Raw genomic sequence first — 144,179 nt, 5'->3', positions numbered from 1 at the left:
TTCATAATTAAAAACATAGAAAAAATATTGGGTTTGTAAGAGTACAACGCGGTAATTGGTGCATTATTAATGTTCGTTCTTATTAATTAACATACATTTAAAGAAATCCGATACAAAATAGAAATCCGGACGCGTTTCGACTGCATTTTGAGTCCTTATTAACGGAAATAAACGAGAATAAATCAATGTAGAAGAAAAAATGACGGAGTCAAGAAGTGTGATGTTTATAAGCCGAGCGATTAAAATTTGTGAATTTCTCTGAAGCTACTGATTCCCCCCTTGTCTATTTGTTTACGCTCCTTTTAATTGTATCTCTCTGAGAATAAAGCACCGTGTTAATGAAATCCCTGGTTCGTTCCTTAATTTACCACGCGACGCGAGTTGTGTGTGCGAGTGAGAAGGCCCCCCTTGCACCCCCCCGTGTGTGTGTGTGTGTGTGCAAAGCATTTCTCTGCACCACATGGGTTTGAAACTTTCCACGCTAAGCAAAAAAATTGATTAATATTGACGTGGGCAATAATGACGCGTGGTCAATAGTGACGTGGGCAATAATGACGCGTGGTCAATATTGACGCGTGGCCAATAATGACGTGGCCAATAATGACGCGTGGCCAATAATGACGCGTGGGCAATAATGACGTGGGCAATAATGACGCGTGGCCAATATTGACGTGGCCATTATTGACGTGGGCAATATCACGCGTGACCAATATTGACGTGGCCAATAATGACGTGACCAATCCACCCCGTGGTCAATCGGGATCGTGGTCAATAATGACGTGGCCAATATTGACGTGGCCAATCGGGACCGTGACCAATATTGACGTGGCCAATCGGGACCGTGGCCAATATTGACGTGGCCAAACAGGTGCCACTCTTTTCATCGTGTAGTCGCATCGCAAGTCATTGTCGTTGCCCGTATTGTGAATCGTTGCGCATTTATAATTTTGTAAAATCTAATTTACTCTATCGCATTCGTATCGTGAGTCTTCTTGCGCTCTCGTCAAATTAAATGTAATTGTCTGTGATTGCCTCGTCAGCGAGCTAATAATAATTATCGCGCACATTGTTCGCAGGATCTTATAACGTGTGGAAGAGCACGAGTCCGTCGCGTGTTGCGCGGGCTTCGAGTTACCGTTCGTCCCGATCGCCCTTGACAAAACCGTTAGCCTACCGGAAGTTTCGGCGTCCCCCAACGACGCAGGATAAAGTATAGACAAGTCGGAGAATTTCCGCGTCTGTAAAATAACTCGTTCGATAATTGTCCCGTGTTCGAAAAATTTCATTCCGAGCGATCATCCGCTTGTAACACGCGCGAATTACCATCGCCGCTCAACAGAGCTTTATAATTTTGTATTGTTCGTTGTTAAATACTAGTTAATTTTATTGTTTAATTTACGTGATTTTGATAGTTCTCTCGCTTTCCCGATTCCATCCACCCGCATCGAACCTCCGCCTCTATCATTTGTAGGGCTGAGTAGCTGGCTATCGGAGCCGCTGACGCCTCGGTCGCCTAACGAGCGCCCGCCTTTTTCGCGACTTTAGTAACGTAGCGTTAATTCGCTGTTTGGCGTAGACAGAGTGGTACGCTTAACGTACCTGGCACCCAATTGTATATGGTATCGGAAATTACGATAAACGGTCGCCCCGACACCCGGGCGATTTTGTAATATTAAGAAACAGTCAAATATGAAAGCAAACTTTTTTTATGTTTCTAAAGGATTTCAGAAATATTGCATTCGCAATTTTATAAAAACATGAAGCAAATACATTTCTGAAATATTTAGGATGAAAAGTTATAATTAAAATGTTAATGAAATATTTCTATACTATTTCCGATCGTTACAATATTTCACCAATGTTACATGCCGTGTGGGATGCTACTTTTGTTATATATATGCATTTATGCTTTATACCGTGTAATACGTTGAGTATTATGTAATTAAGATTAATCCGTTTTTGTGTTCTAATATAAAAATATGCGCAAGAGAGGCAGTTATTGAATGTGACGCGACTAAAGAAATAACGCAACTTCTAGCGCGGCGCCTATAGCATGAGATTATCATCTCGTTTTGCCAATAATTGAGAATAATGGAACCCATATATTATTATACTTGGATGGATTTGGCTTTTAATGCTCTTTAATTTTTGTCCTTACAAAATTTTCAAAATTTAAAAAAAAGGGGTAGGGTGGGGTAAATTAAAAAGTTTGAAATTTTTGGGAAATCTAAATATACTATTGCAAAGAGTATAAAATACCATAAAATTTTTGTATAAATCATTTTTTCATAAACCTTATATTTTCAAAGATATTCGCCAAAAACGAAAAAACGCCTTATTTTCGAGAGGTGGTTTCAACCCTTAAACGTCGAGATACGCCGCTAAAAAAAATATGGGTCTAATATTTTTTCCTGTTCTACAACATATTTAAAGCTCATTAAAATCGGTGAGGGACAGTTCTGTCCGTTCCCTTGTAAGATAAACTTGTTCGGGATATAAACGGTGTTCTTTATTACATGGATCAATATTATTTAAATTGTTTTTGTTTTTGTTTATATACTGTTTATCCATATAAACTTCTAAAAATTTTTGATAAGCAACATTCATTTTGTCATAAAGTGTTGTGAGTATAACTCTCTCCGATTGAAAAAGGAGATTTGTTGAATTTTGGCAAAATCCAATGTAGAAATAAATACAATAGTTTAATAAGAGGATTCTCTAGAGCTTGTAAAAGTTGTTCCACAGCAAGTAATCGTGTAGTAGATCTTTGATCCGAAATGTATAGACGCAATGCGTCCTATTGCTCAAGCATCCGTTCAACAATTGCACTTAATGATAGCCATTGAATCTGCGATGGTCGCAAAATTTTATGAGTTTTAATATCTAAAAACGTCTGAAATTCTTGAAACTGATGCATTCTTTTTGCACTATTTTTAAATTTATTATATACGTTACGCGCTAAATCTTCACATGCCCGTGGCAATACTTTGCAGGTTTCACTAGCACAAAGATAGAAAGAATGGCATATGCACTTAAGAATGTATATTCCGGGACACTCTGTACGAAATCTGGATGCTACTGAATTATAGTTTCCCATCATAGTATTGCACCCAACTGATGCAAAACCGATGACATTATTGAACGAAATTGATACTTCTTGAAAGAGGTCATTATAAAATTGAAAAGATAATTTGCAGATGCTTCTTGTACATTTATATTTTCATTAAAAATTTGGCAGAGATCTCAAAAGTGACTGACGACTCGATCGTCTTTCTCATCAAAAAATCTATAAGCAAAGACAATTACATATATTATATATGTAGATAAATTTTCAAAACTACATATATTGATAAAGTATATATAGTTTTAAAAGTTTTAAAGTAAATTTACCTGACGATAATACACATTGATTTTATTGCGGCAATATCAATACATTTATGGATGAGTATGCTGAACGGGATATGTTTTAATTTAGTTTGTATTCTGTTTTTTTCTGTATTACCAAGTACATTTTTTATAATTGCCACTCTCTTCATGGACTTCAAATGCACATTTTTAACTATATCAGAGTCAGTTACACTATTCTGGGTTAAAAGTGTCAAATGATCTAATACTCTCAATGAAATATTATGTTCTGCTATGAATGCACATAATTTTATCTCAAGCCTTTTTATCGCCTCTTTTATTTCGACAGATAGATTATCAGTATTAATATTAATTAAATCATTATAAAATTTTTTTATTTTTAGTTGTGAAGTCAGAATGGATTTACGTTGATGACTTGGTGTTTTTGAATGATTTTTTATAACTGTTATTTCTGCCGTGTTGTATTGCACAATTTACATTTTACTTCATATAGATCAAACACTTCTGTAAGCCACAATTTAAAATCTTCTTCCATAAGCCAGGAATTTCTAAATTTTTGTGTTCGATGTTGTATTAATTTTTTTGTCCTTTTAGGTGGTGTACAATCACTGTCGTTCTTTTTATTCTCTTATCCTCCATATTTTCTATTCCAGATGATTGAACATTTGAGCTTATTTTATTTTCTGCAAACAAATTGCCAAATAAAGATGTTAAGTGATATCTCGGGAGTGGTTCACTTGGACACAGTACAAATGGATACGGTACAAATAAACACAAAATAATGTACACATTTCAAATGGACACGGTTCATTTCGACACAGGAATTTTGGACACAGTAATTTTGTACACAGAAAAAATCAATTCTGGACAAATTACAATTTGGACACGATAAAGATGTACACCGTGCAATTGGACACGTAAAACTTGTACGCCGCAAACTTGTACACCGCAAACTTGTACACCGCAAACTTGTACACCGCAAACTTGTACACCGCAAAGTTGTACACCGCAAAGTTGTACACCACAAAGTTATACACCACAAAGTTGTACACCGTGTATATTGTATTAGAAATCTGCTAATACATATAAACTTTACTTTGTATGCAATGTACAACATGAGTTAGCGACTTCGACGAGGTTGGTGCGGGAGGGGGGACTGAAGACCTGTGTGTGTGTGTGTGTGTGTGTTTGTGTGTGTGTGTGTGTGTGTGTGTGTGTGTGTGTGTGTGTGTATTTGTGTATGTGTGTGTGCAAATCATTTTCTGCACCACATGGGTTTGCGACTTTCCACGCAAAACTTTGTGGTGTACAACTTTGCGGTGTACAACTTTGCGGTGTACAAGTTTGCGGTGCACAAATTTGCAGTGCACAAGTTTGTGATGTACAAGTGTGCGGTGTACAACTTTGCGATGTACAAATTTTACGTGTCCACTTGCACGGTGTACATTTTTATCGTGTCCAAATTGTAATTTGTCCAGAATTTATTTTTCCTGTGTACAAAATTACTGTGTCCAAAATTCCTGTGTCGAAATGAACCGTATCCACTTGAAACGTGTACATTATTTTGTGTCCATTTGCACCGTGTCCATTTGCACTGCGTCCAATTGTACTGTGTCCAAGTGAAGGTTCCTCGATGTTTCATACATAAAAAAAAATAATTTACAAAAAATTTCAAACTTACCTAACATTAAATTACCTCTGCCTACACACTGGGTTACGGTAACTCAGGCTGATTTTGAAATGCCCGTTATTTAACAGTATTTAACAAGGAGATCCTGGGAGGGGGGGGGGGAGTTAAAATTGTGCTCTACTTCAAAAGTAGGAGCATCGAAAATGTATGTATGGATTAAAGTTACTCAGTGTGTAGGGAACGTAAAAAAAGGTGAAAGAGTTCTAAAGAGTCACCTCAAAGAATCTCTTCAATTTTTGCCCATTTTTTCCCATTCAAATTTCAAATCAAACTATGTGTCAATCAATCCTATATGATGGGACACTAATCTCAGAAAAAATTTAAGTTGAGCGTAGGAGTAGTTTTGGAAATATGGGAGGTCAAAGACTAAATTCTCACTCTTCATATTGTTCAAGCACTGTATACATAAAAAAAAGGTCAATATTTTTTTGGTAACAGTGGAAATTTTACTAGAATTAATCAAAATGGTTTTCTGACTCCTCCATCCCTGTTGTTTAGTATTTTAAGAGTTGTTTAATATTTAAAACTACCCTTAAAACAGTTTTTATTGAATTTCTCGAAAACAAATGCAGATACGAAAGGATGTTTTAAAAGTTGTTTGTCTTACAATTCTGCACAAAAAAGGTCTCTTTCATTTTTTCGATAGGACTAATCCTTTACTCGAAAATCACAACTGAAAAGATATAATTTTTAAAAATAACATTGCAATATAAGCAGCAATTTTTTAATAAATGTATTTGATGTAAAAAAAAATTCTAAATTTTTATATTTTTTGTCATTATATACTAGAATAGATAGAACTAATCCTTTAGTCAGAAATTGCGGAAATTATATCTCATTCTATAAAAATATAAATGATTAAAATAAAGAGTTTTTAGTTGCTATGTTGAAACTCTTTATTTTAATCCTTTATATTTTTATAGAATAAGATATAATTTCCGCAATTTCTGACTAATAAAAGTAGCGTCACAATTAATCACAAAAAGGTGCACAAAATACACATTGATCCGTCCACGGAAAAATTTTCTTTAAAAAAAGATTATTTTCCACGTTCTCAAGATCAATCTGAAAGATAAATGATATAAATAAGATAATACGCTTATCGCAGGTTTATTGCATGTTTTATCCAAATCACTCATACACTTACCATGTCTAATATTCAATCGCAAAATGCTTTGCGACGAGACAATCATTGACTGATGTGCCCTTTGAATGGGTTCCACCTAAAATCTTCTTTTATGCGATAAGCGTATTATCTTATTTATATCATTTATCTTTCAGATTGATCTTGAGAACGTGGAAAATAATCTTTTTTTAAAGAAAATTTTTCCGTGGACGGATCAATGTGTATTTCACAGTGACGAAAGCATTCATAGACATAATAAACGTCATTATGCAGAAGAGGATCCCCATTGTCAAAAAATTATTCATGTCCAGAGGAAATATTCCGTAAACGTTTGGATGGGCATATTGGATGACAGGATTATTGGACCATACTTCTTTCCTGAAAATAATAATATTAACGACGAAATTTATACTGATTTTCTGGACAATACGTTATCTGACCTATTAGAAGACGTGTATATTAAAGGGCTTTAATTGTAAGAGGCGAAATAGTTTTTCAGCAAGATGTTCATCCCGCCCATATATTGCTTGTCACCCGTACTGTCCTAAATCGTAAATTTTCTAATAGATGGATTGGAATTTACAATGATTTCCAGGAGTGGCCGTTGCGATCTCCGGATCTTACCCGTTTAGATTTTTTTCTTTGAAGTTATTTGAAAGATTAAGTATACCAAACACTGCCAGTGAACAGAAACGATTTAATTAATCGAATACAAAATGCATGTTTGCAAATAACACTCCAAACATTATGTAGAGTAAGAGAAAGTTTTGTGCGACGTGCAGTTTTATGTGAGGATAACGGTGGGGGATACTTCGAACCTATTCTATAAATAAATAAATAAATAAATCATAATAATATAAAAATTACAATATTAATATTTGTTTATTTGCGCCCAATGCCTTACGTTATATCTGTGTCAAAACTATCAAAATTGCGTTTTATATTAATTCTGCAAACTCGAACTTCAAGGATCAATTTAGACACTTGCACGCGTCGCGATAATGCGTGCGTCGTTCGCAGAGATCGAATAATTGTAAACATAGCAAAACATAAAAAACACTGCAGTCAATTCATATTTTTGATTAAAAGAATGATTAAAAGCACGCACTTGTACTGCGTTTCTATAACCTTCAATCATTTAAACACATTTAAACATTAAATATATTTTATAAATATTTTATAAATATAATGTTTTTCGACTTATGCGAAGCCATTGACAGCGTGACGATTAGTGCACTGCAATTCCGTTATAAAGATATGCGAGTGATTATACCGATACGTCCTATATTACCGGCCCGACGCGCTCCTAGGGACAGGCAATCCGTTGTACTGAACTATATGCTGAGGTACACTGTACAATTTTGCGGTCTACAATTTTATGGTGTAGAAATGTACGATGTACATTATTTTGTATCCATTTGCAACGTGTTTATTTACTGTGTCCAATTGTACTGTGTCCAAGTGAAGGCCACTCTGTATCGTGAATAGTCAACAATGTTAAGTAACTGACAACGAATGGAGGTAACTGCCACATTTTGACCTTTCTGCTCATATAGATGTTAAGGATCAGGTAGATATATTCTGGTCTAAATTATTAGTATATATGTAATAAAGGTGATCAAGGTTTGACATTCAAGAACTTCTCAAGATTTATTTTGAACGTTATTTTGCTTCGTCACTCAAACGCAGATTGTAAAAGAATATTTAGTAAAGTTAATTTAACTAAAACTAAAACACAAAATAAGTTAACAATAACTTTGTTTCGCCAGTAGATGATTAAATATAACGTTCGGTTATTGAAAGACGATCAAACTGGCAAATTGTATAAAATTTCTTTATTAAAACGTTTTGGCCCTTCTTAAGCAAGATCTAAAATATTACAGTTTTGGGGAATTAATTTACATTGAAAGAATTCAGGCATTGAAAGCCGTACTAACAGTAATTTTATAATAACTTATTCACAGAATACATACATTGACGTTTAGTGACAATAGCTAAGGTCCTACGCATTTGATTATGCATGAAATTATGCCAGAAATGTCATGTGTCCAAAAAAACTAGTAATAAAAAGAGGAAGGTAAAAGAATTAACATACGAGAACTGAAACTAATTAATGTACAAAAGTAGCAAAAAACTTACATGCGCGGAATGTTAAAATGTAGTTATGTGCAACGTTTTAGTTATCTGAAAAAACAACGGTATACGTGCACAATGATAACTACGCAAACAAAGGTGAATACGTTAGAGTAATGACGCTATAAGGATAAAAAATTAAATTGAAAATTAAGATTCACACGAAACCAGTACTGTGACACTATACCGGTCATAAGGATTAAAAATTAAATTGAAACCGCCATAAGGATTAAAAATTAAATTGAAAATTAAGATTCACACACGTCCGCTCAACACGAAACCGGTACTGAAGGCCGTATCGGTCACAGTACTGGTTTCGTGTTGAGCGGACGTGTGTGAATCTTAATTTTCAATTTAATTTTTAATCCTTATGGCGTCATTACTCTAACGTATTCACCTTCGTTTGCGTAGTTATCATTATGCACGTATACCGTTGTTTTTCCAGATGACTAAAACGTTGCACATAACTATATTTTAACATCCGCGCATGTACGTTTTTCGCTACTTTTGTACATTAATTAGTTTCAATTCTTGTATATTAATTCTTTTACCTTCCTCTTTTTATTATTAGTTTTTTTGGACACATGACATTTCTGGCATAATTTCATGCCTGATCAAATGCGTAGGACCTTAGCTACTATCACTAAACGTCAATGTATGTATTCTGTGAATAAGTTATTATAAAATTATTGTTAGTACGGCTTTCAATGCCTGAATTCTTTCAATGTAAATTAATTTCCCAAAACTGTAATATTTTAGATCTTGCTTGAGAAGAGCCAAAACCCATGGCCGAAACGTTGCAACGAAAGAATTTTATACAATTTGCCAGTTTGGTCATCTTTCAATAACCGAACGTTATACGAAATAAGTTAATTACGTCTACAATGATTGGTTTCCTTTTAGCTAAATAACGTTCAAGGAGATTGTGTTAATTTTAAACCATCGAAAGACAAATATAATTCTATAACTAACAATGTTTTATATCCAAAAAATTCAAGTGATTGTTAAACTAAGTGATTCATGCATTCAAATTTGTGTTTAATATTTTAGTTTAATAGAGTCATTACATTGAACAGACACACTAGTGTATTAGTTTTGTACTCATAAGTTGTCAGCACTGAGATGCTATAGTTCTTTTGCGTTGTTTCTACTACATACACATTTCTGTCTGTGTCTGTGTCCGCCGTCCAAGCTGGACAGTTATTATTCAGTTATATTTGTATCCCAATAGAGACGTGCCTATACGTATTTAATCTCATCAAGCTTGTCTTTAGCACATCATTAATACCTTTATTTGCTAACAGTGATACTGATACAGAATAGAATGTAGATGACATAATGCATAAGTCATCATAATGCCAGATGAATAAATCGCAAATCATGTTATTAATTGTTAATAATTATAAAATAACTTTATATACTATAACTCTATATATTATAACAAAATCTTTTGCAGTAAATTTGAAATACAATTTATAATTTATTTGTCTGACATTATGATGACTTAAAAAGTATTTTTAAATGTCATTAATATACTCCGATAACCATTTCTGTTGTGACAGAATGTTGGAAACAGATTCTGTTGCCAAAAAGACAGCAAATGAGAAACATATCTTGTCATTGCAAACGCTGTTAGCAGATATTCAGCAAATATTTAGCAACGTCTGTCATCAGAATACATGACAAAATAATAATGAACTGCAAGCAGATTTATTGAAAGTATTGATGACAGACTGACGACAAACACCAAAGTGCAAACAATGTCAGCAAATTGCCTGTAGAAATACAACAACATTTGTGTGTCAAAGTACGCGACAGATTGATACCAGAAAGTCAGCAGAGCTGTCCAAATGTCAAATTGGCAATAAAAAGCGCGGCATCATCGATAGGCGGCCTACTCTCTCGGAAGTAAAGTGCAACCAATTCTCTACATAAAGACCACTCGTAGCGCGACTAAGGTAAGCAAAAATTACCTTCCTTCGCTGCGCCTGTGGAGGTGTCCGATGTGGCGAAGGACCACCACATTATACTTTTACGATACAGAACGACTAATAGTAGTAGTTAATACTAGGCCGGTTCTAACTACGGGGCTCCGAGGGGGGTGCGGGTGTGCGGGGGGTACCCGTAGGCGCGGGGGTATGACGTCACGCGGGGAGGGGGATCTCGCGGTGCGGAAATTGCTGACGCGGTATTTTCGGGTCCGCGACCCGGGAACAGGAGAAGGGGAATCGGGGTCCGCGACCGCCGCCGCCGCCGCCGCCGCCGCCGCCCGCTGCCAAGCGAACGAGAATGTACTACATGATGGGTGGGAGCGAGAGAACGTGATGGATAGTATATGATGGATAGTATGCAATGTGTATGAGTGAGAACATGTGATGAGTGTGAGTGAGAGAGCATGCGGGAATATGGATATAACGGGTGGGAAGGAGAGAACGTGATGAATAATATGCGATGTGTAGCATGCGGTATGTGTGAGCGAGAGCGTGCGATGAGTGTAAGAGAGTGAGAATATTGTATTTAATGGGTGAGATGAGTGCAACTGAAAGCGAGGGAAGGGAGTGAGAAAGAGAACGCATATTATATATTTATATAACTTTATATTTATATATTTATATAATTATATCCAAAATTAATCATTTATATATTCATATATTTATGTATTTATATCCAAACTTCATGATTTTCGTCTATTAAAGGACGCATGCTGAATAGACGGCGCAGGTCCCACACGTCGGCTTCGCCAAATTGGCCGCACGAACGTTCTAATACATCGTCGTTCTGCGCTCTTAATAAATCCCTTTTCCAATGCGTCCAAAATTTTCTGTTAATATTGATAAAACCGGGTATTCTGATATCCTCTCGGTAGATCTATGGCTAAAAAATTAGCATTTTTTTTTAAATCTTATAATTTAACAACTTTTTAAAATATAAATGTCTAAAAACTTACTTGATTAGTTATTGACTCGCGCACCGACAATAACCCTCCTAAAGGGATGTTGATTGGAGGACCTGGAAGTGGTACCTCCACGCGTACCTCGTTGTTTATAACGACACGTCGAACCGGCATCCCATCAACGCATACATACTAAAAACAAAATAATTATTATTATTTAATTTTTTACACTTCAGCTGCACATAAACTTGCACTATCACTTACGCCAGTGACAGGATATTCAATGCGGATGCTCTGCATTTTCACAAGTTTTGTTCACAAGTTTGTACGATCTGTCTACGTCGTTAAGAAGCAGTAGACTAAAGATGTGCGTTACTCTCACTTGAGAGATGAATTTGAAAAAGTCGTGTCAGCTTTGTGGAATTTTTTTATCTGCACGCATTCTCATTTCAAAGCTTTATAATGCTGTCTCAGTTAACGTCTCAGTTAACATCTTGTTCGAAATAAAAATCATTAAACATATTCCAAACCATTTCATACATCTATATCATACATTATCAAACTGCATTGTACAGCTGTCGAACCGCTATCAAACGGCATCACACATCTATTAAACCGCTATTGAACCGCCATTGAACTACTATCAAACTACATCATATCATACAGCTATCAAACTGCATCATACAGCTATAGAACCGCTGTCAAACTGCATCATACAGCTATCGAACTGATATTGAACTGCATCATACAGCTATCGAACCGCTGTCAAACTGCATCATACAGCTATCGAACTGATATTGAACTGCATCGTACAGCTATCAAACTATATCATACAGCTATCGAACCGATATTGAACTGCATCGTACAGCTATCAAACTGTATCATACAGCTATCAAAGTGTATCATACAGCTATCGAACCGATATAGAACTATCACTTGTGAAATAAATTGAAAAAACTTGTGTTAGCTTCATATAATTTTTTTCTATCGTACGTGATTTATCAACGAGATCGTCTTATATGAGGTATCTCGGTGAACGTCTCAGTCAAAGAGCATATTAAACATATCATATTCCATTTCATACATCTATCTATATATCTTATATCCATTTCATACATCTATATATTTTATATCTTATATGGGGAAAGGGTAGAAAACATTTTATTGCATTTTATTTTTCTTTATTTTGAAAAAATTCCACAATTATTTTGATGTTGTGACCACCAGTTATATATTTTAAATACATTTTGTAATGCACAATTCGTAATATGTTTTTCACATCGTATAGTATTACTAACATCTAGATTATTTAAAGATTCAATGTCTTCATAATCTGCATCCAATGTCTTGATATATATCCCATCATCGGTATCGAGCATGTCCGTCAACCATTCTCGTTTCTGAAGTCCCTTAACGTATATGATAGTATTGCTGTCATCCGTATTACACACAGCAGATGTAATCAGACGTTTCGCCATGCTGTACGGTATCATCCCGTCTTTCCATTGCAATCCATGATGATATGCAATCAACCAAGAAGCACAAGACTTATCGGATTTTGTAAGAACACGCCATGGCATGGGGCTAGCAAAAATATAATGTGCGAGAACAGTTCCTTTTCTTAGTACCGCTACTTCCTTTACGATAAATTTTTTATCGACAATGAATCCTTGCAGATCCACAAATGTCGGTACGATCATTATGAGTAACTCTTCAAGACTGTACTTTAATACCAAATATCTCAGTTTTTATCAGTTTGATGTTACATGATTTTGCGCACTACGTTGGACAACGGACAATATTCAATTACACGATCATGTAAAATGAGACAATAAGCGGTAGTATTCGCAGGAACATTTTCCTTGCAATCAAATTCTATGCGCACATCTACGGTAGCACTCTTGACGGATTCGTTTTGTCGCGAACAGTCAATGACCGCAAAAGGTCCTTTTTCCAGGAATGTGATTACATTGAGCAGTGTTTCACACTCATATCCATAATAAGATTTACTAAAACGTCGATATATGTCATACAGAATGGCATATCTAGATTTACGAAAGTCTAAATTCATATCGTCATACGGATAAAATTCAGAGTTTAGATAAAGTTTTACATTGGTTAAATTACAGTCGTCAAAGATCGTAACATCTTGAGATATGATATTTTTTCGACCAGTCTGCAGTGCGAAGATAACGAAGCGCGGTTTCTCGAGTTGAATTGCAGTTTTAACAGCCTATGAATGTTTCGTCGTACTCTGCAGCAAAGGATACTCGTACAGATCCCAGGAGCGAAAACTCATACTTAGACATTGTCCACTCTCCAAAGCTCGCAGCAAAGATAATTTGTTGACTTTGTTTAACGTAACATGCGGCATTCGCCACTGCACTTTAAATAATTCAATTTCTGGTTGAGCCGTAAAATTTCCAACGATAGAATTGTTATCATTGCGCGCTCGTATCAAAATCAATTCATGACGAGCGTTAACAATCACACGTTTGTAATCTTCGCAAAAGCCTAATAATACACTAAGCGGTACGCAAAAGTTGAAGTATCCTTCCGGTAGGTTATACGAAAATTCCCATCCTGCATTCTGCATAATTACTGCTTTGTCATATGACAACGATACATAGTTCTTGAGAGTACTGGTTATTCCAACGTTTCTGTTGCGATCAATTTCCATACCGTTGAGTTCATATCGAATTTCATCAAACATGAACGCCACGCAATTATTTCCGAGATTTATCTCATCTTTATCCGTATCGTCTTTCTTCTTCACCACCAATCTTCCTTCGACGTAGAGAAAACTTTCACACGGTAACGTGTATAAATCCTGCTGTTGTATGGGTATCCTTATTTCATCGCTGTATCCAAAAGTGGTGTTGGCGTACGGATTGTACGTATGAGTCTCAATCTTGACGATGCTGTCGTCAAAGATCGGCTCGCCTCCAATGTTCAAGATCTTAGACATCTTAGATATTTCGTACGATAAATCCCAATGATTTTAAAAATTCAACGTTTGACGCGGTGAGATTCTTTTTATCAGATGAGCGAATATTTTTAACTGTCTTACAATTTATTTCACACGGTCGAATATTCTTGATTGGTGTAAAAATTGTATCCTTCACTTGCTCATTCAACACGAGCATCTCACGTTATCGTCTTCGTACGTGTAATCTAACAGTAATCTCTTCTCCACGAAAATCGAGTAATTGACCGTCCTGATCCACAATGCGAATCGTCAAATCAGTAATGCTCCGTGCGACGATTGGAAGGTAAATGATCTGTGCAGGCGTTTCCGATATCTTATATCCTGGTGGTACCCTCGGCGAAAATTCGTGTATTGTGTGTACACACTTGTCGTTACTGTACGCACCCGCAGTCACGTTACATTCTATGCGAATAATGTTTACGTTTATGATATTTATAGGTGCATCCGATTCATGCCACATTCAAGAATACGCGATGAAAATCCCAACAGCGATCCAACGTTGTTAGATTTAAAGAAATTTATCTGATAAGCACACATAATTTCACTCTTCATTGTATTATTGTTAGCACGAATCACCACCGGATATTCGCTCTCTTCTTCATCTTCTTTGTGAAACGTTCTCTTTTCCGCAACATCGGGATGAGATTGTAAAATTGTGTGTTTCAAATATCTATCTATATCACGCAATTCATACGATCCTTCGGGAATTGTAATTTCCTTGTCGTCTTTGTCGTAATAAAATTTTTTATTCGATGAATTTACATTAGGTATGGTATAGTATGTTTCAAAATTTGTGAGACCGAGCTCGTAATCGCCATCGCTCAAATCTACGGCTGGAAAATAGCTTACCGCGAGGATGCTACTCTTGCCAGTTAGCGTAAACGTCAGTGACATGTTGAAACGAATACTGAGTTAAATTGCACAATGTTAGCCTTTAAATTGATTACTAACTGTTTAAAGAAAACGCAGACATAGTTGGCCGCAGTTGCTTTGATCATAACGTTGATAAGGCGTGTGATTGTACTCGATCCGCGTTACATCTAAATATTGCACCAGTTCTTTCGGTGGTCTAAGATTGCCGAAACTATCAAAGTATATAGCGCGATTTCCTCTCTTTGCGTATGCCATCCAGTGTGTACCTGATCCTTCAGCGTTATCTAAATTTACAATACCGCTCTCGTTTCGATATGCTCCAGCCGTTGGTAATGCTGTACGCATAAAAATTCCTCTAAAGTGTGGAATGCTCATACGTTTCGCTAACTGTAATAATTGTATGTTGGTAGTTGCACCTTTTGGCATTTTTAACGTCTTTTTGACGTTTTTTTTTTCCTCGACACTCCTTGTCCACGCTTATATGGAGCGAGATAAACTCCATGACCTTCCATGACACGATTATGACGTTTCAATTCGTTTAGCTGACGCTGCGCTGCCTTGTTATCATTCACAGCCTTCGCAACTCCCGCCGCTCCACCGACCAACGACCCGAGAACACCCAACAGCGGTAGAATGGGTAAAACACCACCGCGTTTTGCTACCGGAAGTATTCGTTTACTCGTTCTCGGAAGTATTCGTTTACTCGCTCTCTTCTTTTTATCACTTTTTTTCTTTTTCAAACCCATACCGATTTTCGTCTTAGTTTTCATAGCTGCCCAAACGGCTGCTGCAGCAGCTCTTTCTTCGAAAGTCGAATCGTTCGCTGTAATGCGTTTTCGCGCTTCCGCAGCGAGTATATTATCAGCTGCGTGTCTATCGGTGAGTTCGTTGCTCCGGGAGTATGCAATGTCGTGTTCGCAACATGCCGCGTCCAACGGATTAATACCCCGATCACCTCTGACCAATCGCTTTTTCAGCCTAGTATCTGGACCGCAAAATTGATATCCTGGTATGTGCAGTTCGAAAGGAAGCGCATTTATCGCACGATTTAACAAGCCGCGACCTATCGCTGGCATTCGCGACAATTCTTTATCAACGGAGCGGGGCCGTCGATGTGCGTCTGGTGCAACGATTGATTGTAATGTTCGTAGCAACGACGATGGCTTCGAATCTCCGTATCAGTCTTTATATGTTCCGAAAGTCTGTCCCACACGTGTTTGATATAACTGCTACACACGCGTAGCAGAATAGGTTTTGACACGAATTCTAACTGCTCAGCACTCAAATCGAGTATATCGGAGGGATGTGACAATATGAGAAACATTTTACATACTGAACAATTTTGCTCGGTGCGTCTCTATAAATAGATCGATCTTATTAATTTTTGTCAGTTTTTATCAGAGCATAGAGGAAGAAAATATGCGGTTCGTACAACATTCACCAGCGATTAAAGTAACAAATTTCGATAACAGAATAATGTCCGAAAGAAAAATACGGAGGCATGGAAACATGTTGCCGAGTTCTATACGTGGTATATTTTGCGGTCCGTCAAATTGTGGCAAGACAAACGTATTAATAGCTTGTTGGAAAGTCCGCATGGAGTACGTTTTGAGAACGTGTATGTGTACTCGAAATCATTACAACAACCAAAATATCAATATTTGGAAAATTTATTGACACCGATTGAAGAAGTTAGTTATTTTGCATTCTCTAATAACTGTAACGTCATTCAGCCGAGTGAAGCGCTTCCGAATTCCATTTTTATCTTTGATGACATGGCGTGTGATAAGCAAGATACGATAAGAGACTACTTTGCAATGGGGCGACATGTGGATGTCGACTGCGTCTATCTCTGTCAGACGTATACAAAGATACCGAAACATCTTGTACGCGACAATGCGAATTTGCTAATTTTATTCAAGCAGGATGGTACCAATCTAAAACATGCGTACAACGATCATGTAAATACCGACATGTCTTATGAGGATTTTAGCAATTTATGTCATACTTGTTGGCAACAAAAGTATGGATTTTTAGTGATAGATAAGGATAGCGCACTCGCCGATGGACGATATCGAAAAGGATTTAATGACTTCGCAATACCATAAAGCAGTTAGTTGTTTTTGATACGTTGACCAAGTAGCGTTTCTCAACATGGATAACACAGATAACAATATGGATCGTGAGAAGATTGTGAAAGAGATTGCGAAAACAAGTGATTCAATTCGCAAAAAATATCGCGCTTTGAAAGCGGGTAAAGTGCAAGAAGAAATGGCGTTGGAGAGACACTTTAAGCCCATTGTCGAACCATTAAAACAGATTGTTGAAAACACCGTTGGTGATGTATCAGATCCGATTAAGAATGAATCGTTCTTCTCGGGGAAAGACGAATACGCAGAACCAAAACCCAAACGAAAGCGATCAAACGCTTCGTTTAACAATTCTATAATAACCTCTACTCCTGTTAAAAAAATGAAACGATCAAAAACTGTACTAACTAATTTGAATGAAACATCGCAAATACTACATGATAGTGATTTATCGTACAGTCATGTACCTTCCGTCGAAGACGTTTTTGAAATAGCAGCCAATGAACCGCTTGTGACGTCTATTCGACAACAGTTGGAAACGCGAGAGGGACGTGAAAAGTTGCACATGCACTATGGTCCATTAGGTCAAAAATATATGGGGGCTGTTCTGAGCGGTAAAAAACCAGTCATCATAGATACTGTTTACGGAGTTTATTTCACCGACTTTGGAACGATGCTCGGCGATAAATGCATCGACATACATAAGAATGATAACATAGTTATAGATGGTAAAATATACACGGGAACGCCTGGTCTGTACGAATTAATTTTCATGAAAATGCCCAACATGTACACGAATAATGACCTGCAAAATTATAAAAACATTCTATTGGTGACAAATGCATATAGACGCGGACATATTGCACATAATCAAGTAATGGGCAACAAAGGGTCTAAATATAAAAATATAATTGCACCCTTAATAACAGACGCAAAAGTTGGACAAGGTTTATCAAGCGCTATTACATTAAATGATAACAAGATCGATTATGTTCATTGGGATGATCCCAACGAGCTTGTGGATCGCCTTCGATTGCTCGAGGCCTCACACCAGGCAGGGCACAATGCTCACGGCAACGAGATTCTATCAATTATCGAGGAACTTCGCGAGGCTGGTTTTATTATAAATTAAAACTGTGTGAAACAAATCATTTAGTCAACATCGAAATGTCAATCAACAAATTTGGAACATCACTCGGAAGAGGTGGTGCGGAACCATATTATCAATGGAGCGGATTAGTCAGAAATTACGTGCGCGATAACGCTCTTTGCATGGTTGTCTCCGATTTTGATGCAAAGTCGCGCAAGATTCGACGTTTAGCGTTACCTGTAGATGATAGTGATGCAGCCAATAAACGATACGTGCAACAAACTGTGAAAATTTTAAAGGATCGACAGGATAATATCGAGAGGAAGATTGAGACACTTCAAAGTAAGGTTGAAATTACAGCTCATACGCTAAACGAGATTCAAAGACTCGAAATATTGCGCAGAAAAGGAGATGAGATTTATGTCAAGTGGCTGGGATTCGATGGATCGCATAATTCATGGATACATACAGACACTGTTATTTAATCCAATAAAAATTGTTTTTATTATATTCACATAAAAGTACAATTTAACCAAATACATTATTATATTAATTTTATATTATGTGAGATTTCTTTATCATCCTTCCTTAATACATTTTTATTAATACATGTTTTTAACATAAAAATATATATAATTATTTTTAATGTAAAATGTGTAATTTAAAATCTATATAATGTTAAAGATATTATAGTGGTATTCGATAGTGTCCCCACGGTAACGTTTCAACTGAATCGGGTATAAGGTATCTCTTGTCATCATATGGACTTAGAGCGATTTTCGTTTCGGACACCGTATATACTTTATGTAACTTGGATCTTATGCATGATTGGCTACGTGTCATCTCGATCTCATCTCTCAAACACTGGGTATAATCATCAAATGATATGGTTCGCGCTACTACATTATTCTTGACACCTTTCGCCTTTTTAGTGTCCTTCTTTCCATCTACCTTTAACGCATACATCTTTGCTCTAAGTCCAACGAACTCAGTCATTATCACGCCATTATTCTCATCTTTCATCAAGCCTGGAACTTTTTTATTCTCGAGAGGCATACCGTACGCGTTGTCGACCGGATAATCGCTCGTGTCGAACCTAGCAATATCACGTTTCATCGCCTCGTAAATATCCTCGCACTCGACGAGGTATATGAGACTGTCGGTGTCGGTATACATGACTCTACATTCGTCACGATACAGAGGTAGCATGTACTCGTGGTGAAATTCATATAGACACGTCTTAGAAATATCTAGGATACACATGCCTACGTAAATCGGCTTATATAATTTCACCTCGAGTTTTCTAAGTTCACGGCGATTAAATTTTCTGCAAAAATACTTCGACTATGAAAATTTGGTTTTGCGATCATTGTCTCCGCACCATACCGCCCCACCCATTTTGTCAACAACTTAACGTCAACATGATTGCGCACATTCTCCATGGTTTTACCAAACACTGCATTATTCATTAATTTATATATAGTTTTTTTCGAAATCATTTTTGGCGAGTGTCCGGAATCGTGTATTTAACTCTATGTATTTACAGAGCCATGGAGATTGTGCGAATTGTAATATACGGTGTATCTTTGCGATACGAAGACCGTGACGCATGCACTGCTGTAGGTTGCGGTAATGTATGACGTAACGTTCCTTATCATACAGAGTAGCGAGAAGTTTACATTCACGCTTGCCTGGCGGTTTATCGCGTGTTGGGCAGAAAGATAGGTCAGCGTGCTCGTCGTGAAGGTCTCGGGCATACTCGAGATCAACTTCGAGAATGTATCCCGTTGGTGAATCAGCAGCGATCGCATTTATGTCAAAATTCGAGACTTCGATCCATTGAAATTCCCCATATGGCAGCGGCTGACACATCGCCCAACCATACAAATTATTAACGTCAAAATACATAAGATATGAGGATGGTTTCGATGGGTCGTACGTCTGCATGTATTTGTTGTTAGCTTGTGCATATCTGCCTGAACATTGACTGAGACCGCCGCGTATACCGCGTTCGATGAACATTACCATGTCAATGTCAGTAAGCAGTTCGAAAGTAATTTTTGTATATTTTAACATAGCGTCCCACGTGTATCCGGGGAGAGTGTAATAATGTGCTGGATCGAAACCGTAACTTTCTAAGCATTTATCGCGAAAATTTTCAAAAATGTCAGCTAACAATAACACATCCGTTTTCAAATATAGATCGCTGTATTCACCCAACGTTTGAACGGAGAATCGCTTCCAGACATTCTCAGCGTGCATGTAATCGCTCTCGGATACAGTATCAGAGGTCAGGGAACTGAAAAATGATTCGCGCGGCGGTAAACACGTGTCCTGCAGCTTGTTCACGCAGTCAACGTACTCATACGGAAATATACCTTTTCGTGTCAATAAATCAAAATCCTCGTCAGATAAGTGTAAAAATTCGGAACGTACAATTTTTAATTTTTCTTTGCCTAGAAATGATGCCAATTTTTCGAGACTAGTATTTAAAAATTTATATGAATCTATGAACCGTAGTTTTATGTAATTGTGCGGATCTAATTTATCGGCTGTGTCTACGACATGTTTTGTAAAAGAAATGTACTTTTCTTTCGTGATGGGAAGTACGTCGGTCTTCCCTTTGAACGCTGTGGCTATTTCCTTAATAATGAAATGCGAATCGTATCCAGATAAGTTATGAAAAATAATAGGCATGTATGATGCATTTCGATAATTTAAATTACAGAGAGAATGTGCAGGACCGCGGTAACGACCAGTCAAATGACAATGATCGCGCACCCGCGTATCATCCGACGCGAATGGCTTATCGCAGATATGACACCGCGTCGCGCTATGGTATGCCTCCAATTGTTCCATCGATAACGTTTCCATGGGGATATTAGTTGATAAACGAGTCTTAACATTATACGCTAATTCTTCTAGTTGTTTAGTGAACCACGCGATGCAATCTTTATCGCGACGAAACCGGTACGTGGATAACGTGTCGTCGTATGAGCATCGCACGTAATACCAGATGCTGAATACCTCATGTTGTTGATATGTATACGACGCTGTATCATGTTGCGTCTTCCGCAGCACACACTCGAGGTCCGCGTAGACGATAAAGGGCACTCGTTTCTTGTGGTTTATATTCCGGAAATTCAACCACTTGTCGTCTTCGGCAGGCAATGTGATAGCGCAGTCGTTCATCCTCTAACAGTCTACAGCGTGTGATTGTAACCTCTCGCATGATGAAAAATAGTGCAAGCACCTGTAAAAATAATTTTAAAAAATTTTAATTATTTATTTTGCTAGATCATAAAACTATTTTTTACATAAGAATATAGTATACATACCGATCGCAAATGTATTTCTTGTGCTCTTTTTTTACTCAGTTGGGAGCCGATGAGACGGGGCAGATTTTTTATCCACACAAAGTGGCCCACGCTGCCTTCATGCGGATTTTGCACGTATAATAAATTGACATGCTTCTCTTTCTTGTCATTAGAGAGCCGCAGCGGAAGAATCTTTAGCATTGCCATTTCCTTTTTCATCCCGTAGACGTTGATCGATATATTATTAAGACTCTCAAATTTTCCAATGTCCTTTACTGTAACGGGAAACGCAATGTCATCAAACTTTAGGACTGTTGTATAATGTGGATATGACGATTCCAATCCTGTGTTTCTTTCAGCAGGATGTAGAGCGGCGACCACTGACCACGCGAAGCATGCATTGTCCTTTGAATTAACGTTCACTACTGCACGTTTCATCATTATTTCTCGCAGTAATGTCACGTAACACCCCGCGTGTAGAGGATTGTGCTTATTTATATTTAGAATCAAATTGAGAATTCGCGATAGCGCCCACCCGCTATCTCGTTCTTGAAACTCTTCGAGTGATGCTAATGTGGGCTCGATAACGCGTCGCTCATACCACTCGTCCAAGTCCGATGTTTGGAATAGTTCACAATTGTTAGTGTTTATACTTTTGTTGGCATGTTTATCACCCGTTACAAACACGCCGTTGAATGCTGTATTCACTTTTACACTGTTGTGTTCCTCTAGAGCGTCTCGCATTCGCTCGAGCACTATACCGCCTGCGTCTTCTAAAAACGTTCGCGGTTCAATATAGTTTGTATTTATCACTGCACCTGTCTGAATGCGATTCTCGAACGCTGTATCTATCTCTCGCCACATGAGTTTGTTCGCGTTATTACTAGTGCTCGCGTAATTACCACCTACATGCACGAAACGTCTTTGTAATTGTGTCTTTTCACCTTCGAGTCGCGCGATCCTCGCCACCAACGATTGTCTTTGTCCGACGGCAAGCCGAGGACGCTTTATGCGGCTATGTTCCTCAAGCTGTTGTATAATCTCGTCGCATCGCTGCAACCACATAAAACACTCGCCCAAAGTAGTGACTCCATTTGCTTGCTCCAACAGCTCGCGTTCCACTTGCTCGAAATTATTCTCCATTTTTATAACTGTTGTCTTTTTATCACTGTTTTAAAACAACACCATACAATCTTCAACAGGACACTCGCATGTAGTTTCGTAGCACCTAATGCAGAATCGAAATTTGTCTTGAATTTCAAACTGCATTAGCTTGCTTTGTCTTTCACACCGAATATAAAAACATATTTCCTTCTCTTGCTCAGACAGAACGTATTCATCCTCATCATTGTTCAAAAGATTTGAAGATTCGTGGTAAGTACGCAGCATTTTCTCTACATAAGGATTCTCAGTATCATAAGCAAAGTGGGACGTTATTGCTATCACTTCGATATATCTTCCAACACCTGCTGGTATCTCAATGAGGTGGTAACAGCATTCCTGAGTCTTTTCTACGATTTGTTTTGCTATATCATATTCATTATCATCGGTGTCAACCGAATTGAGTATCTCTCTATATAATTTATGCTTCATATGATGAGGCCAGTTATGAACAAATTGGTCGTGTATGTAAACTTCCTGTATTACGGTGCGTTCATGCGTTCCGCGTATACCGAGTTCTCGATCACGTAGAAATTGCACTGGTGATATTCTCTGCACATGCTTTCGTTTTTCGGAATCATCATTATTGTTAAGAACATAAATGGCATCTTCTACGATATCGTCATTCATGTTGTAATAATGTAGTTTTTATACTAAGAAGTCTCTACTGTGCGCACACTGAACACAAATTGCACTGAATTATTACTCCGGATTGATGACGGTTTCAACTTGCACTCGGATCTTAAACTTCGCATCAAATGCGATATTATGCGCTTCCCGACCGCTTATATATTTTTTATAACACTTCATTTTCTTTGTCTTAACATCGGTGTTTGACCTCTGCAAGATTTGCATTATTTGAATGTGCGATTCTGAATGATCTCATCAAGAAAGTATCAAATGTACATGGCTAAAACATATTTTATTACAGCAGCCGTACATCGGCGCTTGATCTCTTAAAGATTCACATTATTTGAATGTATGATTTTCGTATGATCTCATCAGTAAGTATCAAATGTACATGCCTAAAACATATTTTGTCACAGCAGCTGTATATCGGCGCTTGACCTCTCAAAGATTCACATTATTTGAATGTGTGATTTTCGTATGATCTCATCAGTAAGTATCAAATGTATGTGCCTAAAACATATTTTGCCGCAGCAGCCGTACATCGGCGCTTGACCTCTGAAACGTTGGTCATCCTTGAATGTGTAAAGTTTGAAATAGTGATTGTCCCCTCTACTGAGATGTGTGAAGAAATATGTGATTGTCCCCTCTACTGAGATGTGTGAAGGGCGTGCAATATAAGAAGAGTTCTGACAACGGTATCACATCAGTTAATCAGCGGAATACGGACGGTAAAGTTCCAATCTTGCATTAGTTAATCGAAAGAAGTCGGAGTTTCCCCTGAAAATGAACTATTACGTTCCGATTCAGCAAAATGAAACGTGTGATAAACCGTAAGTATTTTTTAAATTAATTAAATCAAATTTTGTTACATATTTAGTTGGATTTTATTTTTTATATCTTGCAACATTTTTTTCTTTACAGAACAATGTCGCAGCTGCGTCATACTCCACGCATTCTGGGGAGAAGATTTACTTTGACGGCTACATTCTACAAATATTTGGATATAGGAATCAGTGTGGGACTTGAGCCTTTTGTAGAGATGATTCTTGGTGACAACAAGGGCAATGAGATACCGCTGTCACGTGATACCTGGCTAATAATGATTGAGAAACGGACAGATATCGAGCAACTCCTGCAGTCGACAACCGCTACATCGTTGTGGATTAATGATCTTTTCATCGAAGTCGTTAAAATACGTAACGAGAGTATCATAAAATTCACTTTAAATAACAAAATTATGTACATGAAACCATCGACTGTGCAATTTTTACTAAATCTTGAAGATGTTATCAATAATGCATATTTTAAGTTATGGGATGATATGCATATAGTAAAAGAACGATATAATCAATTTGTAAACTGTTTGCGGCGAAATAATATTCATAACAAGTGCGATGCAGTCAAATTGTTAAATGAAATATGTGTAAAAACTTCTCTCGTAGATTGCGAACTGATGGTTTATGCATCAGACAATATTGTATACGACGCGTTACAAAAGGAATAAATGAAAAAATTTATAAATAATTATTATAACTTATTTTCTCTCTTCCCTATTCCTTTGCGGTATAATGGCGTGCGCAGAACCGAGTAGGAGGTACATAGATAAGATGGGTGGGAACGCATGTATGTAACTGCATATGAAAGAACGCAACAAATGAAAGAGAAAGAGCGAGAGAATGATAAAACTGTATGGCTGGAAATATCGCGTACGGATGAGACAGAGAGAGAGACAGATTCGGAATAGAGGGAGAGAGCGAGCACCGCAGCGATGGCTGCTACAACAGCGGCGGGCGGCGGCGGTCGCGGACCCCGATTCCCCCTCTCCCGCTCCCGGGTCGCGGACCCGAAAATACCGCGTCAGCAATTTCCGCACCGCAACCGCGGACCCGAAAATACCGCGTCAGCAATTTCCGCACCGCGAGATCCCCCTCCCCGCGAGACGTCATACCCCCGCGCCTACGGGTACCCCCCGCACACCCGCACCCCCCTCGAAGCCCTGTAGTTAGAACCGGCCTAGTATTAACTACTACTAATATCTTTATTTTTTTAGAGTGACATTTAACTACAAGAAATTTAATGAAATTAGTTGCACCTAGAATAGCTGATATACCTGCGATATAAAAGAAGAAACTAGATAGGTCAATTAGGGCCCCTCCCTCCCTATAGGAAATATTAGATGCTAAGGAGAGTGTGGGGTAAATTATTCAATCTGTTCCTACCCTTGAATTAATAAATCTTTGCAGGAGATTGCTTACATCTATTCTCAAATAAAATTATAACTGTGAAAATGAAAAGATTCGACAAATATGTCGCCAATCTGTCGTTATTTATGAATACAGATCTGCTGCATATTTAGCGCAAATCTGCTGAGATCTGTTTACGTTGCAACACCTGTTCTCAATTTGCTGCGTAAATTTGTCATTGTATTGCTAGTGACAGATCTGCTCTGGTGTTGCACCCAATTTGATATTAGGATTTGATGACAATTTTTGTGTGCAATTGGGACGCACTCGAGGACACAGTAGGCCATGGTTTTGGCAGCCTGATTCCGCAAGAAATTTTTAGCAATCTGCTGACAATTCGGCAGCAAATGATTAGCTGGATAGTAATATCTAATAATTTTTATTTGATTTCGCAATATGTTTTTAATATATTGAAGATCATATTATGTATTCTTAAAATAACTTTAATTTTATATTTACATAAGAAAATGGGTCCTTTTTGTCTTTCTTTTTGTTTATTATAGATACTTAAGTATATGTGATACACACAAACACTAGACTAGTATAAATACTAGTCTGCTAATAACATAATAAAGCAAGAGCATATATAAATATTACTGAAGCAAAGAGCGAACTTCGACGGAACCACGGCGCCGTCATAACGGAATTAAAAATGTTGATAATCGATTTCGTTGGTAACTTACCAACATTTTTTATTTCATGTCGCATTACCCTTAGCTCAGAACGTACATGCATTGAAAGAACATGTACACATACATAGCAAGTGTAGTGATTTTACCAGTGCCGTCTAAATAGACGCTTCAGATATTAATAATTTTACTAGTACCGTCCAAATAGATGCTTCAGATATTATAATTTTATCAGTACCGTCTAGATAGACGCTTCAGATATTAATAATTTTATTAGTACCGTCTGAATAGACGCTTCAGGTATTATTAGTTTTACCAGTGCCGTTTAAATAGACGCTTCAGGTATTATTCTATATTTATGAAATGGGCCCCTCCATCGCCCAGTCCCGTGAAACGCAATGAATATTGTTCTTCATTTCTCCGATTCTAATTTACGTACATTTTTTTAAATTATTAATTTTATCAATACCATTCAAATAGACGCATCTAGTTTTCATAATATTACCAGTACCATCTACATAGATGCTTTAGGTATTATTAATTTTATTAGTGCCGTCTAAATAGACGCTTCAGATATTAATAATTTCATCAATACCGTTTAAATAGATGCTTCAGATAATAATTTTATCAGTATCTTCTAAATAAAGCATCTAGTTTAAATTTTTTTTCCAGTTTTATCTAGACGCTTCAGGAATTACTAATTTTTCCAATGCCGTCTAAACAGATCTGACTTAAATATTTTTTTCCAGTTCCATCTAAATAGACGATTCAGGTATTATTTCATATTTATGAAATGGGCCCCTCCCGGTCATCGCCCAGTCCCGTGAAACGCAACCAATATTGTTCTTTGTTTCTTCGATTCTCTAATTTATGTACGTTTTTTAAATTATTAATTTTATCAATACCATCCCAGACAGCACCTAAGACGCAAAAGGTGACAAAAAGTCGACATTTTTAAGTTATCTTTTCATTAAAGCCAAAAAATGTCAGTAAGACATTTTTTCGGTAAATCGAAAAAGACAACATAAAACTGATATCTTTTTGTCATCTATTTTTTGTTACGTTTTCGGCAAAGTAAAAAAAATGATAAAAATATATTTTTGACAAGTCTAAAATAGTTATAATTTTATATTATTATTTTAAATTTATATGTAACAATAAAATCATTCAAAAAATTACAAGAATATTCCATCGTGCATGTGCTTATAAAGATAAGTAGAATTCGTTTGTATCGACTGAATACTTTGTACCTGACAATCTGAAGAGAAAGCAAATGTAGCGAAAATATTAGTTCTATGGTGTGTGGTGTAGTTTAGCGGAGTTAAGCCCTGTGCGTGGTTAATTTAAGTCTTTTGGGCGCGCGAAAAAATTTTTAAACGTGTTTGTTTGGCAATTAGTACATAAATTACTCCGGAATCTGCGTCACTGTGTGACTCTACTCACTCTACCAAGGAAAACATAACTTTCAAATGATCGCCGATGTGACTTACCATATCATTAATAATATATAAAATGTAATACAAGCAATAACGAAAGTATAATAATATAACAGTGCTTATTCCCACACAACACACGGATGTCCTTCGGATGTTTTATATGTGTCCTGAAAAGTCCTGTTCATGTCCTCGTATTTCGGATGTCCGCGGAATGTCCGCAATACGTTATCTGGGCATCCAGTTAAATCGCAACTATAATAGGACGTCCGAAAGACATATTCCAGACGTCCTGAAATATCGAAAAAATATATATTATCGTGAAAATAACAATGCTAATATAATTTGTATTGTATATCGTAATAATCAATAAAAATTAAATTTTATAAAATTTATACAACGTATATCTTTAATTATTTCAAAATAAGAAAAAAATATTGTTTATACATTTTTTATTGATTGTTTAAATACTTTCAACTAATAATGTTACTAGTTAAATATAAAAAACTGAACATTTTTGTTAATTATAGTTGTATAAAATTATTTAAAACAAGAAAATAATTTAAAATATAATATTAAATAAAAATTGAGTATAGTCCATTATAAATAACGTGTTTTAAGCAATGTACAAATTATTGTAAGAAAATTAAATTGTTGAAACGTTATTTGTAATGGACTATAACCAACTTATTTAAGGGGTTACACCAACCTAGACGGTCGAAAAACAGGCCTAACTTTGATATTTTATTCCTGCTAAACGGATAGTGGGAATTAAATGAAATTTTGTGTGATTATTGAGACTTATGTTTCAACAATATAAAAATTTTTTTTTATTAAACAATGGCGACGGAAAGCAGAAATATAGCCGTCGACACACATCGAGGTTTGAAAAAACGCATTTTGCGGTGACTACTGTCCCGTCTAAATGATCCATCTGAAACAAAAAAACAAAATGGTGTTCTTAAGCTAACAGTAGTGGTTTGTCGGTGACGATCGCCGATTGTCGATTTTATCGTTTGTTACAAAATGGCGATGAGTTAAAGTTAAAATTCAAAAATAACGAAAAATTTTCATCTTTTTCATTTTTTTTAATTTTTAATGAAGATCGATTAAAAAAAATGGATCGTCACCGACAAAAGAATGTTTTTGAGAGTATTGTGTAAAAATTTGAAAACGATCCATCGATTAGTTTTTGAGATCTAGTGGTCACCGTCTTTGAAAACCATTCAAGAAAAACGCGTTTAAAGTTTCAAGTTTAGTTCTACTATTGTTAACAGCTGAATTTTACATTTTAGCTCTAGTCTGCAATTCCGGGGCCATATGAGATTCCTTCCGCATCAATAGCAGCAGCGCTCTGTGAAAACCTGTGTTGACGGCGAGCAATCCTTCCTTCGTGCGTCACCTTCTGCGCTCGTATTTCGGCCATATCGATGCGCGCTTGGTCTTGATTTTCGCAATATTCAGTACAATTCTTTTATTATCATTAATAAATATGAGGCAGCACCTTCATTAAATGTGCATGCAGCAATATTGGTAGCAATTTGCACAACGTGTGCACCGTTGTGCTGCACTTTTGGCGCTATGCGCCAAATCAGATTGTTCAAACTTTTGTTAACGTTTTGCGTAAATCTACCGACGTAAATCTCTCCAGTAAATTATCACTAGAAAGTTGTTCAAATATTGGACGAATGGCTTTAATCACATCATCGTCCAGTGACGATTTATGTTGATATTGCTCCAAATCGAGCACTCAAACGCTCGATCCCGTTTTACTCAACTCTTTGTAATTCCGACATTTTTGCAGATATCAACATAAAACTTTCAGGATATATTCTCGAAACTTGAAGCTTCAAGAAAATGTAATAAAAAAAATCGATTTTTTTTACCCGCTAGGTTGGTGTAACCCTTTAACACAATGTTAATATTTGTTTTGATAATTTTTTTGTTTTTAATAATTTTTACGTCCATATAAATTAACTAAAATGTTTAGCTTTTTATATTAACTAAAAATTATTAATTGAAATTATTTAAATAATCAATAAAAAATTATAAAAATTATTCTTCTTTTATTTTGAAATAATAAATATAAAAATATAGTAATATAAATTTTATAAAATCTGAATTTTACTAGGTATTATGTACTATACAAATTATATTAGTATTGTGTTGTACCCTTCGTTGTGAGTACGATTGGAGATCGCTGCCAGAGATCTCGCAAGGAAGGTATTTAGTCACTCACACCGTTTCTTCGTTTCGAGCACTTTATTATATTATTTGTTTACAGTGCGAATAGATCGCGACCCCGCAAGACAGAATGTCGCGTCTATGAGTTTGCTGTCCACGACCTCGCAAGGCAGAGTGTCGTGGCTGTGTATGTTACAATGGTTTATGTCGCGATACACGACCCCGCAGACCAGAGTGTCGTGTGTTATCTTGGTTTGTCTACTTTGGATTGACCCGTCCCTCACTTTCTTTCGCCGGTTTATATATCCGATAATTCGGTAGTTGAATCGAAAGAAGAGGAGAATTGCGTGAGGGCGTAAATTGGTCAGTATTCCAAATTATTGCTTAGACAGCAAGTGCTGTCTAAGGAGCATTGCGCTAATTGTCGAGCGGATTGCGCGGAACCTCGCGCAATGCGCTCGATGCTGACTGCTGCAGCTGACCGACTTACGTCATCGTGCTACTGACACCTTTTTTATCGTTATGAGCGTGTCACTCATAACAATTGTTATAGTTTTGATAATAAATGGAATAAAATAGTAATTATTATTTCATTTCGATTCCTCTAGAGTGGCTTTAGTCTCGGTAACTTTTTTGAGCGTTTAGTGTGCATGCCCTACTTATCCATATAATGGGCTGAGTCTTGCGTCTTTGCGTTTCGCACCCATAAATTATCTCTTCTTTTTCGATCATTATCTTTCTGTGCATATTTGACTGTTCTACAATAAGGATTATAATAAAGATTACGGCTTGCACTACTAAAACGAGCAGCTTTTCCTACTCTCGACGCCAGTACGAAGATAAGTATTGTAACGAGCCGTTCCTTCACCGCCGTTAAGACAAGTAGATACGAGGCCGTTGTCCTCCTACCTCGTGTAGTCCCCTCCGCTAGTCTTATCTCCCTGCACGTCTCCGCTCCTCTTGTCACCGAACGGGGGCTATAAAAGCCCTCCACCGGTGATAAGAGAGCAGATCTCCCCGGTCTAGCATAGTGAGCCGACCGATCCCCTCAGCGAAGTGAGCTGAGACTCCTGGAGCACTGAGTGCCACATAACCTCAACCCGACTTCCTTTGACAGCGCACTGAGCGCTTTCTCGCGCCACATACTGAGTGGCAATTCACCGCCCCGCTCGTCACCCGGATCCCAGTTCGTGCACTGAGTGACCGCTCCTGACACCGTTATCGGGGACCCCGTATTGAGGGGAAACCGACTCCGCGAAGGATCATTCACGCGGGAAGAGCTGCCAGATTTTGCCGGGTTGCCCGGCATGGTAGGCCGACGCATGCGCTTACGAGTTGAAATACAGTAACGTATCACAAATTTGCAGACTCTTGTGACTACACACACAGATGCGCGTGGATAAGTAGAGAGTAGAATGTTCACATAATGATGAAAGATACACATTTTTCTGTAATTAAGAAAAAGATTTTATTTGGCAAAAATACTACTGAGATGTACTCTGTACTACTGAGAGTACTGGGCCCGCCAAAATTAAACGCCCATAATACACGTAACTGTATTTTCCATCCATCACACATGCGCGGCTTGGCCCATGGAGAGAGGTCTGACAGCATTGCACGCGGGATGATTCCTAACGGGAACAGCTGATCGCCGTGACAGCTGGGCTGGGATTCTGTAACTTCCTATCGACTATTTTCGGTATCGTTACTTAGCGAGAATTGTCGCTTGCGCGACCGACAATCGATAACGTAGATGATTCTGTAACTCTGACTTAACGATTATAATCGATGCAAAAATCGTTACAAACGCATCAAAATTATTCGATATCTATGCAACGTTGCCGGATTTTAAGCAGTGAAAATCTAATGACTTTGAAAAAATTTAGAACGCAAACTGGGAAAACTAATCGAAAGTTGCATAAGAGGTACAAGAGGTAAGAGATTAAATAAGATACATTAAAATTATTACGTAAAAACTGTTATTATTAAATCTTTCTTTTCGGGGCAGAGCAAATTATTGATCATTACATTTGACCAGAGATGGGTGGCAGCAAATACTTTTGTCTCCAAATTACACATTCAATTACATATTACTTTTATAATTTGTAATTGAAATCCATTTAATTATCCATTATTTTCAGCATTTGTAATTAAGTTCCATTTAATTACTCATTATTTTGAGCATTTGTAATGGATGTCCAAAGTAATTAAATTACACTATTGTAATGTAATTACATTTGTGTGATTCAATTACATTTGCGTGATTTAATTACATTTGTGTAATTTAATTATATTTGTGTAATTTAATTACATTTGTGTAATTTAATTACATTTTAATTTTTATTCGAATTGAGTTAACGACAAAGAGAACGTGAGAGTGTACATACTGTACATACTGCAAAAATAATATATTGTGTATCTAGCGGAGAAAGCGACATTTTTTAAACGATCGTGAAGTTTGCCTTCTGCTTGGGCGGCAATCATACGAGTGTGAAAGAAAAGCTTTCTCCCATGCATAAGATATTTTTCATAAGTTATGAACTTATGTTAACTCAATTCGAATAAAAATTAAAATGTAATTAAATTACACATACAGACGTAATTAAATTACACAAATGTAATTAAATTACACAAATGTAATTAAATTATACAAATGTAATTAAATTACACAAATGTATAAATAAATTACACAAATGTAATTACATTACAATAGTGTAATTTAATTACTTTGAACATCCATTACAAATGTTCAAACAAATTAGTAATTCAATGGTGTTTAATTACAAATGTAATGTTCAAAGTAATGTGTAATTAAATCACATTTAATTATTCATTGTTTTGAGCATTTGTAATTTGGTAATAGTCAATTACAAATTCGCCCATCTCTGCATTTGACATTATTTTCTCTTATTGGTAGTAGCTAGGTTATAATTTTGTTTTTTTTGTCTTACAATTTTTATATTATTATTATTATATTATTTTATTATATTATTATTACGTACTATACTACATATTTGTATAATATTTTTTACCTATAATAATTATATAAATTAATTTTTCTATGAGTATTTCACATGGCAATAACGTATATAGATTTTATTATTTTTGTTAGCATATCACTGTTAAATATCTGAATTTTTATATCAATTTTATATAAATACTTTTCTTGCCTAGATTTTTTGTTTTGTGTAAAAACGCGTCGAATTATTTTATCACGTTTATGATGTTTGCAGCTGTGTAGTTAAACTGATTGATTATTTTCCTTCATTGTACTCTTAAATCTTATTAAAATGTCACAAATTATACCTAGGTATGTATATATATTATGGCAAATATAAAATATTTTACATAGATATAAGATTATAAAAGAAATAATTTTATTTTTTTATTTTACAGCAAAAAAACGAGAACTGCTAGAGCATCTCTTGTCAATTGCAATTGACAAAAATAATTGATTTTTTTACGATAAATAAAGGTCTTGTCGAGGGAAAATTCCATGCATTACATGGAAAGGAAGAAGCTAAAAAAAATGGGCAGAATTAACCAGTCAATTAAATTCCTTTCAAGGTGCAACAAAGAAGGTTGACCAATGGCAAGTGGTACGAATAATTGCATATATATATAGTATAAGCAGGATTGCTTAATAAAAAAAAATTTTTTAACCACAATAAAATAAAATTAATAGATATTTTATAAAATTAATTTATAAAATTAAAAGTGCAAAATTAATTTTAATATGTTTTTGTAACTGTGTTGTGAAAGTAATAAAGAATTAATTTACATTAAAATTAAGTTTCGTTAAAAGTAACACGAACAGAAATTAATTTCTTAATTTATTTATTAAATTACTTATTAAATATTTACGAATGATATATAAAAATAGTATGTTTTATATATGCTACTTTAAATCTCTTTATAAAATTTTTATTTCAGAATACTTGAACAATAATTGTACAATTTCAGGCTATAATGTTTTTCTTTTATTTTGCAATAATTTGTACAATAATTACAAAATTAACTTTTTTTAATGATTTGGCAGTAATTTATAATGATGATTCTTAATAATTACTACAATTATATAAACATTTATTCCTAATATTAAATTTTTAACGTGTTAAAGTTTCGAATGGTGTAATCCCAGATACGCACACTGTTAGTTACACATAAATTTATTTATATTTAAGGTTTGGAGGGACTTGAAAAGTCGCACTTCTACAAAAGCAAAGGAATTGCGAAAGGCTAAAGCATTAACAGGGAATAAACCCATCATGCAATCTGAATTGACAGAACTTGAATTACGTATAATTGGAATAATTGGAGCCGAATACGTCGAAGGAAGTAAACATTGCGCAGATAGTATTCCAGAAGAAGAGGTAATTTTCATAAATAAACTACAGGACAAAATTAAAGGAACAAAAGTTTGAAGTAGCGCCATGTTCGTAAAAGTTGAGCAAAAATCTGAATTTTTTATATGATATAGCTCAAAGTGTTGACTTGACCCCTGCAAAATCTCCCCGCTGTGGGTTCAACAGTTTCGGAGTTATGCCCCTCGAAGCAACTCTCGGTCAAAAACAAAAGTTGCAAGGTTGTAACTTGGAAAGGACAGGACAATCTGATGTGAAAAACGAACCAGAAAAATTTGGAAATGGGCTAAGCCGATTCTGTAGGTGTCGCTCAGAGTGTCTTTGGTGCGCCCTGATAGCCCCATCTCCTTTCAACCCTTATTTGCAACCCCTTAGGACTGACAGTGGTGACAGCGTTTTGCGTCGCGTCCGTCTAACCGAGGACAATTCTCTAGCACCGCTTGGCTTTAAAACTCTTAAATGACAAAGGTCTCACCTTTCTATGATCCTTACCATCCCGCGAGGGTGGGTTGGGCAACCACCCCTAACACTAATTAGTACCCGCAGGTGCTTCCATGCGTCCGAAAAATTCGGAAATGGGCCGAATCGCACTTGTAGAGGTCTCTGGTCCTCCTTCCTAACCACGCACAAAATCCACCCCTTTTAATTTCTATCTGCTACTCCTTCAGTCAGCGAGTCGCGGTTGCGCTAGGCTACAGGTGATCGCTTCAGGGCACGACTTGCATTCGAGAAAAAAAATCCTTGTTCTCTCCAGCTATTTTTTTTTCATCCTCTCTTTTTGTGTTAGTTTTCCTTCTCTTCCTAGATTTTCTCTATATGCATCTTTCTTTGCTTTCATGCTTCTTCCAGCTGACTTCATCTGCGTTCTGTTTGTTCCTAATTGTTCTTTCCCTTAAAAAACGCATTACTTTTCCATGTAATCTTTCACATTCTCTCAATTTTTTTTCTTTTTTATGTTGCTTGTGGGACAGCAAAACATTGTTAAAGCAAAACAAATTCAATCAACATTTTCTTTGTTTTGCTTATTAGTGTTAGGGGTGGTTGCCCAATCCACCCTCGCTGGATGGTAAGGGTCATAGAAAGGTGAGACCTTCGTCATTTAAGAGTTTTAAAGCCAAGCGGTGCTAGAGAATTGTCCTCAGTTAAACGGACACGATGCAAAACGCTGTCAGTCCTAAGGAATTGCGAATAAGGGTTGAAAAGGGATGGGGGTATAAGAGCGCACCAGGGACACTCTGAGCTGCACCTATAGAACCGGCTTACTGCAATTTTTGTTTTTGACCGGGAGTTGCTTCGAGGGGCATAATTCCGAAACTGCTGGACCCACAGCGGGGAGATTTTACAAAGGTCAAATCAACACTTTGGGCTATATCATATAAAAAATTCAGATTTTTTGCTCAACTTTTACGAACATGGCGCTACTTCAAACTTTTGTTTCTTTAATTTTGTCCTGTAGTTTATTTAAAGCCATGATGTATAATATATTCTAATTTAAATGGTAATCACTATTTATCTATGTAATTATTTTTCTGTGTAGAGTTTGCTGGATCAACTTGAACAAGGAAACAGTAAAGTTTTGTTAGCAACTCCACAAGTAATAAGTGTTTGTACAAACGTCTCGTCAGAAAATTCACAAGATGGTGAGGAACTTAATTATTTATTAAAAATAAGTTAATACGTATCTATCAAATTCATACAGATTCTTAAGATAAATTTTTCTTGTAATAGAAATTTACAAAATTATGTAATATGTAAATTACTGTCAACACACTAGTAAATTTTAATATCAACATATTTAAAGTGCAACATTTTTTTGTTTACAGCCAATTCTTCTTACAATAATGACAGGGATTTAATTCTTAATGACGATTGCTCACTAAATGATGTAGAACATAATGCAGTAATTGAAATTGAAGATTGTGATGCTACTCCATATCTCGCTCAGAACAAAGAATCAAAAAAGACTCCAAAAGTTACTACTACGATCTCATCCTCTAAGACAAACAAAGTTCAACATTCATTATCATCAAAACAAGCAGAACAGACAAGTAGTTCTTCAGAAAATATTTATACGTCTACTTCATCGAGGAAATGTAAGATTAAAATTTAAATTTTATTAGATTATAATTATATATATAATTAAATAGCTTATAATAATAGTTTTGAAATGTTCTTTATATCTATATTTTAAATAATTCTTTGTAACAATAGTTGTGTATAATATTTAAAAACTGTTTAATGTTTTCATTATTGCAGTCAATCGAGTTACACCCTATTCTAAACAAATAAATTCATTGACGGAGTACTTTCATTCCATTGCTTAAAAGTAAGCCGATGCTGAGTTTGTAAGTCAAAATCTTTATTGATGTAGAATGTAATTTTTCAAAACTACAAATATAATAGATAATTAATGAAATATATTCTGTTCGTAGATACACGCTGAATGTGCTAAAATTCCAGCAGAGGCATGTGAAATGAATGCGCTTGCAATGTCTAAAATTGCAAATGCTATACAAAAGTTAGCAGATGCAGCTGCTGCACAGGCCGTTAATGATAGCGAACGTATCAAAGTTTTTTGAAAAACTCACAACCGTTTTGGAAAATCTATTGCCTACTTATATTCAAGAATAACCTCTGTGATACCGTTTATTCTTAATTAAGAAAAATTTTTTTTTTGTCAAATATGATTTACCATGTTGTGTTCTTTTATTCAATAACTTTGTGTAATCTTAAAAGTGCAAAATTATGTTTTTTATTTATAGGAGAAATGTCTACTTAAATTTAACAATGAGGGTATTAAATTGGCTAGTGATTAATTGTTTATTAGAAATATTAAAACCGTTGTTGTTAATGACTAATTTAATATTATCAATGTTAAATTTATATGAAGATTGTGGACGAATAATCTGTGATCTTTGATACTTTTGATCTTTTTATTATAGGATAAAACTTAAGACTGTTAAAGTATAATAAACATGTTAAAAGGCGCACTAAAGATGTAAAAAAAAAAATGTAAAGATGTTTTGAAATAAATTCTTTTATTTTAGTTTTTTAGAAATTAAAATAAATAATTTAGTCAAGATATAAAAAACTTATTTTTTTATTTTACCTTATGCTATCTTATGCTATATTTTAAATTTTCGTCACAATTTGTACGTTATCTACCAAATCTTTCTGCTATTAAACGATCTTGCATGCGTCGTGCGATAGCAAGAGGTTCACGAACGCTATCAACATCATCATAATTTTCATATATATGTTCATTATGAATTTCATCAAATAGGTCATTATTATCATCATCAAATATACTGTAAGCATTCCGCATATTATGGAGGACTGCGCAAGCGTTAACATTTCTTCCAGCAAACCCAGGCTCATATTGCAAAAATCTGTGTCGAGAAAGACATCTCCAAGTAGACTTTAATACACCAAAGAGACGTTTAATACAATTTCTTGCACTACACAGCGCTTCATTATACATGAAACGTGGAGTTCCTTCTGGTTCTCTAGGCAAAGAAGTTAATAGCCACGGTTCTAAAGGATAACCTGAATCACCTGTGTAAATGATATATATATGCTATATTTAAACTTTATTTAAGTTCTTTAATGTCATTTAAAATAAAGATATAATTACCAATAAGAAATGTTCGTCGTTCACCACGATTGTATGCCCGTTCCATGACTCGTCGCGCAGCAGAAGCACTCCATATATGTATACGCATCGTGTCGTGCTCCAGGATATCTTGCATTGACATTGAGTATTTTTAAATTTGGATCACATATCTAAAACATTAGCATTAAATGTAATTAGTTATTAAGATATAAAACACATCGAATAAATCAATGACTGTGTTCAACAGAAAAGCATCTTTGCAACTATGAAGACTAGAACTAGAAGACCGAACTAAGCTTGATTTCGCCTCCAAAAGTGAGGCGAAAATCTGTCAGAAATGTAGTACCAAATGGTGGCGCTGGCAACAATGATTTACCGGAAACAATATGGAGTATAACGACAAGCATTTGACAATAAATGCAAATTTATAATAAAAATCTTAGCAATTTTACATTTAGAGTACTTATCTCAGTTTTCTTATACCAAACATATAACTGCGTACAGCCTAGCACTATTAAAGACTTATAATAAAAGATTCGCCAATGGCGAACACAATTTTGATTGGTTACTTGAATCACGTGATTTATTCGCCATTGCGTACCCACGCTAGGCGAGGAAGAGGGAAGAGTGCTCTGTGCTGATGCTGAACAGTAGGTTAAGGGAATGTATCAGAAATTATAAGGTAAAATCTTATTTTATGTAATATTAGATATAATGTATAATATTAGAAGTTTATAATATAGAGTTATATTTTTATATTTATATATATTTTTGTCTTATTTTATCTCAGTATATGTAAAACTATAATCATAGTTTTAATGAGAGGTTAGTTTGTGCCTCTGTGTTGTTATTGCTATGTATGTATATGTATATATGTACATATATTATTACTTTTTATTTACAATAGAATTTTATAAGACTATTCATATAAATATCATCTATCATACCACTGTTTTTTATGTGTAGTTGAAATGGGTCGTACCTATAAGTAGAGGGTTGCAATGTTCGGGAAGGTCAGAGAAAGAAGCTCTTTCGCATTCTTAAAGATCCTGAGAGGCGTTTGGGTGTCGAGGACTAGACGGAGATTTTGGCAACCTAAAGCTTCCAGCTGCGTTTGTGAGGTGAAATATTTTTATTGCCTCTCATGTACGTGCCATACTTACAATGATACATTGATTAATGTTGACACAATTTCAGGATCATTTTGATATAACACAATGGGAAACAGTGCATGAAGATGGATCCAAAGTCTTACGGCATTGTGCAATACCTTTACCTTTACATGCAAGATGCAGGTTTATCTGGATAGGCCGTTAGTCAGATTCTTATCATCAATACAATAATATTAATAATAATACTAATAATACAGTATTATAATTTGTATATTTTTATTAAATAAATGTAACAATTAAATTTTCACCACATATTAATGTTATGAGTGACACACTCATAACGATAAGGTGTCAGTAACATGTCGGTCAGCTGCAGTCAGCATCGAGCGCATCGCGCGAGGTTTCGCGCAATCCGCTCGACAATTAGCGCAATGCTCCTTAGACAGCACTTGCTGTCTAAGCAATAATTTGGAATACTGACCGATTTACGCCCTCATGCAATCCTCCCCTTCTTTCGATCCAACTACCAAATTATCGGATATATAAACCGGCGAAAAAAGGTGAGGATCGGGTCAATCTGAAGTAGACAAACTAAGACTACACACGACACTCTGCTTTGCGGGGTCGTGTATCACCGAGAACTTATTGTAAATATATAACCACGACACTCTGCCTTGCGGGGTCGTGGACAACGAGCTAATAGACGCGACACTCTGCCTTGCGGGGTCGCGATCTACCCATTGTAACTGAATACAAGAATAAAAGTGTTCAAGACAAATAACGGTGTATGTGACGAAATACCTTTCTCGCGAGATCTCTGGCAGCGATCCCAAATCGTACTCACAACGAGGGGTACAACAGTGGTGGCAGCGGTGGGATTTGCACTGCCAAAAGGAAGATCCAAGAGGAACCAAGCGTCACCGAGCAATCAGCTGTACAGGCCAGGAAGCCAGCCACGCCGGAGCGTACATAGCGCGTCAGCGATAAGAGTGAAACTCGAGACGACGCCGAGACCTACCGCGAAAAGGCTCAGCTGATCCCCGCACCATGCAGCTTATCGTACTTATGTAAGTCCGACAAACATTAAATTGTAACGCGAAACAAGCGTAGGACGACATAAAATTGTAACACGAATAGAGCAAAATATCGGTTGACCCCCGGTAACTGCAATTACCGTAAAAGAAATAGCTAGGATAGCTGCTGTAATTCAAAGGCATACGAATGCAAACGCACTAGCGCAACGCGACATACGCGATATTACAAAATAAGCCGTAACGCGAACTCAGCACGCACGCTTATAACCAAACGTAAATGTCCACCGAGCAAAACATTGACAATATGGACACACGTTCATTAACGGGAACAGACGTAGCGGGACGGTCGACACGCTCTCTGTTACATGCGTCACCCCGCGTAATCCGGGAAGAACCCGAAAAAGAAGCACAAGAGCTTCAGGACTCACACGAGCAAAATGGAAATACACCGGCAACGCCACAAATAAATAGGCGACCGATATACCCCATGGAGAACATGCTCCATGAGTTATTAATTGAAATTCGCAAACTTCGTTCTCAACTTGGAAACGAAGTCCACTCTCCGCCGAGGAAAATGGCCAGGAATACGCGACGCCTTACTAGCCACACGCTAGATCCTTCACATGGGCAATCGCTCAGAGATTTACGGCACCAGCACGGATCTCACATCCAATATTCAAGCTTAAAAGAAGCACGAAATATAATCCCCGAGATTAATAAAACTTCGAGGGATTGGACAACTCAACATTATGAAATAATCGCAAAAGCAAGCGCAGAAGGAAAGGTCAAGGGACCTAATCCACGAACCAATGGACACAAGAAAGAGGTCCAAACTGAATCTCAGCAGAATAATTATAAACCGACTCCCCAATGCGAAAAGTGCGGGAAAACTGGCCACAATGAACGAGAATGTCGAAACAGTCGACATGCCAAACAGTTTAAATTACCGAGACCGAAAGGACGCTCTCGCGTAAATACATTAAACGCATACTGCGATTACTGCAAAAAATCCGGACATGCCCGGAACAAATGCTGGAAATTACACGGGCACCCTAAAAAAGAAGGTGACCCTTGGCCCAAAGAAAGAGCCAAAGACGATAAAAAGGCTGAAGCTAAAAATAGCAAAAATAAGAATAAAGAAATTAAAAAGTCAAAATGCTCGGAATCAGCGAGCAGCAACAGCGATGAGAGCTCGAGGAATGACTTGAGTTCGGCGCACACAGCCGCAGCGTATCAAGTCACGCATGTAAAGCGAGACGCACACAAAGACAGCGGACTTGACTTACAAGGGAACCTCGCGAACCCGAAAATTCTGATTTTAATGAAACTTGGCATAAATGTAGAGGGGGTAAATATATGAATTTAGAAATTAAAAGTTGGTGCTTATAAACGGTTTAAAGGGTTGAAACCACCCTTCAAAAATTTTGAGTTTTTGCCTTTTCTGGATATATCTCGTAAACTAAACAAAATATTAAAAAATGTTTCATACAAAAGTTTTACTGTATATATACCTTTATTTAACTATGTTATTTATTTAAAAAAGAAATCTTTTTTTCAAAAACAAATTTTTTTTTCTTTAAAAAAAAATTTTTTTTGAAAAAAATAAATATGATAGTTGAATAGAGGTATTCATGCCGTAAAACTTTTGTATGAAACATTTTTTAATATTTTAATAATTTTAGTTTACGAGATATATCGAGAAAATGCAAAAATGTCTCAACTTTGAAGCGTGCTTTCACCCCTTCAAGCCGTTTTTGAACCAAAATAAAACATTTCTAAATTAATGTATTTACCCCCTCTACATTTATGCCAAGTTTCATTAAAATCAGAAAATTTTCTGTTTGGTCTTATAAACGGTTTGAAGGAGTGAAACTACCCTTCAAAGGTTGAGATATTTTTACCTTTTCTCCATATATCTCGTAAACTAAACAAAATATAAAAAAATGTTTTATGCAAAAGTTTTACAGCATAAATACCTCCATTTAAATACGCTGTTTATTTTTTGAAAAAAATTTTTTTTTTAATTAAGATAAATTTTCAATAAAATTGACTTTTATGTATATAGCATTTATAAAGTAATTATACTATCTTATACTACTATATTTTATTTATATCATCTATGTGTATATTATATATGTTATATATCATCTACGTTATAATACTATACATTTATATTATCTGCATCCTTGTATGTATTAGTTTTTATCTAACAGTTGCGCAATATTAGTAGTCACGTTGCTTTCACACAGCGTTCATTCTCTCTACGTCACATATTTCACATTCAAGTTTTATATTCGTCATGTCACAGTATGTATCATATATGAAATCACGTATTAATAAAATTTTGGTATCTTTATTAATGGTGCTACGCGTCATTTTCACATCAGTGTCAAGTCTAACGTGTGTTTGATCAGTACATCAGTATCACATCTAACATGTGCTTGATTTTTCTTGTTAGATTGTTTTTAATTAAGCGAAGCATAATGTTACACATAAATGTTGCGAATGTTCTTAATATGTTAATTATTTTATTTCAAATTACACATATTCCATCAACGCCTATAAATGAAAGAGAAATACAATTACTTTAAAATTATTGGGAAGTGGATTTACCTGACATAGAATATGTAACAAATGATGAGGAAGAATTTTTTTTTAATGATAATTGTGGTAGGGACTTCACCTTTCTGAAGCGACGTTGCACTCCTAAAAGAGAGTGTCGGCCTTTTATCACTTCTCCAATATTCGACGGCTTTCCTTTTATAGCTACTATTTAAAATTTCGTCTTCTGGTTTACAATTATATTCATTATCAGGTTCATAATCAACATTATCATTTTCTAAAAATTCTTCCACTTTATCTGTTACATATTCTATGCCAGGTAAATCTACTTCCAAATAATTTTGAAATTTTAAAGCAAAATGAGTGTGTACATTAAATGATAAGTCATTCACTGCATTTGTTATAATATCCTTTATCACATCACGTAATTGTATTTCTCTTTCATTTATAGGTGGAATATGTATAATTTGAAATAAAATAATTAACATATTAAGAACATTCGCAACATTTACGTGTAACATTATGCTTCGCTCAATTAAATAATCTAACAGAAAAATCAAGCACTCGTTAGATGTGATACTGATGTACTGATCAAGCACACGTTAGACTTGATACAGATGTGAAAATGACGCGTAACATCATTAATAAAGATATCAAACTTTAATACGTGATTTCCATTTTATATATGATATATACCGTGATATGACGAATATAAAACTTGAATGTGAAATATGTGACGTAGACAGAATGAATTGTGTGAAAGCAACGTGACTACTCTAATATTGCGCAACTGTTAGATGAAAACTAATACATATAGGGATGCAGATAATATAAATGTATAGTATTATAACATACATAAAATATAACATACATAATATACACATAGATGATATAAATAGAACGTAGTATAAGATAGTATAATTATTTTATAAATGCTATATACATAAAAGTCAATTTTATTGAAAATTTATTTTAATTAAAAAAAAAATTTTTTTTTTTTTAAATAAACAGCGTAGTTAAATGAAGGTATTAGGCTGTAAAACTTTTGTATAAAACATTTTTTTATATTTTGTTTAGTTTACGAGATATAGCGAGAAAAAATAAAAATATCTCAACCTTTAAAGGGTAATTTCACTCCTTCAAACCGTTTATAAGCCCAATCGAAAAATTTTCTAATTTTAATGAAACTTGGCATAAATGTAGAGGGAGTAGATATATTAATTTAGAAATGTTTTATTTTGGTTCAAAAACGGTTTGAAGGGGTGAAACCACACTTCAAAGTTGAGACATTTTTGCATTTTCTCGATATATCTCTTAAACTAAACAAAATATAAAAAAATGTTTCATACAAAAGTTCTACAGCATAAATACCTCTATTTAACTATGCTATTTATTTTTTTCCAAAAAGTTTTTTTTTCAAAGAAAAAAAATTTGTTTTTGAAAAAAAATTTTTTTGAAAAAATAAATAGCATAGTTAAATAGAGGTATTTATACTGTAAAACTTTTGTATGAAACATTTTTTAATACTTTGTTTAGTTTACGAGATATATCGAGAAAAGACAAAAACTCAACATTTTTGAAGGGTGGTTTCAACCCTTTAAACCGTTTATAAGCACCAACTTTTAATTTCTAAATTCATGTATTTACTTCTTTTACATTTATGCCAAGTTTCATTAAAATCAGAATTTTCGGGTTCGCGAGGTTCCCTTGTTAGTCACGCTTCCAATACGAGAGACCAAATCAGGAAAAATCGACGCGTTATTCGATTCCGGAGCCACACTCTCGTTGATAAAAGTAAAAAATTTAAAAGGCGAAATCAAAATACGCCATGAAAGAATAGCTCTCGTCGGGATAACAGGCCACAAGGTCTACACCATAGGAAAAATACAGGCAACAATAGAGCTAGGCAAGCATAAGATAAAGCATCCGATAGATTACGTAGTAAAGGATGATTTTCCGCTAGAATACGATGGCATCCTAGGATTAGATTTCCTACGAAAGCAACAAGTAACGTGCGATTATAATCAGAAAAAGTTAACGATAAGAGACGTTACTCTGAAATTTAAATCATATCAACAAACCATGTTAAAACCTCGCAGCGAAACAATTGTAAGGGCCGTGACTAATCGAAACACAACTGGAGTCGTACGGGCCCAGGAACCAGCTCCAGGAGTTTACATTGGCAGATGCCTTGTAAAACCAAAAAATTTTTCATGTCCGATCAGTGTAATCAATACCACTGATAAGACAATACGGATCAACACACCGGTCGTTACTGTAGAGGATTTAAGCGAGAAAAATCCTCACGAGGTTTACACCGTGGTCGCTGAACCGAAAAACAAATCTCACCTCCCTCGGAAGGAGCGGATTTGACAATTGTTACGGACGCAACACCTCAACTCAGAGGAACGGCAGGCCCTCCTGCGCTTATGCGAAGATTATCAAGACGTCTTCCATCTGAGCGGAGAACCCCTGTCTTGCACGGCCGCCGTGCAACACGAGATCCACACGCGCGCTGACACGGCACCGGTAAACGTACGGCCGTATCGCCTCCCCACCAAGCACAAGGAGGAAGTAAATAATCAAATGATGCAGATGCTCACAAACGGAATAATCAGAGCAAGTACAAGTCAGTGGAATGCACCCTTATTAGTGGTTTCCAAAAAAGTTGACTCAAGCGGAAAACCGCGACTACGGATAGTCATCGACTTCCGAAAATTAAACGATCTAACGATCGGCGACTCGTTTCCATTGCCCAATATCAAAGAAATTTTGGACCAACTAGGAAACGCCAAGTATTTTACTACGCTAGATTTAGCGTCAGGGTATCACCAAATACCCATGGCAGAACGTGATAAGCAAAAGACAGCGTTCTCCACCCCATATGGACATTACGAATTTAATCGAATGCCATTTGGTTTAAAAAATGCACCTGCAACATTCCAGAGGCTGATGAACTCAGTACTCACGGGAATGCAAGGGCTAAAATGCCTTGTATATTTAGACGATATAGTTATTTATGGCTCAAGTCTGGAAGACCATAATAAACGTCTAAAGAAAGTACTACAGCGCTTACGAAAAGCCAATTTAAAACTGCAGCCAGACAAATGTGAGTTCCTGCGGAAAGAAGTAAATTACCTGGGACACATAATCTCAGAAGAGGGAATCTCCCCTGATCCCGCCAAATTACAGGCGATAAAAGATTTCCCGGCACCTCAGAAGGTGAAAGACGTGCAATCTTTCATAGGCCTCGCCGGATATTATCGAAAGTTCATCAACGAATTTTCGAGGATAGCTAAGCCGCTAACTAAGCTGACAAAGAAGTCAGAAAAATTTGTATGGTCCACGGAGCAACAGATTGCTTTCGACATACTAAAAGAGAAGCTAATGACCGCACCGATACTTCAGTATCCGGATTTCTCAAAAGAATTCAACGTAACAACGAATGCCTCCGACTACGCAGTGGGAGCCGTACTATCGCAAGGACCGATAGGCAAAGACCGTCCCATAGCATATGCGAGTCGACTGCTAAACCGTGCAGAACAAAACTATAGCACATCAGAAAAAGAATTACTGGCTATAGTATGGGCCGTCAAGCATTTCAGACCGTACATATACGGCACCAAGTTTAAAATTATCACTGACCACAAGCCCTTTGTATGGCTATTCAGTGTAAACGACCCTGGATCGAGATTAATCCGGTGGCGTTTAAAATTGGAAGAATACGATTACGAAATCGTACATAAGGCCGGACGCGCGAACGCAAACGCCGATGCGTTGAGCCGCAACGTGAAACCAGAGGTTCACATTACGGAAACGGATGATAAAATGCTCGCGTTAAAGGAAGACGGAGAGCACAATCAAATACACATGAGCAACGAAGAAAACGAAAATAATGAGACCGTGCAAAGCTACACGGAAGAAGAAAAGCGGCAAATATTACACGAATACCATGATGCACCCACCGGAGGGCATCAAGGGGTCGAAAGAACCCTAAAAAGGATACGGTTAAAATATAACTGGCCCGGAATAACGGCAGACGTAGAAAAGCATATTAAAAAATGCGAACTCTGCCAGAAAAACAAACTATCTAAAAGAAACAAGATACCGTTAGTAATTACGGATACCCCCAGCCGACCATTCAAAAAATGCGCTCTGGACATCGTGGGACCACTGACAGAGACAGCAAATGGAAATAAGTACCTGCTAACGTTCCAAGATCACCTGACAAAATTCAGCAAGGCGATGCCGATTCCAAATCAAGAGGCAAACACGGTAAGCAAAGAATTTGTAACAAAGATTGTCTTAGAATACGGTACACCCGAATGTATCCTGACGGATCAAGGGACAAATTTTACAAGCAAAACCTTCAAAAACGCATGTAAGCTACTGAAGGTAGACAAAATTCAAACCACTGCTTACCACCCTGAGAGCAACGGCACCCTTGAGAGATCGCACCGAACATTAGCAGAATATCTGCGACATTTTATAAATAAAGAGCAGACGGACTGGGACGAATGGATCCCGTATGCAATGCATACGTATAATACTACCCCCCACACGGCGACTGGATTCACTCCGTTCGAGCTAGTTTTCGGAAGACAAGCCGAACTGCCGACAGCCTTAAGCAGACCCCCGAATCCTACGTATAACTACGAAGATTACGCACAGGAACTGCGGGAAAAAATAAGGGCAACAAACCGCGAGGGAGAAAATTAAAGAAGAAAAGCAAAAGGCCAAGAAATATTATGATAAAACTACTAAAGAAATAAAATACAAGATAGGAGATAAGGTACTCCTGTATGATGAGACTCTCCGCCGCGGGAGATCCAAAAAACTAGACGCGAAATGGACGGGACCCTACGTAATCACTGAGAAACACTCACAAGGAAACGGACAGAACTGTCCCTCACCGATTTTAATGAGCTTCGGATATGTTGTAGAACATAAGAAAATATTAGACCCATATTTTTTTTTATCTGCGTATCTCGACATTTAGGGGTTGAAACCACCCCTCGAAAATAACGCATTTTTTCGTTTTTTGCGAATATCTTTGAAACTATAAGGTTTATGAAAAAATGTTCTATACGAAAGTTTTATGGCATTTTATACTCTTTACAACAGTATATTTATATTTTTTAAAAATTTCAAATTTTTTAATTTATCCCACCCCCCACCCCTTTTTTTCAACATTTTAAAAATTTTGTAAGGACAAAAATTAAAGAGCATTAAAAGCCGAATCCACCCATATATAATAACATATGGGTTCCATCATTCTAAATTATTAGCAAAACGAGATAGTAATCTCGCGCTATAGGTGCTGCGCTAGAAGTAGTGTCGCGTTATATCTTTAGTCGCGTCACACTCAATAACTGCCTCTTCTGCGTATATTTTTATATTAAAACATAAAAATGGATTAATCTTAATTATATAATACGCAACGTATTACACGATATAAAGCATAAATGCATATATATAACAAAAGTAGCATATATATACGTATGTGCCTACGTACATTTTCATTGTTACAAATGCGAATATAAATTAATATGAAGCAAAATATTTTTTAACATTTAAAACTGCAAATACAATATAACAAAATATATAATATCAAGAGAAAAATATAAAACATAAACTGCAATAACTATTTGCATAATTATATTATTTACACTATATGCACGTAGCACGCTCTGATAATAAAGATAATGTAAGTATATAAGTATATAATTTAATTTAATTTGAAGTTTGAAAATACGTTTATACGGATGTATATATACATTTTGCATACGACACGGACAAATAACTTTAATATCAGTGTTGATAGAGGGACCGGTTGTTTTCGCGCAAGTGCATCACGTGAGGCTTCAAAAAAATATCCATTAGTAATAGGAAGGAGATCTTTGATCGTACATCTTGCACACGACAACGTATAAATATAGTAACAGTGATAGACGGATCAGTTGTTCTCGCGCAGGCGTGAGGCTTCAATAAAGCATCATCTCCTTCCTATTACTAATAGATACTTTATTGAAGCCTCTCGCCTGCGCGAGAACAACCGATCCGTCTATCACTGTTACTATATTTATACGTCGTGTGCAAGATGTACGATCAAAGATCTCCTTCCTATTACTAATAGATATTTTATTGAAGCCTCACGTGATGTGCTTGCGCGAAAACAACCGGTCCCTCTATCAACACTGATATTAAAGTTATTTGTCCGTGTCGTATGCAAAATGTATATATACATCCGTATAAATGTATTTTCAAACTTCAAATTAAATTAAATTATATACTTATATACTTACATTATCTTTATTCTCAGAGCGTGCTACGTGCATATAGTGTAAATAATATAATTATGCAAATAGTTATTGCAGTTTATGTTTTATATTTTTCTCTTGATATTATATATTTTGTTATATTGTATTTGCAGTTTTAAATGTTAAAAAATATTTTGCTTCATATTAATTTATATTCGCATTTGTAACAATGAAAATGTACGTAGGCACATACGTATATATATGCTACTTTTGTTATATATATGCATTTATGCTTTATATCGTGTAATACGTTGCGTATTATATAATTAAGATTAATCCATTTTTATGTTTTAATATAAAAATATACGCAGAAGAGGCAGTTATTGAGTGTGACGCGACTAAAGAAATAACGCGACACTACTTCTAGCGCAGCACCTATAGCGCGAGATTACTATCTCGTTTTGCTAATAATTGAGAATGATGGAACCCATATGTTATTATATATGGGTGGATTCGGCTTTTAATGCTCTTTAATTTTTGTCCTTACAAAATTTTTAAAATGTTGAAAAAAAGGGATGGGGGGTGGGTTAAATTAAAAAATTTGAAATTTTTAAAAAATATAAATATACTGTTGTAAAGAGTATAAAATGCCATAAAACTTTCGTATAGAACATTTTTTCATAAACCTTATATTTTCAAAGATATTCGCAAAAAACGAAAAAATGCGTTATTTTCGAGGGGTGGTTTCAACCCCTAAATGTCGAGATACGCAGATAAAAAAAAATATGGGTCTAATATTTTCTTATGTTCTATAACATATCCGAAGCTCATTAAAATCGGTGAGGGACAGTTCTGTCCGTTCCCTTGTCAGACGCAAATTATACAATAAAAAAGGGCAGGACGTCAACACGTGTACACACAAATAGACTAAAACCGTTCATAGAAGCATAATGAAAAAGAAAGAAAGTAAAACCGAAACGAGGAGAATACCTCAAAAGAAGACAGAAACAAATTTTATAATAGGGCACCAAAAATTAAACATTCTATTTTGCGCATAATTCATCATTTAAGTCAAAAGAAAATTTTTTTTGCGAAAGATTGTACATACGACATCCGACACCTTGTAATGTAATTATTGTAATTATTATTGTAATTATATATAGTTTATAAGCGTCGAAAAAACGAAAATTGCAAACAATCTGACGACGCGATATAACTATAAGCGAAAAAGCGAAAATTCAGTACCCTCATTTTCTTTTTATCAGGGGGGAGGGATGTTATGAGTGACACACTCATAACGATAAGGTGTCAGTAACATAATGACGTAAGTCGGTCAGCTGCAGTCAGCATCGAGCGCATCGCGCGAGGTTTCGCGCAATCCGCTCGACAATTAGCGCAATGCTCCTTAGACAGCACTTGCTGTCTAAGCAATAATTTGGAATACTGACCGATTTACGCCTTCACGCAATCTTCCCCTTCTTTCGATCCAACTACCAAATTATCGAATATATAAACCGGCGAAAAAAGGTGAGGGTCGGGTCAATCTGAAGTAGACAAACTAAGACTACACACGACACTCTGCTTTGCGGGGTCGTGTATCGCCGAGAACTTATTGTAAATATATAACCACGACACTCTGCCTTGCGGGGTCGTGGACAACGAACTAATAGACGCGACACTCTGCCTTGCGGGGTCGCGATCTACCCATTGTAACTGAATACAAGAATAAAAGTGTTCAAGACAAATAACGGTGTATGTGACGAAATACCTTCCTCGCGAGATCTGTGGCAGCGATCCCAAATCGTACTCACAACGAGGGGTACAACATTAAGTATGTTTCATTAAATTATATGGTAATAGTTCATTCCTCATTTGATTCATCTCATATAAATTTTTTTTAATCCTATTAAGTTTCATGTAACGCTTTAATTTCAAACACTTGATGATTCAGATGCAATCGCACATTCCTTCTGTATAGCTTGTAGCAGCTCCGATTCTTTTAAAAATAAAGAATCAGAGTTGTGGCATTGCGCAAACACTTACTGACTTTGACTGCACATTTTTTCTGTAGAGAAACAGTTTTGATTCTTCAGAAAATAACGGACCAGAGTTGTAGCAGTGTAACTTCAATATTTCTAGAGCTGATTTTATCACACAATTTTCAGAAAAGTACACGTAGCCTGCAAACAGAAATCGTACTAAAATTACGTTTTTATATTTACTGCTAGCATTGAAAATATATATATAGTTTATGTACATTATAGATTTTAAATATTAGCAATGAATATTAAAATGCAGTCTGTTGATATTCAAGAAATAAGGTGAGTTTTTTAATTCATTGATTACTCAATCGCACGGTTCGTAAATAAAATTTTTACAGAGCAAACCCACACAGCACGGGGAGCTCCCGAGGAGCTCACAAAATTTTTCATAAGCTTCATTTAAGCTTTAAAAGAACTTGCACGGAGCTCTCCGAGAGCTCCTATGTCCGCTTTTGAGAGTTCCCTGAGAGCTTCATTTAAGCTCGTGGGGAGTTCAGAAATCATGTTTTAAGAACTCCCTGCGAGCTTCAAAATAATTCCCGTGAAGCTTCTATATAAGCTCCCTGATAGCTTCATCTAAGCTCTCAAGGACCCACATAGAAATAAAACCTTCAGTAGACGTCTAATGGACGTCTGCCATGGAAGTTTAAACTTCCAGTGGACGTTCATTAGACGTCCAATATAGAGCCATTAGAAATCCACAGTTCCGCATTGTGGACGTCCATTAGACCTCCATTAGAGGTCAAAGAGGTCTATTAGACGTTGTGTGGATCATTAATAGAGGCTTCACGGAGCCTCGATGGATGACTGATGGACGTTTCGTGGATCATTAGTAGAAGCTTCATGGAGCCTCGATAGATGATTGACAAAATAAAAATTTAAAATAAAAATTTTATTTCTTCTAAATTATTTTTATCAACAATACATACTAAATTTAGGACAAATTTTTATTAATTAATTAAATTTAAATTATATTATTTTATTTTATTCTTACTTGCCTCTGGTAGGTTTTGAACCCGGGACCTTAGGATTACAAACCTTGTACTCTATCTGCTATGCCAATTTGACTCATTGATATGGGTACTTGTTATTGTCTACATATACATATATGTTATAAACTGACGCAATTATATTATTTTATATAAAAGCAATTAAATTAAAACATATTAAAAATAAATAGCATTAATTTATTTACTTATTAATTTCATTGTTTTCATCTTTTTCCATAACCTTAATAATTTGATGGAAATTGCGATCTATTTAGCATTAATACTTTGAAGCGTTCAAATGGTTAATTAGATAATTTTAACTATATAGATCATATACTCTAAGAAAAATTGAATAGTACATTTATTATTCTGTTTTTGTATTCAGTACATGATAAATTTAGATTTTGTGCATTTTTTTGTGCGCAGTAATTGTAGACAAACCGTTATTTTTGAAAACATTATCTTTATGATAATTTTTTTAAATATCAAATGGATCTTTCATTCAGGATGTTATAGTGTTGTCTGATTTCTGAGTCAACTACAACGCGCATGAACGGTTCAAAAATCGAACAGCATTGTGATATCTTTTATGAGACATTAAGCTGATATCATTTAGCTGTGATATCATAAGGATAACATTTTCAAGAAACTTAAATGAAACTCTTCCATGAGATATCTCAAAGACCTCTCTTAGTAGACGTCTCTGATAAATGTTACCATTTGGACATCATTTCCAAGATATCTAAACGTTTTCTTAAAAAAGTTCTCTTAAAGTTTTCATTCTGACAAGCGTGTTGTCTGCGTAACTTCTACCATGAAAATAAATGTTTCATACAGCTATGGAAGTTTAATGGATACCTAATGGACGTCTATCTAACTTCCATCATGGAAGTAAATGTTCCATAGAGCTATGGAAGTTTAATGGATCCTTAATGGACGTCTGTCTAACTTCCATCATGGAAATAATGTTCCATAGAGCTATGGAAGTTTAGTGGATCCCTAATAGACGTCCATCTAATTTCCACTATGGAAGAAAACATCCAATGGAGCTATAAATGTTTAATGGATCCCTAATGAATGTCTATCTAACTTCCATCATGGAGGTAAACCTCCTTTCTTATTTACAAAAGTTTATTACGATTTAAATTTGTCCTATTTTTATTAATAATTTATAATCTCGTCATGTAATCGCGAGTGTGCGTAGCAGCCATCGACGCGAGCTTAGGCGCGGTGCGGCGAGACGTGGGAACGGCGACGACGCCACGCTTCTCCTTCTTTCCCCCGCCGCCGCCGGCAGCCAATGCTTGAAACAGTAGGCCGTGCTATGGCTCGAGCGGCTCGAATCCTTCCTTCGGCGCGCAAGGCGCGCTCTCATTCGCATAATTTAAAAAATTTATATCTCGATTATTAGCAGACCAAACCCACAACAATATTGAATTTTTATCTTCATCTCGAGCCCATCTACCTTTTTATGAACAGTGACCAGTATGGTCTGGGACTCCCTGTATATGTATATAATTTAGTATTAATTCTTGTTACAATAACATATATATATTTATAATGTATTATAATTATATAGAATGGAGAGGTAGGGGTAGAAGAAGTGGCGTGCGACGTCAACAAGAGAGGTTTATGAAATTTTTGTACCAACTTTCTTCAGCGCATTATAATTGGGGTAAACGAGGAAGGAAACAAGGGTATGAAGTAAAAAAACAAATTATTATATTAATACATACATACATACATTAAGCGACGCGGTAGCGGCGCGACGCCAAGTACATAAAGAATTTTGCTGCATGATGCAATTGATGCAAACTTCACTGCGCAAATGTCACGCCGCTACTAAGCTTTATCTGGAATTTAGCTGTCAAATTCACTTTCAGTTAAAATATCTCAGAAACTAAAATCATAATCAAAAATCTAATGGCAATTTTGTTATATAATATTGATGTCAGCTTTCGATTGCGACCACTTCGATTAAAATTGGTACACTCATTTTTGAGATTTTGTAATCTCTTGCGCGAAAAAGCTCACTTGGATCACTTGGATATTTTCCACAGATCACATGTACACACACACGTAAAGCCAGTTTGTCGTTCAAGGGGCTTCACAATGTTCCTACATACAATTTTATAAAATTAAAATAAAATTATTTCGTAATGTAAGTGGTGAATATTGGCACGCGAAAAAATGTAATAAACTTGATAATTCTAAGATCTTGTGATCTCTTGCGCAAAAAAGCTCACTTAAGTTATTTTCTACGCATTTACATATACATGCACACACACACCCAAAGCCGGTTTGTCCTTCAAGGGGCTTCACAATGTGCTTACATATAATTTTATAAAACTAAAATAAAAATTATTTCGTAATATATGTGGTGAATATTGGTATGCGAAAAAAATATAATAAACTTAATAATTCTGTAATCTTGAGATTTCTTGCGCGAAAAAGCTTATTTGAGTTATTTTCTACAAATTCACATGTACATGCACACACACACGCAAAGCCGGTGTGTCCTTTAAGAGGCTTCACAATGTGCTTACATATAATTTTATAAAACTAAACATATAAAAAATTATTTTATGATATAAATAGTGAATTTCGTATGCGAGAAAAGTATAATAAGTTAACAAAAATAAAATAAATATATAACATAAACAAATACATGATATATGTGTAAATGTCAAAAATATTAATATAAAAATTAATAATAAAATTACAACGTCTGAATGTGAGTAATGTAAGTGATATTATTAGTACACAAAAAAATTTATTAAAATTAATAAAAATAAAATAAATAAATAATAATAACAAATAATATACATAATATATATGTAATAAATGTCAAAAATATTAATAAAAAATTTTTATCTGTCAATGCAAATAAGTATAAAAATATTAGTACAATCTTTTATCACGGTGAAAATATAATAGATGGACATTACACAAACATGATATGTACTAAAAGCGCAAAATGGATGTTAATAAATGATTTAAGTATAAAGAAATGCAATTGGCCTTGAAATGCTAAAAATGCATTCATATTTTTTGCAGAACAAATAAAATAAAATAAATTATGGAAAATATATACATATATACATACATACATATCAAATTAACACATTAAAAAATATGCATAATAAAACTTAATGTAATTAAAAAAAGAAGTAACTCTTTAATTTTTACAAAAAGGAATGAAATCTCTTAAAAAAACCTTAAAAAGGTAAAAAAGATACGCCAAGTACATAAACGCGTGCTTTCCAAAATAAATTTGAGATCAATACAGTTAGCCAAGTATATTTTAAAAGACTTAAAGAAGTTTAATAAACATCTATTTAAAAATTGCTTAAACGGGCTTGATGATTAAATGATTAAAATCAACCAACGGGATTATAGTGAAGCAAAAACTTGGCGTGCCCGGCTTAAAACGCCCGACTTAAAATGATCAATGTTATACAATATGAAAATTATTTGTACGAATAAAATAATAAAAAAAATAATAACTTATGAAAAACTTTACAAAGTTAAAAAAGATATGTCAAGTATATATGTCAAGTATATAAACACATTCAAAAATGGTTCTATTCAAAAATTATGTGAAAAATGGGAATATAAGTGATAACATATAATAAAGCAGAAATTGACAGATAGTAAAGCAATATCCGAGTCACATTAATTGTATTCTTGTATATATATTTATCAATATCAATAACATAGAGCCTTGGAAATTCAGAAAAAATACGAGCCGGGCACGCTAAGTTTTTGCTTCACTATAATCCCGTTGGTTGATTTTAATCATTTAATCATCAAGCCCGTTTAAGCAATTTTTAAATAGATGTTTATTAAACTTCTTTAAGTCTTTTAAAATATACTTGGCTAACTGTATTGATCTCAAATTTATTTTGGAAAGCACGCGTTTATGTACTTGGCGTATCTTTTTTACCTTTTTAAGGTTTTTTTAAGAGTACATATATGTATACATATATGTATAAATGAAAATTGTACCACACTTAACTACTGATTGTGTGTGTGCGTGTGTGTGTGTGTGTGTGTGTGTGTGTGTGTGTTTGTGTGTGTGTGGTACAATTTTCTCCCTTTCTATTTCTTTCTGCATCTATTAGAAGTTAAAAATTAATACTTTGTTTTGTATGATTTTAGATAAGCGGACATCAAGAAGAATTTTTTGTGTTAAATTTCGAATCTGTAACAACATTTTATTGTTAATAATAAAATTTAAATGAATTTGTTAATAATAATAATGTTAATTTTTATATTATTAAATTATAATGTAATTCATTTAATTATTCAACATTAAAATAAATTGTTTAAAAAAATTATTGTTATCTAATACTGTATGATTTGTAATTTTCTGTAGAGCTTCATTCTCTATCTTACTTTTGTCAACTTCTGTTTGTAATTTGTCAATTTTTTGTGGCTTATATTTAAAAAAAAGGTTTTTTATGGCTGTGCTTATTATTTTCTTTTTCTCTCTTTTTTCTTCTCTTTCAGCAGATAATCGAGAAACAGCCACAATGATTTGAAGGTTCTTTTCTACTAAAAAAAGTACGTATACATATATACATATTATATTTCTACATACTAATTTTTGGAAAAAGTAATATCTTAGATTGTCTAGATTATATATATAAATATGTATATATATATATATATATATATATATATAGTCACTGTGAAGTTGGCACCGCAACTTTTTGCACCGCAAGTTTTCATGACAGTTCTACTTGCACTCCAAATAGTTCTAGAGTTCCTGATAAGTTTCAGTAATAGTTCCGTTGATTTAGTTAAAAAAAATTAAATTTTAAAAAATGAGGTGCTAACTTCCCGTGGCACCTCATTAATGAAAATTGAACATTTTAACAGCAGTTCTACTTGCACCACAAATAGTTCTAGAGTTCCTGATAAGTTTCAGAAATAGTTCCTGTGGCGGAACTTTGCTCGTTCCGGCGTGTTCGTTCTCTTGTCGCTGGGATAGGTCTTTCGCCAGTTAACTAGGCCGTAGTTGGAAACAAAATTTATATTTTATCTTTAATATACACTATGTACATATATACAATATTATGTTTTCGTATATTCAAGTGGCCCTGATAAGGGCCGTTTGTGAAAAAAGGCTTTAGGCCTTAGGCCTCCACCGTATTGGCGGTTTGGTTATTGTAACCCAGTACGCTGGCTCCTCGTTGTTGTTGCAGTCGGTCTCGTTCTTGGACGGTGTAGCTGCAGTCTCCTCTCCAATCTCGACGCGATGTCTTTTTGCCCGGGATGGTCTCTCCTTAGATGGTCTCCGTAGTTTGGCCTTCTTCCGTTTGGATTTGCCGACCCGACTACTGCGGTTGGTCTGCGTTCCACACGTGGTGGTGGCTCCAAGGACCGTCTGTGTCGCTTGATCTCTCCTGCAGTAGTCTGTAATGTCCGTCTGCGTGGCGATGCTGCAGCTGTCTCTGGCGAAGTTCTCCAGTAGGTCCGGCAGCTGGTACCGTGGGGAGGTGTACCTCCAGATCCTCTGATCTCCTTCGGCCAGCAATACACGAGGTGGCCGCGTGTTCCGTACCGGTGACAATGTGAGCGTCCGGAGTCTCCACTGCAGCGTCTTGGCTTCCTCCAGAGTAGTCGCCGTGGTACCTGAACTGGCGGTAAAGCGTAGTGCTATCCGCTCTTAAAATGACTGTCTGCTTCAGAGCGCAAAGAGTGACTCTCCGGTTCACCGCTGCTCCTTATAAAGGCTGGTAACTGTTACTTTACTCCTGAGTAAGGAGGACCTCTAGTGGTGAACGCGCGTAACGCGTTTTTGGAAAGTAGGATCTCGACTTTCTTACTGTGCCTCTGTGGCAGCCTACTGTCAAGGGGCGCGTGGTCCTGTTTTGCTAATAACGTATTGTGGTGGCGTACTGTCAGGGGCGTTTAGTCCTGACTCGCCACAGTTCCGTTGATTTAGTTAAAAAAATAAATTTTGAAAATCCGAGGTGCTATTTTCCCTTGGCACCTCATTAATAAAAATTGAATGTTTTAACAGCAGTTCTACTTATACCCGCAATAGTTCTAGAGTTCCTGATAGATTTTAGCAATAGTTCTGTACATTAAATATATGTATTTAAACAATTTTTTAATTTGGCTGCTGGCACCGCAGCACAAAAGTAAAGTACCACTCTCAGGCGAGTTCCAGCCAACTTTATGGCATTTTCTAACAGTTCTGTAATAGTTCCAAAGCTTTTTGTAGGTTTCATCGACAGTTCCGATCTTTAATAATTTTTAAACAATTTTTTAATTTGATCCTGGCACCGCGATATAAGATATGAATACGTTATAGTATTTAAACTTCAGCCAATTTTATGGTATCTGATATGTATGTGTTAGTATTGTAATTGACATTTTTTAATTTAAGAGTTGGGTTAGTTAATCTATTTTTTAAACTAACAAGGGAACCTCGCGAACCTGAAAATTTTGATTTTAATGAAACATGGCATAAATGTAGAGGGGGTAAATACATGAATTTAAAAATTATAAGTTGGTGCTTATAAACGGTTTAAAGGGTTGAAACCACCCTTAAAAGATTTAGAGTTTTTGCCTTTTCTCGATATATCTCGTAAACTAAACAAAGCATTAAAAAATGTTTCATACAAAAGATTTAAAGTATAAATACCTCTATTTAACTATGCTATTTATTTTTTCAAAAAAAAATTTTTTTTTAACAAATTTTTTTCGTTGAAAAAAATATTTTTTTTAGAAAAAATAAATAGCATAGTTAAATAGAGGTATTTATGCCGTAAAACTTTTGCATGAAACATTTTTTAATATTTTGTTTAGTTTACGAGATATATCGAGAAAATGCAAAAATGTCTCAACTTTGAAGTGTGGTTTCATCCTTTCAAACCGTTTTTGAACCAAAATAAAACATTTCTAAATTAATGTATTTACCCTCTCTACATTTGTGCCAAGTTTCACTAAAATCAGAAAATTTTCCGTTTGGGTTTATAAACGGTTTGAAGGAGTGAAATTACCCTTCAAAGGTTGAGATATTTTTATCTTTTCTCGCTATATCTTGTAAACTAAACAAAATATAAAAAAATATTTTATACAAAAGTTTTACAGCATAAATATCAAGAGACACGGTAGTGTCTCGCGCCAAGTGAACGCGCAGCGCGAGACCACCGTACATTTACGCGAGTACGCGACTTGCGAGCACCTGAGATTATCAGATCTCAATAACGATTTAACCGATCGAGTTCTAACTAGGTTCAATCGAAAGCTTGGGTTTGATTTATAAAATAAAATGTTTTCATTTTTCTTCTGCGTGCTCTATAAGCAGAGATATAGCGACGCAAAGTCCTAAATGTAAATTTTTCATTTAAGATACGTCGTCGGTCTTTGTCGAGTACACGAATTCAACACAAGAGGGCTCTTCTAATCTAAGATTTACTTGTTACAGTTTCTTATAAAATATATACTGCATATTTATATGTTGATTAATTGCTGTCATTCGTGATATGATCGTTTTGTGAGAGTAAAGAATAAATATTAAGAATAAATATATCTGTAAATCGTACGGTTAATAATTTCTTATAAGAAAAGTCTCGTAGATCCGATGAGAAGTGCGCGTTCGTAGTCCAATATACTTTGACGTTAGCAGACGAGTCCGCGGCGAGTTTCACGGCGATAATGTGACAGTTCGGGATTAATGATGTGACGTGTGCGAGGTTAATGACGAGCAAGTTTTTATTTATTTCTGTACGCATTGCGGAAGGAGATTATAGTACAACGTACTATTCGTTGTACAATTAGATAAGTATATTATATAAAATTTTCATTTTTTTAATGGAAATAATTATTTTGAGATAAGTCAATATACTTTGTGCCATGTTTTATTTTTAGTTATATATTAAAAAAGAAAAAGAGAAAGAAACACTGTATTTGAAGGTAAAGTAGAATAGAAGAAGAATAGATAAAAGAAAGAAAGAATCGGTAAGGAGAGAGAGAGAGAGAAAGAAGAAAAATTTTAATAGTTAAGAAAAATTGAGAGGGAAAAGTAAGAAGAATAAAATAAAGTAAGTCACATATATATACATATAAATAAATTATAATTAATGTATGTTAAAAAGAGTGTTATTGTCAAATTGAGAGAAAGGAAGAGAAAGAGAGAGAGAGAGAGAGAGAGAGAGAGAGAGAGAGAGAGAGAGAAAAGAATAACATTGTGTAATAATATTTATATACATATGTATATATGTATGTTTTTCCCTGAATATTATAAAATATAGTTTTTATCATTTGATAGTGAAAACGATGAATATTTTCAAGATGAATTTGCCTAGAAATATCGAGAGAAAAAGAGAGAGAGAGGGAGAGAGAGAGAGAGAGAGAGAGAGAGAGAGAGAGAGAGAGAGAGAGAGAGAGAGAGAGAGAGAGAGAGAGAGAGAGAGAGAGAGAGAGAGAGAGAGAGAGAGAAGAAATAAGGAAGAATATCAGGTAACAACAATAATATAATAATATTTGCTATTAATGCAAGTACAATGTTGATACTGCAATAGCATATATTATTGTATTAAGTATATCTGTAATTGGCAGCCCGCAATAACATATCTTATTGAATATATTACTTTTTTTCCAGTGTAATAATGTGTTTATATACATATATGTATTTATTTTTATATATACTATGTACATACCTAACAAAATTACCTTTTAAAAAGAAAGTTAAAAAAGGTGCTAAATGCTTGTGTACGTTCCTAAGAAAAAAACTATTAATACCATAATTACAAAAGAATGTGTGTTGCACAAAAATATTATTTTATTTGAACTAAAGTAAGGAGTATAAAGGAATAAAAGAATATTATTACGATAATAATTTTCAAAATTGATTTATTTTAATATTTAATAATTTTAAATGAATTATAGAAAAACCGAAAAAGGAGAGAGAGAGAGAGAGAGAGAGAGAGAGAGAGAGAGAGAGAGAGAGAGAGAGAGAGAAGAAATAAGGAAGAATATTAGGTAACAACAAAATAGAAAATAACGTTGCTAATAATGTGTTTATATGTATGTATTTATTTTTATTTGTATGTATGTATGTACATATAAGAATGTACGTACCTATGTGCGTGCGTGCGTGCGTGCGTGCGTGCGTGCGTGCGTGCGTGCGTGCGTGCGTGCGTGCGTGCGTGCGTGCGTGCGTGCGTGCGTGTGTGTGTGTGTGTGTGTGCGTGTGTGTGTGTTTTATCTCTCTCTCTTTTTTTTTATAAATAATGCTTTCTTTCTTTTTTTCTTTATGTTATCCATAGTTCTAATAACACAGGCACACAAAAAAAAAGTGGTTGGTCCGGCGGACTAGACTAGTCAATCCTTATGTATTTCGACCCGCTGAATCCGAATCTAAGGTCAGAATTGTAAAGTTAGCTCGCATTTTCAAACCACAAAAAAAATTCTTTTTTAATTACACAGGCACACAAAAAAAAAGTGGTTGGTCCGGCGGACTAGACTAGTCAATCCTTATGTATTTCGATCCGCTGAATCCGAATCTAAGATCAGAATTGCAAAATTAGCTCGCATTTTCTAACCTCAAAAAAAATTTTTTTTTAAATATAGGTCCGGTGGGCCAGACTAGTCAATTCTTATGTATTTTGACCTGCTAAATCCGAATCCAAGGTCAGAATTGCAAAGTTAGCTAGCATTTCCTAACCTAAAAAAAATTTTTTTTGAGATTAGGAAAAAATGAGCTAATTCAGCAATTCTGACCTTGGATTTGGATTCAGCGGGTCAAAATACATAAGGATAGACTAGTCTGGTCCGCCGGACCAACATTAAAAAAAATTTTTTTTTGAGGTTAGGAAAAAATGAGCCAATTCAGCAATTCTAACCTTGGATTTGGATTCAGCGGGTCAAAATACATAAGAATAAACTAGTCTGGTTTGCCGGACCAACATTAAAAAAAACATTTTTTTTTTTTAGGTTAAGAAATGCGAGCTAACTTTGCAATTCTGACCTTGGATTCGGATTCAGCGGGTCAAAATACATAAGGATTGACTAGTCTGGCCCACCGGACCAATATTTAAAAAAAAATTTTTTTGAGGTTAGAAAATGCGAACTAACTTTGCAATTCTGACCTTACATTCGGATTCAGCGGGTCAAAATACATAAGGATTGACTAGTCTAGTCCGCCGGACCAACCACTTTTTTTTTGTGTGCCTGTGTAATTATTCGTTATTACTCGTATACGATATTTATTACGAGTAATTATTTAAATTATTAGAACTATATATAACATAAGGAAAAAAAAAGCATTACTTACACAAAGAAAAACAGGGAGAAAGAGATAAATAAAATTTACAAATAACACACACAGACACACATATACACACATATGTAGATATATACATCCTTATATATATTTACTTATATATATATATATATATATATATATATATATATATATATCATTATTCCGCAGCAGCCGCGAGTAGTTTGCGAGATCGCTGCTAGGCGAAGGCACAACGCTTCTCCTTCTCGTGAGAAAATTTACACCAAAAGGTTTATAAAAGAAAATCACCCACAGTAACAAATTATCTCTCGATGTGTATAGTGAGCTCAATAGGTTTACCTAACAGCAAAATGTAGTATCATTTTTGTCACTCGAAGAGAGTTCCTTGGGCCTTGAATAGAGCTTCAGAGAATTGAGAAAATATAGAAATAAAATTTTAACCCTTGATCCTTGGTCTTATGCAGTGGCCAGGAAGGAGCGAGAAACACTATAGTTACTTCCTGGATAGATTATGTGTTTAGGAACTCAGATTCAGAAAGTTACATATACAGCTTGGTACTAGCCATTTTTTTCTAGACAGATGCTAGACAGAATCTAGAAAAACTATCCAGAACCTAGCTATATGCAAGGCGAAATTTCCACGCGTATATTGTCATTGTCATCGTTGTCATCATCCGATGCCCAGTTAACATAATATACCGTGCATATTTTAACATTGGTTCTACGTTGATACTAGTGATATTCTTGGTATTTACTGCAAAATATTTTCAGTATATTCTACGAAGCAGAAAAAGGCGGAAATAGGAATGTACTCAGTATGTTCTCAGAAAATAGTAGTACATATCTCGAATGTTCTCAGAATTTACACAATATACTGCTGCAATATCTTTCGAACATTCTTAGCATCTACATGTGCTGTCCCTAACGGAACAAGTATACTCTGAGAATGTTTTGAGAATATCATAACCGTATATGACTAATGTTCTTGGAATATTCGATATACGCCCAGCAAACACAAAGTTACATGTAACGTGCCTGTTAGTTATAATTTCCCACTCAACAATGTAATTGTAATATAACACGTGTGTTATATTACAATTACATTGTTGAGTGAGAAATTATAACTAACAGGCACGTTACATGTAACTTTGTGTTTGCTGGGCGTATTATGATATACTGAGGATATGCTAAGCAAGTTTCTATCAGCGCCCTAAATTGCTTCTACGAATGTACTGAGAATATCCTGTAGTATATACTCATAATATCATACGGAATTTTCCTAGTATTTTTTTAGTATATTGATATATTACATACACGCATGCAAGCCTCACGCGCGCGCATGTTTTATATATATATATATATATATATATATATATATATATATATATATATATATAATGTACACGCAAATACATATCTCTCTCCTCGTGATCGTATGATCGTAACCATGCTTATGATTAAGATGCCGATCTTTGTGACATTCTAGAGCAAAAATGGTCCATATAATCGAATTGCGCCCACAACAATTTTTCATTAGCATCTTTTGAAGAATTATTTTCTCAAGTTTAAAAAAATCAATTAGCAATTTTATATAAAGTTTAATATTGGGATTTTTGAATTTCTGCTGATTTTTTTAAATTATTGTAATTATTTTGTTATATATTTTTTACTTACATATTCAGAATTACATTAAATTATACACACATTAAAAAATCGAATATTAAATAATTTTGTAAATATGGACATTTAAATTAATGTTTGTAAATATAAATGATTTGCAAATTGAAACCGAATATTTTGGTTTGTATAGTATATATCGTAAAAATGTTATCTGTATATTTCAGGCCCGAAGATATAGTATAGAAGACAAAATCTTTTGTATTAGTTTATTTAAAAGATCTCGTTCAACTTATGCCTTTCTTTCTAAATATTTATGTTGCCCGTCTATTACGACGTTAAATTCTGCATTGCAAAACATTCCCGTACTGCCTGGTTGTACTCCTTTAATTATTAAATGCCTAGGACAACTTGCTAAAAATTTAAAAGATGACAGAGAAAAATATGTTGCCCTTATTTGGGATGAAATTTCATTGCAACCATCCTTATATTATAATAAAAAACAAGATAAGATTGTAGGATTAGAAGATTACGGAATGAATAGAACCCGAAAAATAGCAGATCACGCTATTGCATTTTATTTAAGATGTCTTAAATCGGGAAATAAGATGCCCTTAGGATATGGTTTCTGTGAAAGCACAACAAAAACTTTTCAATTGACTCAATGTGTAAAAGAATGGCTAGTCAATATTTCGGCATCTGGTTTAATACCTATCGCTGTAATTTGCGATCAAGGCGGTTCAAATATGGCAACAATTCAGACTCTGATAAATGATGCAAATAAGGTCCGCATATTAAAAAATTTACCTACAAGTAGGTACAATATACATATAATGTTTTGTTTATGATTAATTATACAAAAATAAATATAATGTATAATGACTTTTAACATTTTCATCTTTCAGAGAAGAGTTTTATCATAAAAGATCATGAAATCATACCTGTTTATGATTATGTACATCTATTAAAATGCTTCAGAAATAATCTTTTATCAAAAGATTTAGATACTGATGCAGGTACAGCATCATTTTCTAAGAAAAATAAAGTATATGCATCTTGGGATCATATTGAATTGGTTTATGATATTGACAAAAATTCTCTCATGAAATATCGACAAATGGAAAAAATTACTGATAAACATGTAATTTCACGACTTATTCCTAAAATGAGAGTCAAATATGCTTCCCAAATTTTTAGTCGGACTGTATCTAACTTTATGGATACTCTATTACATTTAAATAAAGGTAAACTCAAATACGATAAATTTAAAATATATATACTAATAATTTTCTTATATTAAATAAATGTTCGAGAACTTGAGATTCAAATATAAGATGAAAACTAATGAGAATAAACGGCGCGGTAGTATAGCATAGAGTTCAATTAAAGATTATTCCATAATTCCATTACACACACACACACAAACACATACATATAGTAAAATAAATAATAAATTTAAATTTGTAGTAATTGCACTTTATTAACCGCGCCGTTTAGGATCATTAATCTTTATTTTATATGTAATAACTTTATCCGTTTTCTTAATTTTTTTATTACAGGAATTGTTCAAACAAAAAAAGGCGAAATAAAATTACCGGATGGTGTATCCATAACTTGTGAAGTCATAAGATTTCTAAACGACTTATTTGATTCCTTTAATGGAAAAAAAGGACAAGGTTTAAGTAGTATAATTTCGTCTACAAGTGGACATTTCTTATTTTGGCAACAAGCGTGTAAAAAAATAAAAAACATGCATTTTGTTGAAAAACAAAGTAAACAGATGCTTAAAAAGAATGTACCAAAATGTATGAAAAATTGGATTTTTACAATGAAGGCAGCATATGAGATTTGGAAAAAACTTTATCAAGTTAATTTTGATTATTTGAATTTAAAATTCTTGAATCAAAATGTCGTTGAAAACTTTTTCAGTCAAATAAGAAGTAGCAGTGGAAATCCAAATCCAAATTGTCAACAATTTGAAAGTGCATTCAAAACATTATTGATTTGCAATATTACCTCGAAGCACTCAATAGGAGCAAATTGTGAATCTGAACAGGAAAATACAGAGGGAACGACGTTGGCCCTTTCCCGTTTATTAAATTTAAGCGAAAGGAAAGAAACAGAAGAAAACAATAACGAAGTAGAGTGTAGTGAACCTGCCATACCTGAAAGTAGGATTAATGAGAAAATTATTAACGAAAATAAAATATTTCACATTTTAAAACGAAATAAAGTTATCGTAGAATGTGAAAAATGTTACAATGATTTGATGGATGCACGAACTCTGACTAATATAAAAGAGGCTATTTAAATGTTAGAACTAAAATTTGTCGAAATATGCCATGAAATTAAGTTGTTAGAAAAAACAATAACAATTTTGGAAAATCAATGTTTTCAATGCCTTCTTCCACAATGCATACACTTAAGAGAAAGATTATTGCGAACTACAGCTGAAGAATTTATAATAGCATGGTGCAAATTTATGAATAATATTTTAAGTAAAAAAAGTGATATACAATCAGATAATTTTATGTATAAAATGGCAAAAAGAATGTCATGTAAATATGTTAAAAAAATAAGTGATCGGAAGCTACACGATTTTGAAAATAAAGGTAAAGTAGAAATATGTTTTATTAATCTTTAGTATTAGTGAATATATGGAAATACAATATAAAGATATCAACTTAATTTTATCGTTTATCGTTAATTTTACAGGAACTGCACATATGACTTAAAGACGTCAGAGTTGAAATAAGCATTCGATTTTAATTACAAAAATGCTTGAGTTTAACATAAAATATTTTATGGCAGATTTACTTTGTCTAAATCTCTACTTATCAAGGTAAACTATGAAAATTTTTTATAGGATAAAAAATATAAATATGTATGTTACAATAATATTATACATGAAATTATTTAATATACTCTGTATTTATAACATATATTTTTTTAGGTCTTGCAATTTCATTCTTAATGAAATGAAGTTCACTCTGTCGTTCCTCTAAAAATTCAATTAGAAAATAAAACAAGAGCGTGATGTTTTAGTTTGAAATAATGAATGAAAGGAAGCAATGCATTAAAATGTGTACGCTGTCGCATAATTTGATCCAATAGGAACACGTTCCTCCGAGATTAGATTTACAGAAACTCTGTTTGCCAATGAATCTATTACTTCTATTACTTCTGACGAATAAGTATACTACAGTATACACTACGCTGAATATAGGAATATGCTTTTCCTTTTCATAGATATGCAAGGTAAACATTGGATTAATTTAACATTTAATTACGATTATCCTGTGATATGAATATTAATTAATATTGCATATGTCGAATATGAATATTTGTTTGTTACAGAAGATTATTTTGCTAATTTTGAGCAAAAGTAAAACGTTTAATAGATAGAATACACGAAATTGTTATAATCGCTAACGGCAGGCCGTTAGAAGAGATCGACAATTTTATCAATGATGAGGTGAGCTTACAATTTTATTTGTATATTTACATTTTTATTTCTTTATGTTTTATTGTATGTTTTTTTTGGTGCATTATGTCTAAGGTACTTGTCAACTTGTTGGAGAGTACAGCATAATTTTCGATCTTTATCTTTAATAAAATGAACTCCAAAGAAACATTTTAATTCTAATTTTGTAAATCCTTTTCTGTTTTTGTACTTTGTAGGAGAGATGCTAATATCGTGAGACAGAATAAGAAGGGACGCCAAGACATTAACCTATCGACTGCGCCGAATCTAGTCCTGCCGGTGGACAACGCGACCGCTAGTTCCGGCGTTCTCTTTAAGGCCGCTCGAACACTCTGCAAAACTCCGTTTCGCTTTGTTATTTTCTGAAGTATAACAGGAGATTGATCGTCGCGCAGCAACAGTATCAGCATTTCAAGCAAGAGAGGTAGGAAGGAGCTGAATCGTTTCTCTGCGATTCCTGTCGCATGGACAATACTGTCTTCGTTACACGTTCTTATCTAGATAATATTTTGTATCGAAGGATCACACGGTTTCCTGAATTTTTAAAGGAAAGAGCAAGGATAGTTAACAATTCTTAAGAATGTTGCTGCGAAAGTTTGACTTCGAGATAGCTTTGCATACAAGATAGATATACATATATATATATCTTGCAATTTTTCACATAATTGCAGTTAAAATAAATTTTAAAGTACATTTGAAAGATTTAATTTTGGCCTTTGTTAATAGCACAAAATACAAAGTGCTAGAAATTATTTTCCATTTTCATAGATTAATGAGAAATATAGCCAAGAAAAGACAAAAAAGAAACTAAATTGAAAAAATATAAGGTGCTCTTTTTTAATCTTTTTTATGAACTTTTGTGTATTGAACGATTAAATGCATTTTTACTTTTTATGTACGTATTGTCTTTAAACTTCTCAATGAAAAAAATAAGGAGAGATCTATACCATGACTAACGATCGATTAATTATCGGCTGATTGTTTTGAATCGCAACACAATATGTCATTTCCTGAAGGAAAAAAGATTCGATTTGATAAAGATTAACAAATTATTACAAATTATTATCGCTACATCTTAGGTATTAAGCGATGCGACTGCAGTTTTGTGTGCATATGTATAGCATAACATGTAAAGCACACCCATGATTACATATATATATAATTATAATGATATATTAATGATAATAATAACAATAATGATAATGTTTTATACTAGGCTTGGAAAATATTTGAGAAAAACATTTTGTACTTATTGTTATATTATGCGCTAAAATTAATTAGGTTCGAGGCTATTTACCATATAATTATGATTACGCTTAAAAATAATTAATTAAGTTAACGATTTGAGTAAGTGGGCTAAACACGCGTTTTTTTTTAAACGTAAGAAAGCTTTACCGAACGCCTAAATGCACAAATACTAATTGCACTTTATTTATCTTGCCATATCGCGACGAATGACATAACATCTATTTTTGCATCTCGTAATCCTTTGGAAATTGTATCTTCGTATAATGACTATAGGCACTACACGACATATATCGTCTCGATTTACGTTACAATTATAACGGATGGTCCGTGGAAAGCGGATAACTATGTGCTCAGAAATTTATTCTCAATTGAATTTTTTACGTTAAGCGGTCCTTAAACGATTATTAATATTTTACGATAATATTGTAGAATATTCTTCTAGATTATTTAAAACAAATTCAATATAGTCTCCAAATAATCAATAATATTGTGCAATATTCCAATATTATGCAGTAATATTAAGCTTTATTCTAGGGGCCGCTTTAGAAAAATCATATTTTAGGGACACTGTATAAACATATGTAAACCGCACAATACGTACAGTGTGGATCAATAGTAGTCATCTTTAAAAATGGATTAAAATTTTAAGAGAGAGAGAAAGAGAGAGTGTGTGTGTGTGTGTGTGTGTGTGTGTGTGTGTGTGTGTGTACCCTGCATAAAACGTCGAATTGAAAAAATTTTAAAATATAGACATTTTGCAAAAAGTAGAATTTAGAAGATATTCAATTGATATTCAAATACGAACCCTCGCATTAAAAAAGATTCACTTCTGCTAATTGTTATCGAATTCAGAGGCATTCAAGATTTCATAGTTCTATTCTCAATATCGCACTGAAAAGTATTGGTCACGATTCAATTCGAGATATTTGTAAAGCAGAATTCACGATCTTGTGAATGCGAAACAATAATTTTGAATAAGACACTTTATGCAGGGTATATAAAAAAGAATAAATTCTTATGTAATATAGCAAAGCTAAATCGATTATATGATTATTGTTAGCTTATTATAAAATTAGAAGCTTATAAAAAAAAATATTTTTCAAGAAAATTAAATACTTTATGTACGTATTACAATTGTAAGCGGAGCGGGAGTCCGCGTGTACCTCGCAAGGGATCACTGATTAAAGATGTATTACAATTTAAAATAAAGAAACATTTAAAGAAATAATTTTGTTTTTAATTTTATTATTTAAAATTTAATTATAAAATAAAAAAATTTAATAATAAAAAAGGATAGAAAATAAACATTTTATCGATCGATCTGTACATTTTTACCGACAAATTGCTATTTAGTTAGAGGGACATAATTTGGATGGCGCTGGACTACTAGACAAAAAATAACATGGGAGATTGCGTAGCCTGACAGAAACCGTTCGAGAAGCAGAACACCAGGAAAGAGAGGAGGAGTTTGCTACTACCATAGACACTTCGGTGACGAAGCCAAGAAGTGTACTCAACCATGCACATACGTAAAAAACGAAGAGGGCAGTCATTAATGGCGGGAGATGACAGGAGCCCACAGAAACGCCGCCTGTACGTCACGGACCAAACCACGAAAACACAGTACTTGGTAGACACAGGATCAGACGTAAGCATCTACCCCGCACACAGATACCGAGGAAGGAAACAGCCGGAAGAACACCAACTCTACGCCGCAAACGGGACAGTCATACCGACCTATGGCACGGTAACAATGCAACCGGACTTAGGGCTACGACGCACGTTCACGTGGAGGTTCATAATAGCCGAAACAACGCAGCCAATACTCGGAGCAGACTTTCTCTCGTACTACCACCTCCTACCAGACATGAGGAACGGAGAGCTAATCGACGGCAAGACAAGGCTCAAGATAAAAGGATACAAGGCCAACACAGGAGCCGTATCAATAAAAACGCTAATCCAGGACACCGAATACCACCACCTAATGGCAGAATTTCCGAGCATAACACGCCAAAACAAACCAAATGAAGCAATAAAGCATAACACACAACATTACATTCAAACAACACCAGGACCACCAGAAGCAAGCAAACCACGAAGACTGGCGCCGGACAAGTTGAAAATAGCCAAGGCAGAATTCGAGCTGTTACTGAAGGAAGGCATAGTACAGCCATCGAAAAGCCCTTGGGCAGCACCTCTACACATGGTACCAAAAAACGAAGGCACGTGGAGACCATGTGGGGATTACAGGAGACTGAACGCGAGAACCACGCCGGACAGATACCCTATTCCCCACTTGGAGGACTTCACGCACACACTACGAGGGAAGAAAATCTTCTCAACGTTGAACGTGGCAAAGGCATATCACCAGATTCCAATCAGCCCGGAAGATATACCTAAAACAGCGGTAACAATCCCGTTCGGCTTGTTCAAATATAAGTATATGCCATTTGGTCTAAGGAATGCAGCTCAGACCTTCCAACGTTTTATAAACGAGGTACTACGCGGATTAGACTGCTGTTACGCGTATATAGACGATATACTGATAGCATCACAGATTCCGGAAGAACACAAGCAACACCTGCGTCAAGTACTCGCAAGGCTCAGCGAGTACGGAGTTAGAATCAACCCGGCCAAGTGCGTACTCGGAGCAACGGAGGTGAAGTTCCTGGGATACCTAGTGACGGCCACAGGGACAAAACCACCAAAAGAAAAGATACAAGCAATAAAGAATTTTCCACGCCCAACAACAGTGAAACAATTGAGACAATTCCTGGGGATGATAAACTTTTATAGGAGATTCATACCAGGAGCATCAAAGGAACAGGCAGTCCTCAACGACATATTAAAAGGACCAAACGCAAAAGGGAAAACGCCCGTACCATGGGATAACGAAAGAAACCGAGCATTCGAAGCATGCAGAAACAGCCTAGCAGAGGCAACAAAATTAGCACACCCAGATGCAGCAGCAGAGTTACGGCTAGTGACAGACGCATCTGACACAGCAATAGGAGCGGTGTTACAGCAGCAGATACAAAAGGACTGGCAACCGCTAGCCTTTATGAGTAAAAAGCTGAGTAATACACAGAAGAAATACAGCCCATATGACCGGGAGCTCTTAGCAATCTATACGGCAACCAAATACTTCCGACACATGCTCGAAGGCAGACAATTCGTAATATACACCGACCACAAACCAATTACATACGCTTTCGCACAGGACCCTGCACGCAGCTCCCCGAGGCAAGCAAGGCAATTGGAATATATCGGACAATTCACAACAGAAATACGCTACATAAAAGGGGAAGACAACACAGTGGCAGACGCATTATCAAGGGTTGAAAGAATACAAGGACCACTAAACTTCGAGGATATAGCAGCAGAACAGGAGAACGACGAAGAATTGAAAGCTACCTTGAAAAAGACAAGCGGATTAAAGCTCACGAAAATCAGTATTCCCGGCTCAACGAAGACAATATACTGCGACATAAGCACACAGGTCCAGAGGCCGTTCATACCAAAAATATACAGACACCAAATATTCCGGGCACTACACGAGCTGGCACATCCAGGAGCAAAAACCACAACGAGACTGGTAACAAAAAGATACGTATGGCCGAACGTAAAAAAGGACTCAATGCAATGGACAAGAGCATGCATACAATGCCAAAAGTCGAAGATATCAAGGCACAACAAACCACCGATAGGAGACTTCGACAAACCAACGGGCAGATTCGAGCACATACACATAGACATCGTGGGACCACTACCCATCTCAGAGGGTCGTCGATACTGCCTAACAATAATAGACAGGACAACACGATGGCCAGAGGTAATACCACTGAAGGATATAACGGCAGAGACAGTGGCACGAAAACTATTCGACCAGTGGATAACACGCTTCGGCACACCGAAGAGGGTTACAACCGACCAAGGCCGACAATTTGAAGCAAACTTATTCAAGCAGTTAACTCAGATTACGGGCAGAGCACATTAGGACAACGGCATACCACCCAGGGGCAAACGGGATGGTGGAAAGACTCCATAGGCAACTCAAAGCCGCTATTATGAGTCACGAAACACAGAGATGGACAAAAATCATCCCAACCATCCTACTGGGAATACGAGCCGCCTGGAAGGAAGACCTGGGAGCGACACCAGCAGAACTCGTATACGGAGAACCGATAAGGCTACCAGGAGAATTCCTAGGGCAGGAACAACGCAAAGCACCAAGCGACTCCGAATATCTGGACACACTCCGGACAGCAATGGAGAACATACGCCCGCAGATAAAGAGGCACGGACAAAGAGCCATATTCACCTTCAAAGACCTCGCAACGACACCAAAAGTATTCATCAGACAAGGAGTAGTAACGAGCAAGCTACAACCACCATACGAAGGCCCCTACAAAGTACTACAGAGAAACGAAAAAACGTTTAAGGTACAAATACGAGGGAAAGCAGTAAATATTTCTACGGAGAGGCTTAAACCAGCCTACGTAGAAGAGGAGCAGAACGAACCAAACAACACACATGAACCTGTTAGGACAAGGAGCGGCAGACTATCAAAACCAACAGTAAGGTTTCAAGAAGGATAGGACCATACCACAACCAGGGGGGTCCTGTGGCGACATAAACCGATAGTCACCACACCAAGCGCCTAACAGCCGCGCAACCCGTCCGACGCTGTAAGGATTTCCAAAAACGCCTAACAGCCGCGCAACCCGTCTGACACAGTAAGAATTTCGACTGTAAGAAAAGTGAAGTGCGCGCGGACGCCACCAGAGGCCATCTTATCTCAAGAGTAAGATGACGACTTCTGGGCTTTATAAGGAGCACGGGAAGACGGACGAATCACTCTTTGCGTACTCGCACTCGAGCTGATACGAAGATATTACCATCTCTCGTATACAACGCTAGAGAGCACGCTGGCTACCAAGGAGCAGCCGTGGGACCCCGCAATTGCTGTGATCTCACCATTACGGAGGACCAGACCGCCGAGGGTACTATTGGCCGCCGACGACCCACGGATTTGGCGCTGTACTTCACCCAGGTACCTGCTACCGGACTTGTTAGAAAGCCTGGCAAGGGAGACCAGCACCCGAGGTACCCAGACGGAGGACACGACCTGGAAGAATCGAGCGACGCAGACCATCGCCCTACCAGCGACCAGAGACCACGGTACGCAACACGAAGGCAGCAGCACGGATCAGGCCAAGACGCCCACGGGAACCAGCCAAACCCGCGACAAGCCGACAGGACGCCTTCGCAGGAAGAAACACGCTGCCAAGCAGAAGGAAGAACGATCTTCCAAGTGGAAGAGAGCCGCGGACAACCAGGTTCCGGAGATAACGTCCACACTATCCCTGGACGAAAATAACAACGCCAGTAGAGTACGAGTGACAAAGGCACAACCACCAATAGCGTGGAGACCGCGGGAGACTTAATATCCAGCACTATCGGCCCTTGTCAGGGCCACCAAACAAATTGCAAACATAAAGACTCTGTACAAATAAGATATACATACAGAATAAATTATTTATTTAAGGGGAAACCCGTGTACTTCTCTTCACGCACCATATCCCTCTGCGTACAACTTAACTGCGAGCGAACAACACGCCCACAGTAACTATTCGTGACTATGTAACCGAAGAGTAAATGAAAAGTAACTACGACTATTGGTGAATAGTTTCAAATAGTAACTAATCGTAACTACGTAACTGAACAATAATTGAACAGTAACTACTATTGGCGCATAGTTCCGAATAATAACTATTTACAACTATCTAATTAAACAGTAATTGAAGAGTAACTACATGAATAGTAACTATTTGTGAGTAATATTACTAATGATTTGATAATAATTGTAAATCCGAACACATGATATTTTTCTATATTTGGCTTCAAAATACTGCAAACACACGACACACACGACACATGCCACACACACACACACGCGCGCGCGCGCACATATACTCTGTAAATGATAAGATTTACTTATTCATGGTAGAATTAATAAATATTGGATTACGATTTATGTATTTTTACAATTATAAAAATTGTACATTTTACAAAACGTATATATACACATATTGCACATATCTATTATAATAAATTTGTTTGGTGTGTTTGTTTGTTTGCTGTGTAATTCGAAAGCGGCACAATAACATTTACAAATTATTTTTACATCACCATCTTCACTATGAGCTAACCTCGAGCTGTATTAAATTTGAACTCACTAAGACTGTGCCATCCCTCGAGATGGCTTCGCTTTCTTGTTTATAATATTTACATATTCTAATATAATATATTAATGTATAATATATTATATATTATATTATTATTATTATTTAATATACAGGGTGTAACAAAAATACCCAACACAAAATACACGAGATTCTTTGTATAAAAGTGAGTAAAAAATGTTTTGTGAGTAAAAAATGAGCTATTAAGAGAACTACAAAATTATAAGTAGTAAATTCGAACATTACTATTAATTACTATTGACATACGCCTATAGTTACTATTCATTTTAATAGTAAACTATTGACGATTCCAATAGTAATGTCCGAATTTACAACTTGAAATTTCAAATAGTTCTCTCAATAGTTTTGAATAGTTATTTTTCAATAATTTTTAATAGTTTCGTACGGGGTCTTTCTTTCCAACTTACATGTAACAAAATAAATCAATACAAGAACTCTACAGTTTTTGTATATTTCTCAATACTTTCTTCATTTGCAGGATTTTTGCTTAAAGCAAATGCTTGACGTGAAGTAATGATATTAAACCATTTGCTAACAATTTCAATAAATGTTGCTGTTGTTGAGTATTCATTAATATTTCGCTCTTCACTTAAAAACCGTAGACCGTTGCTTACATCTTTACTAAACATACTTGTTGCTTTTTGCACTCTTATTTTATTAAATTGTGTTAAAGTAATAACATCTTTATTTAATTTTAGTGCAAATTTAATATCTAAATTTTTTTGTTCATTTACCAGTTTTTCTAAATGTAAACATTTGACAATACATGATGAAAGTTGATGAGATTTAGCAAATTTATTTGGCAATACTATAAGTTTGTTTTTAATAATGGCGATTCTAAAATTTTTAATAAGATGTGGTCCGTCAGCAAAAAAAATAATTTACGATTACTGTCCATTGGATGAGGTACAGAACTGTGTATTACCCAATGTCAATGTACACCACTGTTGGAAAAAGGTTTCCACATAACTTGATTCATACTTACATGTCAGATATAACGCTATGCACACGAAGACCTATGTTTTCAGCTTTTTCAATAAGTTTTTCAATAATAAGTTTCAAATGTGTACCATTAAATCCATCAGGTGTTAATTCAAGCTACAACTTGTTTCCATCGATAAAAGATAACGCCAAGAAGAAATACTAAAGCATATGTTGCCGGAACTGTTTCTCCTTCAAGAAAACGTACAAAAGCACATTATACCAAATGCATACATATTTTCAACGAATATATAATAATAGGTTAAATCGTTAAGTAACACAAAAATCGTTATAAAGATATTTATTTTGCTTATTTTAATATTTTTGTTACTTTTCAATAATACAGTGTAATAATAACAACAGAGATATTAAGATGAGCAAAATACAAAATACTACTTGTGTAAAATGTCACAATTAGAAAACTAAGTTTAACAGTTACCACGACTATTAGGAATAGTAAATTTTCTTACAATGGAATTTGTACAAGGATCAAGTTGTTCACCAGGAGTAAGAGACATTTCGTCAACGCCAATCATGCAATGACATTGTCTCTGGTCTTCGAATAATTGAACTTTACTTTTCATAGCATCAAAAATATCATCTAATATTCTTGGAGTAAAGGCTACATTTTCAAGACTTTGTCTTAAAGTACGAGTTGATGGTAATGGAATATTTTGCTTAATAAGTTCTTTATAACCAGAATTGGTACAAGATTTATTCGGAGAGCTTTTTAATAGTTTCTTTAGACCAAGTATATACACGTCGTTTGCTAGACTATAGCCATTCAATTTGATCATCATTGAAAACTTTTTGAACTAATTCTCTTGATTGCAACACACTTTTTTCAATTCGTAGTCTTTTCGTGCTCCTGAGTCTTCTAATACGCTTCATAAGAATCGTATTTGATCTGTTAAGAGTACGAAGAACTTTATCGGCATTCTCCAGTTTGTCTTGCAATTGGTTTACTTCTGTTTTTTTATTGTGAAGTTCTTGTTCTAATATTTTTATTTGTTCGAGAGCACACTCAAATGTAATTGATGTTAAATTACATGTTGAGGATATTGCTGCAGATGCGTTTGTACTATCATTATTAGTTATGTTATTCTTAAATAAATTAGTCTCATATTCAGGATGTTCATCAATGTTTGTGGATTTATTATTGTTTTCATTGTTATTTTCTACAGTTGCAAATTGACATTGATTTGTTTAAATACTTGTAAATTCTTTATTTTTTTCATCATTAGTTCTAAATTTCTTTGCTCTTGATTCATCGAGAGATTCAGCAGTTGTCCCACACAGTTGTTTTTTATAAATAGCGAAAATTGGAGTGAGTCCCAGATGCGCACAGTAATAAACGGACACAGCAGGCTGAGTGAAACGGACATAGATCAAATGCGCACGGACCAAATGCGCACAGTCGCAAACCTATGTGATGCAGAGAATGCTTTGCACACACACACACACACACACACACGGGGGGGTGCAAGGGGGGGCTTCGCACCCCCTCCCGCACCCACCCCGTCGGTAGAGGTGCCCGAAAAGTCGCAACCCATGTGGTAAGTTTGTAGGTTACCGTGTCCGTTTGGTCCGTGCGCATTTGGTCCGTGTGCATTTGGTCCGTGCGCATTTGGTCCGTGCGCATTTGGTCTGTGCGCATTTGGTCTGTGCGCATTTGGGTTTGTGTCCGTTTCACTCAGCCTGCTGTGTTCGTTTATTACTGTGCGCATCTGAGACGCTCCCGAAAATTGTTGGCACTGCTTGTGTCTTCAATTTTTTTTTCCCATCTTGTCGAGGCTTTTCCCACATTTTTTTTGCGAAATGCACCTGGAAATTTAACCAAATGAAAACAAATTTTAAACTCACTATTAAGATTTCTATATTTTATATAATTTTCAAATAATTAAAACGATTAATAGTCAACTCAATGGCACTTTATTATAAATAACCATCACGTGAATGTCCATTTAAGTTTATAATAAAATTTATAATAAAGTGCCAGTTGAATCGACCTTTAATTGTTTTAATTATTTGATATTTATTACTAGCGACAAGGAAGACATTAATTAGATTTATTTGTTATATAATTTTATGTATATATTTTTTATTATAATTATATGCTTGCCTCACAAACAGCTGAATACTGTTTCGGTTTCCATTTTTTTCTTCTAATAGTCTCCAACCATATTTTTTTTAACAGGGGATTTATTGGAAAGCGCTTCATGACATAGCCTTCCTCACCTTTATTGTTGCAGTCCAAAATGCAACAGCCTGTCATTTTCTATAACATTAAATTATTTATTATATATTACATTATTTATTACCCAGATAAGAAAATTGCAAAATAAATGCACAATTATTGCATCTTCTATTTACCTCAATTTCGCAATAATTGTTGCAAGTGAGACTACAAAACGCTTATGTTTTGATGAAAACAAATTTGAAAATTACTTTGCGTAAATATTACGACATTGAATTAAAAAATAAATTTTAAATTTATTTATTAAATTATTACGACATTGTATTGAAAAATAATTTTCCATTAAAATCCATTTTGGGTGTACTTCCGAAAAGGTGAAACCTCCGATCGCGCTGAAATTTTAACCAAAGCTTACCCTTAATTAGAAAAGAAAGTCCCTAAAAGGATTTTCACCGACAAAGCTTTATTTGCCCTTTATCACTTCCTAAAGTTGCAAACATTTTTACTGTATATCTCTGAAAGTATTGATTTTAGAGAAAAAAGTTTCAAACAAAAAATGAAGCTCATAAAAGGCTCTACAAAAAAAATTATATACATTTTTTACGTACCCCTATTATTTTGGCAGTTATAATAACTATTATGAAATAAAATAATTTTAATTTTGGATTAACAAGATTTTACTCGTATAAACACACGCGCGTGGATGGGTCTATTGTAGGCACTCTCCTGGTTTATGAATATCCAATTGACATTGTAAAATGGTCAATTGGATATTCATAAACTTAAATAATGACTTAAAATTGATTGGGTTACAGTTAGGATTACAGTAACAAATGCGAACGGACCAAATGCATACGGATCAAATGCGCAGGAACTTACCACATGGGTTGCAACTTTTCAGGGCACCCCTACCGACGGGGTGGGTGCGGGAGGGGGGGGGGGCGAAGACCTCCCCCTTGCACCCGCGGGCGCGCGCGCGCGCGCGCGCGTGTGTGTGTGTGTGTGTGTGTGTGTGTGCAAAGCATTCTTTGCACCACATGGGTTTGCGACTGTGTCCGTTTTGCACTGTGCGTATTTGGTCTGTGCGCATTTGAAACGAGATTCTTATTATATACGTATTCATTTGAATTTTGCGCATTTCTATTCAGGGTATCTCTATTAGCGGGGTGCGGAAGAGAGAGAGCCAAAGGCCCTCCTTGCACCCCGCGCGCGCGCGTGTGTGTGTGTGTTCTTTATAGTATGCATTTTTTATACCTATTTTTTACGCTATCTTTTCTGAAATACATAATGAAAGCTTTTAAAATGTTGAGAGAAAAAAAGCTTTTTTTCTTCATGATAGCCAAAATAATAGGTTTACGTAAAAAATGTATATAACCTTTTTTGTAGAGCTTTTTATGAGCTTTATTTTTTGTTTGAAACTTTTTTCTCTAAAATCAATATTTTCAGAGATATACAGTAAAAATGTTTGCAACTTTAGGAAGTGATAAAGGGCAAACAAAGCTTTGTCGGCGAAAATCCTTTTAGGGACTTTTTTCTCTAATCAAGGGTAAGCTTTGGTTAAAATTTCAGCGTGATCGGAGGTTTCACCTTTTCGGAAGTTTATCCATAATTTTCAAATCTTATTGCGTAATTATCACAACATTGTATTAGAAAATAAATTTTGAATTTTATTGTCTATATAAGTATTGCGACATTATATTAAAAAATAAATTTATTCACGTAATTATTATGACATTGTATTGAAAAATACATTTTCAATTTATTTGCGTAATTACTATACGTGGAGAGAATTTTTTCTTAAAATTTACCTTCAAAATCTAGTAATTGTGGGATAATATAAATTTTACTATACTTTTAGTCAATTTTACTAAAAAGTATAGTAATTCCTCGAGGTCACACATTATTTCATAATTATCAGAGTTTGAAGATAAATTTTATAAGAAAATTCTCTCCGTGTAATATTGTATTAAGAAATAAATTTTAAATATTATATTTATTATTAATATCTATTATACTATATTAATATTTATTTTTATAACAGCACCGAATAATGTTTGCACAACAGTTATCAAATGAACCATAATTTTAATAATGGCTAAAAAATGTATATAATTTACCTGCTGAATAATAAAAGCACCCAAAATTGGTCCGCGTGTATATACAAGTAAATAATCGCAACTAAATTTACGATGTCACTCGTTTATGCTTGTTTAAGAGATTTACCAAAAAGAACGAATTGAAAATCAAACAAAATATACTAACAATAAGCTAAAAATAGTGGCTGTATGCTGAACGCCGAATGCACACAGAGTTTGTAAAGGAGAGCTTCTTCGACCTGTTGAGACTTGAGAGTGCTGAGTATCGGGCGAATTCGGGCAGGTTCGAGAAATAACCGAACACTAGATTTCTGCAGATTACGTCGCAATAATTGTAAACTTCACATTTTGTCAATCTATTTACAAATGATACTAAAATAGTATACATGTTTCTTTGTACAATTTTCATTTAAGAATATTTAAGTAACAATTGTACAATTTGATATTGTAATAATTTCTACAAAAATTACAAAATTAATTTTTGAAATGTATTCAGCAATAATTATGCAAAGATGAGACTCACTAATATCACAATTCTGCAAAGATGGATTTTAGGCATTGATTTTTTAAAAATTGCTACATGTTACATAAATTAAATTTAGAATCAATGATTTTAAAAAGTAGATTTACAATTATGACACAATATATCCTACATTACATTTAGAAATTAAAATGTTGCTTTTCTGCATGCTTTCCTATCTGGGTATGTAACTAGAATGATAAAACTGACTTTATTCTTATACCTTTATTCTTATAGCTAGCAGATAATTCTTTTTTCTTCATTACATTTATTTAGTGTGCCCTCAGCTTACTCAGCGTATTCTAACATTTCTATTTTGACACTTCACTTTTTAGATTATTTACGTCCGCCATTTTTTATCCAACTAGAACTTACGCCAGTCTCCCCTTTCAAGGTCTCTAGAGGATCACCTAAAACCGGGCCATGTCGTCTCTTAGCCTTCTCTCTGGTTATTGCGATGGTCTTTCAGGTCAGCTGTTTCAGCGTAATTATAAATGTTTTTATTATGTATTTAGTATATTCCCTAATATATATGAAATTTAAATTTCTTTTTTTTTTTGTATTTCAGGTTTATTCCGGACATATAACAATGACGTGACATACATCCAAGGCAAAGATACTGCAAGAGAATGTGATAAATTCGTAATTTTGATCATTATCCGATGTATATTTAATTGACGTGATCTACATATTTTCATTTTTATAAACAAGTAAATTAATAACATTAATAAATGTATATTGTCCTAAAACCTCGAAACATAGGATTCGGATAGTTAAAATTTGAAGGCGACTTTTTCGCCAGGGTAGAAAGTGCAGTGGAGCACTGCACTTTCTACCCTGCACCGATATTCCATATTAAAATCCAAATGAAATGAATGCATGGGGTTCGTGAGAACCGTTTATTATCTGACTAGCATTATAATTACTGTTAAAAAAATTAACTAACAGTCGATTTTTTTATCTTTTTGCAAAACAATCGATTATTTTTTTAGTCTGTTAAAAAATAATGTATTGTGTAGAATCGATCATTTGAATAACCGATTATTTCATAATCGATGTTTTTTTTAACATTGCCCTTATTCCACCATCATGATCCTTATTCCACCATATGGTGCAATATTTTGCAATTATTCTGCAAAAATACATCATTGTTTTTAGACTGCAACAAAAATAAAATATTCACTTCATTAAAAACGGCAATGGTATATTATAGCAACATTGCAATACAATAAATTTTATAATAATAATTTGATGTATTTATCAAACAATGTAAAAATAAATAATTAAGGTTCAACAAAAAATTTTGCACACAAAATCAACATTATATAATACAATTATAATAAATTCAAAATGTTGCACATTTTATTATAATATGTAACTAATCGATTACATATATAATCCATAAATCAATTGCTATAAACATATTTCATATGTAACTAGTGTCCCAAATCTGGTGTGCAATACTTCATGGAAAGATAGACGGGATCGAGATGAACATAAAAATCCAATATAGTCTTGGTTAGGTCTATCAATAATCAAGATATAAATTTTTTAATTTATGCGAATGAGAGCGCGCCTTGCGCGCCGAAGGAAGGGCTCGAGCCGCTCGAGCCATAGCACGGCCTACTGTCTCAAGCATTGGCTGCCGGTGGCGGCGGGGGGAAGAAGGAGAAGCGTGGCGTCGTCGCCGTTCCCACGTCTCGCCGCACCGCGCCTAAGCTCGCGTCAATGGCTGCTACGCATACTCGCGATTACATGACGAGATTATGAATTATTAATAAAAATAGAACAAATTTAAATCGTAATAAACTTCTGTAAATAAGAAAGTCGAAAGAGAGAAAGCGATGGAAACGTATGAAACCTGCAAATAATATAATATTTGCCGCATCAAATTCTCTTATCGTTTTTTATGGAATATTAAATTAACAAAGATTTATCACGATTGATTCTTTATACATTCTCCTTTCGTAACCATCTTATTAGAAAATTACAAAATGCACGAAATACTATCCCTAATATACACTCTTTGTAAAATAACACGATAGAAAAATATTCACGTTTGATCTAAGGACTTCAGGATAAATTATTCGATGCGACTTCTACGGTAATTATAGGTAATTAGAGATCAATGTTATGTCAAATATCGTTAGTATGGTTAACTACAAAGAATTTTCTCTTGTATATGATAGAGAACTTCGAGTTTCTTCTATCGTTAATACATTATAAGTCACTGAAAATCTGTCGTAATTATTAATGCAATTAAAGGTAGAAGAAACTGTTTCTATGGTTATAAAGAAAATCCTTCGTTGTGTTAACAATACATGATATTGAACATTAATTTTTAAGCATAATTATTGTAGTATCGCGCCTAAGCTATCGTGAAATCGTTACATCAAGAGGGAATATTTTTCTGTGTTATTACAAAGAGTGTAACATACTATGGATAAGTATTTCGCGCATTTTAGTATGACTCCCTCTCCCTCTCCCTCTCCCTCTCCCTCCCCCCTCTCTCTCCCTCTCCCTCTCCCTCTCCCTTTCCCCTCTCTCTCTCTCTCTCTCTCTCTCTCTCTCTCTCTCTCTCTCTCTCTCTCTCAAGTACTACATAGTACACAAATACAATAAATATTACCACGTTTAACAACATCTTTAGTTTGTACTATTCTTTCATTATGTGTAATTTGAATAAAATTTTAACAATTACCATTTCTTTATATTTTTAGTGTTACACATGCATGATCGAAAAAAAAATTATCAAAAATTATCACTAAAACTGCGATAAATAATCAGCACGATACTTTCATTCTGAGTGTCGTACCGTGTTTAATGTTAAAAATGTTAAAAAATAGTAATCTTGTTAAAAAAATTTTATATGACATTTAAAGAAACTCTAATAATATTGATTGGAACTATTGTTGAAAATGACGTTTTTTGTGTTTCTGTAAATACTTTAGAGGGAAAGATATTCCTGCTAAATTACAAAGTATAAAAGTTTAATTTTACATACGAATCAAGAGTAAATAAAAAATTCAATAATGAATAAAAGAATCTAGAGAGAGAGAGAGAGAGAGAGAGAGAGAGAGAGAGAGAGAGAGAGAGAGAGAGAGAGAGAGAGAGGGAGAGAGAGAGAGCGAGAGAGAGGGAGAGAGGGAGAGGTGTCATACCAAAATGCGCGAAATACTTATCCATAGTATGTTACACTCTTTGTAAATAATAACAGAAAAATATTCCCTTTTGATGTAACGATTTCACGATAGCTTAGGCGCGATGCTACGATAATTATACTTAAAAATTAATGTTTAATATCATGTATTGTTAACACAACGAAGGATTTTCTTTTATAACCATAGAAAACTTACAGTTTCTTCTACCTTTAATTACATTATTAATTACGACAGATTTTCAGTGACTTATAATGTATTAACGATAGAAGAAACTCGAAGTTCTCTATCATATACAAGAGAAAATCCTTTCTAATTAACCATACTAACGATACTTGACATAACATTGAGCTCTAATTACCTATAATTACCGTAGAAGTCGCATCGAATAATTTATCCTGAAGTCGTTAGATCAAACGTGAATATTTTTCTATCGCGTTATTTTACAAAGAGTGCATATTAGGGATAGTATTTCGTGCATTTCGTAATTTTCTAATAAGATGGTTACGAAAGGAGAATGTATAAAGAATCAATCGTGATAAATCTTCGTTAATTTAATATTCCATAAAAAACGATGAGAGAATTTGATGCGGCAAATATTATATTATTTGCAGGTTCCATACGTTTCCAACGTTTTCTCTCTTTCGACTTTCTTATTTACAGAAGTTTATTTTGATTTAAATTTGTTCTATTTTTATTAATAATTCATAACTCGTCATGTAATCGCGAGTGTGCGTAGCAGCCATCGACGCGAGTTTAGGCGCGGTGCGGCGAGACGTGGGAACGGCGACGACGCGCGACGCCACGCTTCTCCTTCTTCCCCCCGCCGCCGCCGCCGCCCGCAGCCAATGCTTGAGACAGTAGGTCGTGCTATGTCTCGAGCGGCTCGAGCCCTTCCTTCGGCGTGCAAGGCGCGCTCTCATTCACATAATTTGAGAAATTTATACTCGATTATTAGCAGACCAAATCCATAACAATATTGGATTTTTATGTTCATCTCGATCCTATCTACCTTTTTATGAACAGTGACCAGTATGCTTTGGGACTCCCTGTATACAGGGTGTTTGGTAAAGATTTATGCAATTTTTATAAGCATTAGATTATAATAGTAGTTAGATAGATAGTAGAGCGCATTAAGCTGAACATAAAATCCTCATCGTTTTTCCATTTTCACAATAGTTAACGAGTTATAGACTTGTAAAATTTTCTGTATTAGCCCGGCCTACCGGCAAATGCAAGCACGCCGAGCGCTGTTACGTGTGAGATGCACGTAATGTGAGAGATAGATCGCACTGGTATTTTAAAGTATTTTATTCTAACGTTTTACAGACTTTCGTCTAACTTCTAGTGGTTTAGTACAGAGACTGACTCTAATCATCGAGAGGGATCCTTATATTAAAGTCGGAATAAGTTAGCATCGTCCAATCATAGGAAGTGCTCGTAAGGCGGAAATAGCTATTGGTTGATTTCTTAAAAAGGAGAGAATTTGATAATTGATATCTATGTCATAAAGAATAGTTTAGGTGGGATGCAGGATGTTTACAGGACGAGGAAACAGACAAATATTAAGTTTAAAAAGATCGTAGATAGAAAAGGTTATCAATAAGTAAGGATCTGGTATGACACATCGGGATAGTTTTAAGACATAGTTTGTACAGGGTGATTAGATAGAAATATTTTAAAGAAGAGAATTTTTATCGTGTCTAGGCACGTAACACCTTCCCCCTTAAATTAAAGATCCTTCTTGATTTGACAAATTCTTATAATCTAGCGAATTACGATTACGGTGACATGATAACTTAATCTATTAATGTTCATACATAATGCAGTTACATCATTTCAGATTGATACATAAATGAAATTAAAATTGGAACCTTAAGACTAATATATGGTCTTACATACTAAAATTGCACGCAATAAAATTACATTAAATTTGTAAGTCGGCTATTACGGGAACGAGATCGACGCCTTCCACTATTCTTTTCACATTTTTCAGTTTCGTCGTTCTGAAAAAGTTCATCTGCCGTAGGTACTGCGGTGAAAGTCACTACGTGTCGCGGATCATTATGACGAGTTGTAACATTATTGTTGAAACATTTATAAAAATACTGAACGCATCCTTCTTTTGGTACGCAACATAGTTTAAAAATGTCGATACATTTTGTTATTAATGAACATTTTGCAATTATATATAAAATTACTAGGCCTGCAATGGTATATATTACATAGTAAAACCATCCTATAACTTTATGGTACAGAGTTTGAGTACGATGATGTTTGCCTAACTCTTCTGCTTCTTTATAAATTTCATCTAGAGCGGAGCTTGCGGTTTTTAACACTTGCATGTCTAAATTAGGAGTTTTACCAATATTTAATAAGTGAATATCTGAAATATTTATGTTATGTTTCTTGAGATCTTCGCATAATTTACTAGTATTTAATTTAACATCGGGAATATAATCCTTTTCGATAGTATTTATAGCGCCTATGGTTTGACTGCGTAACAATGCATTATCAGAAATAGCATCACAATCTGCGGAAAGCTTAATAAGTCCGGTTGAAAATAATTGTGTTTGTCGCGGCTTATTGTCTTTACATAAGATGTGAAGAGTTTCGTTACGAGGAGCTGTGTATATCCAAGAATTCGTAGTTTTTAATTGATACCACACTGTGTTGTGAATTTTCATAACTCAAACATCACATTCTTTTAATATGCTCTCTAATCTGGCTGACTTTAATAATTCTGATTCACAATTATGAATCGCTGAGACTTGGTATAGCAAATCCGTTCGTTTACAAATCATTACGTTATTAATCTTTTTACATTTATCAATATCGCGTTCTGTTAAATGAGTATATAATTGTTTATCAGATCTAAGACCTAAATAAGTATAAATAGGGTTTATGAATGCATAAATGCCCCTCTCGCCCTGCTTGATTGGTAACGGAATCACATGATATAAAATAAAGTTGTTTTGTTCGATTAGAGGTATTTCGATAACGTAAATTAATCGGTGATTCTTATAAAATATGTTTATATCGCTAACGTCTATTAGATTAGTAAATTGATCAGGTTCCAAAGGTACGGGTAACTGTTTATCATTTACTGCGTAACGGGTCTCTTTTAAATTATTAAACAATTCTTTGGACGTAAAAATTTTTGGATGAATTAACCCTCGACGTGCTAATAAAATAGCATCAGTTAATATTTCTAATTCTAATCCATATTCAAGTAACATTTCAGAACATTCTATTAGATATGAATTAACCATAGTATTTAATTGTGCTTCATTTATTTTTTCTTCTCCTTTTAATATAAGTTTGTGAAGTTCTCCTATATTAAAATCTACTTCTTTAAATTTTTGGTTATTTTCCGCAAAGACATTTGAAAAATTACCTATGGTTGCTTGAATAATACTTATTTGTTTTTTATACAAGTTCGTTACTTGTTTTGAATTATTATACGCAAGGTCTATCTGTTCGTTATAATATTCGGCATCGGATGAGTCTAATGTACCAAAAAGAATTTTCGCTATTTGACCAACAAAATCAAAAAGACCCCGTTTCCATCTATGTTCGTCTTTTATGTTATTAGATCGACCTATTAAATCGTTAATGGTTTCCCTATCAGCCTTTAGGCTTGCCAATCCCCGCTGTAAGCGTTCTAATTCTTGCAATCCTGAGCATGTTATATCGTATCCGTACTTACTATAACATAAGAGGTCAATTTTATTTAAATAAAATTTTAATACTTTTTTTTTTCTTCTAACGGTGTAAGATTAACATAGTTTATAAATTTCCAATGGTCCCTAAAAATGTGTAGGTCCGCCAAATTTTCAAAATATATCCCAGCCAATCGTTCAAGTGGTTGGTTAACGAAAGTTTCTGCCAGTTCTGTATTAGTCATCCGAATCATCCTATAACGGAAAATATGCGCGTTTTAACTTGTTAATGTGTAAAATTTGATTACGCCTGCCTCTTTTAATCTCATAATTGACATCGTTTATCCGACGTATTACTTCGAATGGACCTTCATATTGATCCGTTAATTTTTTGCTACCTGTTCTAATTGTTTCATGCAATACATAAACATACTCTCCCGGATCTAATATCAAAGGTTTTACACGTTTATCATAATATCGTTTAGAGGATTCCTTAGCTTTCTGAAGATTTTCCTTTGCATTTTTCTTTAAATAAGATAATCTATTAATTAAATCTTCGAGAAATTCTCTATGTGTAACTCCCTGCCGAGGTTCGACAAATGCTGAAGGTAATCGCGGTTTACGACCGAATATTAACTCGTAAGGGGAAATTTTTGTTCCCTCATGATATGAAGTATTATATGAGAACATTGCGGCGTCCAGAGATGAATCCCAATTATTCTGTTGTTGATTAATAAAAGGCTTTAAATATTCAGCTAGTACATGATGTGAGCGTTCCAAAGATCCGTTTGATTGTGGATGATAAACGCTAGTTTTAATTTGTTTTATTTGAAAAATTCTAGCAACTTCTTTCATTAATTCTCCAGATATGTTACCTTGATCAGAGAGCAGTTCTGCGGGTGAACCAAAAGTGTAAATAAATTTATTGATAATTATATCGGCTATTGTTGTGCTACTTGTATCTGATAATGGATATGCCGTGCAAAACTTCGTTAATTGATCTTGCGTAGTTAATATATATTTATTTCCGTTTTCCGTTTCTGGAGAGGTAGAAAGAGGTCCTACAATATCTATTGCAACTTTTTGAAAAGCTTCGCTCGGCGTATCGGTAATTAACATAGGAGCTTTCGTTTTTTCACGAACTAATTTTCGTTTTTGGCAATCGTGACAGGTTCTTACATAATTCTTAACATCTTGTTTCATGCCGTCCCATGAATAATATTGTTGTATTCGCTTTAAAGTTTTAGTGTTACCTTTATGACCGCCGATTTTTGAACTGTGTAATTCCTTGAGAATGTCCTGTTTCATTTTTGGATCAATAATTTCCTTAGGTGTGGACTCGAGTAAAAATACTTGTATTGGCGTATCCTTGAATAAATATTTAATCATTTGAGTTATTTTTGATTTATTAGTGATATTTCCTATAGATGCTATTGATATTATTCTTTGATTGTGCGAAATAACATATTCTTTTAATTTAATTAAACAGTTAAATATTGTTTCTAAATTTATGGGTATTTGATTATTTTCTCGCGTAATAAGATTTATTTCAGTTGAGCGTTTCTTTTTTATTACGTTAATATTTCCTGGCGTAAGTGTTATATTTTCTACTTTATTTCCGTCTGTTTCTGATAATTTAATTTTAATTTTTGGAGAAGAATTTGTTTCTGTTACTAATAGTCCTTGTACTTTGCCTGAAATTTGTGGAATTATATTGTCTGTTTTCCATAATTCATCATTTAAAGCATGCTGCAAAAATAAACTGTAACTAGGATTTTTACTACTGCTAGTTGAAGCTGTGGCTTGTAAAATTGATATTTGTGGTATTCTAGAAAGAGCATCTGCATTAGTGTTTTGCTTTCCCTCTTTATATAAAACTTCGTAATTGTATTCCTCTAATTTTAATCGCCATCGCATTAAACGAGATGATGGGTCTTTAACATTAAAAAGCCAAATTAATGGTTTGTGATCAGTAACTATTTTAAATTTTTTTCCATATAGGTATGGTCGAAAATGTTTTGTTGCCCATATTATAGCTAAGAGTTCTTTTTCCGTGGTGTCATAATTACGTTCCGCTTTATTTAGTGTTCGAGAAGCGTACGCGATTGGAAGATCATTTCCTATTTTTCCTTGTGATAAAACCGCACCGATTCCTTCGTCGCTCGCGTCCGTAGTTAGTATAAATTCTTTATTAAAATCTGGATATTGTAGAATAGGTTCGCTTAATAGTAATTGCTTGATTTTCTCAAAGTTTATTTGTTGTCGCATTTCCCATTTAAATGGAATGTTTTTCCTCAGAAGTGACGTAAATGGTTGAGTGATTGAACTAAAATCCTTAATAAAACGTCGATAATACCCTACAAGTCCGAGAAATTGCTTAAGTTCTTTATGGTTCTTTGGGACAGGATATTCTTTTACTGCTCTCACCTTTTCTGGGTTAGGTTTTACTCCTTTGTCCGAAATTACATGGCCTAGGTAAATCAATTCTTTTTTGAAAAATTCACACTTATCCGGTTGAAGACTAAGGCCTGCTTTTCTTAAGCGTTGAAAAAGTTGATTGAGTTTTAATTTATGTTCTTCTAAAGACTGTGCATATATGACAATATCGTCTAGATAAACAAAACAAACATTTCCTTGTAAGCCCGTTAAAACATTATCCATCAAACGTTGAAACGTCGCGGGGGCATTTTTTAATCCAAAAGGCATTTTTTTATATTTATAATGACCGTTAGGTGTACTAAAAGCCGTTTTTATTGCATCCCGTGGATTCATCGGAATTTGGTGAAAACCTGAAGCTAAATCGAAGCATGAAAAATATTTAGCTTTTCCTAATTGATCCAAAATGTCTGTTATGTTAGGCAATGGGTATGCATCTCCCACTGTTTTATCATTTAATTTCCTAAAGTCTATTACTAATCTCCATCGTTTATTACCGTCTGCATCAGGCTTTTTTGGTACTACCCATAATGGCGAATTAAACGGTGAAATAGAAGGTTGAATTATATCTTGTTCGAGTAGTTTGTTAATTTGTTGTTTAATTTCCTCCTTGTGAACAGGGGGGTATCTATATTGTTTAACAATTATAGGAACATTGTCTGTAGTAGGGATAGAATGTGTAATTCTATTTGTTCCTTTTAATTTATCTCCCGGCAAATGGAATACATCATTATAATTTTCAATAATAGGTAATATAGAAGATTCTTCTTCCTTATTCAAATGATTTAATCGTAGGTTTTCTTTTAATATTTTTAATCTATCCGTTAAATTACTTGAGATCACCGAATTTATTATGTATGTAGAGCTGTCCCTCGGGCTCGTGTCGATTAACACTGGCTCCACATCAATTAAAGGTGTCTCGATATTTATTTCGTTTTCTGTCGTATTGACTAAATATGTATGTACGTTACCGTTGTTTACTTTCACAACGCTATCTAAAAGAAAGACGCCCTGTGTTATTTCCTGTCGATTTATCAGTCCGTTATCGATATTACTTTGCTTAGTTTTAATTACACACGGATACATGCTTCTAGCTGGCACAGTTATTAAATTACTATATTCCAACGAGTATACTTTATTATTCCGGATTGTAACTTTTTGTTTTTCAAAATCTATTTTCGCGTTTTCGAGGCGTAAGAAGGTTGAGCCTATTATGCCTTGTTCCTTTAGTGGAAAATTACTTGATACTACATAAAATTCGTGAGTGCCATTTTCTGAATTTAAATACGTGGTTCCAAGCGTTTGTTGTTTTTCTTCCGTGATGCCCTGTATTTCTACCTTTCTGTCTTGATATACTAAAGTGTCGCGGAGTAAAGCGTTTGCTTTTATGATATTTATATCAGCTCCCGTGTCTAACAAGAATCTGTCTGTTGGATTTCTAAGTTCGTTGAAGGGGATGGAAATGACATTTCGAGAACTTGTTCGGATTGTGTATGTTCGGACGCTGGTTCTATCAGGTGAATCGGATTTGCGCGACTGGATGATTGGCCTTGGCGTTGCGCGCTCTTCGCTTGGCCTTGATAGTTTAAATTAAGTTGGCTATTATTTTAACGATAATTGTTTGATGAATTATTTGAATTATAACGATAATTATAATTTTGTCCGTTATTTGCTTGATATCTATTAGCTTGAGTATTATCATTAAATTTATTTTTCGAACTATCGAAATTTTGCACAGAATCACGTCCATTATGATGATTATTGTATTGAAAATTTTGACCTGTGTTTTTATTTTGTGTATAAAAAGTCTTTTTTCTACATTCACTTTCGGAATGGCCTATTTTTTTGCAATAATTACAAGTTACATAGCCTGGTTTATTAAAATTATTCACTCTAAATCTCTCTGCATGATATTGTGATTTTTTAATAAATCTTATAGTCCCTTCTATTGCGTCTTCTAAAGTGTTAAATTTTTGTGCTAGAAGATGTTGTCCGACGCTTCTATGTAACCCGCCTAAAAAGTGGTCTATTAATTTATTGGTTGCGAAAACTCTTAATCCCGCTCTTGCTGCCTGGTCAGGGTAATTAGATATTGCGATAATCATATCTGAATTTAATTTCCTAACTTTAGTGACGTATTTTTCAATAGATTCATTTCTGTTTTGTCTAAGATTATTTATTTCTAATTCCCAATGTTCAAACGTTAAGTAATTTCCAAATTCTTTTATTAATGCCTCACATAATTCTTCAAGATTTGTTATAGTATATACGGATCTAATTAACGCGGCATCGCCCGTTAATTTTGTTTGAAGGATCGCCCTAAAAAAAAATAATCTTTCTTCTGGCTCTACTAATTCTAGAACTCCTCTACAATCGGATGTAAATTGGTGAACCGGAATATTTTTACCATTAAAGATTGGCAAGAGATTTAAACTATGGCGAACAGAAAAATAACTATTACCTGTCGAAATCGAGGATCTTCGACTTTGTTGGTCCCTATCTAAGTGACTTTCGCCGTGAAGATTTATCGGTGCCGACGCTTCGTTATTCATGGTTAATGTTAAAGATGTGTGATCGGATTCGAAATTGTCTATTAAACTACTTTTGCTCGAACTATCTGAATTATAGTGTACGCTAGGACTTCGGTAATTCATAAAGACTTACAGTAGTAGTACAATAAACATTGTTCGCATGGTGTTTTGATGTTGGTCCAGGATGTTGTCCGATGATTTGATGAGCCTTTTTACGTGCTAGCTGTCCACGGAGTCTCGTCGCCGTCGTCTCAAGAAGATGCTGGATACCTCGTGCTTTTCCTCCCACTTTTCGGCTTTCGTGCTGCTCCGACGTTTTAGCTCCTCTGCCTTTTTCCTCGGATGCTGGGCCGTAGTCCGCCAGGAGGTTTTATCGGTGAGACCAAATTGTCGAATTATGCAGATTATAGCCAATTGTTAAGGATCGTCTTCTACCACAGTATTTGTGAGGTTTTCTCGACTTAATCCTTTGTGTTTCGTGTGTCCATACTTTGCGCCTTCCTCGAACTTTTATGCTTGCATAAGCAATAAAAAAAAATGCTGATGGAGGCCTTTCTTTAGGACAACTAGTTAACCGCTGCCACCAATTGTTACGTGTGAGATGCACGTAATGTGAGAGATAGATCGCACTGGTATTTTAAAGTATTTTATTCTAACGTTTTACAGACTTTCGTCTAACTTCTAGTGGTTTAGTACAGAGACTGACTCTAATCATCGAGAGGGATCCTTATATTAAAGTCGGAATAAGTTAGCATCGTCCAATCATAGGAAGTGCTCGTAAGGCGGAAATAGCTATTGGTTGATTTCTTAAAAAGGAGAGAATTTGATAATTGATATCTATGTCATAAAGAATAGTTTAGGTGGGATGCAGGATGTTTACAGGACGAGGAAACAGACAAATATTAAGTTTAAAAAGATCGTAGATAGAAAAGGTTATCAATAAGTAAGGATCTGGTATGACACATCGGAATAGTTTTAAGACATAGTTTGTACAGGGTGATTAGATAGAAATATTTTAAAGAAGAGAATTTTTATCGTGTCTAGGCACGTAACAGCGCCCGACCGCGGCGGCTGCCCCTCCCTAGCGCTTGAACCTTGAGATTGCTAGGCGCGCGGAGGGAGTTGTTACAACAAGCGGCAATGGCTACGCACAATGTGTACGTGTACATACATGTGTACAAAAAAATATCAGTTCTAATGCTTAAAGAAGCAATTACTAAATTTATTTTTTTTTAATAAATAATGATTATTTTTAATAAAACATTTTTTTTGGTGATAGTTTTAAATGTCGTAAACTATCATAAATTTTAAAAGAAGCTATTATCATGTGCTCAAAAACAAATTTATCCTTCTTTAAACATTAGAAAATTTTATCGATTAAAATGGAAATAACAACCAAATAAAATGTTTGTTTCAACTTTATATTTTTAATTAAAAATTAAATAACGAGGATATTTATATTTTTAATAAAATTAATCCTTGTGATAGACTTATAATACACGGAAAAAACTTTATGGTAAAAATTACTCTGGTAAGTAATAAACGCGTGACAAGGAGAAATTATGAAAATTTTTATTACGTTTTTCATCAAATTACGATAACATTTACACTACTCATATGATATAATTCTCTGAAATTTCTTCTTACAGTTCGTGGTTACTATCATAAATAATAAATCATACATAATTTTACTATAAAATTTTCTCCGTGTAGATTTACGAATATATGAATTTATTAAATGTTTGAAAACTTATAAACCATATTTATTTAATTCAAGAAAATTTAGTATGTAATGTGTGTGTATTTGGTGTGCGTGTGCGTGTGCGTGTGTTTGTGTGTGTGCGTGTGCGTGTGCGTGTGCGTGTGCGTGTGCGTGCGTGCGTGCGTGCGTGCGTGCGTGCGTGCGTGCGTGCGTGCGTGCGTGCGTGCGTGCGTGCGTGCGTGCGTGCGTGCGTGCGTGCGTGCGTGCGTGCGTGCGTGCGTGCGTGCGTGCGTGCGTGCGTGCGTGCGTGCGTGCGTGCGTGCGTGTGTGTGTGTGTGTGTGTGTGGTGTATGTACGTACATACGCGAGAAAAGAATAATCACTTTGTGACAGGAAAATGAATAATCATTCCTTAGTTCGCGATTTTATATCACTATTATTATTCATGCTGATTACTATACAATACACGCACACGTAGAAAAATATGATTCTAGTTTTAAGAAAATCAATTATTCAGTTTTAATTTTATTTTTTTTTAATAATTATCTTATCTTTAATGGTTGAGAAGAATATTCTGTTAATAATAAACACCTCACTTTACATAAAAAAAATGTTTAACATTTTCGTGTATGTACACACACATACACACACACACACACACACACATTACATACTAAAATTTTCTTGAATTAAATAAATATTGTTCATAAGTTTTCAAACATTTAATAAATTTATATATTCGTAAATCTACACGGAGAAAATTTTATAGTAAAATTATGTCTAATTTATTATTTATGATAGTAACCACGAACTGTAAGAAGAAATTTCAGAGAATTATATCATATAAGTAATGTAATAATAATAACGTTTATTGCTATCCCTTGCGGGGTACAAGCAGACCTCCGCTCCGCTTACAATCAGTCTTTACTTCTCTTAAACTATTATCTGCCGCTCTACTCGCATTCACATTCGCATTCGCTTGAGAGAGAGAAAGAGCATTCATACCTCCATTCCCATTCACACTTGGACCTCCGCTTCCGCTGCACATCTCTACCATTCCATTTCCTTTACATTCATTCATCCACATGCGCTCTACCTCCTTTTCTTCCCTTCCCTTTCCCCCTCCCTCCTCTTCTATCTTCCTATCCTCCCTTAATCTATCTAACCTTTCCATCCACCACTCTCCCTCCCCCTCCTCCCCCAATATTTTCTCCACCATCTCCTGCCAACCTTTTTGTACCCCCCAATCTATACACTCCTCCCAAACATGCTCCCACGTCTCCTCCCCCCATCCACACAACCTACATGTCCTCCTCTCCTCCTCCTCCCAATATCTCCCCCCCCTCATTACTCCCCCTAACCTATACCTTGCCACCCTCTGCCATCTTTTCTCCTCCCAATTCCTTTTTAAATATTCCGGAATCCCCTCCCCTTTTACTCTCCAATACCACCCATTGTACTTTGATTCTCTAATTCCCTCCCATCTTTCCTTTCTTTGTTTTTCCCTCTCTCTCTTTACCAACTCCTCTCCTCTTAGCCTCCCTTTCTCCCTTAACCTCTCCACCTCCTCCACCTCCCAACCCCTCTCTTTATAAAAATTTTTTCTTTCTTCTTCCCACCCCGATTTTGCCTTGCCCTCCCTCGCCTTCTTCTTTATCTCCGTCCAACATCTCCTTGCCAGCTCTCCCCCTCCTCCCTCTTCTAACTTTTTTTCATATCCCCATGCTCTCATTCCCGCTCTTCCCTCCAATCTATCCCTTTGCAATTCTTCCCTTATCATATACCCTGGTACACTTCTCTCTACTCCTAACATCCATCTCAAGTATCTCTCCTGCAATCTTTCTACCCCTATTCTCATCTTCCATCCCCAAATCTCTACACCGTAACTCACCACTGACCACACCAACCTATCAAATAACCATAGCCTTCTACCCCAATCTCTTCCAAACCTCCTTTTCCCTATTCCCCAGATTTGTCCTAAAATAGCCGAACCCTTTTTTACTCTTTCTTCTACATGTCCATCCTGTTTTCCATTTGCCAACAACGTGTACCCCAAGTATTTAAACCTATTTACCTCCTCTAACTTCTTTCCTTTCCATCTCCAGTTTATCTTTTTCTTTCTCCCCCCACCTCTTTTACATCTCATAATCTTTGTTTTCTCCGTGTTTACTTCCAACTTCTTCCCATCCAGATAACTCTCCAATTTACCCATCATCCCTTTCATTCCTTCTTCATCCTTCGCTATTAACACCACATCATCTGCATACGCCAGCGAAAATACTTTCTTTCCCCCCAATTCAATTCCCCCCCATCCTCCTATCTCTAATCTTTCATCTATATCCGCTAAAAGTAAGGTAAACAAGCACGGACTCAACGGACATCCCTGTCTTAAACCCCTTTCTGTCCAAAACTTTTTCCCTCCCGTATTTCCTACCTTCACCTTGCTTCCTGTCTCTTTTAGCACCTCTCCACATCTCTTGACTAGCCCCTCTCTTACTCCTCTCTTTCTCATTGCTGTCACCAAAACCTCTCTATCTACCGAGTCAAAAGCCGCCTTCATGTCTACAAATAATAAAATTAGTTTCCCCCCCCTCTTCTCTAATTGCCTGTTTATCAAATAGTTCAAGACATACACATTATCTACTGTACCCCATCCCCTTCTAAACCCCGCTTGACTCGGCGGCAAAATACTCTTCTCTTCTAACTCTATCCTTAACCTTTCTGCCAATACTGCCGTGTACACCTTATACGCCGTTTGCATTAACGTTACTCCTCTGTACTCCTCCACTTTTACCCCTTCCCCCTTTTTCACTATAGGTACTACTATCCCTTCCTTCCACCCTTCTGGCCAACCCTCTCCTTTCCATACCCTATTACATAATTTCCACAAACTAGTCTCCAACTCCTCCCCTCCATATTTCCACACCTCGTTCGGTATCCCATCTTCTCCCAATGCCTTCCCAACCTTCAAACCTTTTACTACTCTTCTTATCTCTTCCCTACCTATTTCCTCCTCCTCATCCTCCACCCTCTCTCCTACCCATTCCATCCTTACCCTCTCTTCCACCCCTCCCAACAATTTCCTAAAGTAGCCGTCCCATTCTTCTATTTCTATTGACTCATCCACCCTCCCTCTCTTTTTCCGCTCCCTATTTACTATCTTCCATACCTGCCCCTCCGACCTCGCCCTCCCTACCTCCTTCTCCCACTCGTCTCTCTCCTTATCTTTCTTTTCCTCACATAATCTCTTATATTTCCCCTTTTCCCTCCTGAACTCCTCCCCATCCCCTCCCTTTCTTTTCCACCTCCTTAGTTCCCTTCTCACTCTCCTCTTTCCCTCTCTACACTCCTCATCCCACCATCCCTTCCTCCCCCCCCAGTCCTTTTCTTTACCATGCTCTCCATAGCCTCTTCTATCTTTATTTTCATCCTTCCCCATTCTTCCTCCACCCCTATGTCCCCCGAATTTATAACCCCATACTTCTCCGCAAACCTTTTCCTCCCTTCCTCCGACCATACTACTTTCTTTCTCCCTCTATCTTGTTCTTTTCTATTCCTCCCCTTCTCCCTCTTTCCTTTTAACCACACCGACACTGGCTGATGATCCGAATCTATTTTATCCTCCACCTCCATTTTAATCAACCTTTCTCTCATTTCCTCGTCCCCGATCACGCAATCAATTACCGATCCTCCCTTCCATCCCACATGCGTCCATTTCCCTCTCTCATCCCCCTTCACATCCCCATTTATAATCGCGTAACCCATCTCTCCTATAAACCTACAGAACTTCCTCCCTTCACTATTCACCGTAGCATCTCTCGATTCTCTCTTCCCCTCACCTTCCATACATCTTCCCCCCTCACTGCCCGTTCTTACATTGAAATCTCCTCCTATAATCATCCTCACTCCCTCCTCTCTCCCCTCCATCCACCCTTTCAACGACTCCATTTTAGCTTCTAGGTCTTTATTTACATAAACTCCTATCACCCTCCACCATTCATCTCCCAAACATATTTTTCTTACCAACACCCCCTCTATCTCCCCCCCCTGCCCACTTCTATCTATCTTTATCCCCTTTCTTATTCCCACTACCATCCCCCCCTTTGCCCTCCCCCTTAATTTTTCTCTACCCGCCCACTGTGCATCCCACACGTAACCCTTCGGTAACCTTTCCTTCACTTTTACCCATCCTCCCTTATCCACCCACGTCTCACTCATTACAATTACATCCCAATCCTTCAAACCTTCCCAAAAGTCTTTGTCCTTATTCCCTAACCCTGCTACGTTCCAAAATCCTACTTTATATTCCCCCCTTCCCTGCTCCTTCCCCCCTCCTTTTCTCCCCTCCTCCTCCTTTCCTTCCCCCTTTCCTCCCCTCATACTGCCTCTCCTTACTCGTTTTCCTTATCTCCAAACCACATTTCTCCTATCTCATCCCATATCTTCACTTTCCCATCTACCCACATCCTCATATATCCTACATTAACTCTCTTCCCTTTTTCCCTCTCTCTATCTGCTTCTCTTTCTATTTTCCATCTCGCTCTCCTCTCCTCTCTCGTTAAATCGTCATCTATCCTCTCCCTTCTACCTTTTAATCTCTTCTTTGCCTCCATCACCCTCTTCTTGCTCTCCCAGCTACCTAACTTTACTAACATCATCCCTCTCCCCTCTCTATCTACCCCCCCTACTCTCCTTACCTCCCTTAGGCTTTCTTCTATACCTGTTCCCCCCCATAATTCTTTTATTGTCTCCTCCACCTTTCCCTCTCCTATCTTAATTCCTTTGACTATTATATTATTTCTCCTTGATTCCCTCTCCCTTTTGTCTAACCTTACTTCGACCTCTCTCATTCTTCTTGTTATCCCCCCTTCCCCCTCCTTTCCTTCCTTTCTCCCCTCTTCTTTTAAAGTTTCCCTCCTTTTATCCCCCTCCTTCTCCAATTTCTCTTCTAAGTCTTCTATTCTTTTTTCCAACGACTCTATCCTATCCCTCATTTCTCTTCTTTCCTCCTCCCACCTATTTTTTAGATCTACTATCTGTTTCTTCAACTCCTCCTTTCCTTCGTCCATTTTCTTTCCTAACTTTCCTAATTCCTCTAATATTTTACCCAAATTGCCCCCTCTACACTCATTCGTCTCCGGAGACCCCTTTCCTATCCTGCTTCTTTTAAGTATCTCCTCCTCCTCCATTAATTCCATCCCCTCCTCATCCTGCTCTCGTTCCTTCCTTTTTCCCCTTATCAACATTTCTTCTATGCTATTCATGCTCCTTGTTCTTTCCCTAGTCAGCCTTTCTAAATTTGTCGGCCTCCCCTTCTTTTTCGCCACATCTCCCTTGTTTTTCAACCCTCCCCCCTTTTCCCCCTCTTCCCCCACCTGTTCCACTCCTCCTAATCCCTCCTCCTCTCTATTTTCGTTTTCCGTTACCCTCCTTATTGTTCTCCTAACTTACTTACTTCTTTCTATACCGTTCTCCACGAACTCACTCGCCCGCCTCTCTAACTCTCCGCCCGTCCACTCGCGCCGCTCGTGTCTCCCTCCTACTCTCTACTCCTCTTCGCTTGCCTCTCTCTATTCCTTACTTTCTCTATGTTCTCTAACCTGCCCACTCAATTCTCTTTCCTCTCTAATTAACTAATTACTGTTTTCTCCGCTTCAACTCCTCTTCCCCTACTCCACCCAACGAACCCTCTCTCACTACCACCCCTCTCGCAATTATTCTCTGCTTCTTAACCACCTTACTCACTCACTCTTTCACACGCCACACACACACCTGTCACTCTCTACGACACCGGAAACGGAAGTCTCTATATAAGTAATGTAAACATTATCATAATTTGATGAAAAACATAATAAAAATTTTCATAATTCTTCCTTGGCACGCGTTTACTACTTACCATAGTAATTTTTACCATGAAGTTTTTTCCGTGTATTATAAGTCTATAACAAGGATTAATTTTATTAAAAATATCCTCGTTATTTAATTTTTAATTAAAAATATAAAGTTGAAACAAACATTTTATTTGGTTGTTATTTCCATTTTAATCAATAAAATTTTCTAATGTTGTTTAAAAAAGTATAAATTTTTTTTTGGCACATGGTAATAGCTTCTTTTAAAATTTGTAATGACAGTTTACGGCGTTTAAGACTATCATCAAAAAAATATTTTTTATTAAAAATAATCATTATTTATTAAAAAAAATAAATTTAATAATTGCTTCTTTAAGCATTAGAACTGATATTTTTTTTGTACACATGCATGTACACGTACACACGTACACATACTTTTTGTCGTTAGAAAATTTTATTTTCATTAAAAAAGGTAAGGAACTATCATAATTCAAAGGGAGAATTTAGCGTTACGCGTCGCTTATGCGTATTGTTGCTTGTTGTAACAACTCCCCCCGCGCGCCTAGCAATCTCAAGGTTCAAGCGCTAGGGAGGGGCGGCCGCCGCGGCCGGACGCTCAGCGCGCTTGCATTTGCCGGTAGGCCGGGCTAATACAGAAAATTTTACAAGTCACTAACTTGTTAAATATTGCGAAAATGGAAAAACGGTAAAGACTTTTCTATTCAATTTCATGCGCTCTACCTGCTCATGAACATTCTATAAAAAAACACCAGACACCCTGTATATACACTGGCGCAAAAAAAAACGAAACAAAATTTTTGACCGATTTTCTAATGTTGTTTAAAAAAGTATAAATTTTTTTTTGGCACATGGTAATAGCTTCTTTTAAAATTTGTAATGACAGTTTACAACATTTAAGACTATCACCAAAAAAATTTTTTATTAAAAATAATCATTATTTATAAAAAAAAATAAATTTAGTAATTGCTTCTTTAAGCATTAGAACTGATATTTTTTTGTACACATGTATGTACACGTACACATTGTGCGTAGCCATTGCCGCTTGTTGTAACAACTCCCCCCGCGCGCCTAGCAATCTCAAGATTCAAGCGCTAGGGAGGGGCGGCCGCCGCGGTCGGGCGCTCGGCGTGCTTGCATTTGCCGGTAGGCCGGGCTAATACAGAAAATTTTACAAGTCTATAACTCGTTAACTATTGTGAAAATGGAAAAACGATGAGGATTTTATGTTCAGCTTAATGCGCTCTACCTGCTTATAAAAATTGCATAAATCTTTACCAAACACCCTGTAGATTCTATTGAACTAGTAGTGTAGAACTTATTTATAAACTAGTAGTTCTTATTATGTTACTTAATAGTTGTTCATTACGGACAACAAAGGTTCCCGACAACGTAACTCCTTAGTCGATTGGTGAAAGACGACCAAAGATGAACTACTACATTTCTATTCAGCAAAATGAAGCGTGCAATAAACCGTAAGTATTTATAATTTTGTAATTTATAATATTTATTTTCTATATATTTAAAAAAAAATTTTTTTTCTATAACTCGCTTTATTTTTTTTTTACAGAAAATCACAGCTGTACTATACTCCACGTATTCTAGGGAGATTTGCTTTGATCACCACAGGGTACAAATACTTGCGAGATTGGAATCAGCGTGAAGCCTGAGCCTTCTGTGGAAATACTGCTTGGCGACAACAAGGGCAACCAAATACCATTTTCACGTCAAATATGGATAATGATGTTCGAGCAACGCATAGATATTTAGCAACGCGGTAGAGCGACTTCTGCTATCAGCCACCTCTACATCATCGCAGATAGACAGTCTTCTTATAGAAAACGTAAAAATACATAACGCATGTGTCATAAAATTTACATTAAATAACAACACCTTATATATGATACCATCTACTATAGAGTTTTTATTCAAGCTTAAAGATTGCATTAATAATGTGTATTTTAAATTGCTGGAGAATATGTACATAGTGAAAGAAAGATATAATTATTTTCTAAACTATATACAGCGAAATAATATTCGTAATGAATGTGATGCGATTAAAGCATTAAATGAAATATGCATAAAATCATCACCTATAAATTGTGAAATGATGGCATATGCCTTAAACAATATTGTACATAATGTTTTATATAACAAATAAATAAATATGTATTTCGTATAAAAATTAAAAATTATTTAAGAATTATTTTTCTCCTACCTATCAATCCAAATTAATTTATACAATAACGAGATGGGGAAAAGGAAATATAAACGAATAATATAAGTATAAAGAAATAGACAACGTATTAAAAATTATTTTTTATTACAAGACCACCAGTTATACAGTTTAAATACATTCTGTAAAGCGCAATTGTTCACATGATTCCGACAACGTAAAGTATGCATAACATCCATTTTATTTAGAGATTTTATGTCTTCGTAATGCACCTCGATGTTTTCGACATAGATTTCCTGTCTCGCGGAAGTGATTTGAGGTCGCAGTTGAGCACCAATACCTAGCTGCTTTAAAAAAATTAGAGAGGTAGGGGGAGGAACAACGCATGTACGTTTCCTATTACTTTCTTCTTTCTTGATATCATCGTTCTCTCTCTCGCATCTACCCTTTGCTGCATAATCCTCACGTTCTCTCTCAAACTATTTTTGTTTTCTCTCTCATACTTTTACCTAAACGTATGCTCTCACTCGCTCCAACTGATCGCAGCATAATCTTGGTTCTCGTTCACATTCGTCTCTTTGCTTGTGGTATTGTACTAAAGCAATAGGCGTGAGAGATGAAAAAACAATATGTTAAATATACGTTTAAATATGCTGTATAATACTTCGATTTCCAGCTAGCCGGGCCTGTTAAAATCACATATCGTGAAAGCTTTACAGCAAGGATTGTTTAAATTTTGACAACAATTTTATGACAAGTAATTGTCTGTTGCTTTGTCTTCTAAAAGTTTCGAACAAACCCAGATAGCATAGGACGTCCTCAGGATCATCCTGAATATGTCCCGGGATGTCCTGGGATCTTGTCAGGATATAATAATTGTATTATTGTAAATATTTTATATAAATATTTTATGTATAAATTTGACTTCTAAAGTAAGTTTAGAATGTTAGATTCTGTAATAGTATTAATATAAATTAAAAATTTACTCATGTCTTGAGGACAACCTTGGGATGTCATGAGGATATACGTATTCTAGCTGAAAACGTTATTCTTAAAATATTGTATAAAGAGTTTCATTAGCTACAAAATGTCTGAAGATAAACTTAAATATAATGACTGTATAAATACCAGACATTTTAGATAGCACAGAATGTTTTAAGAATATGATATCCTGAAAGTCCTCAGGACATTCTAAGACAGTCCTCAGGACATTCTAAAACAATCCTCAGGACATCTTAAGACAGTCCTTAGGACGTTCTAAGAGAGTCCTCAGGACATCCTACGAAAGTCCTCAGGACATCCTACGAAAGTCCTCAGGACATCCTAAAATAGTATTCAGGGACATCATGGACGTATAGTAATTTTTTAAAAAGACGGGTAAATTAATATAGCAAGTGAGAAATCTTTGAATATTGGACGTATTTCTAGAATGTATTGTAAAATCAAATGTGTAAAAATGTTGACTTCAAAGTCAGATTGAATGTCTACACTCATTGAAACAATATGGCATATTAACAATACTAAAAAATTACAAAAGATGACATTAAATAATTTTTTTGTTTTATTTTATACAAAAGGCGCAAAAACAGTTTTTTAAATAAGTTATTTCACTGCTATTTTGCGCGCATATGTAAAAATGTTTTAAAAAAACTGTAAAACTTTATATTTATTTATAAAAATATAAGTTAATTATATATGTTTCATCCTTCTGACAAACATCTATTGTAATGATCTATAACAAATATGAATGCATAAACAAGAAGTACTCATGGATCATCACGAAGCGTTAGAATGCGTATGGTCTTCGAAGTCAAGCAACGTCGGCGATGGTTGATACTTGGATGGGTGACCGTTTTCTCGGGTACAGAGATTAAACATGCTTTAACAGGTACAACTGTCGCTGAAACATGTATAGTCTTTTTCCTCTTACAAAATTATCGTAGAAATAATTTGAACTTTTAATTTTTTGTTAAAGTTTTTTTTCAATTTTCAAAAACTGTTAAAAATACATAGAAATATTTAAAAATTTTCTAAATTAATCGGAATTTTTTAAATTTTTCTGAGAAATGTTTCAATTCTTATAAAAAATCGATACATTTATCAAAAATCCTAAAAAAAATCTGAAAAATCTGGCAAAAAGTGGTCATTGTTTGCTATTCCTGAGGATGTCCTGAGGAAATCTTATGGTATCCTCAGGATGTCCTGAGGACTAAAAAGTGGCGCTCGTTTGCTATTCCTTAGGATGTCCTGAGGACGTCCCGGGATAAAATCAGAACGTCCTCAGGATATCCACGAAATCCGTCCTAGACGTCCTGAGGACGTCCGTGTGCTATCTGGAATTTACGGCAAAAGTTTTTATCACACGCGGCTGTAAATAACAGAGAAAGACTTGTACATAAATATTACGTAGAGAAATTACAAGATTTGCTCCGACACAATAAAATGCAAAATTTAGGCAAATAACAGAGGAAACCTTGCTACACAACATGATAATAAATTTATGGCAGAAACAGGAAATCTTGTTAAGGATGTACAATTTTAGACAAAAGTGCATGAAATTTGAAATACTTAAATATCTACGCCTAACGCATAGTAAATCTAGATGTAAGAAACTTGAACGATAGTTGGAGTCTTGTTTTTACTCCTACAAAGGTATTTTTCACTTAAAAAATGTTTTTTCCTGCATTATTTGCGATTTTTTTCACTTATGAGCCTAAACTTTTGACAGTGAAAATGCCCTGATTTCAACTTTATAACGTCAAATATTATCAAAATTAAGAACATTATTCGGCAGTGCTGATAAACAAATGTGACTTCAATAACGTCAAAAAAAATAAATATGTATCATGTAAACGTAATTTTTAATATTATTTATTATAAACATTATTATACGACTCTCTCAAGATAAACGTGACAACACTGTATGACTTGATTCACTTAGGTTGGCAGACTTGCACAGTATTAAAACAGTGCAAGACCAGCAAGACTTCGTGCGAGGTTATGTCAATAATTACAATGTCGGAAACGAAATGTTATCGGTGGAAAGGCAAAATAGTAAAGAAAAATATTTATGAAAAAAGACTCGCTCAACAAAAAGCAGGACTAAATCGAAGAAAAGTTTCGACAGAACTGGAGGAAAGTAATCCGCGTGCGATAACCATCAACGAAAATGTAACACTAACAAATGTCATCGATGGACGCTTTGTCGACATGAACATTCTGGGACAGCAATTATGGTGTTGTTTTTGTGCCGAAGCTTTTTCCTTACAATACATAGAAAGTGAGATTCGAAGAGGCTTGGCTTCTTTACTTCCCAGGTAACACAGAGATGAACAGAAATTCCTAAAGAAATCATTTTAATGAATACTTGGAGAAGTAGAAAATTGAATACATAAAGAATTCTTGAGGAATTAGCCACAATGAGTTCACATTGAAGTATTCTTTAAGAGTTCATTGCAATGAATATCTCGCGATTTATTATTTGGAATACTTTGAGTATTTATCAGAAATTACTCGAGTGTTTGGATAATCTCAATTATATTTTTATAATTATATATCGCTTAATAAATGCTAATTTATACTTTTATATACGAAATGCGCTATATATAATTAACAAAACAATTAATATACAACTTAAGAGCGTGCTGATCTGCAACGACAAAGTGTCGCGTTCCGCATGATGCAATATTTATCCTCGTTTGTGTTAACTATACATATGTTTCATCCTTCTGACAACATCTATTGTAATAATCTATAACAAATATGTATGCATAAACAAGAAGTGTTCATGGATCATCAGGGGGCGTTAGGATGCGTACGGTCTTCGAAGTCAAGCACGTTGGCGATGGTTAACACTTGGATGGGTGACCGTTTTTTCAGGTACAGAAATTAAACATGCTTTAACAGGTACGACTATGGCTTGACTGAAACATGGTATAATCTTCCTCTTACCAAATTAATCAAATTTTTTTATTTTTTAAATTTTTCTGAGAAACGTCCCAATATTATAAAAATCGGAAAATTTATCAGAAATCTTGAAAATAAATTTTTTAATTGCGTTTGAGATATCTGCTTGGAGAAGTTCTAATGAATACTTCAAGAAGTTCTGAGGAATTCCAAGAAGTAATTCTATAAGAATACTTTGAGAAGTTCTGAGGAATTCTAACAAATAATTCTATATGAATACTTTAAGAAGTCCTGAGGAATTCAAATCATGGTGCATGTAACTTCCTAGGTTATTCTTAAAGTATTCTTCTATGAATTCCTCAGGAATTACTGTTCAGAAAGGAAGACTACTTTATGAATTCTTTAAGAAGACACTGTGTTATCTGGGTTCTAGTACGGTGTCACGAGTGCCTCGCCGTAAATGAAGTTTGCATAAGCACACAAAAATGCACCATCGATAAACGCAAAACTTACTTCGACATCAATTCGAACGCAGCATTAGGTAATATTTTATAACAGATTATTATGCTTCTATTGTTATAAATCTTATAATTACTATTTATTATTTGTATTGAATTGTTCTCTCTGCAGGTGTCCTACATTCTGGGTTAGGATGGACACACTTGAAAAAACTTCTATCTTGTATAAACGTCCCATGTCCAGCTTTTAAAACATTTAAAAAATATGAACAAGAAGTGGGATTAGCTGCGGAAGAAGTAGCAAAGGAAAGTTGCATAGAAGCCACTACGCTGGAAAGAAAACTCACTATTGAAAAAGCTGAAAGCATCGAAAATTTATTGTAAATAACTATTATTTTAATATTTTTTTATATACAATAGCAGATTTCACGCTAATATTTATATGTTCATATTTTTTAATTGTAATTGTAAATATGAGTTATTCGATTTGTTCTTTGAAAACATTAAGTAATTCAAAGAGAAGAAATTTTCTATCGTCAGTAAATATATATATATATATATATATATATATATATATATATATATATAAACACACAAGTACTCACACTCATGCACTCTCTCTCTCTCTTTCTTTCTCTCTGTCTTGCTCTCTCTTTCTCTCTCTGTTTGGGAGAGGGAGAGGGAGAAGGAAAAAGGGAGAGGAAGGGGAAAAGAGAAGAGAAAAAAGGGAGAAAGAAAGGAAGGAAAAGGGAAAGGAAAAGAAAGAAAGAGGAAGGGAGAAAAGAGAAGGAAAAAAAGAAAGAAAGGAGAGGAAGAGGAAAAAAAGGAAGAGGGAGGGGAGAGAAGGAAAAGAAGGAAAAGAAAGAGGAAAAAGAGGGGAAGAGGGAGGGAGGAGAGGGGAAAAGAAAAGAGAAGGAAAGAAGAGGGAGAGGAAAAAAGAGGAAAAGAGGAAGGGGAGAAAGAAAGAAAGAGAAAAAGGAAAAAAGAAAGAGGGGAAGAGGAAGGAGAAGAGAGAAGAAAAGAGAAAAAAAGGAGAGGAAGAGGAAGGGAGAAGAGAGAAGAAAAGAGAAAAAAAGGAGAGGAAGAGGAAAAAAGAGAAAAAAGGAAAAAGAGGAATAGGAAGAGGAAAAAAGAGGGAAAGAAAAGAAAAGAAAAGAGTAAAAAAGAAAAAAGAAAGAAAGGAAGAGAAAAAGAGAAAAGAAACGGAAAAAAAAGAGGAAAAAGTCCCCTCGGAAAGCCCCTCCCAGATGAAAAAGCTCGCACTCTCCCTTAAAGCCAACCCCCGAAGAGTAGGAAAACCAAAGAGCAGATCGGGACAGAGATCCCTCGCCCCATTTCTCTTTCTTCCCTCCGAAGGGGGGGGAGGGGCCTCCTTGCTCCCCCCTTGGCACGAGTCCCTTCTTGCCGAAAGCTCGGAAGCATGCTCTAGGGACACCTCCCGGCCGAACTCGCCGACTCCTCTCCCTACTTTCTCTCGATCCTCCTACTCTGCCCTCCTTTCCGTACCTTTTTTCTTGCTATTCTACCTCTCTCTATCTTATATCTATATCTATCTCTATCTCTATTCTATTATATACACTAAACACGCAATACATATCTCTTTCCTCGTGATCGTATGTGTCCGTAACCATGTCTATAGGTGCTGGCTTTTGTGACCTCCTAGAGTGAAAACGGTCTATATGATCAAGTCAACAACTTTTCAACATGCTCTGAAAAATGTTTTCCTCAAGTTTAAAAAAATAGACTGAGAGCCATTTTCCATGATTTCATACATTAACATTAATACAAAACTAATAGAAATAATTTTTATCAAAAACAAATTTAAATGTAAAATTTTAAATGTAAAATTCCTAAAATTTGCCTGAATTCCATTAAATCCCGAATTTGTAAGAAAAGGAAGGTTCTACAGTTATAGTACAGGTTCTACGACGGATGATTTTTTCTTCCAAGGCTTTGTAGCTTCAATATTTAACCTTTAGGTTTCAAAAAAATGAGAATTTTGAAGTTCAAAGTTTCCAATTCTTTTACAGTTTTAAATACTTGAATGCTGATAAAAGTTATAATCATATTAAAATATGTCCAAAATGTTATTTAACAAATTTTTAAAATAGGATGTAAAAAGTTATAAATTTAATGAACATTTTATATTGAATACCTGAGGAGGGACATCATTATTTTTCAAAATCATATTTATGAAATTTTCCCGTACACTAGTTGTTGCATCCTGATGTATTAAAGAAATTGATTTTGTTTTTCCTCTATGTTCATTTACAAGATGCTTCAAATATTTATTTTTGCGCCTCAATTTTACATTAATATTGTATAAAGATTTAGACCTAGGACTAAGATCAGAAACACGTGTAACAAAATTTTGAAAATTTGGTCTTCGTTGTATACGTCTTTGTAGGATTGAAGAGACTTTTTCCTCTTTTTTTTTATTATTGTCATTGAAGATTATGGTTTCTTTTTGGCTTTCTTGTACATTATCTTGTAAAAATAATTTAGTTTGTAATTTTTGTATTTGCATTGTATTGCCTTGTATTAAGACATTTTGTTGCATTAATAGGTCATTTTGCTCTTGCATTTGCTTCTCAATATGTGCAACTCTCTGTACAAAATTGTTTTCAAAAGAAGGCTGCGAAACATATTCTTTAGTTATAGTTTCTTTCGGTAATTGTGTATTCATGTTATAGTCCATTAATTCATTATTATCAGTTGTTCTATTTTCATGATTACTTTCAAGAGGCACAGTAGTGCCACACACCAAGTGTGCGTCATGATTAGTTTCATGATTATTTTCATAATTTGATTCATTTAAAGTAGGTATTGCTGTACTTTTTAAATAACGTCTATGTTGAGCACAGCTATAATCTTTTTCTGAAAAATGTTTATGACACACTCTATATTTTTGTAATTGTTCAACACAATACGTCCTCAAATGGTGTAATCTTAAGCTCTCTATCCATTCAGAGCATCTTTGTATGTTTTTTGGGAATATATGCGCTGGAACTTTAACACCTGATTTGCAGTTTGGAACGCAACAGGCTTTTACCATTTTTCTATTAATGAATCAAAGTATTTTTGTTTTATTGTTAAGTGTTTTTTTTTGTTTTATTTTTATTTAATTAATGTCTTTAATGTTCTTACCTGAAAATGATCTTGAGGTGACAAACCAAACACGCCTGTAGTAGACTGTAATCTTCAAGGTCGGCACGCCAAACGTGTGTACTGGCCTGTAATCTTGAAGGTCGGAAAAACAGAGCTGTTGTCAAATTATATGAAACGCACTCCAACGCACTGTACTCGGCCAGACCCAATTTTAATTTAATTTGTTAAATGTCGAAGAAAATCGAAGCCACGCGAGCAATCAACCGCGACAATGGGATGCACGCACAGTTCTTTTTTCGCGCTTTTTTCTTCACTCCATTATTATCGCGCGGCTTGAAGGCACTCGACACTCAAGGCACGCGGCATCACATGGCACACTATCAATTATTATGTGCGATAAAAACCAAGGCACGGTGACGCGCCCGGCAAAACACGGCCAAAACACGGCCATGTTGCTAACAGTAAAGATCACGTGAGCTGACGCCATATTGAATTTTGGCTACGTAGTTCCTGATTTTAAGAAGGACATAAATAAGAGGGCCGCTCGTGTACTAGACAAAATTTCGCCATAAGAGTTTGACGACCCTGGTTTCTGTCGTGATGTTGGTATTTCTGCATCGACCTGGCCATCCTTGCTATCTGTGTAGTGAGTGCGGCGACTTCCTTTCTTAGGGCTTCGATTTCTTGGTTGGCCTCCGTGCTGGTGTTTTGCCTTTGCGAGGTGGAGGTTGCTAGGACCATTGTTCTCTGCCCCAGTTCGTGGATCCTATCTGCTTGCTCTGCGACTTCCTCTAGTGCGTCTGCTGTTCGTGGTGCCAGTATGGCCTGCATCTGCGGTGGTAGTCGGCCCATCCACAGAGTCCGTAGTAGGTCTTGGGTCACCGTCGATCCTGCTAAGGAGCTGAGATATCGTAGGAATTGCGATGGTTTCCTATCTCCAATCTCTTCTCTCTCTAGTAGCTGCCGCATCCTATTTTCGTGGGAGTCGGTTAGTCGTTGTATCAAGGCTTTTTTCAGTGTTCTGTACTTGTCTCTTTCCGGCGGCCGTGTGATTACGTCTTTTACCTCCCTTGCTTGTTTAGGCTCTATCTTCGACAGTGCGTAGGCGTATTTCTCCTTGTCTCTGTTGATGTTGCACAAGGCGAATTGTCCCTCCAATTGAGTGAACCATAGTTCCTCTGGCCAGAATGGTGGTAGTCTTATTGTTATCTTCCCTGTCTGGCTTCCTTCTTGGTCGTCCATCACGAATGGGTTCAGCGTCGTGTTTTCTGCTTTTGCCATATCCTCTCCGACGTCGGGGTCACCAGTTGTGGGCGTGTTGTTCGCTCGCAGTTAAGTTGTACGCAGAGGGATATGGTGCGTGAAAAGAAGTACACGGGTTTCCCCTTAAATAAATAATTTATTCTGTATGTATATCTTATTTGTACAGAGTCTTTATGTTTGCAATTTGTTTGGTGGCCCTGACAAGGGCCGATAGTGCTGGATATTAAGTCTCCCGCGGTCTCCACGCTATTGGTGGTTGTGCCTTTGTCACTCGTACTCTACTGGCGTTGTTATTTTCGTCCAGGGATAGTGTGGACGTTATCTCCGGAACCTGGTTGTCCGCGGCTCTCTTCCACTTGGAAGATCGTTCTTCCTTCTGCTTGGCAGCGTGTTTCTTCCTGCGAAGGCGTCCTGTCGGCTTGTCGCGGGTTTGGCTGGTTCCCGTGGGCGTCTTGGCCTGATCCGTGCTGCTGCCTTCGTGTTGCGTACCGTGGTCTCTGGTCGCTGGTAGGGCGATGGTCTGCGTCGCTCGATTCTTCCAGGTCGTGTCCTCCGTCTGGGTATCTCGGGTGCTGGTCTCCCTTGCCAGGCTTTCTAACAAGTCCGGTAGCAGGTACCTGGGTGAAGTACAGCGCCAAATCCGTGGGTCGTCGGCGGCCAATAGTACCCTCGGCGGTCTGGTCCTCCGTAATGGTGAGATCACAGCAATTGCGGGGTCCCACGGCTGCTCCTTGGTAGCCAGCGTGCTCTCTAGCGTTGTATACGAGAGATGGTAATATCTTCGTATCAGCCAAAAAGAGACTCGAGTGCGAGTACGCAAAGAGTGATTCGTCCGTCTTCCCGTGCTCCTTATAAAGCCCAGAAGTCGTCATCTTACTCTTGAGATAAGATGGCCTCTGGTGGCGTCCGCGCGCACTTCACTTTTCTTACAGTCGAAATTCTTACTGTGTCAGACGAGTTGCGCGGCTGTTAGGCGTTTTTGGTGTGGTGACTATCGGTTTATGTCGCCACAGTTACTATTCAGAACTATTCACCAACAATTGTAGTTACTATTCAATTAATATTTATGCACATAGTCACCAATAGTTACTATTCAAGTTACTACAGAAATTGAATAGTAAGTATAAAAATTTGAATAGTTCTTAATAGTTCTCAATAGTTCCTTTCCATACGGGATATATTTAAACCTGTACAAACTGGCTTTATGATTACAACAAAATTATATATAGAAATAACTGAGTATTTAATGAAAGAACACGGTTTTTTCTATGTACTAGGAGCTCGCTTTTCTAATGATTTTGTTGAAAATTTATTCTCGAATGTTAGAAAAAAATTTTCTATATCTAATGTATTGCAATTCAAGCAAAGTTTAAAATGTTTGACTGTTTCTCAATATTTACAAGAATTACCAAATACTAATTATGACATGGATACCGATAGGGATTTATTTGCTGATATTATAAAACGTCTTAAAAAAGTAAACGTTAATAAACAAAATAAAATAATAATACCTCTCGAACCTAAAACCAAACCAATAGAATTAGATAATGTACAATTAAATTCATTGTACCATGTAGTGGTAATGTGGCTATATAATATCTAGTATTTCCAAAAATTGAAAGCAATGACTGTCTTGATTCTGCTGGCTCAAAAACATATGATCCTAATGTAAAATATTCACAATTAGTTAATTTAAAATGTTATAGACAGAAAACATTACCTTTTGTAAATAATAACACGTTCCAATATTTTCTTAACATGTATATTATTATTAATACATATTTTTTTTATATAAAGGACAACAATTGTGATGCTTTGCAGTTTTTTATTGAAAAACTAAAAACTATTAAGTGTAGTTCAATAAAAAATTGCCATAATTTAGCTAATAAAATTAAAATTCGTTTTATTAAATTTAAAATTAAAACGAGTTGTGATCGTTTAGAACGACTAAAAAACCTGTTCTTAATAGCAAAACTATGGCTATGCATTCAATGATAAAATAATATTTTATTTTATTAATAAGTGCAGAGCCATAGTCTTGCTATTGTATACTCTGTTATGTATATTTAACATTGCCATAAGTACATATGTGCATTTAAGTACAAAACTAATTTTGTTTGCATATATGTATATATATTTATTTTTTTATATATTTTTTTGTTTTTTGTATATATGTATATGTTTACCATTTTATATTTTATTATTTTTTATGTTTATATTTACTTATGGCCATTTTATTTATATTTGTAATGCTTATTTTATATTGTGATTAAGTATAACTGTTATGTTAAACTGTAATTTGCTTTTATTTCTGAAATTTCTGTTTAAATTTTCCGCGTTTTCATTTAACATTGATTGGCTCTGCCATTCCGTATCAAGCCAATCAAAAGTTGGTTCACTTATGCCAGTTTCCCCTTTCAGGTCTCTAATGATCTTCAACCTCGATACGCCCTATGTGAACCTCGAAAATTACTACGTAGCTAATGTGCACATTTGGGCGAGCGGATAACACATATATGCACAATTTTGGTTGCGTTCCGTGCTATGTACATACACGAAATGTGCCGATAGCACAGAGTTATTGATTTTTCGAGCGAGAAGATACAAGAGCGAGCGAGAGGTCAATAAGAAAGAACGAGACAATAATAAAAGTGAGCAAGATAAGAATAACAATACACTGAACGCTGAAGGGGATGCTAAGGTTGTCCTGTTTTACCGATAATTTTATTTCTCACTAATCTTTTAATTGCATTTACAGAATTAAAAATCCTTCTCTAGAATTAAAGTATAGATAATGACAAAACTGGGCCGAAACGATTTTGTAGGAAAAACGAGAAAAAAATTTAAAATTGTCGGTTTCTGGCGTCGACTTGTAACAAAATCTGATGTAAAAATGTCTGATGTAAAAATTTTAGACCACAATACAAACAATTATAAAGGGCTCGTTAGTGCTAAGCAAAAATAATACAATAAACAGATCAATATATCGAGCCAAAACAAAATTTCCCTAATACGTTATAATTTATTAAATAAACATTATATAATTATAAACGCGACTAATAACACTGTGTTAAAAAATCTTCAATTTTGAAACGCGACTAATAACACTGTGTTGAAAAATGTTCAATTTTAAAACGTTTCGACTATACTTAGTCCTCTTCAGTTATAATAAATTACCAATATGTGTGAACTTAAACATAAATGAAATAATAGACACGAAAATATAATTAAACAGTTAAAACAGGCGAGTGAGTCCCAGATGCGCACAGTAATAAACGGACACAGCAGGCTGAATGAAACGAACACAGACCAAATGCGCACAGACCAAATGCGCACGGACCAGATGCACACGGACCAAATGCGCACAATCGCAAACCTGTGTGGTGCAGAGAATGCTTTGCACACACACACACATACACACACACACACACACACACACACACACACACACACACACACACACACACACACACACACACACACACACACACACACACGGGGGTGGGGTGCAAGGGAGGCTTCGCCTCCCCCTCCCGCACCCACCCCGTCGGTAGAGGTGCTCGAAGTCGCAACCCATGTGGTAAGTTTGTTAGTTATTGTGTCCGTTTGGTCTGTACGCATTTGGTCCGTGCGCATTTGGTCCATGCGCATTTGGTTTGTGCGCATTTGGTCTGTGTCCGTTTCACTCAGTCTGCTGTGTCCGTTTATTACTTATTATTATTTATTTGGGACGCTCCCAAACAGGTGACCATAAAACAGCGCATTTCGTATTAAATGTGTCATAATAAGTTAAAATGTGAACCAATAAGTACTACAATTAAACGAATAATAAAATGAAAAATAATGAAAATTTTTTCGTGGGATTTCATATTAAATTAAATCTATTACGGTTTTCATATTAAATTAAATCTATAAGATCAAAAACGATGAAAAACGTGTAATGAATAACATAAACTGATATTGTAGAAAAACTGTAAACTTATATATGTTGATCACAGATCTTAGGAACACAATATTAAAACGAGCAACAATACACAGAATATTCGACAAAGCGCTAAAGACTAGTGTAACGTTCGGTAGTCAGAGGCAGAATGAGCAAGACTTATTTTTCGTTAGTTATTTTCGACAAAATGTCAAATAAACAATAATAAGAATTGTCAAGACACTCCGTGTCTTTCTGTAAATTAATGCCATTAACTTGCTCCTTAATATGGATCATTTCTGAAATTAACTTTTTTTGGTATCTTGATTCAGGATCTAATATCTTGACGTTATTCCAATCAAACACGTGATTGTTTTTTAGCATGTGTTCTGTTACCACGGAGTGTCTCGACGATTCCAACTTAAAATTATTCGCATGTTCTTTAATTCTGGTATTTAAATGTCTCTTTGTCTGTCCTACATACGACGCGTTACAATTTTTACAGCATATTTTGTAGACAATATTATTCCTTAGATTTATGTCGGTTAAATCCTTCTGCACCCTAATAAACATGTCTAATTTGTTGAGGCAACGAAAGCCAACCATGAACAAATTTTTATTGACAAAAGATGAAGCTGTTTCAGATATGTGCCTAATATAAGGTAACACAAAATATTTTTTCTTTATGCGCTGACTTTCAGTTTTAGCTTAATTATTTTGAGAATCTATGAGTTCCACTTGATTATTGAAATGTTTCTTAAGTCTGTTATTAATTTCATGAAAAACAAGATCTAATGGATAACTGTTGTCCAGTAATATATTGATGCAGAATTCTAGATTCTTTTGTCAAAAAGATGGATCTGACAAAATAATTGCTCTATCTGTTAGACTATAGATTGTTTCTTGTTACGTTCGACGAAAATTTTTTGATAAATCTTTTTCGCCTCAGTCTCTCGCGTCGTGCTCTCGCATGCTCCATCGCGGCGCCCGTCTCATCGAACGCTCCTCTCTCCACGAACTCGCACGGAATACTGGCGTGTACGCTCTATGCGTACGATCTTTATTAACTTTATATTATTGCGTATGTAATTATCACTCCTTTTGTCAAAGCTCAAATTCATCTGATTATGCTGCATTCAGTTAACAATGTTGTTAAAAGAATAATATTCTTTTATCACTTTTTTTTGCCATTAATGACGGCAGGGTGCAATCGCCACCCCTCATGCTCCCTCATTAATTATTATGAATTGTGATCCATCGCAATCACGCTCTCGTTCTCTCACTATTATTAACAACTTGGAATAATGCAAATATTTTTCGACCACGCGGTTCGCGCGTGGCCCTCGCGACGCTGAAGCATTGCTTCAGTCGCGAGGCGCGGACGTACCTAAAGGGAGATAGCGACAGCCTAAGGATTGCTCCGACCGAGAGGTGCGAGAGTAACAGCAATAACCAGAGCAATTACGATGGTATGTGAATTAATTACTCTGCTCACAGAGGTGATAGGAGGGAGGCAAAAGAAGCACTTGGACGCTGACCCCCCTAGCTACCTCTTGACCAAAAATAACAGCAATTAGAGTAAAAATTAGAAATTGTAGAATTTTGGAAATAATACTTGTTTGTCGCGGAAAATTCCGACAATTTGAGCCTCTCCACGTCTGCATACCCCTAGGACCCCCTAGTTTTGGGGTATATAAGGAGCGCGAGAGCCACGAAAAGCAGCATTTTTGCTCTAGTGAGCCGTAGCATTTGGTCTAAGTAACTCGTCTTGCTGTCTATCAGTCATTGTACGCAATATTAGTCTACCAAGTCAGAACGTACCACCCCGCGTACGTGTACAGTCGCTATCCTAGAAACATACATCCCAATTGTAAGTAGTATTTCTCTCTTCGGTAAATGTCACCGTCATATCGAGACCAATATCTTAATAATTACATTCTATCAAATAATCAATTTCGCCAGTGAATAAATTTGCAATCGTGACTTACAATCTTGTTCTTTTTTTTTCTTCTTCAATAAAAACCACGCAAAATAATTCCTCCTTTTTTTGTGTTTTTTTCTTTCTTTTCGTGTTCGGTGCGCGAGTGCTAGCTCTAAGATAGTAATAAGGATAATTCTCCCCGGTGCTCCAAGTGTTCCAAAGCAAGGAGAGGCGACTCCCCTGATTCCTCATTCTGGAGGCGCGCGCTTCGACTCAGGCGCTCGTCTCTTCCGTGAATCTCGGGCCAGGGGTGTCTATTAAGGCGTTTAAGCTAGGGGGTGTCCAGTGGGCAACGGGCAGCCTATTAAGGCGCTTTATTTCCACTACACTATTTTCATTGCCTACTGCGCACCACAGGGCAGCCCATCAGGGGCGCTCTCAGTCGCATCTACCATTCTCTCCCTACGTGGGCTATGTTGCGCCTCATTAAGGCGCTCCGTCTCTCGTCTTTCATTCCTGTCGCCGTTGTATCGCTCATCATCCCACTCACACTCATTCGCGCTTTCTGGAAGTGACCCACAATAGAACAGGGGTAACTTCTCTCACTTTCATCAATCTCCTTCTCCCACTAGCACCATTAGAATTCGCGTTAACTCTATCCGCGTGAGCAGGCAGGCATTATAAATAGAGATACACTAATTAATAAATTGAAAGAAAAAGAAATTGCATATTGCAATAAAAAATCCAATTAATTCAATCTACACTGGCGCAAAAAAATTTTGATCGATTTTTAGGCAATCTTCAAAGTGATGCAACTTTGCGAAAAATCATCCAAATTACATGTACTTTTTTTTAAATTAAAGGGCAAAGACTCTACTTTGAGAATCCCGAGGCAAAAGTTTGATTTGTTAAGTGCGAACCTTTTGTATCGCATAAAAACCAAATATGTTTTTCTTAATTGAAAAAAGTAAAAGTTTGTTATCATTTTTCACAAGTTTTTCGTTAAAATCTAGCTAATATTAATCCAGATTCTTAAAGTTTATTCTTTTCTAAGCAATTTAAAAAAAAAACATGTCGATACGATGTTTTTTGTTGATTGCACACGAGTTTGAAATTTGCACTGCATTTTAGGGCATTTTAGCAAATAAATACGGTATTTTTTTAATATCATGAATTTGGAGAATCAATATGATATTGCATATTGATTTTATTCGTGTTTAACTCTCTCTGTCCACTTCATAAATAACAACATATTCGTGCGCAAGTAAGCAGACACGGATATACATACAATTTTTTTTCGTACAATCGACCCATTGGCATTGAAATAGAAACCTTTGAGGAAAAGGAATTGAGCCGACCTCTCTCAAATTGAATTCCCAACCCCGTGGGCAGCGGACTGCCTATTAAGGCGCTTACCCTTCACAATCTCCCTTCAATCTTGTGGGCAGCGGGCTGCCTATTAAGGCGCTTACCCTTCACAATCTCCCTTCAACCTTGTGGGCAGCGGGCTGCCTATTAAGGCACTTTTTTTTCGCGGATTCCACTAATTCCCGCTGGCTCCCTCAACTTTAATTCTAAAGGTAACTCATCAATAATAACTCGCAATCGTTCAGACATGGAATTACGGATCTTAGCAAAGCCTACCCTTGGTTTCAATCAAAGGATAGAAAAGAGAGAAATAGAGCTGGATGAGAGGGTTTCCAACAATATTTAGAGCCTAATGTAATTGGACTACTTTTTCACTTTTACTTGACTTTAATATCATAAAACTCAATAACATTAAGATACATTCATGAATACGTATCGCCGTAAAAGACAAACCACTACATCGATAAGAAGGGAAAAGACATACAATAAAAGAACTGCTGACCGCTCAGCGGCTCGATCACTCTCCTCGATAAGGTCTCTTTGTAATTGTAGAGCGTTCTAAAAAGCCTGCCTGCCACGCGTTAAAATATCGCCATTATGGATATACTAATAATTCCCATGTCCATCCCTACTGCAGCACGCCATGACTCGCTCGCGGCGAGGGGGCCGTAAGAGGCAGTTAAAGCGTCTCAAGTGGCGCCTGATAGAGGCAGGGACGTTCGATCCCAGAGTCTTTGAGCAACCACGGTTTGTGAATCTTCGCCGATCCCCTAGCCCATTCGAACTAAATCCGCCTCCGAGGCCACCAAGGGCACCCGCACTTGCCCGGCCAGCTCCATTCCCACCAAGCGCCGCACGGCACTTTCCTCCGCCGCCACCCCCTATCAAGGACATCGCTCCCTCGCGGGCACCAACTAGGCCCGCTCGGGTAGACCGGAAAGTCCGGCCACCACCGCGCCGAAGTCCCCGGATCATCACGGACAAGGTTATCGTTGGGGAATTCCCGAGACTGGAACTCTCCGCAGGGGCAACCCCACGGTCGGCAGCCGTCTTTCAGAGGCTCGTCAAGCTTCCCCGAAAAACGGGGCAGACAAATAAAGAAAAGGGGTGGGCTGGTTGTGAATAAATAATCTAAAAATATAATAATTTATATAAGTATTCTATAAGAAAAAAAATATATATTTTTTTTTGTACACCCATATCTGTTCTTTCTTGCCCTTTTTTTCTTCACAAGATTCCCCTTCCAAAGAAACCAGTTCTCAGCAGGTTGCACTTTTGGGGAGCTACGGCTCTCGCTCGGCCCCCGCACACTTCCCCCCACCCCCAGGACGTAACATCCTATTTTGTGACAACGAGGGTGATGCGAGATGTTGTACCTTGCGGTGCAACAAAATGATTTTGCCGTACCTTGCGGTGCGACAAATAATCTTGTTGGGTTCGTTGCCTTAGGAGTAGGAACTCGCGAAAGGAGGCTTTCGTTAGCAGGGTCCTCGAGTCACATTGTTATTAGTAATTAACAAAAGGAGTGTTTATTCTCTGTAGTTACAAGGCAGTTCTTTACACTTGCGATCGGCGAAGGTGCCGTGTTGTTTTACTCAGAAGTGATAAGATACGGCGCGCGGCTCTGAGATAGCGCGCTGTATATTCGCTCGCTGAGTGAGGCCCGATTGCGCACATAAGCAATTGGACACAGTAGTATTTCCCGATTGGACACGGATCCGATTAGACACGAACTCAATTGGACACAGACCCGATTGCACACGGACCCGATTGCATACTGACCTGATTGCACACGGACCCGATTGCGCACCGACCCGTTTGCACACAGACCCGATTGCACACGATACAATTCCGCATCACAGAATAATGCAAAAACAATTTAGATAACACAGAAAATTTAGAATAAATTTTTATAAATATTTTACAAATTTATTTTTTAAAAATATTTTTTTAAAGTTATATAATTGTTTTTCATAAATTATTTAAAAATTATTATTAACAATATAAAAAATATATTTTTAAAATGTTCTAAGAAATATTTATGGTATATAAACTCGAAATATTTTTGTATTTTTGGATTATAATATTTATTTTTAATATTTCCATAAATATTTATCATAATTATTTTATACCTGGCAAACTCAGACATAAAAATACGTACAAATTATTTATTATAATATTTTCCTTTTTTATACATATTTTATAGTCGCAAACCCATGTGGTGCAGAAAATGCTTTATGCACACACACGCACGCACGCACGCACGCACGCAAGCACGCACGCACGCACGCACGCACGCACGCACGCACACACAGGGGTCGGTGTGCAATCGGGTCCGTGTGCAAACGGGTCGGTGCGCAATCGAGTCCATGTGCAAACGGGTCGGTGCGCAATCGGGTCTGTGTCCAATCGAGTCCGTGTCCAATCGGGTCCGTGTGCAAACGGGTCGTGTGCAATCGGGTCGGTGCGCAATTGCTTCCGTGTGCAAACGGGTTGGTGCGCAATCGGGTCCGTGTGCAATCGGGTCGGTGTACAATCGGGTCCGTGTGCAATCGGATCTGTGTTCAATCGGGTCCGTGTCCAATTCGGTCTGTGTCTAATCGGGAAATACTACTGTGTCCAATCGTTTATGTGAGCAATCGGGACAATCTCTCGCTCGCTCGAGATGTATCGGCTTGATTGACTATCACTGATCCCGCGGCCCGCTGTCCGGCAGCGGCTTAAGTAATGCCGCGGATTTGGTATAATAGTGGGGCAATCCCTCCGCATGACCATATATGGTCATAACCGCGCGCATCCGGCGCGCGGGAAATATTCGCGAGCTTAGCAACAATTGCCTAAACGCAAATATGTATTTCCGGTGGCATGATCGTTGCTAAGCTGAACTTCGCTAAATTCCATACGATGCCCGGTGCGTTGACCGGTGCGATGGTCGGCCGGCAGTGCACGAGGCATGTTACTTGACACATCGCGATAAGGAGCCTTCCTCGGCGAGCTATTCTAACATCTTTCTTAATTCAGATTTAATATTATTATATTATCCAATATTATACTATAATATTTAATTTTATTATCGGTTGTGAGTGCCTCGCTCACAACAGCGAGAAAAACGACAAATGTCTTCCCGAAAACGTCTTTGTGGAACCAATCAGTTATGATCTTGTTGTTCTTTACTCTCAACAAAAGGTCCAAGAAGCTGAGACAACGGTCTTTTTCACATTCTAAAGTGAACTGGAGTCTCAAATGGAAGCTGTTAAACATGTTGACAGGTTTCGGTATTTTTTTTCAGGGGTACAGATAATAGAATATCATCTACATATTTATAATAAATCGGAATTTCGAATTTCAACGCTTTCAGCGCTTTGTCCTCGAGATCTTGCAACACTAGATCAGCCATAATAGGTGACAGAGGTGAGCCTATCGGAGTTCCAAATGTTTGTGTTCGCGCGTGCGTGAGGTAAACGCGATCGCACGTAGGGACTGCCGGGATCCGTCCCGATAGAGACGCGAAGTGAGTGGGCAGGAATGCGGGAGGTTCACGGGAAGTGATAGGAATGAGGCGTAGGCGTAGATATCACTCACACTTAATTTATTTATTCCACAAACGAACGCTCGATGCGAGGGGCGAACCGTATCTTTTACACTGTGTCGGATATCTTGATACGCCCTGATATTGCGCTGCCTAATCGACGCGGAAATCTTGCAGAGCCGCGAGATCGAGGCCCTCGCGAATCCGGAAATCTTGCGCGCGATCCGACGGAGATCTTGTGCGCGAGGCAGATGACGTTCGCGGGAAAGATACGGTCACCTGCGCACGGACGTAATACACTTACAACATTCACGCGGATATGAAAATTAAGAATTGCTTGGCCGGAGCGGATTAATTAATAATTCACTCGCACTATCACGGCGCGACTGATAGGGAAAAGAGGAAGTGAATCCCCGCAGCTAGGATCGGCGGAAGATGGGAGAGATCTGCTGGACGATCTGATTTCGGTGCCGGGCTGCGAGAGACTGAAGAATTATGCATCGTAAAACAATGACGATCGGAGGCGAGAAAAGGGGCGGTAGGAAACCGATATCGAGACTTATTTGGGCATGGATTTGGACGTGCCCTTTTTTGGGCTTGTTTATTTGCATAGTTACCAAGATGCATAGTTACTGGCGATGCGAGCAAACGAAAATCGCGCGCGTGAGGAGCTAGTGACAGCGCCGCGCGACTCGGTGCATCGAAGAAATGAATTACACGGAGCTCGATAGCTGTCAGGAGCTCTCACTACGCGCGGATAAAACAGAGCCAATAAAAGGAAATGTTAGAACTCTAAAATGATTGTTATAGTCTCGAACATACCGCCCGCCTCGGAATTAAGTGGTTAATTCCGAAACGTCGTTACAGCAAAACGAAATTGCGAAGTTCCCTTCCGCCCGCCATGACGCAATACAGTAGGAATTACATGAATAAACGCGTATAAAACAAGTAACATAGAATTGATCGGAGAACGCTTAAATCGAACTTAGAAACTAACAGAACTAATAAATTAAAAAACGCATTTAGTTGCTCGACGCCTCGCTATCGATCGGGAGAACGCACAGTTTAACGATAGGTCGTTGATACTCGGACGTGGCTGTTTTGACAGTAACCACACGAACTAATCCGTCGGAACCAGCGTGACACTGTGTCACTCGGCCAAGCTCCCACTTACATGGAGGTAACATGGAGTTTCGTAAGAGAACGAGTTGACCGACCTGAATTTGTGGCTGGACTTGTCGCCATTTTGTTCGTTGTTGTAATGTGGTAACGTAATCATTATACCATAATTTCCAGAATCGCTCGGTGATGTGTCGCACGAGTTGCCATCGCGAAAGGCGGTTCTCGTTGAGTTGAAGAAGCGATGGTTCCGGATTTACAATCAGAGCGGATCCGACCAAAAAATGACCCGGAGTTAAACATTTGTAATCGTTTAGCGTGTTCGAAAGAGGCGCGATCGGACGTGAATTTAAGCAGGCTTCGATCCTGCATAACAAAGTGGTGAATTCCTCGAAGGTGAGCCTATGAGTGCCTAACACGCGACGCAAATGGTTTTTAACGCTTCGTACGCCGGCCTCCCACAAGCCGCCGAAGTGCGGAGCAGATGGTGGAATGAAATTCCACGTTATATTATCGGATGCGGTTAAATTTAAAAAATTAAGATTGCGCACAGCCACTCTGTACGCTTTGGTCATCTCGCGATCAGCTCCGACAAACGTTGTTCCGTTATCAGAATACATGGCTTGGGGAAGGCCGCGACGTGCGCAAAAACGGGAAAAGGCGTTTGAAAAAGCCGAGGTGGAGTAATCTCCGACTAACTCTAAATGTATCGCTCTGGTCGCTAGACAAATGAAAAGGGCGATATAGACTTTACGCGATGTAATGCCTCGACCCGCAGAAGCGCGAATCTGCACGGGACCAGCATAATCTACCCCGCAATGCAAGAAACTGCGAGCAGACGCCGACACACGAGCCTCGGGAAGGTCGCCCATTAGTTGGGTAGGAATCGCGGCGCGTTCGCGCGTACATACGACACAGTTATGAATTATGGATCTTACGATGTTACGAGCGCGGAGAATCCAGAAATCGCGACGTAACAAACTTATCGTGAGCTGAGGTCCGGCATGTAATGCCCGTAGATGAGCCTGAGTTACAATCAGCGACACCAATGGATGGGTCGCCAGAAGAATCGGATGCCGAACAGAAAATGACAGGGGGGCCTTAGCCAACCGCCCACCCACGCGTAGAATTCCGTTCTTATCAAGGAACGGCCGTAGAGCGAGAATCGAGCATTTAGACGAGAGGGGATGATGGTTGGCCAGAGAATGTATTTCAGCCGGAAATGTGCTCGATTGAATCTTTTTTAACCAAAATATTCGTGCATCGTTGCATTCCGATGCGGAAATAATAAGTGGTTGTGAGGAGGATGACAATGAATTGTCGTTAGAACAGGAGCGGCGGCATAAGCGTACGAACTTCAAAATATAGGCGGTGACGCGAATTAATTTAGGCCATGAGGAATATCGCGTCGGGAGATCCCAAGTGTCGTTCGGGGGAGAGCATTGCAAGGCTATGACCTTTTCCTCCAATGGAGCTTGCGGAGGTAGTCGTGCGTCGGAGCAAGGCCATGCGGGAGCATCAAGGCGCAGCCAAGATGGTCCGTGCCACAAGTTGTGACTGACGATTTCGTTGCCGAGTAGGCCGCGCGAAGCACAATCCGCGGGATTGTCTTCTGTCGAGACGTGTTGCCACTTCCCGTTTGGAAGACGAGATTGAATTTCATTGACGCGATTGGCAACAAATGTCTTCCATCGCGACGGATGCTGAGTCACCCACGCGAGGACGATCGTGGAGTCCGTCCAACAAAAGTACGGAAGATTGCTGTAACCGGGTGATTCGCGCACGAAATTGACAAGTCGGGATAGTAATAGTGCAGCTGATAATTCTAATCGTGGCACGCTTAGCGGTTTTAACGGCGCGACCTTTGATTTACCTACTAGCAAGGAAATGGTAGTTTGTCCCGACGAAACAACTTTAAGATACACGGCAGCAGCGTAAGCAGTGTTCGACGCGTCGGCGAAGCCGTGTATTTCAGCGGACTCAACGTCCGATCCGAGTCCGCACCATCGCGAGATCTGTAAATTTTTTAAATGCCCGAACCGAGAATAAATATCTTCCCACCGAGACAACAGAGTGGAGGGAAGCGTATCATCCCAGTCTAATTTCTGTCGCCATAATTGCTGCATAAGAATTTTCGCGGTTATAATGACTGGAGTGACCTATCCGAGAGGGTCGTACAGTTTCGCAATAGCGGACAGAATGGTACGTTTGCTAGATGGAACAGGGCTCGAAAGTGCGACGCTGAATTCAAAAATATCGGTGGTAGGATTCCACCCGATACCGAGAACCTTGATTTGTTCGTCAGGGGAGAAAGGTTTTTTGCCTGCCGAACTCAGAGTGGCGGGATCAAGATCCGCGAAGAGAGCGGGCGAATTACTGGCCCATTTTCTTAAATCGAATCCGCCGCATTTCAGGATAGCGATTACGTGGTCTCGCGCTTGTCGAATAAACTCCGCGTTGTCTGCGCCGAATAGAATATCGTCGATGTAAATGTTCTCGCGTAGAATGGATACCGCGAGCGGAAATCGGTGACCTTCGTCGTCGACGAGTTGTTTCAAAACGCGAAGAGCGAGGAAGGGCGCGCAGGACATACCGTACGTGACTGTTAACAGCTGGTAGTCAGTAGGCGGTTCATGCGGTGTTGCATTCCATAAAATGCGTTGGTAATTGAGATCGCGTTGATCGACGCGAATTTGGCGATACATCTTCGCGATATCGGATGAATATACGAATCGGTGTCGTCGCCATTGCAATAAAATTGACGTAATGTCGGTTTGTAATTTCGGACCGGCGAGTAAATGGTCATTTAACGAAGACCCGTTGGAAGTGGCGCTTGATGCATTGAACACAACGCGGAGAGGGGTGGTAGCGTTATTTTCTCGGATTACCCCGTGATGCGGAATGTAAACACACTGCATGGTTTCGCTCTGCGGTTGAGGCGAAGGTCGCATGTGATCAAGACGTTCATATTCCGCGAGAAATTTTCGATATTTGATTGCCAATGCCGAATTGTTTTTAAACCACCGCGTTAACGTGTTTAACATACGCTCGGCTTGGAGACGCGACGCTCCGATATCGAGAGGGGGAGGGGATTTAAACGGAAGGCGGACGATATATCGCCCATCGGAATTGCGAGAATGAGTGTCTCGGAAATGCGTTTCGCATTGTCTCTCTTGCGGCGAGAGAATAGATTGACGTGGAAGTTCCTCGACTTCCCAAAAACGACGAAGCTCATCCTCGAGAGCAGGAGAACACGAAATTTGGTGTGTGGAGATACTGGCGTGAGAGCTCTGTATGGATGAGTGCGACGGGGATCTCGCCGCGGGAAAATCAATCGGTCCGGAAATAATCCATCCAAGAACGGAATTTTGGGCGATCGGCTAGCCGACGTTTCCCTTGCGGACGCTGCCAAGAAGTAAAGTATTGTATAGATCGGCCCCAATGATAATACTGATGGGATCGAAACTTGTCGGATCCGGGTCGGCCCACGATAAATCCGAAAGGTGCGTGAACGCCAAAATATCTACACCGCGCTTTGGAACGTAAGTAGTTAACGAGCCGAGAATGAGCGCGTCAGATGAATAAGCCGGAGCAGAAGCGTTACGCGGGGAAATAAATATCTGTGTCGCATGTTTAAAAGTGCCGGCGTGTATACCACCGACGGCGGTGACGGAGATGGGCATGCGACGGCGTTTTGCTCTCAGGAGTTGCGCCAATGACTCGGAAATAAAGGTCATTTCGGAGCCTTGGTCGAGCAGGGCTCGCACGACGGCGGTGCGGCCCGACGGCGTCCGCACCGTTACCCACGCGGTCGCGAGGAGTATATGCGTTCGACGTCGCGGCGCGGTCGAAGCGGTAAGAGAATTCACCTCGGTTTTTTCAGCTGAAGCGACGGACGACGAGCAACTAAGTGACGCCGCTTCGAGAGCGATGGAAGAAGAATCCGAATCGAGATGGAGAAGCGAATGATGCCGTTTCTTGCAAACTCGACATGAGAATTTACTTTTGCACGACATAACTGTATGCTTTTCGCTCAAGCAATTGAAACAACGTTTTTGCTGCTTCACCATTTCTCGACGTTGATTCGGATTCTTTTCCCTGAACTTAACGCAGGAATTTAGATAATGGGGCGTGTCGCATAGCGGGCACTTTGGCGGCACGTTCGCTGACGCGGTAGCAGCGTGAACGCGATCGGATGGAGCGGTTTTTGCACCGGGCTTCACGGGGGCGCCGATTGCGTTGTTTTCCAATCCGCGAATGCGATGTTCGAGAAAGCGTTTAAGATCGTCGTACGTAGGCGGATCGTCGCGACCGCTTTCCTGTAAATTCCAAGCCTTCCGCGTGATCGGATCGAGTTTCTGCGTGACAAGGTATACGAGCATATCGTTCCAGAGGTTGTCGGTATTGTGATCCAAATTCGAGAAGGATTTTAGAGCGGCCGCAACCTTATCATGTAAAGATTGTAACTCGGAAGCCGATTCACGCGGTACGCTAGGAAGACCGAGCAGAGCGGAGAGATGAATATTAAGTGTGCGCCGCTTGTTCTCGTAGCGCGAGGTTAACGCGGCCCACGCGAGTTCAAAATTCTCCGCGGTAATAGGAAGATGCGTAATACATTCTGCGGCGCGGCCTTTTAAACACGAGGAGAGGAAATGCATGCGAGCGAAATCATTCAAGACTTTATTGTCGCGAATTAGCGTAGTAAACCGATCGTGGAACTGTGCCCATTCGTCGGGTTTACCATCGAACGGCGGTAATTGAATGGGAGGGAGATGCTGCAACGAGAACGCGGACGCGGTCGCGGGCGCATCCGCGGGCGCATCCTGACGTCGGTCGACGTAGAAGGTACTTGAATGGTTCGGACTCACAGTCGGCTCGAGCTCCTCTAAGCAATCCGCCATGTAGTCCAGAGCGGTGAGGTAGACATCCTGGGCTCTCTCGAAATGGTCCTCGCTGAAGTACGGGAACTCCTCTCGTTTGACCTTGGGAATCGCTTCCTTCAAAGCAGCATGCCCAGTCACGAATTGGCTCCAGTTGTCCTTGAGAAGCAGGATGCGGGAACGAATCTTTGCCGTGGTCAGATTGCCCTTTCCAATTTTTTTGAAGTTCTCGAGGGCACGTTCGATCATCCTCTAGATCGTTCTTTGCCTCTCAAGAATGTCCGCCATGGTGAGCGACACGGATTATCACGTAACTCACTGGAATCACCTCCGCGTGACCGCGAATTTAGAACTCACTCCGATCCGGCTCGAAGGACCAAATTTGTTCGCGCGTGCGTGAGGTAAACGCGATCGCACGTAGGGACTGCCGGGATCCGTCCCGATAGAGACGCGAAGTGAGTGGGCAGGAATGCGGGAGGTTCACGTGAAGTGATAGGAATGAGGCGTAGGCGTAGATATCACTCACACTTAATTTATTTATTCCACAAACGAACGCTCGAAGCGAGGGGCGAACCGTATCTTTTACACTGTGTCGGATATCTTGATACGCCCTGATATTGCGCTGCCTAATCGACGCGGAAATCTTGCAGAGCCGCGAGATCGAGGCCCTCGCGAATCCGGAAATCTTGCGCGCGATCCGACGGAGATCTTGTGCGCGAGGCAGATGACGTTCGCGGGAAAGATACGGTCACCTGCGCACGGACGTAATACACTCACAACATTCACGCGGATATGAAAATTAAGAATTGCTTGGCCGGAGCGGATTAATTAATAATTCACTCGCACTATCACGGCGTGACTGATAGGGAAAAGAGGAAGTGAATCCCCGCAGCTAGGATCGGCGGAAGATGGGAGAGATCTGCTGGACGATCTGATTTCGGTGCCGGGCTGCGAGAGACTGAAGAATTATGCATCGTAAAACAATGACGATCGGAGGCGAGAAAAGGGGCGGTAGGGAACCGATATCGAGACTTATTTGGGCATGGATTTGGACGTGCCCTTTTTTGGGCTTGTTTATTTGCATAGTTACCAAGATGCATAGTTACTGGCGATGCGAGCAAACGAAAATCGCGCGCGTGAGGAGCTAGTGACAGCGCCGCGCGACTCGGTGCATCGAAGAAATGAACTACACGGAGCTCGATAGCTGTCAGGAGCTCTCACTACGCGCGGATAAAACAGAGCCAATAAAAGGAAATGTTAGAACTCTAAAATGATTGTTATAGTCTCGAACAGTTTGCTTATAAATTTTATTGTTAAACGTGAAAAAGGTTGACAAAAGAATGAAATTAATGGCCTGTATAAAATTGTCTAACGGAATGGTAGTATTATTTTCGATAAATGTCCACCTATTTTTAATGCTCTGTATTGCAAGATCTAGAGGTATATTTGTAAATAATGAAGTTGCATCCAACGATATTAAGATATGTGTTGACGGTAAGTTTTTACCCGAGAGGGCGTCGTACAATCTGAAACTATCCATGGCGTGTCTATTGTAAATTGGTAGGTTTTCTTTAATAATTTTGTGTATGTAATTCGCAAGTGGATATAGGGCAGTGTTTACCGAAGAAACAATAATTCTTAACGATGCGTTCGGTTTGTGAACTTTAGGAAGGCCATAAGCTCTAGGTAAATTGGAGTCACTTGAATGAAGCGCCCAATAGGTTTCTATCTGAACAAACCCTTTACGTAATCACTCCCTCAACATATTATTTAAATTTCTCTCCAATATGCAACTCGGATCTTTTTTAACCACCGTGTGAGTGTTTTCATCTTGCAGAATTTCTTCCATCCTTGTAATATATTCCTGTTTATCTAGAGCGACAGTGACGTTACCTTTGTCCGCTCTCGTGAAAATAACATTAGGATTCTCCTTGCAAAATTTAAAAGTTGTTTTACGTAGTTTCAAAAGCTCTTTATCAATCTTGTTAACCATACGATCCTTTGTTAAAAACATGTGTAGTTGTGGAATGACCGCATTTCTCATTCTAGTTATTGTTTCTAGGTCCATGTATTTGTTTAAATTTTCCATATTTTTTATGATCTCGTGGACGATACTTTTTTTATTGAATCGAAGAGAAAGGCAAAAATTACTATCCAATTGTAATAGATTTGAGACTGTTTCAGGGATGTGTCTTTTAGATAGATTCATAAACCACTTCTTGTTTGTCTCTGATATGGGATCCTCGTCTTGTCCTTGAACTCATTCGGGTCTAAGAAAATCTCAATGCGCTGTTTTATGGTCACCTATTTTAACTCTTTAATTATATTTTCGTGTCCATTATTTCGTGTATGTTTAAGTTCACACATATTGGTAATTTATTATGACTGAAGAAAACTAAGTATAGTCGAAACGTTTCAAAATTAAACATTTTTCAACACAGTGTTATTAGTCGCGTTTATAATTATATAATGTTTATTTAATAAATTATAACGTATTATTTAATAAATTATAACGTATTAGGGAAATTTTGTCTTGGCTCGATATGTTTATTGTATTATTTTAAAAATTTTAGACTTTGTACGCATAAATCAAGCCTGGACCCAAGTAGAGCAGACATTTAAGAACAATACTACGTTTTCAGATAGAGCGTAGGCATTCTAATAAAAAAGTTTAATGAGTACGAAAATTTCGTGTCTAAAAAGAGCAATTTGAATATTTTTTTTAATTTTTGGTATGAAATTCAATTCATAAGCTGATATTAATACATAAACTTTAATTTTGGAAAAGGATTCCCAAATCTATAAAAGAAATACAAAATTTTGTTAATGATGTGCACAAATGACTCTACATTATCGACCTCGATCAAGTTTGACTAGCAGTTTAGCATCCCCTAAAGGCTCGAGTGGGCTCGAGGATCGGATCCAGCCTTGCTGTTACTCCTATCTTCCTCGTTCTTTTATATTTATATCTTCTCGATGGCTCACGTAACGACTATGTCTTAAGCTTAAGCGATCGACACGTCTTTTAAATTAATAAAAAATTTATTAATTATTAAATCATAACATTTAACATTTTTAAATACATTTTTATACACGAGTATATATACATATATGAATATTACAATATAATACGCTGCTAAAAAAATTAGTACATCATTTTTTCAGTAAAATTTTAAGCTGTTTGACGATTGATGCAATTCAGCAACATATATTTTATTAGAAAATAATAATTAGAAAATAACAATCAACAAGGAGATTTTGGACCTAACAGGTTGTTGCTTCTTTTATAGGTTTAAATAATAAAATTATTTGAATAATTTTTATAATATTTTCCTTGGCGGAAAAATTTTCTACAAAATTCTAAAAAACTTATAACGAACCTCCCGTCCGCCGGCTTTCATCGTCCGCGCGCGGCCCGACCGAACACCCGTCGGGCCGCTGTACGGGCACCGGCCCGTCATAAAGACACGTCTCTCATTGGAGACATCTCCAATGATCCGCGCACCGGCCCTCCGCTCACTCGATCAGCGAAGGGGGATCGGGCACGGAGGAACCCGAGCGCTCTCGGAGTCTTACGAACCTCCACCCGGACGGGTATAAAAGGCCGTCCCGGTGGAGGACCAAGTCACTTCTCGACCGACCGTATTCCGGCAATCCTGTCCGCCCGATACGACGAGAAGTCCTCCTTGATCAAGCAGTAGAGTGGAGCGTCTCTGCTTTCGCCAAGCGCTCTTGGCCACGATCAACTCACATCCTTATCCTGAGCTCATCAGTCGAGGGTGGAGTGTTCTCCGCCTTCGCCGAGGCAGTCTCGGCCGCAGCTCATTCCATCCTAAATACACGGCCCGGACACAAGAGATCGAGAGTTCTCCGTCTCTCCCGAGTATTTTCGGGGTCCGGTGCCGTTCCCTAAGACACACGTCATCTCCGACACGGGACGGGAAATTATCGGCCGCGCATCCACGATCACCTGCGCTCCGCGTGAACACGGCTCCGCGCCCACCACGCCGCGCGCTCCCGCGTCACGCAACTCTCACGCGGCACAGCGGGATATTACCCGACCTCGCGCCGCGACCCCGCCTTCACCACCGAACACCGCCGCGGATTCACACGAACAGCTGACGCCGAAACGTCAGCTATCCTGTACATATTGTAAATATATCTGTAAATATTCGTTTAAATATAATTATAAGAAACCAAGTACACCGTCGGGTACGATTCATTGCCTCAGGACCTTTCCTACCCTAGATCCCGGCGAGCTACGTCCGTGTAGGAAAAACGGTCGTTACAAACTACAACAATTTACAAAAGTGTTCCAATTCTAACATTTTTTGCTAGAAACTGCAGTAAAATGCTAGAATTGGAACACTTGTAAATTGTTTTTCAGAATTTTGTAGAAATTTTTCCACCAGGGTTAATGTAATTGTAATATATATTCCCGATATATATTAAAAATATTAATGTAATAATGTGATAGTATAAATTTCTATGTCAAAAGTTAAGTTATCGATCTTAAAACAATCGTATGAACGAGTGTGAATGTAATAGAAGCGAGCGAAATGCTATAAGAGCGAACAAAATAGTAATAGAAGTGAGCGCGATGAAAATAACACAGCTCGAGGACCGAATCAAATCTTCCTTGTACTTATTCTTCTCACAAAGAGAAACTATAGTACACGTTTTTTTACGAGGAAGGGGGAAAATGCACATCCCACCGGCCGTCCAGTGGGGTAGTGTGGGGCTTGCATCCACTAAACCCCCTCTCCTTTTTACTTTACCCCTTTTACCTTATACTTAAGATTGAGATTTTGGAGGCACTTATAAAAATAATAAATACAAATTTATTCATGTTATACAAACAGTTATAATATAGAAACATATGTAGTATATGTAAAATGTAATTTTTAACATAGAACGCATTTTCAAAATATTTCATAATATGCAAAAGAAAAAATGAAACTTTAAGAAGTTTTTACTTTGTACTTGTATGTTGCCGTTAATGAGCATGACGTAAAGATCGCAATCACAGTTGAAATAATTGTATAAATCTTCGACTAACAATTGTTGTCACGGGGAAATCATTTATAATAGAGATTTCCTTTAATCACAATTATCAATTGTACTTTTGATATTTTTATCTTTCTTATATTTATAATATAAGATAATTGTTAATATAATTATTGTTGTAATTTAAACATATTTTCATGTGTAGGATACGTATGTATCTTGTTATCTGTAAAATAACAGCAATATTTTATATGCTTTTAATTAATTATATCGCAGCTAATATATACTTCCTAAATTCTTTATTACAGTTTGCATCTTATAACGCATTATTGATAACAAAAAAATGCATGATTTTACAATTTTGTAGCATAATCGCTTTAAGATTCTGTGTTTATTCCGTGATACGACTTGTTAGTCGACAATTTATACAATTATTTCAACTATGATTGCGATCTTCTATATAAAATTGAAAAATTCATGCTTCTTTTTCTCATTATTGGAAAGTTATACTAGTTACAAAGTAACATGATTTGCAAACATTTATGACTTTATTTTGAGACATTATAGATATGCAATGGTACAATGTAGAAAGTATTTCTGTCCATAATAACGGAACGATAAGATGCAACAAAATAATAACAGATTAAGGAAGGTACCATATATCATATTTGTTATAAACATAATATATATGTAACAAATATTTAAATTTTATTTTAAAAAATTTATGCGTTCTATGTTATTATTTTTCATTGCTTATCTTTCTTTGCTTTGTTTGTCGTTGCTGTTTTTTAATTCTGTTTTGTATTACTAATTTTTCTGTGGACATTGCCTCTTTTTATAGCACAATTATTATATCTCGTGCGAGAATATAATTTTACTTTGATCATATATCGTAATGCTTGCAGTCGATGATTGTAGCATGCATTATTTTTGTCTAACCATCCACAATACTTTTTATTTGTTGCATTAATACACTTATTTGTTATTTTTTCCAGAATTTGTTTTGATGCCCAATAATATTGCCATACACGATTGAATGTCATTAATTGTGCTTGGACTACTTTTGTAAAAAGATCTGTTGATCGTATTAATTTTGTTACTGTAGGAGCATCTTCGTCTGCGTTTGGATATTCTCGAAATTCTATGTATATTTCATTTTCTGTTGCGTTATCCATAGGTGTTTTCATTATGTCATTACGACAATTATCGCATTTGGTTTTTGCAATACTTTGCCGTGCTATATATCTTGCAAAAAATGCTACTTTAATCATATATAATTAGTTTAATATTTTCTTTAGCTTCTACATTATCATATTCGTCAAGAATTTGTACATCTTCCATAAATGATTCGTCATCTGAATTAACGACATATTGTATAACAGGATGATTTGCATTCAACGCATTTTCTAATGTTTTAACAAGAGAACTTGGGGAATTAATAAGAGACTCAGCTTTTAAGCATTGAATATTACCTTTGGCACTTGTTGGAATGTATCCTGTACATATTATGTCTTAGAGAAAGTTGGATCATTCTTGCCGTAGGATTGGGATTAAATCTTCCACGTTGTCTTAATTTAGAGAATAAATGTTCAACCGAATCTTGATTGCATAATCCTGTAGCAAGTTCAAATTCTGAATATTGCCCTGCAAGATCGTTATATAATTCAAGTATAGCTTTTATCGTTAAAATTAAGCCTTTCAAACAAGGAATTTTTGATACTTTGTCAGGCGATGTAGACCATACCAAGCACCATTCGAGAAAGTCAGTTAATAACATTTTAATATCAGGATTTTTTGGAGACAATGGTCGTTTTCCACCATGTGTAATATTTAAACTGTAGGAATTGCAAGCATCTATTACTTTATTTAGATATTCTGTAAAATCAGCTGTTGCGTTCCATGTATTTGTTTGTAATAATTTTGCTTGTCCGGCAGTTTTTACTGCGGCTGCAAAAGTACGACTGAATAATTGAAAAGCTCTTTTCACATTTATTGTTTCGAAAGTGTTGGGACGAATGTGTGCTTCTGTCATATGGGATAATAAATTGGAACCTCCTTATGTGGCATCATCAATAGACCATGTCAATTCAAAATCATCAAATGATGTGATTATTTTCCCATTACAATACAAATTTTTATGTTTTTTTAAATAATTCGCCAATCTTTTTATTAGATATGGAAAATCAAATAATGCGTAATATTTTTTTTTTGTTATAAATGAAAAATGGATTTTCAAAATGCACGCCAAGTTTTACATACGTACCTTGATTATTAGGACCTTGATCACATATTACGAATTGCACATCAGCATCCGTTTTAACTAATTTATTTAAGCATTCTTTTAATAAAAATATTGTATCTTCGCCTTTAACACCTGTATTAAAAAGAAAATATGCCAATGGTTGGCGCCATGCATGATGTGCGTTTATGCTGTCTAAACAAAATACAAATAAATATTTTGTTAACTTGTATTTTCTTTCCAGAGGCCCTAAATCAACGAGCCCTTCTATTTCATCTAATTTGAGTGAATATTCCTCATATGATTTAATTGACATTTCGTCCCTTTTAAAGCACGCACTCTTTCCTCTACAGGCATCTTAGAAATTTTCTCCTCCAATTTTTGAAATATAAATTCACAAAAGCCTGGCATCATATTGTACTCTTCGTTCCATTTTTGAATCGTTCTTTCTGTTGGAAAATTGCAACCTGCCTTTGCAAATCACGTAGCGCTGAAGTAGAATAATAATATAATTGCTCCGATATTTTTTTTCTTCTTCTGAGTATGGCGCATTTGGCGTATGCAATTGCAAATTTATCGTTGCTTTTGCAACAGGGTGCAATTTTTTTCTTCCATAAATTTTTGTATAATTTTTTTCTTATTTTTTTCATTTGTGCGTTTTGAGAGCATTCGCTGAGTGTATCTTTTTATTCGTAATTTTAACTTTTTTATTGTTTGGCGTAGATGCTTATTTTCGCGTCTTAAATAACACAGGCACACAAAAAAAAAGTGGTTGGTCCGGCGGACTAGACTAGTCAATCCTTATGTATTTTGACCCGCTGAATCCGAATCTAAGGTCAGAATTGCAAAGTTAGCTCGCATTTCTTAACCTAAAAAGAAAAAAATTTTTTTAAATGTTGGTCCGGCAAACCAGACTAGTTTATTTTTATGTATTTTGACCCGCTGAATCCAAATCCAAAGTCAGAATTGCTGAATTGGCTTATTTTTTCCTAACCTCAAAAAAAAATTTTTTTTAAATGTTGGTCCGGCGGACCAGACTAGTCTATCCTTATGTATTTTGACCCGCTGAATCCAAATCCAAGGTCAGAATTGCTGAATTAGCTCATTTTTTCCTAATCTCAAAAAAAATTTTTTTTAGGTTAGGAAATGCGAGCTAACTTTGCAATTCTGACCTTGGATTCGGATTCAGCAGATCAAAATACATAAGAATTGACTAGTCTGGCCCACCGGACCAATATTAAAAAAAAAATTTTTTTTGAGGTTAGAAAATGCGAGCTAATTTTGCAATTCTGATCTTAGATTCGGATTCAGCGGATCGAAATACATAAGGATTGACTAGTCTAGTCCGCCGGACCAACCACTTTTTTTTTGTGTGCCTGTGTAATGAAAAAAGAATTTTTTTTGTGGTTTGAAAATGCGAGCTAACTTTGTAATTCTGACCTTAGATTCGGATTCAGCGGGTCGAAATACATAAGGATTGACTAGTCTAGTCCGCCGGACCAACCACTTTTTTTTTGTGTGCCTGTGTAATTTATTATTATATTTTTTTCATCTTTATATTCTTTATTTTTTATCTGCTTCTTATCTTTAATTTTTATTTTTGTTAAGGTCTTTTCGTGGATTGGTGGTTCGATTTGCATCCACTCCATATTACCTTTTTCTTCAAGTACATCAAAATTTAATTTCTATCTTTTTCAACATCCGCTAACGTTGTGGCGTTTTAATATTTCTCTATTCTTTCTTTTATATTACTTACATTTTCAATCTCGGTCACTTCTACAGCAATAGGCATATTTTCTATGTTTTTATGCTTATTGTTTTCTTTTGGCAAAGCAATATGTTTATAAGAAAAAGGTATTGCGCCGCGTTTTAATTTTTTCTTACCTTTTTTAAAAGAATTTTCACTAAAGTGATCTGCACACAGGCCGGCACGACGGATCGACTAGCAGACCACTTTTCCAAATGACTATTTCCTGAAACAAAATCAATACAAAAGATTACTTATAAATTTCCTCTTAACAATTTTTCAGAACATTTTTCCAAAAAACAATTTACTATAATGAACCAAAATCAGAATATTTCTTTAGATTTGATGTACTCAAAACTTAAAAATAAATATATGTTGTATAAGATATATATATGTATAAATATATGTATGAATTGTATTAAAATAAACATGTATAAATTATTAATAATTTGATAATAAATATTGCATAAGATAAATGGACCAATTTACAAATAATCTCAAATACTGGAATTTGCATTTTAAATACTTTTTTGTATATATAAACTATATTATATAGAATTACATGTAATTTTAATAAATTTTTAAGAAATTTACATTTCGTGAAAACATTTTATAAAAAGTAATTTGACTTTTGTTAAAGTTAGAACTTTAATGTATATCAAAAATATTTAAACTGTAAAAAAATAAATTTAAAGATTTATATGTTATTACGCTTTTACCAGGCAGTTGATTCCTACCTACTGAATAATGCAATAGTTGAACAAATTTTTTTTCCATTCTTCTAAATTAATTTTCAACATTATTATTATTTTATAAAAGGTTCTTTTTTAACTCAATAATTAGTCTAGTAGAATTAGCTTCAAAAAGGGCCGTTTTGGTAAAAAATTGGTAACTCAGGTTTGACTGTGCGTAAAGCACAATTAATATGCGTATATTAAGATAGGTACGTTTGCCACTTGCAAAAAGCTGGGGGTTATTGCAAAATTACGGGTTAAAGTAAGGAAAAAATAGTTTTTTGCTTGCACCTTGTAAACTAAAAGCGGAATCGAAAAAAGTTTCAAATAAGAGTTGCAGGTATTAAGTAGAGCTACAACAATAAATTTGATTCATTAAGATCGTTCGATTAGTTTGGTTGTAAAGTATAAAAAATGGCCATTTCTTAAATTGTTAATAACTTTCTTAAAAATTAACTCAAGCATTTAAAATTGTAAGAAAATAGAGCTTTTATAACAATAAAAAAGTGTACAAAATTTCATAAAAAAATATTAACTTTTCGAGTAATGTCTGTTGTCTATCCAAAACGCGCTTCACTAAAATTTAATTTCTACATTTTTGAGACCATGCACAAACACGAACCAAAGTTTTTTCTCCTTTCAAAAAGTTGCAGTATCATATACCGGTATTGCGAAATGTGTGCAATGCAATTAAGTGCCTCAAATAAACATGTAAAAAATAAGCCTAATTAACAATTAAATAACTTTTAACATGTTAACGCTATCAAAATAGGATAAAATGCATTTGAAAGGTGCGATTTTTCTTTAAATTTAAAAAAGAGGACATTGTCCTACGTTGCTCAGAAGCTGAGATAATCTTTCTTATTTGAAAAACCACTGTTGCTACAGATATGAATATTAAGAGCTGAAATTTTGACAGTATTTTATTAAATAGTTAACGTAGCCTTTCTCAAAAGTTCAAAGCGATTCATGAAGATTAACCACTGTAAACGTATTAACAAAAGCAGTCTCACTCGAGAGCGACGGCCGGCGGCGCGCGCACGTCGTTTGCTAGCACGTGGCCAGGCGAGCGCGTACAAAATTGATCTGACACGTTTAAATTACTTCAATCGTCAATATCTTGGGAATTAGGCGTCCTAGAAAGACGATTTTTTTTTAATTGGGTTATCTCAACGGGAGCGGTGCACTTGCACACGATTCAAATGGACACGGTGCATTTGGACACGGTGCTTTTGGACACGATATCTTGCGCACGGTTTAAATGACCACGGTGCATTTGCACACTGTGCAGTTGGACACAAAAGAAATTTTATTAAAAATGTACACCCGTTATATGCACACGTATAATTTGACCACCGATATTTGCACACGAAAAAATGCCCACTGTTTACTTGGACACGTAAAAGTTGCACACCATTCATTTGCATACCGCTCACTTGTACACCATTCACTTGCCCATCACTCATTTGCACATCAAGAAATGCGCACCGATCATTTACACACGGAAAGATGCGCACTGATCATTCGCATACGGAAAGATGCGCACCGATCATTTGCACACGGAAAGATGCGCACTGATCATTTGCACATGGAAAGATGCGCACTGATCATTTGCACACGGAAAGGTGCGCACTGATCATTTGCATACGGAAAGATGCACACCGTTTATTTGCACATCGTTCAGTTGCACACCGTTCAGTTGCACACCGTTCAATTGCACACCGTTCAATTACACACCGTTCAATCAAACGCATATTAAATATTCATACATTGTGGCTGCATTTGCAATGTGTACATGGATTAGCGACTTGGACGGGGTGGGTGCGGGAGGGGGGCCGAAGGCTCCCCTTGTACCCCCCCCCCCCGTGTGTGTGTGTGTGTGTGTGTGTGTGTGTGTGTGTGTGTGTGTGTGTGTGTGTGTGTGTGTGTGTGTGTGTGTGTATGTAAAGCATTCACTGCACCACATGGGTTTGCGACTTAAAGGGCTACATACACCCAGAGACGTAAAAAATAGGCATTTTCTCGATTTTTTTTTTCAAAACGTAATGTATGTAATTAATCCTAGTTTTTTTTTACTTTAAAATACATTTTTAGAACATGTTTCAAAATAAATTTGAACTAAAAATATTTAAAAATGGCGGAGATATTGTCCCCGTCGCAAGACCTTGTTAAAAAAAGGTGCTCCGCGATGCCAATTGCAGCTCATACAGGACTTATCTGAAACAGACTAGCCTAGAATTTTCTTAAACTGAATGATATTATCTAGTCTTTATCGTGGCCGATTTTTAAAATATCGATTTTTGGCAAAATGGCGGCCGTTTAAAAAAAAAGCAATTTTTTAATGTAAAAGTCGGTCGTTTATTTAACTTTTAAAAAAAGTAAGAGCTCTAAAAAAAACCGCCACGATAAAGACTGCCTCTTTTGTGTAAATTAAGCCCTCCAAATTTTGAGTAAATTGGTCTAGCCGTTTCCGAGATATTTTTGGCACGCGTTTTGAAAACATGGTTTCGAGAAAAACGCGTTTAAAGTTTGACATTCGGTTAAAACGTAGATAATTTTTTTTCAAACTTACATGGAGTCATCCACTCCAGGGCCATACAGTGAACCCTCCCTAGATGTAGCGGCATCAAAAGCTTCGACTCTAGCTTGCCGGCGTAATATTCTTGCGTAAGTTATCTGCTGCAAAGGATTAGAAGGCGCTCATCGCGCCCCAGCATTGTCAAACGCGCTTGGATCTTTCTCGCTATATCTCCGACAATTTTTAAGGCATTACTTTGAAACATGCTAGAAATATTCTCAAAACCTTATACTTTACGAATATGCAAAAAAAGGAAAAATCTATTTTTTTTTAATTTCTGGGTGTATGTAGCCCCTTAAATGGTGTGTAATTGAACGGTGTGCAACTGAGCGGTGTGCAAAAGCACCGTGTCCAAATGAACGGTGTGCAAATGATCGGTGTGCATCTTTCCGTGTACAAATGATCAGAGTGCATCTTTCCGTGTGCAAATGATCACTGCGCATCTTTCCGTGTGCAAATGATCAGTGCGCATTTTTTGGTGTGCAAATGAGTGGTGGGCAAGTAAATGGTGTGCAAGTGAGCGGTGTGCAAATGAATAGTGTGCAACTTTTACGTGTCTAAGTGAACGGTGGCATTTTGTCATGTGCAAATATCCGGTGGTCAAATTTTACATGTGCATATAACTGGTGTACATTTTTAATAAAATTTCTTTTGTGTCCAAATGCACAGTGTGCAAATGTACCGTGTGCAAATGCACCGTGGTCATTTGAATCGTGCGCAAGATATCGTGTCCAAAAGCATCGTGTCCATTTGAACCGTGTCCAAGTGAGTGCCACCCATCTCAACGAGACAAGGCTTATGAGCTAAACAAATTTCTTATATCTCCTCAAATAAACGTTCTTATTAATTTTTTTTTAATTATATATTTCACGCGTTAAATACGTATAAATAATTTATATATCTGTGCGGCGTATACATATGCCCTATATTATTATAATTTAATTTTTTTATTAATTTCATTGCAACGAATGTGTACATTTTATATATTTTTTTTGCATAATTTAGTACCACGCGCTAGCAAACGATGTGCGCGCGCCGCCGCCGCCGCTCTTGAGTGATACTGCTTTTGTTAACACGTTTAGAGTGGTTAATCTTCATAAATCGCTTCGAACTTTTGGGAAAGGCTACTTTAACTATTTAATAAGACACTGTTAAAATTTCAGCTCTTAATATTCATAACTGTAGCAACAGTGGCTTAAAAAAAAAAAATTATCTCGGCTTTTGAGCAACCTAAGAAAACGTTCCTTTTTTTTAATTTAAAGCAAAATTGCACCTTTCAAATGCATTTTATCCCATTTTGATAGCGTTAATATTTTAAAAGTTATTTAATTGTTAATTAGGCTTATTTTTTAAATGTTTATTTGAGGCCCTTAATTGCATTGCACACATTTTGCAATACCGGTATATGATACTGCAACTTTTTGAAAGGAGAAAAAACTTTGGTTCAAGTTTTTGCATGGTCTTAAAAATGTAGGAATTAAATTTTAGTGGAGCGCGTTTTGGATAAACAATAGACATTACTCGAAAAATTGTTAATGTTTTTTAATGAAATTTGTACACTTTTTTATCGTTATAAAAGCTATATTTTTTGACAATTTCAAATGCTTGAGTTAATTTTTAAGAAAGTTATTAACAATTTAAAAAATGGCCATTTTTTTATACTTTACAACTAAACTAATCGACCAAGCTTAATAAATCAAATTTATTATTGTAGCTCTACTTAATACCTACAACTTTTATTTGAAACTTTTTTTGATTCCGCTTTCAGTTTACAAGGCGCAAGCAAAAAACTACTTTTTCCTCACGTCAACCCGTAATTTTGCAATAACCCCCAGCTTTTTGCAAGTGGCAAACGTACCTATCTTAATCTACGCATATTAATTGTGCTTTACGCATAGTTAAACCTGAGTTACCAATTTTTCCCCAAAAAAGTTTAATTCTACTAGAGTAAATAGTTTTCTTGGTTATCCGGAGAAATGTTCAAGCTTTAATTTGTCGCAATAATTTTTGAAGAATTACAATTTTTTAAAATAAAATATGGGCGTTCAAACAGAATGTAAAGTTATATGCAAAAATAATTTAGTAGCTAAATTTTATAAAACTTTACACAAAAAATTATGTTGATATAATAAATATTGCACAGCCATAATGTAAAAAAATATTGCTTCTTTTAATATTAGATAGTTTTCTTTACTTATTATTGCAGTAAATTCAATTTGCATATTTTGTAACATAACATTTTTCTAAAGGTTATTGTTTACATTTGAATTTTTGTAGTATAATAATGTTTAAAGTGTTTATTTCAAGAACAATAACACGTTTTATTGTAACGTATTTATTATATATAAATATTTTCAAGAAGCAAATATAATACATTACATTTGTAAAGGAAAGCAAAAAATGTTTGGAAAAAATTTTATAAATGTAAAATTTTGTACATAGTTATGCCATAGTAACATCTATGTAAAAAAAACAGTATTTTAATAAATTATTATTATTGAGTAATTTTATGCGCGCGTTTTTGTTGTTATAAAATTTAAACTTTTTTTACTTCTTGCAAATATAATGTATATTATATTCGCTTCTTGAAAATACTTGTACATATGAAGTTAAATTACTTACAGTAAATCCTTAAAGTAAGTTACTAATAACGATGCGATACTATGCGTGTTAACACAATTAAATATTAAACTTGTTCATTAAGACAGTGTCTTTAATAATAAAAAATGATACAAGTTCAATATTTCGACTAGATTACGAATCAAATTTATCGATCTAACAATAAGCAAATCGTGGATTTGGCAAACGCTTCGAAGACTCGCTGGAAAATGACTGTTATTCTATCGCTTTGTTGGGACAGAGAATCGAAAAAAACGGAGAGACTGTCTTTTTTACAAAACAGTGCAATAAAGCGCCGCGATTGGTTGTGTCGCGTGGTGCCTCTTACAGAGGGAGAAAATAGGAGGACGCGCTAACCGCACTAGTGCATCGCGAAGTCGAAGGTCGAAGACAAAGTCAACAATCACAATCTGACACTGGCTAGTGACACGAGCACCTGTGAGAGATATTAATGTAAGTAAATCATTTTACTGTACAACCGTTATATAAATCTAAATAAATTAATGTAATTATTTTATATGTTTTATTTTCCAGTCCGTTAGTAGTAAAAGATATAACGACGGCGTCGACGACGTTGATGGGAACAACGACGACGGCGTTGACGGCAACAACGACGACGACGTCGATGGCAACAACGACGACGGCGTTGATGGCGTCGACGGCGTCGATGGCAACAACGACGGCGATGTCGATGGAATCGGCGGCAACAACGACGGCGGCGTCGACGGCAACAACGACGGCGGCGTTGATGGCGTCGACAGCGTCGCCGACGACGGCAACAACGACGACGACGACGACGGCAACAGGTGTCTTGCAATTGAGTGTAAGTGTTTAAATTTTAATTACATAATTAATCCTTAACTGCTAGCGTACGTCTGTGACACCGCGCAAAATGTACTGTTGAAATAATTTTTTGCACGTTGCGCGCACGATATTGCTCCCTCCCTTCCATCCCCCAATGTATCTTTCTAAAATTCGCTGTTTACAATTCTACGTTTCCAAGACGTACATTAGCATTTGTGTTATTAAAAAACATGTCAGCAGTTAAGAGTTAAAAGTTCTTAGTTTAATAAGTAATAAATATTCTCTACGCAAAAATAGCTTTCCAACCATATGGTTGAAAAATTTTCAAGATTTTTTATCGTGGTTAAAAATAAATTTTAAAATATTACTTTTATTATTACTAAATTTTTATCACTAAATTTATTACTAATTTTTTTTCCTATTGTTAATGTTTCAGACAGAGCAATTAGCAAACATAATTGCTACTGCAATTACAGCTGCGAAAAGAGGAGGTGGAAGAGGAAGAGGACGAGGACGAGGACGAGGTGGAAGAGGAAGAGGACAAACAATAAATTATAACTTTTATAGTGCATAGAGAGTATATATTAACAAATATACATATTTTTTCTATGTACATTTATTTTTTACTTAAATCATACATAATTTAATCCATTACTCATGCGCATAATAAAAAATATTAAATATTAGGAATAATGTAAGTAAAAAAGGGGAGAGTTAGTGGGTGCAAGCCCCACACTATCCCACTGGACGGCCGGTGAGGTGTGCGTTAGGCATTTTCCCCCTCCCTCGTAAAAACAAACGTGCACTATATTTTCTCTTTGTGAGAAGAATAAGTGCAAGGAAGATTCGATTCGGTCCTCGAGCTGTGTTATTTTCATCGCGCTCGCTTCTATCACTATTTTGTTCGCTCTTATAGCATTTTGCTTGCTTCTATTACATTCACGCTCGT

The 144,179-nt window shown here is 36.3% G+C and overlaps 8 protein-coding genes and 1 long non-coding RNA gene across 13 annotated transcripts; 2 read left to right on the top strand and 7 right to left on the bottom strand.

Annotated features, from left to right (window-relative positions):
* Positions 1 to 32,999: 32,999 nt before the first annotated feature.
* Positions 33,000 to 37,205, top strand: LOC105828147. Of its 3 annotated transcripts, XM_036283225.1 has the most exons (7): positions 33,000 to 33,157; positions 33,244 to 33,446; positions 34,032 to 34,220; positions 35,749 to 35,851; positions 36,035 to 36,304; positions 36,468 to 36,556; positions 36,644 to 37,205. In XM_036283225.1, exons 3-6 carry the CDS (start codon positions 34,116 to 34,118, stop codon positions 36,533 to 36,535), a joined length of 546 nt encoding a protein of 181 aa, XP_036139118.1. In that variant the 5' UTR covers positions 33,000 to 33,157; positions 33,244 to 33,446; positions 34,032 to 34,115; the 3' UTR covers positions 36,536 to 36,556; positions 36,644 to 37,205. The 3 variants fall into 3 exon arrangements, with proteins under 3 accessions (XP_036139118.1, XP_028047644.1, XP_028047643.1); XM_028191843.2 differs by having other exon boundaries at positions 33,000 to 33,446; XM_028191842.2 differs by lacking the exons at positions 33,000 to 33,157; positions 33,244 to 33,446 and having other exon boundaries at positions 33,849 to 34,220; positions 36,468 to 36,537.
* A 153-nt stretch (positions 37,206 to 37,358) lies between these two features.
* Positions 37,359 to 39,221, bottom strand: LOC105828140 (putative nuclease HARBI1). The gene is made up of 2 exons (XM_036283224.1): positions 37,846 to 39,221; positions 37,359 to 37,766 (listed from the first exon to the last, which is right to left on the bottom strand). The coding sequence occupies exons 1-2, from the start codon at positions 37,964 to 37,966 to the stop codon at positions 37,369 to 37,371; spliced, it is 519 nt and encodes a 172-aa protein (XP_036139117.1). The 5' UTR covers positions 37,967 to 39,221; the 3' UTR covers positions 37,359 to 37,368.
* An 11,477-nt stretch (positions 39,222 to 50,698) lies between these two features.
* Positions 50,699 to 77,096, bottom strand: LOC105840618. 2 transcript variants are annotated; one of them, XR_004962260.1, is made up of 3 exons: positions 76,154 to 77,096; positions 75,688 to 75,875; positions 50,699 to 50,972 (listed from the first exon to the last, which is right to left on the bottom strand). XR_004962260.1 is itself a non-coding variant. In XM_028188894.2 (2 exons), the coding sequence occupies exons 1-2, from the start codon at positions 76,481 to 76,483 to the stop codon at positions 75,846 to 75,848; spliced, it is 360 nt and encodes a 119-aa protein (XP_028044695.1). In that variant the 5' UTR covers positions 76,484 to 77,096; the 3' UTR covers positions 75,014 to 75,845. The 2 variants fall into 2 exon arrangements, 1 of the variants encoding a protein (XP_028044695.1); XM_028188894.2 differs by lacking the exon at positions 50,699 to 50,972 and having other exon boundaries at positions 75,014 to 75,875.
* On the top strand, positions 66,387 to 69,123 carry LOC118644484. Its single transcript, XR_004962261.1, has 4 exons — positions 66,387 to 66,546; positions 66,658 to 66,962; positions 67,062 to 67,179; positions 67,386 to 69,123. It is a non-coding gene; the product is annotated as an uncharacterized LOC118644484 (long non-coding RNA).
* Positions 77,097 to 77,311: 215 nt separating the features above from the next.
* LOC118644506 (peroxynitrite isomerase THAP4-like) lies at positions 77,312 to 136,940 on the bottom strand. Of its 2 annotated transcripts, none has more exons than XM_036283152.1 (3): positions 136,633 to 136,940; positions 77,806 to 77,961; positions 77,312 to 77,507 (listed from the first exon to the last, which is right to left on the bottom strand). In XM_036283152.1, exons 2-3 carry the CDS (start codon positions 77,956 to 77,958, stop codon positions 77,373 to 77,375), a joined length of 288 nt encoding a protein of 95 aa, XP_036139045.1. In that variant the 5' UTR covers positions 77,959 to 77,961; positions 136,633 to 136,940; the 3' UTR covers positions 77,312 to 77,372. The 2 variants fall into 2 exon arrangements, with proteins under 2 accessions (XP_036139045.1, XP_036139046.1); XM_036283153.1 differs by lacking the exon at positions 136,633 to 136,940 and adding an exon at positions 80,872 to 81,752.
* LOC118644324 lies at positions 110,017 to 110,781 on the bottom strand. The gene has a single exon (XM_036282584.1). It carries the CDS (start codon positions 110,779 to 110,781, stop codon positions 110,017 to 110,019), a length of 765 nt encoding a protein of 254 aa, XP_036138477.1.
* LOC118644323 lies at positions 122,526 to 124,748 on the bottom strand. Its single transcript, XM_036282583.1, has one exon. The coding sequence runs from the start codon at positions 124,746 to 124,748 to the stop codon at positions 122,526 to 122,528; it is 2,223 nt and encodes a 740-aa protein (XP_036138476.1).
* On the bottom strand, positions 124,782 to 125,573 carry LOC118644322. Its single transcript, XM_036282582.1, has one exon. It carries the CDS (start codon positions 125,571 to 125,573, stop codon positions 124,782 to 124,784), a length of 792 nt encoding a protein of 263 aa, XP_036138475.1.
* On the bottom strand, positions 126,003 to 127,751 carry LOC118644321. Its single transcript, XM_036282576.1, has one exon. The coding sequence runs from the start codon at positions 127,749 to 127,751 to the stop codon at positions 126,003 to 126,005; it is 1,749 nt and encodes a 582-aa protein (XP_036138469.1).
* Positions 136,941 to 144,179: the final 7,239 nt, after the last annotated feature.

Source organism: Monomorium pharaonis, chromosome 2, assembly GCF_013373865.1.
Source record: "Monomorium pharaonis isolate MP-MQ-018 chromosome 2, ASM1337386v2, whole genome shotgun sequence".
Classification (NCBI taxonomy): Eukaryota; Metazoa; Arthropoda; class Insecta; order Hymenoptera; family Formicidae; genus Monomorium; species Monomorium pharaonis.
This window is presented reverse-complemented; position numbering and strand designations above follow the sequence as displayed.

Excerpts from the sequence above, each read along its gene's own strand:
- LOC118644506 (XM_036283152.1), bottom strand. The coding sequence starts at position 77,958 with ATGACAGGCTGTTGCATTTTGGACTGCAACAATAAAGGTGAGGAAGGC. Across the intron at positions 77,508-77,805 it reads AGTATTCAGCTGTTTGTGAG|GTGCATTTCGCAAAAAAAAT; the intron begins GCAAGCATATAA and ends TTAAATTTCCAG.
- LOC105840618 (XM_028188894.2), bottom strand. The coding sequence starts at position 76,483 with ATGATGATCAAATTGAATGGCTATAGTCTAGCAAACGACGTGTATATA. Across the intron at positions 75,876-76,153 it reads ATCCTTGTACAAATTCCATT|GAGAAACAGTTCCGGCAACA; the intron begins GTAAGAAAATTT and ends GTTTTCTTGAAG.
- LOC118644321 (XM_036282576.1), bottom strand. The coding sequence starts at position 127,751 with ATGATCGAACGTGCCCTCGAGAACTTCAAAAAAATTGGAAAGGGCAAT.
- LOC105828147 (XM_036283225.1), top strand. The coding sequence starts at position 34,116 with ATGCAATCTGAATTGACAGAACTTGAATTACGTATAATTGGAATAATT. Across the intron at positions 34,221-35,748 it reads ATAGTATTCCAGAAGAAGAG|AGTTTGCTGGATCAACTTGA; the intron begins GTAATTTTCATA and ends TTTTCTGTGTAG. Across the intron at positions 35,852-36,034 it reads GTCAGAAAATTCACAAGATG|CCAATTCTTCTTACAATAAT; the intron begins GTGAGGAACTTA and ends TTTTGTTTACAG.
- LOC118644322 (XM_036282582.1), bottom strand. The coding sequence starts at position 125,573 with ATGCGACCTTCGCCTCAACCGCAGAGCGAAACCATGCAGTGTGTTTAC.
- LOC118644323 (XM_036282583.1), bottom strand. The coding sequence starts at position 124,748 with ATGCAGCAATTATGGCGACAGAAATTAGACTGGGATGATACGCTTCCC.
- LOC105828140 (XM_036283224.1), bottom strand. The coding sequence starts at position 37,966 with ATGTCAATGCAAGATATCCTGGAGCACGACACGATGCGTATACATATA. Across the intron at positions 37,767-37,845 it reads ACGACGAACATTTCTTATTG|GTGATTCAGGTTATCCTTTA; the intron begins GTAATTATATCT and ends TCATTTACACAG.
- LOC118644324 (XM_036282584.1), bottom strand. The coding sequence starts at position 110,781 with ATGGCAAAAGCAGAAAACACGACGCTGAACCCATTCGTGATGGACGAC.